This window comes from Lathyrus oleraceus, chromosome 1 (assembly GCF_024323335.1).
Source record: "Lathyrus oleraceus cultivar Zhongwan6 chromosome 1, CAAS_Psat_ZW6_1.0, whole genome shotgun sequence".
NCBI lineage: Eukaryota > Viridiplantae > Streptophyta > Magnoliopsida > Fabales > Fabaceae > Lathyrus > Lathyrus oleraceus.
In genome coordinates, this window is record NC_066579.1 from 288,953,662 (window position 1) to 289,091,507 (window position 137,846).

General features: G+C 38.2%; 2 protein-coding genes and 1 non-coding gene across 3 annotated transcripts; all 3 read right to left on the bottom strand.

Annotated features, from left to right (window-relative positions):
• Nucleotides 1–27,007: 27,007 nt before the first annotated feature.
• LOC127130911 (cleavage and polyadenylation specificity factor subunit 1) lies at nt 27,008–52,753 on the bottom strand. The gene is made up of 26 exons (XM_051059869.1): nt 52,263–52,753; nt 49,872–50,018; nt 48,567–48,720; nt 47,780–47,915; nt 46,616–46,761; nt 45,961–46,056; nt 45,377–45,429; nt 44,913–45,044; nt 44,414–44,465; nt 44,199–44,318; nt 43,895–44,029; nt 43,629–43,757; nt 42,797–42,874; nt 42,342–42,482; nt 41,764–41,858; nt 34,669–34,865; nt 33,738–34,504; nt 30,719–30,799; nt 30,564–30,629; nt 30,380–30,457; nt 29,588–29,815; nt 29,335–29,466; nt 29,069–29,245; nt 28,626–28,811; nt 28,141–28,523; nt 27,008–27,635 (listed from the first exon to the last, which is right to left on the bottom strand). Exons 1-26 carry the CDS (start codon nt 52,571–52,573, stop codon nt 27,521–27,523), a joined length of 4,335 nt encoding a protein of 1,444 aa, XP_050915826.1. The 5' UTR covers nt 52,574–52,753; the 3' UTR covers nt 27,008–27,520.
• A 5,245-nt stretch (nt 52,754–57,998) lies between these two features.
• LOC127116199 (small nucleolar RNA R71) lies at nt 57,999–58,105 on the bottom strand. Its single transcript, XR_007801171.1, has one exon. It is a non-coding gene; the product is annotated as a small nucleolar RNA R71 (small nucleolar RNA).
• A 33,748-nt stretch (nt 58,106–91,853) lies between these two features.
• Nucleotides 91,854–92,351, bottom strand: LOC127103664 (uncharacterized). Its single transcript, XM_051040909.1, has one exon. The coding sequence runs from the start codon at nt 92,349–92,351 to the stop codon at nt 91,854–91,856; it is 498 nt and encodes a 165-aa protein (XP_050896866.1).
• Nucleotides 92,352–137,846: the final 45,495 nt, after the last annotated feature.

Genomic DNA, 137,846 nt, shown 5'->3' on the forward strand with positions numbered 1-137,846 from the left:
CCCTTCTGAATACAATACAGAATGCATTTCTGGTCTGCATTGATGTAGTCAGAGGAGTTAGAGGCTGGTCGGTGGTGAATGGTTCCCAGAATAATCTTCAGCCACACTCTGAGGTTCTGGTGCAGCTCTTTGTTCTTTGAAGGATTTCCTTCAGTGTTGGGTTTGAAGATTGTTGGGTTGATTACATCAGTAATGCGCTTTGACCTAGGAGGGATGTTGTAAATCCTTTTTCCTCCACTTCTTTCCATGTTCAACAGGGAGGCAATTGACCTTTCAGTAATAACAATCTTCACCCCCAGAACATAGGATACGATGAAGTGGTCATCTGCATCTGCAAATCTCCAGAACTCCTTGATGAGAAGAGGGTAAACAGGACCATAAAGCCTTTGGAAGTAGTTTTCCCATCCTTGTTTACGAAGCTCTTCAGTAAGATCAACGCCATTTCTCTTTAAGTTGTCGAAATCAACTAGCGATTCACACAACACGTCCAATCCTTCAAAAGGGGTTGAAAGGTTGATATGGCGTTCACGGTCAAGAACATGAGGTTCTTTGTAAACAGGGGTGATGGTGACGCCTGTAACCGTTGGTGTTGGAATGCTTGAGGTTTGAGCAGTAGAGCTTGATTCCATTTCTTGAGAGAAGTTAAAGACTTGTTGTTGTTGAGCGTCCATGGTGAAGGAGAAGAAGATTGATGAAGATGAAGAGCTTTCAGAGAATGCTTGAGAGAGGTTTAGGGTTTTAGAGTGAGTGAGAGTGATAAGTGTGTGAAATGTGAGAAAAGGTGTTTATATACTCTAAGTAAAACACATGCAAAACGACACATTAAATTGCGTTAGCACAACGCTCAAGTAAGCACGCTTGGGGGGAAAAATGATTACAGCTAATTAATGAATGTCTAATCCCACAGTACGCACACTGCTCAACGAGATTTCAAACGTTCTGACCTTTGAATTTCTTTTGACAGCTGTCTAGAAGTTCTAGGGTTAGACGCTTAGTGCTCCACGTGTTGATGTATCTAATCTTCAGGAATACCAACAGATTGATTCCTGGAGATTTCTAACTCAGATATCTTCTTAACTGGTAGAAGTATCAGAGTCAGAGGCAGAAGTGTATTTGTTTTTATCAGAGTCTCATTTTACATTTTCAGAGCCATGCTTCACTCAGGGCAATTTTTAATGTTCAGATGTTCTAAGATAAAAAGAAATTTATCTTCAGCTAGAGGCTTAGTAAAGATATCTGCCCATTGATGTTCAGTATCAATGAACTTCAATGTTACTATCCCTTTCTGAACATAGTCTCTGATAAAATGATGTTTTATTTCAATGTGTTTGGCTCTGGAATGTAGAATGGGATTCTTACTTAAACAAATAGCAGCAGTATTATCACAAAAGATAGGAATGTTACTCTCAAAGATTTGCAGATCTTCTAACTGATGCTTCATCCAGAGCATCTGAGTTGTGCACAGTGACGCTGAGATGTATTCTGCTTCTGCAGTTGATAGAGCAATTGTTGATTGTCTTTTGCTAGCCCAGGATATCAGATTGTTTCCCAGAAGCTGGCAATTTCCAGAAGTGCTTTTTCGTTCTATTCTATCTCCTGCATAATCTGCATCACAATAACCCGAGAGTCTATACTCTGATGTTTTCTCATACATCAGGCCCAGGTTAGGAGTTCCTTTCAGATACTTAAGAATTCTCTTAACTGCTGTTAAATGAGATTCTCTAGGATCTGATTGGAATCTGGCACAAAGACAGACACTAAAGAGAATATCAGGACGAGTAGCAGTCAGATAGAGAAGAGAGCCTATCATACCTCGATAGAGCTTCTGACAAACCTTGTTGCTTACCTCTTCCTTTTCAAGAATGCAAGTTGGGTGCATGGGAGTTTTTGCAGAGTTGCATTCAGTCATGTCAAACTTCTTCAGAACGTCTTTAATATATTTACTTTGATGGACGTACGTGACTTCTGGAGTTTGATTAATTTGAATTCCCAGAAAGAACTTTAGTTCTTACATTAAACTCATCTCAAATTCTGCCTGCATTAACTTAGAAAATTCTTGGCAAACAGAGATATTAGCAGAACCAAAAATAATATCATCAACATAAATCTGGCATATCATGAGATCATTATTAAGGTTTTTACAGAAGAGTGTAGAATCAACTTTCCCTCTGATAAAATTTTGTTCCAGAAGAAAATTGCTTAATCGTTCATACCAAGCTCTAGGAGCTTGTTTGAGTCCATATAAGGATTTCTTAAGTTTAAAAACATGTTCTGGAAAATTTGAATTTTCAAAGCCTGGAGGTTGATTGACATACACTTCTTCTGAAATATAACCATTAAGAAATGCACTCTTAACATCCATTTGATATAATTTGATAGAGTGATTAATAGCAAAAGATACAAGAAGACGAATAGATTCTAACCTCGCGACTGGAGCAAAGGTTTCATTATAGTCAATACCTTCTTGTTGACTGTAACCTTGAGCTACCAGTCGAGCTTTGTTTCTGACAACTTCTCCTTTCTCGTTCAGCTTGTTTCTGAAAACCCATCTGGTTCCAATGACATGAGTGCCTCTGGGTTTAGGAACGAGATCCCAGACATCATTCTTTGAGAATTGATCCAATTCTTCTTGCATAGCTGCCACCCAGTCGTTATCCTGAAGTGCTTCATCACAAGACGTAGGCTCAATCAGAGACACTAGTCCCAGAGGAGTATCTTCAGAAGTCCTGAAGGTGGATCTGGTTCTGACAGGTTCGTCCTTGTTTCCCAGAATCAAATCTTCAGATACATTGATACGACTTTTGACTTTCTTTGGGATTTCTGGAGATTTAATTTCTTCAGAGTTCTGAGTGACAGTTGCTTCTGGAGTTTTATCAGATTCTACAAGAGTGATTTCCAAATCTGCAAACTTTTCAACTAGCTTTGACTTTTCAGGGTCAAGCTTATCATCAAATCTGACATGAATTGATTCTTCCACAATTTTGGTTTCTGTGTTGTATACTCTGTAGCCTTTACAGTGTTCTGAGTATCCTAACATAATACCTTTCTGTGCTTTGGAATCAAACTTGTTCAGATGTTCTTTAGTATTTAATATAAAGCAAGAACATCCAAAAGGATGAAAATATGAAATGTTTGGTTTTCTTCCTTTACACAGTTCATAGGGAGTCTTTTCTAGAATAGGTCTTATAGAGATTCTATTCTGAATGTAACACGCTGCATTTACAGCTTCTGCCCAAAAGTGCTTTGCTACATTAGTTTCATTGATCATGGTTCTGGCCATCTCTTGGAGTGTCCTATTCTTCCTCTCTACAACTCCATTTTGTTGTGGAGTTCTAGGGCAGGAGAAATCATGGGATATTCCATTAGAATCAAATAATTCTTCAAAATCTTTGTTTTCAAATTCTCCACCATGATCACTTCTGACTCTAATAATTTTAGAGTCAAATTCTTTTTGCACTTTGGAACAGAAACTGGTGAATACAGAGTGAGACTCACTCTTGTGCTTTAGGAATTTTACCCATGTCCAGCGATTGTAATCATCAACAATGACTAGTCCATACTTCTTTCCATTAACTGATGCTGTTTTCACAGGACCAAATAAGTCAATGTGAAGAAGTTCCAGAGGCTTAGAGGTAGAAATAACATTTTTCTTTTTAAAAGATGTTTTTGAAAATTTTCCTTTCTGACAAGCTTCACACAGAGCATCTGAAGAAAACTTCAGTTTAGGTAGGCCTCTGACTAACTCGAGTTTAGTTAGCTGAGAAAGTTTCCTCATGCTAATGTGGCCCAAGCGTCTATGCCATACCCATTGCTCTTCGTGAACTGACATTAGACATTTAACATTTTGATCTTTTAAATCAGAAAGATTTATTTTGTAAATGTTGTTTTTCCTCTTGCCTGTGAAAAGGACAGAGCCATCGTTCTGATTAATGGCTTTACATGTTTTTTGATTGAAGATTACATCATAACCGTTATCACTTAATTGACTTATGGATAACAAGTTATGCATTAATCCTTCTACATAAAGAACATCAGATATAGAGGGAAGAGTACCATTACCAATAGTTCCGGAGCCTCTGATCCTTCCTTTCTGATCTCCTCCGAAGCCTACAAATCCAGCATCTTTAAGTTCCAGACTTTGGAACATAGACTTTCTTCCCGTCATGTGTTGCGAGCATCCAGAGTCCAGGTACCATGACTGGTGTCTGAACTTTGCTGCATAGGATATCTGCAACATACACAATCTTATCTTTTGGTACCCAGAATCTCTTGGGTCCTTTCAGATTAGTTTTCCCAGAGTTTCTTATAACTTTGGGTTTTCTAGCATTTTTAAATTTTTGTTCTTGTGTGTGTGTGTAATGATATGAAAAGGGAGACTTAAGTTGGTTACTGGTAGAAGTTTTATCTTCCTTAGAATCATACCCAATTCCCTTTTTATTGTTCTGACTAACTCCATAAATCATGGATGCCATAATACTCCTATCTATCCCATTTTTCAGAAATTCTTGAAAGGCTTCTTCGTATTTATAAATTATTGCATTTGAAGTTTGTGGAGTTTGAGATAACGCTTCTTCTAATTCTAAGCTTTTTTTTTGCTCCATCTCTTTCTAATGTTAACAATTTAATTGTATCTTCTTGTGCTAGAATTGTCATCTCAAGCTCACCACAATCTTCAAATTTTGCTTTAAGACAGCCTTTAATGTTTTTAAACTTTTGTTTTAATTTCTGATATGAGCTAAGAGTTTCTGACAAACAAGATTCTAGATCAGATCGGGAAAGTTCAGAAAATACCTCTTCAGATTCTTCATATGAGCTACTCCTGGATGTGGTAGCCATAAGTGCCACATTGGCCTGTTCATCAGAGTCAGATTCTGATGATCCAGATTCACTATCATCCCAGGTAGCCATCAGTCCTTTCTTTGTCCTGAAGGTATTCTTCTTGAAGCTTTCTTTTCTAGGGTTGTCTTTCTTTAGCTTGGGGCATTCATTTCTGTAATGACCTGTTTCTTTACATTCATAACAGGTAATATCTTTGTTAGATTTACCTTTTGAAGTTGATTCAGATCGATCCCCTCTGGGTCTTGGTCTTCTGAAGTTGTTGTTCCTCTTTTTCCAGAGTTGCTTAACTCTTCTGGTTAGTAGGGACAACTCTTCTTCATCATCAGAGTCTTCTGGTTCAGAGTCGTCAGTGTCTTCAGTTTCTGCCTGGAGAGCTTTGGTTCTGTCAGGTTTCCGTCTTTCAGATCTGGACTTTAGCGCTACGGACTTGTTCCTTTTCTGAGGCTCATCTTCCTCTAGTTCTATCTCATGGCTTCTGAGAGAACTGACAAGTTCTTCAAGGCTGATATTGTTCAGATCCTTTGACAGCTTCAGAGCAGTAACCATAGGTCTCCATTACTTTGGCAGACTTCTGACTATCTTCTTAACATGATCTGCAGTTGTGTATCCTTTGTCTAGCACCTTGAGACCTGCAATAAGAGTTTGGAATCTAGAAAACATAGCCTCTATAGCTTCGTCATCTTCCATCTTGAAGGCTTCATATTTCTGGATAAGCGCCAGAGCCTTCGTCTCTTTGACTTGGGAGTTTCCTTCATGAGTCATCTTCAGAGAGTCAAGTATATCTTTGGCTGTCTCTCTGTTGGTGATCTTTTCATATTAGTTGTATGATATAGCATTTAGAAGTATTGTTCTGGCCTTGTGGTGATTTTTGAAGATACGTTTCTGATCTTCTGACATCTTATTTCTGGGAACTTCAGCTCCATTTTCTGAGATTGGAGGTGTGTATCCATATGTGACAATGTCCCAGAGGTCAGCGTCATAACCAAGAAAGAAACTTTCGATTCTATCTTTCCAGTAATCAAATTTCTCTCTATCAAAAACAGGAGGCTTAGCATTGTAACTATCTCTTTCATTTGAGTGGGCCATGGTTTTTCTCGTACTGGATCTCTCTACACTGTTAAGTGTTTGATTAGAAAATCAATAACAGAGCCAGAGCTCTGATACCAATTGAAGGTGAGAAAAACAAGAAAAGGGGGGTTTGAATTGTTTGGAAAAATAAGCGCTTTTTCAAAATGAAAACCACACAATGATTTTATATTGGTTCGCTTATAACACAAAGCTACTCCAGTCCACCCGGCCAAGGTGATTTCGCCTTCAACAAGGACTTAATCCACTAATCTTGAAAGATTACAAACAACGTCTAAGAGAAAAATCTCTTAGTCCTCTCAAGTATACAGACTACACAGAGTCACTTGAGGAAATCAACAAACAAATAAATGAAAGATTAATGTAATCTAGAATGCTTCTAAGAAAGCAGATATTACAATAGTAAGAACAAGAGTTTTTCACGTAATAAGCAAAAGCTTCGTGAAGATCTTAGATAGCAAGAGTGTTTTTCTTGAGTGTTGATGTTTCAGTATAATTTTGGCTTGTTAGCTAATACTTGTGTAGTACTGAATGTTGATTTGCAGTCCTTTATATATAGAAGTGAGGTAGTAAATGAAACTGGTGGATACTAAAATGAATTTACGCCATCACTTAAATAGCTTCTGCAGGATAACTTTCTCTCCTTGAAATGACTACTTACCACAAGTAGTATCTTCTTTATTGAAAACGGAGATTAACGTCTCTTTCTTAATTAGGAAAACCATTTGCAAATCTTTACTTGACTTTAACGTTACTCTTTCATGATTAGCAATCCATGCTCAGAGTATTTGTGTTTCTGGAGAATCTTCGAATCTTGCTTCTGATGTTGAGTTCAGATAGTTTCTTCAGATAGCGCTGATAACTTCTGGAATCTAGAGATAGTATTGTTCAGAGTCAGAACTTCTAGAGCTTACTTCTTGTTCAGATGCATCTGATACTTGTTGTTTTACTCAGAGTTAGACAGTCTTGAACTTGTTTTCACTTCAGATGCTTCTGATCATTTGATAGTTTGTATCTGATCTGGTTTTGTATCTGATGACATCATCAGATTTCTTCCTTCTTTCTTTAGAATCCTGCATACTTAGAAACTTTTCGTTAGGGTGCCATTTTTGGTTTCATCCTTTGTTATCATCAAAATCAAGGAATCTGTTGTAGAACAATTTTTGTTCTTACAACTGCTTGTCTCATGCTAGCTACCATGAACTCAGAATTGCAAAAGCAACATGAGAACATGTCAGCGTTCGATATGATCGAACACTTGAAGATGCTCTATCAAGAGCAAGCAAGGCATGAGAGGTTTGAAGTTTCAAAAGCCCTTTTTCAAAGCAAGTTAGCTGAGGGAGCTCCTGTAGGTCCCCATGTACTCAAGATGATTGGGTATGTGGAAAACCTTGAGAGATTGGGTTTTCCCCTCGAAAAGGAACTTGCGACTGATTTGATCTTGCAATCGTTGCCAGATAGTTTCAGTCAATTTGTCCTAAATTTCAATATGATTGATATGGACAAATCTCTTCCTGAACTGCTCGCCATGTTAAGAACTGCCGAGCAGAATCTGAAGTCAAAAGGGAAGTCCATTCTGATGATCGGAAATAGAAAGAGACAGAACAAAAGGCCCACCAAGCAGGGTGATAAAGGGAAAGGCAAGGAAGTTGTCAAACCCAGACCCACTGTTGCTGCTTTAAAGCCTAGTGGAGGCATAGCAAAGGCAGGCACCTGCTTCCATTGCGGTAAGACCGGACACTGGAAGAGAAACTGCCCAAAGTACCTGGAAGATATGAAGAATGGAGTAGAGACTTCAACTTCAGGTATTTTTGTTATTAAAATAACTTATCTACTTCTGCATCATGGGTATTAGATATTGGATGCGGTTCTCACATTTGTACAAATGTGCAGGGGCTGAAAAGGAGTAGAGATTTGGCAAAAGGTGAAGTTGACCTACGAGTTGGCAATGGAGCAAAGGTTGCTACTTTAGCCGTAGGATCTTATGTATTGACTTTACCTAGTGGTTTAATAATTCAGTTAGAGAACTGTTATTATGTACCTGCAATTAGCAGGAATATTATTTCCATTTCTTGTTTGGACAAATTTGGTTTTTTCATTTATAATAAAGAACAATTGTTGATCAATTTATTTGAATGATATATTCTATGCTACTGCACAAATGAGCACTGGACTATATGTCCTTGATCTCGAAATGCCTATTAATAACATTAATACTAAAAGGGTGAAACCTAACGAGTTAAAACCAACTAGGTAAGAATATTAAAGCTCTTCGATCAGATCGAGGTGGTGAATATTTAAGCCTAGAGTTTGATGACCATCTGAAAGAGTGTGGGATTCTATCCCAACTCACTCCTCCTGGAACACCCCAATGGAATGGTGTGTCTGAGAGAAGAAATCGAACCCTGTTGGACATGGTCCGATCCATGATGAATCACGCCGATCTTCCAAACTCCTTTTGGGGACATGCACTATTGACAGCAGCTTACACACTTAACCATGTTCCATCCAAAAAGGTTGAGAAGACACCATATGAGATATGGACTGGTAAGAAACCACATATGTCTTACATAAAGATTTGGGGTTGCGAGGTTTATGTGAAACGACAAATTTCAACTAAGCTTGAGCCCAAATCTAACAAATGCTTATTTGTGGGGTATCCTAAAGAAACAATAGGGTATTACTTCTACAATCCTTCTGAGGGCAAAGTGTTTGTCGCTCGAACTGGAGTTTTCCTAGAAAAGGATTTTATTTCCAAAGGAACTAGTGGGAGGAGAGTAGAGCTTGAAGAAATTCAAGAATCACAAAGCATCGACACACCTATGGAGGAATTGGAGCAGGAAACACAAGTAGTTGTGTAAGAGCAACCTGCTCAAGTAGAACAAGACCAGCGTAGGTCAGGCAGGATACGTCACCTATCTGAGATATATGGATCAAGGTGATGTATTACTCATGGATCAAGATGAGCCTGTGACCTACTCATGGAATCTTCGTTTTAATGAAACAGTAAAACAATATGGATTCATCAAGAACGAAGATGAGCCTTGTGTCTACAAGAAGGTTAGTGGGAGCATGATCGTATTCCTAGTATTATATGTAGATGACATATTACTTATTGGAAACGATATCTCTACCCTGCAACAAGTAAAGTCTTGGGTGGGTAAATGCTTTTCTACGAAGGACCTAGGTGAAGCAGCCTGTATATTAGGAATCAGAATCTATAGAGATAGATCATAAAATGCTTGGCCTAAGTCAGAGTACATAGACAAGGTGCTGAGACGCTTTAATATGAATGATTCCAATGGTTATGTGTTTTGCTGAAATGGTGGCGCTGTGAGCTTGAAAAGTTCAAAGCAAGATACAGTTGCTGATTCTACAACCGAGGCCGAGTGTATTGCTGCCTCAAGTGCAACAAAGGAAGCTGTCTGGATCAAAAAGTTCATTAGTGAACTTGGCATAGTCCCTAGCATTGTGGATCCCATTGGTCTCTATTATGATAGCAATGGTGCTATCGCACAAGCTAAGGAGCCTAGATCTCACCGACGATCCAAACACATACTCAGGCGTTATCATCTCATTCGAGAAATAATAGATAGAGGAGATGTGGAAATATGTAAAGTACCTACACTTGACAATATAACTGACCCACTGACAAAGCCTCTTGCGCAGCAGAAGCATGATGGCCATGCTAGATCTATGGGCATTAAGGGTATGCCTGATTGGCTCTAGTGCTAGTGGGAGATTGTTGGTGTAAGCCCTAGAGGCCAATACTTTTGGTACTTGTATCGAATTATTTATTAATAATAAAAGGCTTTTTCTTTATTACGTTTGTTTAATAAAGTCCCTAGAATAGCTAGTCTGTTTAATGTATCAAGTATGACTTAATCATGAGATCACATTAAACATAAGGACACTATTCTTAAAGTATCCGTAGTCGAGCTTTAGTGTGAAGTGGGATAACATTAAAGCATTAAGACTATTATGTTTGTAGACTGATGATCACATCTCATGGATCATGGATAAAGAGTTATCAAGTCTTAAACATAGGTATGAATATTAAGAGTAATATTTATACCGGATTGACCCGCTATGAGAATACTATATAGAAAGTTATGCAAAGTATCATAAGTTATTCTCATGGTGATAATGGTGTATACCACTCTTCGACCTGAAACCACTATGGACCCTAGATGTAGAGTCGAGTGCTTTATTGCTGATCCAACGTTGTCCGTAACTGGATAACCATAAAGACAGTTGATGGGTACTCCACGAAGCATGCTGAGGGACATGAGTGACCTAGATGGAATTTGCCCATCCTGCATAACAGGATAAATGTCTATGGGCCCAATATTAAACTGGACAAGGATGACACGGTCTATGCCTTGTGTTCATTATAGACATAAGGGCAAAAGGGTAATTATACACATAAGTATTATCACAGAAGGTTTTGTCAGATCACATGACATTTTCGTGTCTTGGGTAGCAGTGATGTGTTGCTAGATACCGCTCACTGTTTATTATGTTAAATGCGTGATTTAATATAATTGTCAACGTCACGAAAACCTACAGGGTCACACACAAAGGACGAATTGATGAGAGATAGAGTAACTAAGGAATACCGTAAGGTACGGTGCCCTTAAGTGAATTATAGAACATCGTAAGGTATGGTGTACTTGAGTAGAATACGAAATATGGTAAGGTACCATGGGCTTAAGTGATTTTGGGCATATTATAAGATATGGGCCAAAATACACTTAAGTGGGCTTTTTAGCTTGAAGCCCACACAAGTGGTTCTATAAATAGAACCCTTGTGCAGAAGCATTCATGGCGGTTGCATTATTTTCGTACTCTCTCTCTCTCTCACTCAAAGCCTTCATTCGTACCAGCTAGCACTGTGATTGAAGGAACCCGTTCGTGTGGACTGAGTAGAGACGTTGTCATCGTTCAACGTTCGTGATCGCTTCGTGGATCTGCATCAAAGGTTTTGATCATCACAAGAGATCCGAACCAAAGGTTTCAATCGTCACAAGAGGTAAATATTCTATCACTGATCATGACCATTCGTAAGGATCTCTAAAGGAGAAAATTTTAATTTCCGCTGCGTTTTGGACCGCAATTCTCCTTCAATTTATGCCTCAAATTTTGACATCAATTTTGTTTATCTTTTTAGCTTCTCAACCTGCTAATTTTTCTGATATCCGATGTGATATTCCCGAGCTCAGAGGAGATAACTATAAGGTGTGGAATGAAAGAATTCTCCTCCATCTAAGATGGATGGACATAGATTATGCTATTAGGAAAGACGAACCACCTGCAATTACAGATGAAAGTACTCCAGCTGCAATCACACTATATAAGCGGTGGGAGAGATCCAACCGACTCAGTGTGATGTTCATTAAGACTAAGGTCACATGTGGAATACGTGGTTCTGTCGATCAGCATGAGAATGTTTGTGATTTGCTGAAAGCCATTGACGATCAGTTCATCACTTCTGAAAAGGCTTTGGCAAGCACATTAATTATGAAATTTTCCTCCTACCGACTCACCAGTGTGAAAGGTGTGCGTGAGCATATAATGAAAATGCGTGACATTTCAGCTCAACTTAAGAAACTTGAGGTTGATATGTCTGACTCCTTCCTGGTGCACTATATTCTGAACTCTCTTCCGGTTGAGTATGGGCCTTTCAAGATCTCCTACAATACACATAAAGACAAATGGTCAATCAATGAATTAATGATCATGTGTGTTCAGGAAGAAGAAAGGCTTGTAATGGAACAGAGTGAGAGTGCATTGCTGATAAGCACTCGCGGGAAGAACAGAGCTTTCAAAGCTGATAAGTCACAAGCCAATCAGAAAGGGAAAGCAGACTAACATGTCTAAGAAAGGTGCCAATAGAAGTTCAAGTATATTAGAAATAATTCATACAGACATATGATGTCCTAATATGGATGCACATGGTCAGAAATATTTCATCACTTTCATAGATGATTACTCACGATATATGAATATTTATTTGCTTAACAATAAATATGAAGCATTGGATGCCTTCAAAGTCTTTAAGGCTGAAGTTGAGAACCAGTGTGGAAAATAAATAAAGATAGTGAGATCAGATTGGGGTGGTGAATACTATGGTAGATACACTAAGAGTTGACAAGCACCTGGTCCATTTGCTAAGTTTCTTCAAGAACATGGGATTGTTGCCCAATACACCATGCCCGGTTCTCCGTACCAAAATGGTGTTGCAGAAAGAAGAAATCGAACATTATTGAACATGGTGCGGAGTATGCTTAGCAACTATAATCTTCCTAAATCATTGTGGAATGAAGCACTAAAGACGGCTGTATATATTCTAACCTGGGTTCCATCCAGGGCTGTCCCAAAGACATCATTTGAGTTATTTAAAGGATGGAAGCCGAGTTTACGACATATGTGCGTTTGGGGATGTCCGTCTGAGGTGAGGATTTACAACCCACAAGAAAAGAAACTAGATCTGAGGACCATTAGTGGGTATTTTATTGGATATGTCGAAAGGTCTAAAGGTTATAGATTTTATTGTCCATCTCATACAACTAGGATTGTGGAATCAAGAAATGCAAAGTTTCTTGAAAATCATTTGACTAGTGGGAGCGATCAAATCAAAAATTCAATTTATGTGCATGACCATATAGAGTATGAACCTTCCACTTCAAGTAATAGATTGGTTACTATTTACAACATCCCTCAAGTTCAAATGGATGTTGATCAACCAATCATCGAGACTCCACAAGCTACTGATGATCCAGTAAATCAAGTTGGTCATCAAGATGATGAACAATTAGTTGAACAACAAGATCCACAAGAAAATGTTGATCAAACATTAAGAAGATCTACTAGGACAAGAAAATCAGATATTCCTAATGATTACATTGTGTATCTACAAGAATATGACTATAATGTTGGAGCTGAGAATGATCCTGAGAGCTTTAGACAAGCCATGAGTTGAAAATAGTCAAATTTGTGGTATGATGCCATGAATGATGAAATGAATTCCATGAAAAACGACGACGTATGGGATCTTGTAGAGTTACCTAATAGGGCAAAGGCCATTGGTTGTAAATGGGTCTTTAAAACCAAGAAAGATTCATTAGGCAACATTGAGAGATACAAGGCCAGACTCGTTGCTAAGTGATTTACTCAAAAGGAAGGAATCGATTACACTGATACTTTTTCTCCTGTATCTAAGAAAGATTCTCTTCGTGTCATCTTGGCATTAGTTGCACATTTTGACCTTGAGTTGCATCAAATGGATGTGAAAACAACCTTTCTTAATGGTGATTTAGAGGAGGAGGTTTATATGAAACAACTTGAAGGTTTCTCTTCTAATAGTGGTGAGCATTTGGTTTGCAAGCTTAAGAGATCCATATATGGGTTAAAACAAGTCTCTCGTCAATGGTATCTTAAATTCCATGAAATGATATCCTCATTTGGGTTTATTGAAAACCCCATGGATCAATGTATATACCAGAAGGTCAGTGGGAGTAAAATTTGTTTTCTCATTTTGTATGTGGGTGGCATACTACTTGCAACCAATGATAAAGGTTTTCTACATGAGGTGAAACAATTCCTCTATAAAAACTTTGATATGAAGGATATGGGTGAGGCATCTTATGTCATTGGCATTAAGATCCACAAAGATAGACTTCGAGGAATTTTGGGTCTATCACAAGAAACCTACGTCAATAAAGTTTTAGAGAGATTTAGAATGAAAGATTATTCACCAAGTGTTGCATCCATTGTCAAGGGCGATAAATTTAATTTGAATCAATGCCCTAAGAATAATTTTGAGCGGGAACAAATGAAGAACATTCCATATGCTTCTGTTGTTGGAAGTCTTATGTATGCTCAAGTATACACAAGGCCCGACATTACATTTGCTGTTGGAATCTTAGGAAGATATCAGAGTAATCCAGGTATGGATCACTAGAAAGCTGCAAATAAGGTGTTGAGATATCTTAAAGGAACAAAAGATTATATGCTAATGTATAGGCAGACGGACAATCTTGATGTGATCGGCTATTCACACTCCGACTTTGCTGGTTGTGTTGATTCTCGCAAATCAACATCGGGATATATTTTTATGATGGCTGATGGAGCTATTTCATGGAGAAGTACTAAGCAAACCTTGGTTGCTACTTCTACTATGGAAGCCGAGTTTGTCTCCTATTTTGAGGCTACTTCTCATGGTGTATGGCTTAAGAGTTTTATTTCTGGGCTTAGAATCATGGATTCTATTTCTAAATCTCTGAAGATTTTTTGCGATAATTCAACATTTGTCTTTATGGCTAATAACAATAAAAGTGGAAGTTGAAGCAAGCACATCGACATAAAGTATTTAGCCATTAGAGAAAGAGTTAAAGATAAAATAGTAGCTATTAATCACATTAGTACTGATTTAATGATCGCTGATCCTTTGACTAAGGGTATGCCACCAATAAAATTTAAGGATCATGTAGAGAACATGGGACTTGGGTCCTCCTTATGATTGTATACATACAATTTATTAATAAAACTCTTATATTGTGATGTTTTCTCATTTTCATGCGCACATCAGTTTGAGAAAATATGTTACATTTGGACCAAGAGTTTTATTCATCAAGTTAGTTACCATATTACAGACATATACTTGAAAATAGACATGTTGTAATACATAGATGAGACTACTCGCTTTAAGAGGGACTATCTCTATGATTCACATATTTATTTCTTGAGTAAGTTTTCCATGACTCATTTATGCCAATAATCAGTTCTATGGACCAAGTGGAAGAATGTAACGGTTTCTTATTTTTATTATAATAATTATTAATAATAAAAAACCAATTTTAATGTGGTCCATAGTTTTGGGATTTTGGTTCTGAAAAGGGTATGATTTATTTTGGTTTTAATGTAAATTGATATGACCATTTAATTTGGTGGTAATGAGTTTTAATGGCTTTAAATTCTTGATGGTAGAATCAAGCTTATAAATAGTCTTTGGTCCCCAAAGCTTTCTCTCATCAGAAAAGAAATACACCATCTATATTGAGAGAGCAAGAGCTTGGAAGAATCAAAGGCAGTGCACTTACAACACAGCAACAATGGTTGGAGGTAAAACCTCGAATTCTATTTCCGCATATTGTTTTATTGATCTTGTTGTTCTTTTGTTATCAGGAACATGGGATCAATATATATATATTATTCTAACAGTTAGTTCCTATAAAGTAGTCATGCAATTATTTTTCATCTTGATGGTACACAATTTCCCCCTTACCATTTGTCGACTTTCATAGTTGTTGAGCTAATAATTTGAGAATTTTGTTTAAAGAGGATTGTCTTGGATTGGTTATATTGGCATGTTTTTACATATATTTTTTTAAGGCACCCATATTAAGGCATCACACGTGAAAATACAAAAATATTTATAAAATTCAAAAATGTATTTTTCACACGTACCTTAAGTCAATAGAAATTTGATTTAATGTGAAAAAAAAACTACAGATGCGCCAGAATCATTATGCTTCCTTACTATTTAAAATAAACTTAAAAAATCTATTGGTCTTTGTAAATTAGCGTGTTTTTGAATTTAATCCATTTTTTTTATCTGAGTCTTTATATCTCACTTTTATATTGTCGTTAGTCTCTGGGGTTAGATTTCTGTTTTAAAAAATGATGACTTGGCAAACGGCGCTGATGTGTCAGACTTTTTTTTTCATTTTTTATTGGGTAAGTATCACTTGTGTCCTAGGGACACAAGTTAAAAACTACATAAAAAAAACATTGTCTTGGAAATTATACACTGGTTTTAATAAAAGAATATATAATTGATTTTTAGAAAAAATTTCAATACAAATCTACTACAAGTAGGTTTTTTAACTTACCATTACCCTTTTTTATTAACCAATTGAATCTTGAATCTTAAAAGGTAAAAACTTGCAATTTTGGTCATAATTAAGATGTTGAACCCATGAACCTTAATTTGACAAAGTTTTCTCTAACTACGAAGCCAACCATCAGTTGTTTATTATGCTACAACACAAATATACATTACAGAAGTATTTCAGTATTTTCAAAATAATTTATTAAATACTTTAATTATTTTATATTTCAATTATTAATATTTAATGAATATTAAATATTTCAATTATTAATATTTAATATATATTTTCATTATTAATTGATAGTTAAAATATTAATATTTTAAATAAGCTAACTTATTTAATTTTTTAAATAATTAATTTATTCAATATTTCAACTATTTAATACGTATTTCTCGCAATATTATTTAATATTTCGACTAATTTTATTTGATATTGGTTGCTTAAATATTTTCAACTATTAATATTTCAATTATTTAATATTTTAACTATTAGTATTTCATCTATTTAGTTTATTAAATAATTATTTTATAAAATATTTCAGTTATTTAATATTCAACTATTAATATTTCAATTATTTATTTTATTAAATAATTAGTTTTTAAATATTTTAATTATTTAATATTTCAACTATTAGTATTTCAACTATCAATTAATAATAAAATAATATATTAAATATTAATAATTGAAATATTAAATAATTTATTAAATATTAACAGATTAATTAGTATTTCGACTATTAATATTATATTCCAATAATAAACTATTAAATATTTGAAATATTAAAAAATTTATATTAAATAATATATTTTAATAATATATTTTAATAATATATTTCAGTAATATATTTCAATAATATATTCTTGTATTAAACATGTTAATGAATTGAATAGTAAATATTCCATTTATGTAATATATAAATATATTGCAATAAATTAAATAAATGAGTTGGTTGGTTTATGAGTTAAGTACTGTGGTTATGATGTAAGGGCTTGGGGTGCTATCCATATTGACAACATTTACTAAACTTTGTATTTTTAGATTTAACATCAAAAATGTCTATCACGTTAGCGGCGTTAACAAAACAAAAAGATATTGGGACCAAAATAAAAAACATGTTAATTTACACGGATCAAAATATTATTTAAACCTTAAAAAAATATTTTTTTTTCTCTAACACTCTTTCAAAATTACATTATCTCAAAATCAACCAAGCAGCATCAAAGTTTCTTCAATCATCAGCGGACGACATCAAAGAGCTAATTCAATTACATCAACTTCAAAGACACTTCTTGTAAGTTTTTTATTATTGTAAACTTTTTTGAATTTTTGTAAAGTTTTATAGAAATTGATGATTAGGTATTGAAATACATAGTTGATACATTATGAAAAATGAGTTTCATAGTTAAAAATAATTATCAATGCATTATTTGTGGGATCTTTGTGATCTGCGTTAGCGCCATTGACGAAAAATGAAAGTTGCATGAAAATCTAGAGACGCGTCTCCCTATTTTTCAACATTTGGATTCCCAAGAACCAGATATACATCTCTGTATTTTATCAGTTTGCATTTTTTTGCTTTTCCTGCTAGTAAGGTTGCTTGTAATAATTGTGTGACACTTGTCTAGTTTACTTACATGCATTATGGTTGACGACAGATTAAGGCACGATAGGATAGCATAGTATGTATTTTTCTGAAGGGAAAGAGTTAAGTTTTGCAAGCTCCTCTTCCCTCTAGCCCAAAAAAAAAATACAGGGACCAAAATAAATACATAGTTGATACATTATGAAAAATGAGTTTCATAGTTAAAAATAATTATCAATGCATTATTTGTGGGATCTTTGTGATCTGCGTTAGCGCCATTGACGAAAAATGAAAGTTGCATGAAAATCTAGAGACGCGTCTCCCTATTTTTCAACATTTGGATTCCCAAGAACCAGATATACATCTCTGTATTTTATCAGTTTGCATTTTTTTGCTTTTCTTGCTAGTAAGGTTGCTTGTAATAATTGTGTGACACTTGTCTAGTTTACTTACATGCATTATGGTTGACGACAGATTAAGGCACGATAGGATAGCATAGTATGTATTTGTCTGAAGGGAAAGAGTTAAGTTTTGCAAGCTCCTCTTCCCTCTAGCCCAAAAAAAAAATACAGGGACCAAAATAAAAAATACGTCAACTTACAGGGACCAAAAGACTATTTAAACCTTAAAAAAATATATTTTTTTCTCTAAAACTCTTTCAAAATTACGTTATCTCAAAATCAATCAAGACACATCAAAGCTTCTTCAATCATCATCGGACGACATCAGAGAGCTAATTCAACTACATCAACTTCAAAGATTCCTCATTTCTTGTAAGTTTTTTTTATTATTGTAAGTTTTTTTTGAGTTTTTGTATAATTTTGTAGAAATTTATGATTAGGTATTGAAATACATAGTTTATGCATGCTTGATAGTTGATACATTATGAAAAATGAGTTTCATAGTTAAAAGTAATGATTAATGCATTATTTGTGGGGTCTTTGTGATTTGCGTTAGCGCCATTGACGAAAAATAAAAGTTGCAGGAAAATCTGGAGACGTGTCTCTTTTTCAACGTTTGGATTCCTAAGAATCAGATATACATCTCCGTATTTTATCAGTTTGCATTTTTTTTTGCTTTTCTTGCTTGTAAGATTGCTTGTAGTAACTGTGTGACACTTGTCTGGTTTACTTACAGGAATTATGGTTGACGATAGATTAAGGCACATCAGGATTGCATAGTATGGATCTGTCTGAAGGGAAAGAGTCAAGTTTTGCATGCTCCTCTTCCCTCCATCCCAGTTGATGCAGATGCGTCGACTTCTGGGGCTCATATATCTCCACATTCTTCTTCCCGTAGGAGACGGATGTCACCTAGTGACGCGTCACTTCCTTCATCTTCCCGTAGGCGGTACGTTTCACCTACTCAGGTAGTAGAGGTACCCGAGTCACCGAATGCACCTAAGTCACTAGAGGCACCAGTGCCACCCTAAGCACCAGAGGGACCTCGGGCTGTTGAGGCAACACAAATATTTGGAGGAGGCCCATTAGAGTTGTCACTGCCGCCTCTTTACCTTGACCATACTTCCAGGCATATCTGGGATGGAGAGGTAAAAATAGTTGGGTTCATTCTTTTTAAAATATGTATATTATCGTATTACAAGTTTCTGGTGATGATTTATTTTTCTGCAGTACCGTGATCCGCTGAAGTTCATTAACCATTGGCGGAAGATTATTGGCTTGCATCAGCCTACTGACGAGTGGTTTCGGGCTACTTTACAGCTATCTAGGATGAAGGACTTATGCAAGACCGGTTATGTTACGGTGAACTACGAGATGCTTAATGCATTTGTAGAGAGATGACATACTAAGACCTCATCATTTCATCTACCACTTGGTGAGATGTCTATCACACTCGACGATGTGTCGTGTCTGCTCCATCTTTCGATTATGAGGAAGCTTTTAGATCATGGGAGGATTAGCAAAAATGAGGCACTTGAATTGATGTAGAATATCTGAGAGTTGAGTCAGACACTGCCTTGAGGAAGTTTGAAAAAACCATAAGGGCTAATGATAGGTTTGGACTCTTGGAGAAGGTATACACAAATGAGGTGGTTAGAGCAAAGTAGGTTGCTGGTGATGAGGAGCAGGTGGGAAAGCATAGAGCGTATGCTATGAGAGAATACCTATTGTATTTGGTTAACACTGGAATTTTTATGGACAAGAGTGTCAATTATGTGGATATCCTCTACCTACGATACTTTAAGAACTTTGAGCGGACTCATGAGTACAATTGGGGGGTGTTTGTTTGGTCTATATTGAGGATATGTTGCGTGTGTATCGACCTATACTGAGGATATGTTGTGTGCTTCTGCATTCGCTTGATAGTAGAGGATATTCACTTTAACACATATGTCGATCACCGTGAGACGTGGCCATTTGAGGACATAGTCTTATACTCGGGATGGTTGGCTTCCAGTTCACGTCTGACATTTACTCATCTGCCTGAGCATGTCATGCGGCAGTCCGGCTACACCCAAACTATTCTTAGACACCATGTTATATTTGTTTCTTCCACTATGACACGTAAAGATATGGATGTCATGTTTGATGATTATCTTAGTCATCCGGTACCAGAGGAGGCACGGGGTACCATAGCTGAGAGCGATTGGAGCTATGTAGACGGGTACATCAGGTAGTTCTTCAGGGTGTCACATTCATATATGGTGCAAGCTGCTCCAAAAGATCAACTAAGACCAACTCATCAGGAGATACTAGAGGAGGAGCAAGCTAGGTTAGATCATGCTCATGATGTGTTGCCTAGATGTCGTCGTATTGTGGAGATTGTGCAGGTAGGTATTGACAAAAATATATTTCCTAATGGTTCTGAGGTGAGGGGGTCTTAGATGTCATTATGATGGAGGCACGAGAGACATTGATGTACTAGAGATAGCTTCAGAGCATGGGACATAGGAGGCCGAGGAGACCGAGTCCGGCATACGTAGTAGTTGATGGTGTTTGTAGTTTGAATTTATGTTCAATTGTGTTTTATTTTTACTTATTTTGACGTCATTGTATATTTCAACTTTATTGTATATGCCATGATGACTTATTTTAATTCTAAATTTACTTATATTATTTTTTTGCATATTTCTTGTATGGTTTAATGTTCCACACATAACATGGGCCTTAACATTTATAAATCGTCATTTTCATCTAAGTAGCCATAAAACTAACTTAACTTGCACTGTTTTGACTGATTACATAGATGCATCTGCGTAAACTCTAAGCGAAGATGCATCTCCGAATCAATAAATGTTAAAAATGAGTCCTTCAAATAGGGATGCATGGGGTGTGTTCTGAAATATTTCAGAAATACATCTCCGAATTCGTATTTACAAAATACATTAGTGTGATTTAGTGGAATACATAAGATGTGTTTTTAAAATTTCAGATATGCATCTCCGAATCAATTGTAATATTTTGACTTAAGACAATGGTGCATCCGAAGATACATCTCCAAAATCTAATGAATATTATTGCTTGAATTACACTTTTTATGACTATGTTGTCCGTTAGACTTCTTTTAAATTTAAAGATCTAAATGCTGAAAATCAAATTCATAATCATTTTATTTAAGGATCTAAATACCAAATCACTTAGACTAATACATTGTTGGTGTTAGGTTAAGAATTCGAATTCATAATCATTTTATTTAAGGATCTAAATACCAAATCACTTAGACTAATATATTGTTGGTGTTAGGTTACGAATTCTAATTGGTTTTGTAATATAAGCCATAATAGGAAATAGAGGATTGACATAAAAAACCAATGAGACACCATATCCACTCATTTTTCTTTCCATTTGTTACCACCAACTAATCAATATATGACCCCATGAAAATGATTGTTACTTTGTAAAGTATCCTCAATAGTTTTTTAGAATTTAGATTCAATCACTTTTCCATCTACACGTCCCCCTAAATTCCCCATATAAATCACTTTAGGCCAACCTGTCGCGGTCATACCATACTTCTCACTAAAATTTACTTTTATTAATAACAAAAAAGATAACATGATAACAAACCATAAATTAAAGTACACAGTAAACATAAATATAGGAAAAAAATATAGAAAAACGCACAAAATTAAATAGATCAAATAACCTAAAATACAAAGCAATAAAATTTAAGATGAGATGAGTATAATAGAACTGAACTTTATTAAGAAAAACGCATCACTACCCTTTAAAAGGTTCAGATTGAAACCATACTGTTGCAAAATTAACATTTAAAAAATTGAGTAATTTGTCCCCAAAACCGGCGGACACAATAGCGGTCTGGAGCCCTAACTAGTTGCCGCAAAAACATTATTGCCAACAGCTGCTAGCAAGCCAAGAGCGTTGCGTCAAACCCTACCACTGCTACGATATTCCTCTATAGCACCATATAGTTTGATAAGATGGAGAGAGATTAAGTAGATTGTAAATTCCATATTGTATTCACTTAATGAAAAATACAAGTGACTCTCTATTTATAGAGAGAATAAGCAATAGTCTAACAAACTAACAGAGCACTGTAACAGAATGAATGACAGTTCAGCCAGCCTAACTAACTGATACTAACTACTCTATTAGTCCCCCTTAGAAGCTGATGGCGATTTGAACAAGTCAGTCTTGTTGAACACCTTCAGTTTTGCTCTAAGAGGAACAAATTTTGCAGCAGAAAGAGGTTTTGTTATAATGTCTGTCCACTGGTCTTGAGTCGGGACATGAACCACAGACAAACTTTTGCTGAGAACTTTTTCACGCACAAAGAAGATATCAAGCTCCATATGTTTAGTTCTATTGTGAAGAACAGGATTATGGGCAAGAGTAACAGTGCTTAAGTTGTCACACAGTATTTTAGGCACTTGGAAAGAACAGTGGAGTTCCTTAAGTAAGGACTGTATCCATATTAATTCAGCAGCTAACTGAGCCATACTTCGGTACTCTGCCTCAGCACTTGATCTTGCTACAAGTTGCTGCTTCTTGGACCACCAAGAGACAACATTTGGTCCAAGGAACACACATGCCCCTGAAGTTGACCTTTTGTCATCTGGGTCTGTAGCCCAGTCAGCATCACAAAAACCTAGCAACTACATAGGTTGTTGAATAGCAGCAGGTTGCAGAAGCAAACCATGCTGAAGAGTGCCACTTAAATACTGTAATATCCGCTTGATTGTCTTCCAATGTTCTTCTAAGGGATTGGACAAAAACTGACACACTTTATTAACAGAGAATGATATTTCAGGCCTGGTCAGTGTGGCATACTGCAAGGCACCAACAACTGATCTAAACTGAGTTGGATCATCAACAGTGTCAGAACCAACCTTTGACAATTTGTTGCTAGACACCATTGGAGTGGGCATACCATTGGCATTTAGCATATTCACCTTTGAGAGCAGATCATTAAGATATTTGGTTTGAGATAACAGCAATGATCCATTAGACAAATGAGACACTTCAATACCCAGAAAATAATCCAGCTCTCCCAACTGTTTGAGTGAAAACTTGTCATTGAGTTGCTTGATCAAGGAGTTAATGAATGAGATAGAATTCCCTGTGATGATGATATCATCAACATACACAAGAATCATGATCTGAAGTTTTCCTTGATGCAACAGAAACAGGCTGGGATCACATCTACTAGCCTGAAACCCATGCTGAATTAGAGCACTTTTGAGTTTGTCAAACCAGGCCCTAGGAGCCTGTTTTAAGCCATTAATGGCATTGTTTAACTTGCAAACAACAGATTTATCAGTTGATTCAAAACCAGGAGGTTGTTGCATAAAGACCTCCTCCTCAAGAGTACCATTTAAAAAAGCATTATTCACATCAATTTGCTGAATTGCCCAATTATTTGTGACAGCAATAGTTAACACAACTATGACTGTGACAGGCTTGATAACTGGGGAGAATGTCTCCTAAAAATCACTTCCAGCCCTTTGATGGAACCCTTTTGCAACTAACCTGGCCTTGTATTTATTTATGGATCCATCAGGATTTTCTTTGGTCCTAAAAACCCATTTACAGCCTATAGGCTTTCTAGAATCAGATGCTTTCACCAATGTCCAGGTCTGATTTTTCATCAATGCCTGATATTCATCTTTTATTGCCTGATGCCAATGGGGAGCAGCCAAGGCTTGATCAACTGATGTTGGTTCCAGATAGGTCAAAAGAAGTGTGGGATGACATTTAGGTTGAACGATACCTCTTTTGGCTCTAGTTTGCATGGAATGCACATTATGAGGATTAACAAAGGGATGATTTTGATGAAGAGGATTGGGACAGCTAGCACTACACTTAGTCTTAGAGAGAATTGTTTGAGAGGAAGAAGGAGAAATAGTGCTAGCTTCAGCAATATCAAACAGAATTAGGACAGGAGAACATGGAGGTGAAGTTGAGGATGAAGTAGAAGGTTGGTCATGGACAGACTGCTCATTTAAAATAGGAGCAGAACCAGAACTTGGAGTAACAGCAGGGGAAGAAGAAGACGCTACAGAAGGAGAAGACATGGTAGCACCACTGGAAGTATGATTGGTTGCCTGAACGAAACTGGGATTAGTAGAGGAGGAAGGAGTGTCCACATGATTGGATGCAAGGGAAAGAGGTAAAGAAGGGGCAGACCAAGAGGGAGTAATGGGAGATGAGGAGGAAGGGCCAGAATTGGAGGATTGAGCAGGAAACAAAGTTGAATAAGGGAAGTGAGATTCATGGAACACAACATCTTTAGAGGTGTAAATATGTCCATCTGCAGCAAGGCACTTGTAACCCTTATGAGTTGTAGAGTATCCAAGGAAGAGACATTCTTTGGACCTATAAGCTAACTTGTGTGAATTGTAGGGACGAAGAAAGGGATAACAAGAGCAGCCAAAGACTTTAAGAGTGGAGTAATCAGGAGGCTTATTAAGAAGTTTAGAATAAGGGGAACAATTATCAAGCGTGGGACTGGGAAGTCTATTAATCAAGTAGGCTGCTGTGACAAAGGCATGATCCCAACATTTCAAAGGAAGGGTGGATTGAGCAAGAAGAGTTAGGCCAGTTTCAACAATATGCCTATGTTTGCGTTCAACTAGACCATTTTGATGATGTGTGTGAGGACAAGTAAACCTATGAACAATACCCAATTTTGTAAGATACTTGGTAAATGGCCTGAATTCTCCACCCCCATCACTTTGAACACATTTAATGAGACAATTAAACTGCAGTTCCACCATTTTCTTAAACTGAATGAACTGAGTTAAAGTATCAGACTTGAGTCTTAGAGGAAAGACCCAAACAAACCTAGAAAAGGCATCTACACAAGTTAAAAAATATGTGTATCCTCCTGTAGACTTCATAGGGGCAGGACCTCAAAGATCACAAACAGAAAGTTCAAAGGGATGAGTATACACAGTGGTAGATAAGGTAAAGGGTAACCTATGTGATTTTCCTAGACAGCAAGCATGACACAACTCAGTAGATGGTTTAGGCAGGATAGGGAGATTGCATAGTTTAAAAACCTCTACAAGAGCATGGTGATTAGGATGCCCTAACCTAGTGTGCCATAAAACATATTTATCATTGGCTATAGATGATGAACTATTAGAATGAGAAGAAGTTAACTCAGTGATGTATGTAGTAGAATTAAGGGAAGGAGAATTGGAAAAATTGCTCATAGTATTATTATTGTATTGATCAAAATTACAAGGAGTAATACATTGAGGGATACAATTTGACAAATAGTTGGAAACATGATTAGTGGGTGCTACAGAGGAACATGAGACATTACAGCTAGCACTACACTTAGTCTTAGAGATAGATTGAGCAGAACTGGAATTTGAACTTGAAGAGAGCTTTGACAGTTGAGTGGCAGGATTTGGAAATTTGTAAAGGCCATCACTTCCAACATACCCACGCAGTAATACTTCAGATGAAGCCTGAGATTTTACAACACAGAATTTTGGGTGAAATTCAAAGAAAACATTGTTATCCTGAGCAAACTTGCTCACACTCATCAGGTTTTTAGTAATATGAGGAACAAGTAAAAGATTGTTAAGAGTAAGGGATAGGGTAGGATTATTTGGTAAGGGAAAGAACATGGAACCAACAAAATTGATTGACAAACCTTGGTCATTTCCCATGAAGACTTGTTCAGTACCAGACAATGAAACAGAATCAGTCAAATTAGAAGCCTCAGGAGTAACATGATGAGACGCACCTGAACCCGGATACCACCATTGATTACTGAAATTAGCTTCAGTACCTGCATAGAAGGTTTGAGGTGCTGAAGGTCTAGGAGGTGCACCTCTGGGAGCAGGATAGCCAAACGGAGATGAATACATGGAGCGAGGTGGCATGAGAAAAGGATTGTACGGAGCCCTCTGAGATGTGTACGCAGCTCCACTAGTGTTAAAGTAGCAATAATAACAAATAGAGACATCATGTCCAGATTTGTGGCAGATCTGACACTGCGTTTTGCCAAAGCGTCCTCCACCACAGCCATAACGGCCACCTCCACGACCGAAACGACCTCCACGTGAGCTATAACCATGGTGCTCAGCATGCGCAGTAACATGACTTGCTCCTTGAGGAAACGCATCAGTGGTGGTTTGATCAACGGGAACGAACGCAGACGGTGACGCTGCCTGAGTGAGATTCGCCATCGCAGGCTCCGTAATCACAGATTTGCGATGCTTTTCCAGTCGCGACTCATGTGCAAGCAAAGACGACTCCAATTCTTCTAACGAACTAACCTCTTATTTACTGTTAACAGCCGCAACAATAGAATCATACTCTTCAGGAAGAGAATCAAGTACGATCTCAATTAGGTTACGAAGAGGAACAAGATCCCCAATCGATGTCAACGATTCACTAATTTCATGCACACGAACCATGAGTTCGTTGATCGTGAGTGATCCTTTTGTGAGACGACGAATATCTGAGCACAACTGACATGCTTTAGTGGAGAGAAGAGTGTTGAAGTACCGATAAACCTCCGTCCAAACTTGCCACGAATGCGTACAATCCACAAGCTTCGAAAGAAACGAATCGGAGATAGTGGATAGCAGCCAGGTACAAATGAGTGCGTCTTGTTGTTCCCATTCCAAATACGCTGAATTCGCACTGTGAGACGCTGAATCGGAATCAAACGATGATCCCTGTGGAATCACCGGAACTGTAACAAATCACTGCAAGCGATGACCGCGAACAACGCCGTTGTCTATTGCTTTCATTGCTTGAAGTTTTTATCATCAAACTTCACAAAGATCAAGTGAGAGAGCTTCACCTGCGAAGACGGAAACAAAGACTCCATGGATCGAAAAAAAATTAAGCTTTAGATACCATGATAGAGTTTGATAAGATGGAGAGAGATTGAATAGATTGTAAATCCCATATTGTATTCACTTAATGAAAAGATACAAGTGACTCTCTATTTATAGAGAGAGTAAGCAATAGTCTAACAAACTAACAGAGTGCTGTAAGAGAATGAATGACAGCTCAGCCAGCCTAAGTGATACTAACTACTCTATTAACATAGAGCCACACAGCACTTTGGTAGCAGAATCAAAGTTTTGAATCATTTTTGGCGAAGAAAACATAGCATGCTATTGTAGACAGAATCATAAGGACAAACATATAACATGTGAGTTAAATACTATGTGTGATTCATTTATAACTAAACCTTCACATTTTTAACTAAGAAAACTAATTACATAACGTTACAAAGAAATCTTAATGCTGACAAACAGAAAACAACCCACCTAATGGTCCCGTTTTCCAACTTGCTTCTCTAGGTGAACAAATTAATAAAATTCCTGTTACATTACATCCATATCGTCTCATTTGGGAATATTACACACTCATCCTTCCCACCCAAGCCAGCTAAATAAACAGCTCCAGGATGAAGAATAAGACAGTCTAATATTAGATATACAGAATATGAAACTTCCTATTGGAATCAATTTTGGATATCACTGTCCAAAGGCTGCCAGTATCCGCTGCTTGCAACGACGGTAGGATAGCATGGATATGGTCTAATGACTTACCCAAGCTTTCAGCCATACTGAAGCATATTATAGTAAGATCTGCATTGAAATAAATAACTCTGCCAAGAACATGGGAAGCATTGTTTCTCGATTTACAAATGATGACCATGCTCACAAGAAGCTTGTTCCAAGAGATAGATCATTTAGATTTGAGAGAATTTGTGATCGAGTTGTTCCAACCTGGTGGGCAATTTCAAGCTGTTCCTCCAATTGAAGCATTTCATAACTGTGATAAAGCATACCAAGACAGATGTTACAATTCAAAACAAGGAACCAAAGTATTAATGAAATATACAAAAATGTAGGTGTCAGACAGGTAATGCCAGTAACTGCTGGGTATAGCTTAATTATGCAAGAGAGGGAAAACGATCAAGATTTTCCTCAGTGTGACCCATTTGTTAACTTTTAACTTCTTATTATCATTTTCTGATTAGTAGTGCGCAGGTTTCATATTTGTAAATATGTAATTATTAGGGTTTTTATATCAGGCCCATTAGTTAGAACTTGTCTATTTATTCCGTTAGAGCTTGTACTCTTTGCCCAATTGAAATAATACTCTAGAAATATTTTTTCCTAATGTATTTTATATGGCCATTCATTTCTTGTTGCAAAATACAGTTCTTCAACATATATTGAATAAACTCTTTTACTTGTCATTTTATTAAGACAGAAAGACTGAAATCAGTTTCATAATTATTCACATAATGTTTCGGTGAGAAGATGAAACATACTGGCATAGCAGCTCGCAATCAACAATACTGTCAGGACCTGGTCGATGGGCCTTTCCATTTGAATGGAACCGTCTGAAAGCTCTTGGATTTAAGCCAGCAACGTGGGGTACAGCATCAACAAGCTTTCTCTGCAAAGACTGCAGTCTACGGAATGTGATTTCATCAAGAGGAGCAATGCAACCGATACTACCATCCAATGTACCGAATAACAAGGCAAAACGATTTGTTTTATCTGAGCCTGGACCAGAACCAGTTCGATCAGAAGTGGATAACATCTGCAGCCTTAAGAATTTAGTCACATGGGCCCCAACATGAAACTCGGCTCTTGAAAGAAGCTTCTGTCCTTTCCAACTCTCAGACATCTTTGGTGCATAGTAGAAAATCTGCTCCCATATATTACAATGGTTGTATGTCTTAAGGAAAAAGCCAAAAAATAATACAGAAATAAACTGGAACAATATATATCATGCAACCTTAAGACAAACCTGTATATTTTTTTGATCGTCTGAAACCATGAGACTCAGAGTACTTCCATCAATCAAAAATTCAGTGGCAAAACAATCAAGAGAACCAAAATCCTTGGCTAATAAACTAAGTTGAGAACCCTGCTCTTTCCAACTAAGAAAATATATGCTTTTATGGATGTCGCCAATAAGGATGAAGTTCTTTACCTGCAACACAGAATGGGAAAAAAAACTTTGAAAACACCCAGCTATATAAGAAGTATATATTAAGCATCTGCATATTACTGCTCACGAAAACAACTTATCAACAAAACATTTCTGAATAACAACGGGGAATTTTAATTCAATAAGAGAAAAATTGGAAATTAAAGATAGATGAAAATAATTAAAACTCATTTGCATTGTTCCTTTGTCGACTTTATCATAAATTCATAATGATTAATATTTAAGGATATATTACTTACAATATTTAAGCTCACAACATGCAATGGTGGCACATCAAAAAATGCAACACCATTCAACTCAGTGCCGGTCCACTTATGCAGGATTATTTTTGGACCAGATGCTACTAATAGATGACCTTGAAGTGAGGCCATGGCAGATATCGCACCTTTTAATTCCTTCGAGTACACCTCTGAAACCTGTAAAGAACAAAAATACTTTAATGATGTCCAAATAAGGACAATATCTAAATTTAGAGTAAAGGGCTGACATTGTTTCAGAGAGATACCAGAGCTTGTGGATTATCAGTATTTTTCCCCAAAGAGAACAAGAGTATACGCCCTCTTGCAGCAACATCCTCTCCTTGCACGTAAGCAGTACCAACGGCTAAAAGTGTTTCATTTTCTTTTGACGATGTATTCTACAATTAAGATTTATATCACAAATAGAAATCACTAATTGCAGGCAGTATTCAACATCATCAATTGTATTAACGAATTTGGTATTCAGCTTGCTTTGAAAACCAAAAGAAATAAAATTACCATAAGTGTAACCATCCTAACAGTGAGAGCATTCTCTGAACTTTGCATGGGTATTGTTGCCTTTGTTTGCCAAGGGCCACCCGACTTTTCTGGCTCCATAATACGAACCTCAAATTCTTCAATGCTATAAAAGCGGTTTTGCTCATCAGAATTCAAATTCTGACTCTCAGTCAGATGGTTGGCATCTGGGTCAACTAAAGCAATGACTTGATTTATTGGCTTAGGAACCTGATGAGAATGATTGAAAATTTTCATTACTTCATGAGAAAAGGAATGAGAGATGTTCCATATGAATTATAAAAACAAAAACTGAAGCCATCCAGTTGATTACGAATAAATCATTTAACATCAAACCAACGAAATAATATAAATCACTAGCCATCTTAATCACATAAATATTGAAATGGTCAGCTGATGAAGTGAAAATGCACTAGAAAAAAAAAACAGAAAATTTAAAGTGGTTATTTTCTAAATATTTAAACATTTTTTAAAAATATTTATGCACAATTATAGACAGTTTACTAATCGTGATACATGCAAATTGAAAATGAAAGTGTAAAACTGATTTATGTAGTCTAATTCTAAGCATAAAGTTGTAAATAATTCATAAATGTGCTACATGTAATTCATTAAAAATGCTTGAATCATGTTCCAAGATTCCATCCACGAGGAATACTTGTCATTATAATTAAATGTGCCATAGATATAACCTTGTATTCTATCAATTATGTTCTTGAATACTGCAGGAAATTTTAAATAAAATAAAAACTTAAAGAGAAGATGTATACTCACGGGAAATGAAACAATAATTGGATACAAATTCTTCTCTGCATAATAAGTTACTTGATGTGGAGTAGCTTTTAGAGGAACCTGAGGTTGAGGGCAAAAATTAGAAAAACATCAAAAACCATAATGAAAAAAATCTAAGATAGTAATATGAAGAGACACTAACAAAAGAAAGAAAGAAAAAACTCACTTTCTGTACAGGCCAGTAGCAATCATAGTTTGAGCCAGATGGCAATTGGCATATCTTTAAAACACCCTATGTGGAAGATTCACAATAAAAGTCAGAGACAATTACAGATTTAGGTTATGATAAACCATCAATAAAAGGAAGCTATTATCTTGTACCTGTGATGTAACATATATGAGGCCGTGATTGCAGTTTACGTTATGAAGGACAGTAAAAGCAACAATAGACCCATCACATAGCTGTCACAGAAGAAAACAGTAACATGATTGTCAACTTTCTTCTACAACCAGTAAGTAAGATAATTGTCAACTTTCTTCTACAACCATATTAAAAATTGAATATATATTATTCTACGTATAATAACTAAGTTAGAATAATGCAGCCACCCATTGCGACGGGCTGAATGCATTCCAATCAATACATATTACAACTTGTGCAAAAATAGTATTAACAGTTGGCGATAATGTCTATTCCAGAGCCTACTACATCAAAAACCAGTGTAGGTCTACAAAGGAATACCAGAAAACATGAAGCAGTCAACAGTAAAGATGATATAATAAAATTATATCCTGCACTTCCTCCATTATCCATAGCTTTAAAAGTTGTTATATTAAGATTAAAACAGAGTTATTAATCCCGGATAGTGGAGCGGAGCAGCCAACCCCAAAAATGGGATGGCGGGATAACTTTTTGGACTAATTATATGAATAATCTACATATACATTTAATGTAGATTAAATAACTTTTTGGACTAATTATAGGAATCCTCTACGTATATTAATTCCATTCCAGAATCAATATATTTTAAAAGAAAGGAAAAAAAACAATGATATGAAAGAAAAAACAATCTGAAAGCTAGAAAAACAATGAATAGAGAAGAACAGGATAGAGAACAAAATAGAAAAGCAGGAAATAGAAGAAACGTGATGGAGAAAGGTGAAAAACACGAATGAGAGAGGAGAAAACACGAACGACTACAATAAATTTTCCAATTTTAAACTTTTTAAGGGTTAAATGGTTTTTTCACACTCCAAAAAAGCCCTAAAAGCATAAAAGCGCTCCGGGCCGGGAAGCGCTCCGCTCCCACAACCCGCTATCCCAGCTTTCCCGTAGTGGAGGGTTGCCGCAACGGGAGAGAATCCCGGGATAGCGCTTGGAGCGGCTGCTATTAATAATTGTGGATTAAAACGACATTTTATTAAAATACTAATACAATTGACTTTTTAGCATGTTAATTAATTCCTGCCTTTTCATTACAGCCCAGTAGTGTTAAGAGATGGGAAGATAAACAAAAAAATATCAATGATAAATGAGGGATGATTGTAGGCATCATTTTTAGAAAAAGAGGTAGGGAGGTGTTAAAATGGAATGAGAGACGGGAGAGGAGATAGATACAGATCTTAACAATCTCCACTTGCATGATAAAACTTGACGGTAAGTTATTCCTCTGAAATGTCCTTTTAGAGTTCAAGAAAAGTTCTAGGTCTAACTTTTGACAGCTACTAAGACCATAAAAAGAAGTTTCCGAAGCAATTTTTTTACTGATGATTCCAAAATCCTCCTATAGAATAGAAGATTGCTTCAAAATGGTTATATTGCTGCGCTTGCAGTAACGAACTAGAAGGACTTTTCAAAAGAACATTCATAATACAAGCAACTTCTAAATTCTAAAAAAAAAAACTTAATGAAGTACAGTTCTGCTCGAATGAGAAATTTTGAAACCTAGCCATTAATAGTATTGTTAAGAAATGTGGTTGGGCCTAACTCGACTCTACAAAACCGGTTGGTAGAGTGAGGACTGCCCCCACTTATAAACACATGTTCATGTCATATATTATCCGATATGGGACTCTTAACACACCCCCTCACGCTCAGGACTAGACAACTGAAGCGTGGAAATAAATGGTGGATGGCTTGATGCGGAAAACATAGTAGGTGGTCCACCGGATCTTAAACGAGACTCTGATACCATGTTAAGAAATGTGGTTGGGCCTAACTCAACCCTACAAAACCGACTGGTAGAGTGAGGACTGCCCCCACTTATAAACACATGTTCATGCCATATATTATCCGATATGGGACTCTTAACAAGATCATAGAATCAAGAAGCCTGGATCATAACACAATAAAAATATGAAACTAACCATTCCTACCAGACCAAATGACACCTGGTGTAAAGTTTAGAGACTTACAACAATTATAATCCCTTCGTGTAAAATACAAAACGATCAAGCTCACTAAACTTCATGCAAATAAAAAGTTAATTGATACTTCATCGCACAATGATAATATGTTCTTTGGATTTTTCTAACGTGCAACCATGCACGTGATAAGAAGCATTTCTTACTCCTTTTTTCCATATTATCAGTATTGTGTAAAATTACATCCATTTAATCTCTCTCTTTCCACTAAGAAAAGTATTGAGCAATTAATATTTCTTAGCTTGTGCATAGTTGCACAAGTTAGCTAGACTATGATATTTAAAATATTAACAAATGTTCCTTAGTAGATGCCATACTAGCAAATATCCAAATTGTTTGAAATTTGATAAAATCACATAACTCATGGTTGAATTAATAAATTTCATTTCTTACCAGTTATATTTAGTTACATTTTCTGAGTTTTACATCTTGTGTCATTTGATCTTGTCAAGTTATTCATTTTTTAAGTTTGACATGGAAGTGTATCTTGTGAGAACTGGTATTTACTGTAATAACGAGAACTACCAATGAGAACCATCAAATCAAATTAATAGTGCAGATTAAAAAAACCCAATTAATGGGCCATGTGCCTTGCAATAACTGCTCCTATTTCAGTCCTCCACATATTAAGCTACCTTGCCTATTTTGTTCAACACACGGAGTTTATAAACTATGCAGACCTACACACGCTCTGGGTCTATTAACGTTGGATATGCAGTTTTGATTTTCACTAACCAACAAATAAGACTTATTTATTAGCATCGAGAATACGCCAATAAAAATTAATTAACCTTGAGAACACTCTAGTTAAAATTAATTAACATCTAGAATACTCTAGTTTTATAATCATAATCATAGATTTCGATTCCAAAGAACATAGGTAAAATGACATTGCATTATATCACAACAAATTTGAATTAGCTCAAACATATAGCTATAAACAGAGACATTTTTGCAAAGAAGAATTAGTCCTGACCTGTGGATGAACACGAAGCTGCTCTCTCAACAGCATAACCCAGGCCGGTCTTGACCCCGATAGGAAGAATCCTTCATGACTGCTAATATTCTTGAAAATATTAATTTGTTGACAAGGTGAAACATTTGATGTCTCCTCCTTGGCATGTACGTCCAAGGGCACACGAACAAATCTCAAATTTCTAAGCCTAGAAACACTAGTATTGCCACCAGCTGATACTGAATCCTCAACCTTAGAAGTACCGTCTGGACTTTCATAAAGGTATGCATGGTAACAAAGAATTGTCCCATCACTCAAAATCCCAAAAAGAAATGGACGGCTATGCTTCCCTGACCATCTATGCATGGCCAACTCCACAACCTTCATATTTAGGGCATCCTTCCTGCCTTGGCTGACCCCTCCATCAGAAACTTGATCCCCTTTTTGAGAATCTTTTGGCACCTCTTTTGTTAGAGCATCAATCAGGTGGCTCTTTCCAGACATAAAATTTTCCACAGAAAAAATACAAATGAAATTGGGCACGTCAAATATTTCAAGGTTACCACTTTCGTAACATACAACACAATAAACGTCCCCATGGTCCTGAACTGCACCATCAGTGCCATCAATGGCCTCACCAGCACCAGTAGAAAGCCATGCATCAGTACTTGTCTTTCTTAGCCATGGCTCAGGTCCTTTATCATGATAGAGTGTACATGATAAAACTGATCCTTTTGAGCTCTCAAATGAAGCAGGAGAAGTAACAGAAATGGTGCAGGTGCTAGGATCTGTAAATTGAGATGAGCAAAGAAAAAAAGGGAATTGCAAGGGGAAAAAACAATTAGATACTAGAAGGCTTCTCAGAAACATTCATAGAGGCTTGCACTATGAAAAGAAACTAATAAAATTAATATCTATAATTTATTTGGACAAAAGTAGTTAACAAATTTACCTCCAACCAAAAGTCGAACACTTCCATCACTCATTCTGAGCAAGACATACGGATCAGCAATAGAAACGGATAGTGCCAAAGCATTCTCAGATCCATAACTAGATTCAGAGTTAGAAGCTCCAAAGCTTACATCTTGGGTCATAAAAGAACCGTCCAGAATTCGAGCACCGCGTTCATAGACTTGAATAACACGACGCCTATAGGCAAACCCACAATTTTACTGGTTACACGTTAGTGTTAATTTGAAATCAGCAGAATAAAACAGTCAAAACAATACATTGGCTACAATAAGACAAAATGGAAACATGGCAATCAACAAGGTAAGACAAGATATATAAAAAGCAAATAGTGGCATCAACCAACTTACTCCCAAAATTTTAATAATTAGGTGAAGACAAGAATAATTTTCGTATTGTATACCTCAACACACCCTCTCATACAAGAAATCTTTGAGCTTGAAGTGTTGATAATCACAAGCATGCCTACCTACCTTGTGCTTAAATTCAACTTTTATTAGAAGAAACGGGGTGGCATGAATTGAACTCTAGACCACTTTGTCCTTGAGGTTCAGATACCATGCCATGAACCAACTATTCCAAAAGTCTAAACTATTAGATGGAGACACACCAGTGGGTTTTATATCATATCTTCAACCTATTGAGACATTGTAAATACTGGCATCCGCTAGATGTTGTTTGGATTGGTTTATGGGATTCTTTCAATGTTTCCTTTCTTAGTTGATTCCATTCCATAATCTTGAGGAATTGGTTAGGCCAGCTCAAGTGTGTGTGTGTGTTTGTTGTAGTTCACCTTCATTCTATTACAGAGAGAATATACACAATGTTTTCTGTCTCAAGTCAACTAATGGAGCACACTTATTTTTTCTTCATCTTGTGGTAACGACCCATGCGATAAAAAAAATCTGTAACAAACAAGAAACAGATAATCCAACCAAATGGTAAAGATCAACAACAGCTAGAATAACAAATGTCTTCTATCACGAGATGGAGTTGGCTACTGATAGAACAACTACTATTGGGCCTGTTACTAATGAAAGGCCCAATCCTGCTGTATGGAGAGTCTATGTTCGCAGGGGTAAGAAAGTGGGGAACAATTCTGTTAGTGACGTGGCAAAGGGAATCCCTGATTCTTAGGAAGGTTGTTAGTAGTGGGAGATATATGGGAGAGAGTGGTGTTTGTTAGGGTACGCAGGATTATTGCTAACATTTGTATTAGGAGATTGTACTCTCTGGAGGAGCTCAGCTCTGGTTATACACTTTAGCTATTTACCTTTCCATCTATTAATACAAAAAGACAATTCATTTCACCATTCCTTTAAATTGTTTCATATATTTTTTCTGCTAGTTCTATCATTGGTCCGACCTGCCGGATTTTCGAGAGGTACCGGTGAATTCTTGTCCAGTACATGCCACCTAAGTTGTCAGATCGAATGGGAACAGTAGAAGAAAGGCTCTCGGCGGTGGAGAATTCTGTACGTCAGGAGTTGAGAGATTTTCGTGAGATGATGATGCAAGAGTTTCGTGATACCATGATGAGCGAGTTTACGAAACTGTGGGAGCGACGACAGTCAGTGGAACGACCTACATTTTCGGAGGAGTCTGTGACAGAGTATAAGATGGCGGTGAAGAAGGTGGAGTTACCATCGTTTGATGGTGACGATCCTGTGGGTTGGGTCACACGTGCTGAGACGTATTTCGAAGTTCAGGGTACATCGGAGGAGGTGAAGGTCCGATTGGCAAAACTAAGCATGGAAGGAGCAACAATCCACTGGTTCAATTTGTTGAGGGAGACGGAGGACGATTTGACATGGTTGAAGCTAAAACAGGCTTTAATTGAGAGATATGGGGGAAGACAAAGCGATAACCCTTTTGAGGAAATGAAGGATTTACAACAGACTGGAACGGTTGACGAATACATCACCACCTTTGAATATGTATCGTCGCAGGTAGGGAGGTTACCGGAGGAGCAGTACTTGGGGTATTTCATGGGAGGACTCAAAACGGATATTCGTCTGAGGGTTCGAACAATGAATCCACGTTCACGGGTTCAGGCGATGAAGATCGCTCGTGATGTGGAGACGGAGATGCGTGGGTCGTTGTTGCCAAGAGTAAGTGTTGGTGGGCCCCGTAATTGGAAGGGAAGTGGGTCAGGAGGATATGGGCTTAGTTGGAAAATACGTTCTGGGTCTCAACATAACCCAGGTTCGACCCGAGTGGGAAATGGGTCTACTAATTATTCTGCTGGATCGATGCAAAGTAAAACGGGTTCTTCACCATCTAACCCAAATGGGAATACGCATGCAAACACCAGCACAACCAGATCTAGAGGTGACGAAGGAAGGAGATATGGAGGAGAACGCAACCGTGGCCTCAAGCACTTGCCGTATTCTGAGCTGATGGAGCGAAGAGCACAAGGGTTGTGTTTCCGATGTGGAGAAAAGTATCATCCTCTTCATCAGTGTGCTGAGAAACAACTCAGGTTGGTGATTTTAGGAGATGATGAAACTATTAATGAGGAAGGTGAGGTGATAGCCATCGAAGTTAAGGAAGATGAGGAAGAGGTGCTAGATTGCAACTCTATGGGGTTATTTGGTATTACTGAAACAAACATTAAGTCGAACAATACCCCTCCTACCACTTTGCGCCTCCAAGGAAGCTTGAAGGGGGTCCCAATTATGATTTTAATTGACAGCGGTGCCAGTCACAATTTTGTCTCACCTCATGTGGTCACTGCTTTAGGGCTAAATGTTGAGCAAGGATGATCAATGGGAGTGAAGTTGGGTGATGGTCACAGAGTATCGACAAGAGGAAGATGTAGAAAATTGGAGGTGTGTTTGAATGACTTTACCACCAGTGTTGATGCTTATGTCCTCGAATTGGGTGACCTAGATATGATATTGGGGGTGGCTTGGTTGCAACGGTTTGGAAAAGTAACTTTTGACTGGGAGAAGATGACCATTAGTTTTCTATGGGAAGGAAAAAGGGTGGAATTACATGGTCAATTCTTCACTACCAAAGAGGTGTCAACCAACAACATATCTCATGCACCGATGGACTCCTTGCACAGTTTGTTAGAAGAAGAACTGGTACCAACAAATGAAGTACAGGAACTGACCGAGGTGCAAAAGCAGGAGCTTAATGAATTGTTGAGCAAATTCAAGGGAGTTTTCGAAGAAAATACAGGGCTGCCACCTAAACGAGAAATTAATCATACCATTGAGTTACAAAAGGATGCTGGACCAGTAAGCGTAAGACCGTATCGTTACCCTCATCACCACAAAGAGGAGATCGAAAAACAAATTCAGAGTATGTTGAGTCAAGGTATCATTCGAAACAGTTCAAGCGCATTTTCAAGCCCTGTCATTCTAGTAAAAAAAAAAGATAGCTCATGGAGGATGTGTATTGATTATAGGGAGTTGAATAAAGTTACAGTTCCAGATCGCTACCCGATACCGGTGGTGGATGAATTATTAGATGAGTTGCATGGAACTGAGTATTTCTCCAAACTTGACTTGAAATCCGGTTATCACCAAATCAGAGTGAAGGAAGAAGACGTGCAAAAAACGGCATTCCAGACTCATGAAGGACACTATGAGTTTCTAGTAATGCCCTTTGGATTAACAAATGCTCCAGCTACCTTCCAATCCACCATGAATCAGATTTTTAAGCCATATCTTCGCAAGTTTGTCTTAGTTTTCTTTGATGATATTCTAGTCTACAGTAAGGGGTGGAAGGAACATTTAGCACACTTGTCCCAAGTATTAGAGATTTTGCAACACCATTGTTTTGTAGTTAATCAAAAGAAGTGCAATTTTGCTAGCAGGAAGGTTGAATATTTAGGTCATGTAATATCTAAACAGGGGGTGGCAGTGGACCCAGCAAAAATAATAGCATTTTGGAATGGCCAGTTCCTCATAATGTCAAAGGGGTGAGGGGTTTTTTGGGGCTGACGGGGTATTACCGGAAATTCATTGTGGGTTATGGTAAGATAGCTAAACCGTTAACGGAGTTAACCAAGAAGGAAGGGTTTCATTGGGGGCCAGAAGAGTTGAAGGCATTTGAGAATCTAAAAAGGGTTATGATTCAAGCTCCAGTTTTAACCCTTCCGGATTTTGCACAACCCTTCGAGATTGAGTGTGATGCATCCGGGAGAGGAATAGGCGCGGTACTGATGCAGAAAAAGAAACCCATAGCTTACTTCAGCAAAGCCTTATCTAAGAATAATTTGAGTAAGTCGGCGTATGAGAAGGAGTTGATGGCATTGGTGTTGGCCGTTCAACATTGGCGTCCTTATTTGTTGGGAAGGAAGTTTGTAGTGTATTCCGATCAAAAAAGTTTACGACACTTGCTCCAGCAACGTATCACTACTGCTGATCAACAGAATTGGATAGCCAAACTATTGGGTTATCATTTTGAGGTAGTGTACAAACCCGGGCCAGAAAATAAAGCTGCTGATGCCCTTTCAAGAATGCATGAAGAAGTGGAACTAAAAGGAATAATGTCATTCCCAGTATGTATGCAGGAGCAACAGATCCAACATGAAGTAAGGAATGATCCTTATTTAAAGAAAGTAATGGCTGATTTGCATGTGAATCCTACATCTCAACCGGGTTTCCAATTGATCAAAGGGAGACTATTCTATCATGGTAGGCTGGTGCTATCTGCAGAATCTAAATGTATACCCTTAATGTTGCAGGAGTTTCATTCATCCAGTACGGGGGTCACTCGGGGTTTTTGCGTACATATCGGAGATTAGCTGGTAACCTCTATTGGGTAGGAATGAGGAAGTCAGTTCAAACATTTGTGCAGAGTTGTGACGTGTGCCAACGTCAAAAGTATTCGGCGTCGTCACCCATGGGTTTGTTGCAGCCACTGCCAATTCCGGAGAGAGTTTGGGAGGACATCTCAATGGATTTCATAACTGGTCTTCCGAAATCACAGGGGTATGAGGCTATTTTTGTAGTAGTGGATAGACTATCTAAGTATGGACATTTTATTCCCTTAAAGCATCCATATACAGCAAGAAAAGTGGCTGAGATTTTTACCAAGGAGGTGGTGCGTCTCCATGGTGTTCCACAATCTATTGTTAGTGATCGTGACCCCTTATTTGTTAGCTTATTCTGGAAAGAGTTATTCCGTTTGCAGGGGACTAGGTTGAGTATGAGTTCTTCATATCACCCGGAGACGGATGGGCAAACGGAGGTTGTAAATCGGTGCCTAGAAGCATATCTTCGTTGTTTTGCATCAGAACAACCGAAGGAGTGGTCACAATGGATTCCGTGGGCCGAATTGTGGTATAATACCACATTCCATGTGTCTACGGGTACGACGCCATTTGAAGCGGTGTATGGAAGAAAACCAACTACTGTGGTGAGATTTCTACAGGGAGAAACTAAGGTAGAGGCAGTGGCAGCTGAGTTGGTTGATCGGGATGAGGCTCTACGTCAATTGAAGTATCATTTGACTCGGGCTCAAGAGCAGATGAAGAGATACGCGGACAAGAAAAGAAAGGCTTATTCATTTGAGGTGGGTGAATGGGTATTCTTGAAGCTCCGACCCCATAGGCAACAAACAATCTCTCGAAGGATTAATCAGAAACTTGCTCCACGGTATTTTGGACCTTTTCCTATCCAGAAAAAAATAGGAGCAGTGTCATATAAGTTGAAACTGCCTGAAGGAAGTCGAGTACATGCGGTGTTTCATATATCTCAACTTAAGAAGGCTATTGGGGAGTATGCTGCTGAACCTCAACTACCGGAAGGGCTCGAGATAGAGCCAGAACACTTAGAAGAACCGGAAGAATTGTTGGCTTCAAGGCCAATTACGAAAAATGGACAGCGGGTGCGACAATGGTTGGTGCGTTGGAAGGGAAGAGCTGTAGAAGACACAACTTGGGAGGATGAGTCAGTCTTAAAAAGTCAGTTCCCTTCTCTCAGCCTTGAGGACAAGGCTGTTGTTCCTGGGGAAGGTAATGATAGAACAACTACTATTGGGCCTGTTACTAATGAAAGGTCCAATCCTGCTGTATGGAGAGTCTATGTTCGCAGGGGTAAGAAAGTGGGGAACAATTCTGTTAGTGACGTGACAAAGGGAATCCCTGATTCTTAGGAAGGTTGTTAATAGTGGGAGATATATGGGAGAGAGTGGTGTTTGTTAGGGTACGCAGGATTATTGCTAACATTTGTATTAGGAGATTGTACTCTCTGGAGGAGCTCAGCTCTGGTTATACACTTTAGCTATTTACCTTTCCATCTATTAATACAAAAAGACAATTCATTTCACCATTCCTTTAAATTGTTTCATATATTTTTTCTGCTAGTTCTATCAGCTACATATATCAAACAACGTCATAATGTATTGTCATTGACCATGTTTAAAGATATACTCCCTCCGTCCCAAATTATAAATCACTTTGTAGAAAAAATGTGTCCTAATATAAGTCACTTTACAATTCCAATGCAACATTAATGAATTTTTTCCTAATATACCCTCTAATATTTATTACTATTCCTTCTACCAATTCTTTTAATTTCTCTTACCTATGTAATTAATGAAGGACATCATTTTGAAGTCATATATAGTTTCTCTTTTCATTACAAAATTAATTATGTTTCTTAATTTGTGTAAAAAGTCCAAAAAAACGACTTATAATTTGCGACGGAGGGAGTATCATTTAAATCCAAATTCCTCTTTAATGATTAGGCCAATATTTTCTTTGGTTTCTCTCTCTGTAGTATTGAACTTTTCTCCATATAATCCATGTTTTTTACAAGTGCTTCAACAGGTCTCTTTCACACGCCACCAAAAAGGAGATTGTCATATTTTCTACAACCAGAGGAAATACCTCAATTTTTTCTTTAAGAATATCACTTGTAATCTTACTATATCTTATATGACCGCTCATCTTACCCTTTGAATGGTACAACCATCCTGTCATCTGTTCTAATAATGTTGAGAATATTTTCTAATGATTTATAAATAATTATATTATTCAACAAAACCAACAATAAACAGATAACAGTAAAGCACAACAGAGATTCACAAAAGCAATAAGCAAAATCTGATAAAGACTGACCTTCCAAATAAATTCCCTGCAGCAAGCGTTTTTCCTTGAACATAATAGTCAACACTTTCAGTAACCTCACTCAGAAGATCAGCTGTTTCAAGTACCTAACCATAACAGGCAAAAACTAGACATTGTAACTTCGTAAGCAAACCAAAAAGTATTACTGACATTTACTTTCAAAAATTTGTGAGAAATTCCGTAGAAATGGCAAAACAAAAGAAATCTAAATACTTAAAAATGCACTATTGGAAAAATGGGATATGAACAAACTATATTAAAAGTGAAGAAAGAGAACGAATAAATAAAAATGAAAAAAGAGGGCAAAGAAATTTTGAGTTTTACACCTTTAATTCTAAATCCAACAGACTACTAGAATACTAGTTTGAAAGTGATCAAACAGACAGTCCTTCCTTCTCACCAAAGGCCACGAAGTGAATATGTCTCCTCCTAATATGCAATGTAATACTAGAACAACATCTTACCCCCACAACTGATTTGACTAAAATTCTATTCATCATTTTGCATTAAAATCCAAACTTGGTAACAATTTTATCAATTATAAGATGGAATGAAAATAAATAAATTACCATAGTACGAGACTCCAAACTTATAATTAGGTATGCATGATACTCATCTTCATCATCGGCCAGCTTAGAAGAGTCGGCATTATGTGAACGTGTGCTCTTATGATAAACAGTCCAAATTCCTTTGCAGCCAGGAAGTTCAACCTAAAATTATGCATTACAAAAACACAGTGAATGTTCCATACTGCTTTGGGAATTACTGTCAATTGGCTCATAATAGAGCATATGTCATTCAGTAATCTACAAGAAATTAACCGAAAATGAAAGCAGTACATTTAAATCAAGTATTTGATGTATCTGAAAATGGCGTATTTATAATACATCATATTATATAGCATCAAAAACAAAAGTATTAATAGCTTTCTTATATGAAAGTGCAAAGAAATCTTGGAATCATAAACAAAAGCATCGAGATATGTGAAACAAAAAAGGCTCAAGATAATGAACCATAGACAAACCTCGGTAATGACTTCTGGGCGAATTGATTGTCGAAGAACGCACAGGGAACCATTCTTTCCATGACCAGAACAACACACCTGCATAGTACCACAAGATATGTGAAACAAAAAATGTCGAACAGTAAAACAGAATTATGACAAACAAAATCTAGAAGTTGGGTTCAATAGAATACTAAATATCAGACTCATAGGCAATTTTACTCCCAATACCCTTTCTTTCTCTGTAGTCTATAGCGGTGATGCATAGCATAACGACCCCTAGGCACTACTTGAAACTCTGTTGCCTTGGGTTTTTAAGTGACAACAAAGTAGCAGCCCTAGCATCCACTACAGTGAATCTCCAATCAAAAACTGAATATGCTCCCAACTTATAGCCATTTCCTCTAGTTTTTATTGGACTTTGTTAAGAAATGTGGTTGGGCCTAACTCAACCCTACAAAATCGGTTGGTAGAGTGAGGACTGACCCCACTTGTAAACACATGTTCAGACCATATATTATCCGATGTGGGACTCTTAACAGACTTTTTGGTCATTTCACCAAAATAAACTTATTTGCTTTATAATGGGTTTGAATATCGGTAACATTCCATGGTGATTATTAGTTATGAATGTCTTTAATTTTGCTTATTCTAAATAAAAAAATTAACTTTTGTGTGTATGGTACTATGGTATAAATTTGTTGTATTGTTCCCCCAAAACGTCGAGGTAGCAGTGTACGCCACTAAACTCCATTATCCGCTATTGACAACATAGCTTTCTTCTCAGCCCGAACTAAGCAAGTTAGTAGTAGTTTGATTAAATTGCACACAATAACAAATAAAAAATACTGACCAATTCATAGTTACTCTGTTTGGCTATCCCTGTAGCATTTGCATCAGCGTTTATTCTTAAACCGTATGAGAAATCTTTCAAAGGACCAACATTAATTAATGAATCCCTCACTGCAAATGAGAATGATTTCTGCAGCCAACATATAACTAGTTCAGCAAGTTAAATACACCTAAACATTTCGAAAAAAATACTACAATGAGGATGGAGAAGAAAGTGATAGACAAACAAATGAAAGACTTTACTACTCGTGCATAACAAAACACTACCTGTGCTGATTCTGTTCTATTTGGAGCAGATCCATACAAGGAGAGCTCCTCGCCACTAACCATATCTTGCAAAGTATCAGAAGGTGACCTCCGCAATCTCTTTGCTGAAGAAGCATCCACGTCATAATCACCAACCTAAAAATTTGCAGGAGAATGTGTTAAGAATGACTATAGATAGACTGTAGAAGTAATAAGTAAAGATAGCAGTGTCAAATGTAACACATTTTCATATACTGAAAGAAATATCTTTATAAGAATCTATGAAATGAAGGCAGCAGAAAAATTCAAGGTATCCGATATGCACCTCCTCTGTTAGACCGGATGACAGCATTGAAACACCTGATCCACATGAAAATTGCACCAGCATACTGTCTCCTAATCGACTGGCGAGAAAAAACATAGAATTTCCAATTGTCGTAATACCCTAAAAAAATGCAGATATTGAAGCAAAACTCAAACTGTAAAGGCTAGAGCGAAACCTATAACATTAGCATAATAGGTAAGACCTTTAAAACTTACAGATGATAGAACTGAAGCTTTTGACTTAGAAAGATCAAGTCTCTGTACAACCCTGAGAGTTTAGAAACATTGAGAGGTTTATACTTCAAAGAGGTTCAATCATAATTGTATATTTTGTACTGTTTTCAGCACACTAGTACAGAGCAGCAACGGCAGAAATAGGGAGAAAAATAAATAAACTGTCTTGTTCTCTTCTTCAATCATATTGTTTACTTTACAACTCTTAAAATTAATCTCCTTCTACCTACAAACTTTTTAGAAATCATAACCTTTACTTCTCTCCTCTATCCCTCTTTAACTGCCATGTCACTACTCTCTCCATTCAAAACATCAAGTTGGGCCTAGGCCCAAATCCAGTATCTTATCACCATGCCTACCCTATGTCAGTTGAAGTGTAATCATAATATATATAGTCTACCATTCAATCAGCTAACATTTACATAAGTTCCACAGCATAAAGAACATGAACAACGGAGATGAAAAAGGAGGAGCAACATACCTTCCATCATAAATAAGAGTAAGCAATAGCAGTTCACCAGTTTTTGTTGACAGCAAGGCTACATCATTCAACAACCAAGTTGCATTGGCAGCATCAAGTTCCACATTGAAACTTGATCTTGGCATCTCCTGACTGGAATGAAAATGGCAATCAATAAAACTTAAACAGAAAATCACAGATCACAAAATCATTGCACACCAGCAACATCACTACAATATTCACACAAAGCCATGATGACATGTGAATCAAATAGAAACAGGAAAATGAAAAGGAAGGACCTTAGATTAAAAACGTTTAAACAAAATATAATACGAAAAAAAGGAAATCAATATGCATCACAAAGGAAAGTCAAAACGTTGTATGAAAAGAGAGAAAATATGTCGATCAAGTTTTGAATCAAAGCCCAGAATTGAATTTTTCTTTTTTTATAAAGAGTACGAGATAGAGAGAGAAAGAATCATCACCTATTATCAGGGGGGACAGCATAGCTGTTCAAGGCCAGTGCACATGAAGCAGACTGCAAAAACAACTTTTATAATTAGACTATTGCCTATCTCTTTTATGAATCGTAAACTAAAGAATGTAGGAATACGCACAAACACACATGATATATATACTGTTAAGAAATATGGTTGGGTCTAACTCAACCCTACAAAAACGGTTGGTAGAGTGAGGATTGCCCCCACTTATAAACACATGTTCAGACCATATATTGTCCGATGTGGGACTCTTAACACACCCCCTCACGCGCAGGACTGAACATCTGGAGCGTGGAAATAAATGGTGGGTGACCCGATAACGCAAACCATAATGGATGGCCCACCCAGATCTTAAACCAGACTCTGATACCATGTTAAGAAATGTGGTTGGGTCTAACTCAACCCTACAAAACCGGTTGGTAGAGTGAGGATTGCCCCCACTTACAAACACATGTTCAGACCATATATTATCCGATGTGGGACTCTTAACATATACAAACATGAAATATTTATCCAATATATAGAAATCAAGCAGACATAGCATAACTATGCCTGAACAACACGTGTACCTGACTGTGATAATGAATAGTGTTTGCACCAATGACAAGAACACCACCAATTGGCGAGGGCACTGCAAGAAGCTTGTAGGCATCGTGGGGGAGATTCTAACAAATGAATATGAAAAACACATTTAAATCTTAAAAAAGAGCAAAAAAAACAGCATAAGTAAAAATATGCTGAACTTTGGAGTATGTATAAAATTCGTGCTGAAATAACATGCAAAATATTATAAATTCTGTGTTTTTTTATTATAAGATCTTTGTGATCCATGTATCCAACCCCACTTAGTGGGATAAGGCTTGGTTGTTGTTGTTGTAATCTCTTTATGTGCTTATTAACTTGCCATTTACAAGAGAGACCTTAAGTTCAAGAAGTGACTTGTGAATAAGTAAGAAAGAAACATTATTCACTGGCTAGATTGTTAGTCATTGCCTACTTAAGAGAGAGCAAAACAAAACTTATAAAAAGAGAGAATACAAACCAAATGGATAGCAGTCAAAAATGGGCAGGTTAAGTAAACCCAACCATAACGCAAAATACCCCAACTTAACTAGCAGAGGGAAGGGAAATAGAAAACTCATTAAAATATTCCATTTTGCCAGAGTCAGGTTTTAAAAACGGTCAATTGTAAAAGTGCCATCTAGGCATTTACATTTAACTTACAACAGCTGACCAAATAAGGGGATGCTGCTTCAAAGTTGTGCTGATGCTAAGTGCTGATATCGTGCAAGTATGATGTTTCCATGAGACACGCCCAGCCCAAGTAAGCTCACATTCATGCAAGATCACCATCACAGGTTCAATATAGCCTATACAATCAGTTAAACCAATTTACAGCACAAACTAATGTACGTTAATACTTTTCCATGCAAAGAAAATAGATAAAGAAAGCATGAAACAAAAGAAACCTAATTTATAATATTTTGATTTTTGATGATTGATTTAATTCAAATTACTAACAAAGGAAACCAGACAAGGAAGAAGGAAATTAATTTAAGAAACATATCGTTTACACTGAACCAACAGTCAATATTTTATTCACACATTTTAACCATTTATTATAATCAAAGAATAGAGTTGGCATCTTTCTTTAGTTTGTGAGTGGATTGGAATGCATGCATGTAGATTAGAGAGTTTTATTATTATATTGTTAACAAGAATTGCCAGGTAAATACTTTTGTGATAGAAATGAAACCCTGAGATTCTATGTCAACGGTTATCATTTCTCTCCAAAAAAAACACAGCAGAGCAATCCATATAAATTAACTTCTTTTTTAAAAAATAATATGTCAAATGTGGCCCGTCTATCTTAGGAATAAAACTACCATGTTGCGAAGTAAGCCAGTGTTCAACTCAGGAGACCATTTTTTTGCCACACTCATACGTCTGGATAAAAGTAAAGGCCCCAATAATCAGTCGCCCTTACTGAGTGTGAAGGAAATTGTAAAATTGGAGCCTACCAATTGGAGCAAAATTTCTCCTGAGTTTCATGTGTTTTATGTCACTTCTAGAGACCTCCCCATGTTTATAACTGATGATATGGTGGAGATATCTTGGCCAAAGATAGTTCTTTTTAACTTTTATTTCTTGTGGGCTAAGGTTACATTTTCTCCCCCCAAACCCCACTAAAATTTCCCTTGTTTTTACAAAAACTTATACTTTAAGCATTAACTAACTAACATTGATGTTATTTGTAGCAAACATATTTCCACTTCATCATAAATTTAACCTGAGTTCTATATCTTGAAAACTAGCATTTTTATCATTTCCATTAAAAAAAACTTATAAGTGGCAAGATGGTAACAAATAATACTACGTGATTCTCACCATGAACAAATGTGAAATCTTTTACATGCCTCATATCCAAGTCACGCAGATTTATCATATAAGATGAGTCAATACGGGCAGGAACAGCACCTCCAGAACCTGACACATCATCCTCCCCAACTAAACCAGAACCAGCCTGACAACAATAATACATAAATGGAAGAGATTAAAAGACAACAAAAATTAAATGGACAGAAAGTTCCCATGAGATAATAAAATGAATAACAGCTAATGCTCATTTAATCAGATTCTAGGTGTCAGGTGGGTTAAATAATGCAACAATGTAATTTATACTTATAACACTTGCAGTAAAGCACGTTCTAGCAATGGTATTGCTTCAGCAACAAAATACACGTAGCATCCTTCAACAGCTGAGCATTCAAAGAAAGACAAGTGACAGACCAGTACAGTCAAGCATTAATAGTTTAATGCAAAATAAAATGAAATGGCTTGAAAAAGTTTTTCTCGCTGATCATTAGCTTTATGGTCTATGGATTATAGAATAACTCCATGAGAATACACAGTGCCTTTGAAGTATATATCATTATTACTGTGTTAATATAACGTGAATTCACCATGTAGTTGCTAAATCTTTAAAAATCTTACAAATAGAGGGATTGATGTTCTGTTTTCTATTTAATAATAAGGTTCAAGGTTTTTGAACTAGTACTAGCAGACCTATGGTTGTTTGCAGCGTATTTTTCTTTATAAATCTTAGAATTTGGGTTGGGTCTAACTCATCCTTACAAAACCAGCTTGTATTATCAGCAAAGTATAGAGAATAAACCTGATTAGTCTTTAGTATTATCATTTGCAAATCGTAGACAAGAACTCCACCACACCTGCCTTGAGGATCAACCTTTGCCACCGGACCTCTTGCAAATTGTTCTCTGCCTCTTTTCAAATGAAGCCATTCGGGACCCTCAAAACAATGCAAAGAACTGGAAAACAGAAATCGGGATATAAAATAACAGATAAGCCTCATCCTTTACATGGTAAAAGATCATTTATATCCCCCATACATATATAGTCTAGCAAGGAATGCCTCACAGATTGAACAGCTAAAATATTCATAAGAAAAGTTAGACAAAAAATAGCTATCATAGTATGTAGCATGAACAACAACATTAATACAATTTCAATGTCATCCAATTGATATAGCCTCTTCTAACCTCATTTCTCTTTCCTCTTTATATAAACAGAAGAAATATTTTAAATGAAAGATTTGAGAAAAGAACTAAAAGTGAGGACAAGTGACCCACAAGACAGAAAAACATATATAAAAAAGTAAATCAATAAACAGAGAAAGCAAAAGAACAAGACATATTTAACCCTATCAACACTGTATAAAGCCCTCCAATCCGGCAAGATAATTGTCAAAGAAATGCTATTAATTTGTTGAGTCTCACACTGGATGAGATATGGCTTGAAAATGTATTTATATAAATGGCAGCCATCCCTCGTTTACCAAGGAGGTTCTATAGGGTTGACTTAGGCACAGCCCATATTTTAAAATGATAACAGAGCATACCCAAGATCGTAGGGTTGAGCAGCTCAACCCATATTTTAAGAAAATAAATGAATAGAGGATACAATATTCACATCTAGGGCATTTTTTTTATGAATTTTAGTGCTATTTGCCTTCATAATCAATCTTCAGCATCAAAATGCCAAAGCCATTTTCCTAAACAGGATCCATTACAAGATTTCAATGACAATTTTTTTATGTAACATGTTGATAAGTTATAAACACTTCATCCCATCTTACCAATGCTAATCAGAATGTCATGTACCAATCTATATCATTTCAAAGAAAATATGTGTACAATTCGGCCAACCATTTCAAAATCAACCCAAAATGATAAATGTAGAGACCGAATATAACTTATTATTGAATTAAAGCATTCTAAATAAGACACCTCAACAGCAAATTCAAAGGTATATTTTTCCACGAGTTATTTCTCCACTTTACATATAAAACCTTAATATAATCAGCTCACGATAGTGCAAAGCAAAATATCACACCATAAGAGCATGATTTACAAAACAAAACCACATTCATTTAAATGCTGATTTCAAACCCCCTACTGACCTGGTACGAAGTCCATGGATAGAATCATCATACTCCAGAACTGAAATCTTTGCATCTTTAAAAGTTAAGATGATAGAATCTCGCCTTTTAGAAGCATCACCACCCCCAACGCTCAACACAGCCACGCTTTCAACATTGCCATGCAACCTGAATCACAAGCATAAAACCAGGACTGAGATAGATGCCCAAATCAACCACTCAATTCATTGGGGGAAACCACAAAAACCATAACAAAGAAATTTCCGAAGTCCAAACTACAACTTACACTCATGAAGCTATCCAATTGCATAAACAATCAATTTGGATATAAGCACTCTTAATCAACTCTTACTTTTTGAGATGAAAGTTTGCACACATAAATCACTTAAGTCAAACTTAACCGACACATATTTTGCAAAATCAAGCTCATCTAATATCAATTTACATTCACACGTGTACTCCATCACATCAACCAGTGGCATGAGAGATAAATATACATCTCTTAACTTCAGATTCTGAAGCCATATAACCTAAGAAGCAGAACGCCATATAACCTAATATAGCCTCTGTTTAACTTTTTTTTTTTATTATTATTATTATTTTACCAAAAGTCTAAACTGAGAATTAAGATCAATATATTCACTGTAAAATCAAAGCTATGATAATGACTCTCAGAAAGAATATTAACACTAAGGAATCATTCCAAATTCACAATGTAATTCTTATCCTTACAAATGCATATCCTTGACTTTTAAAATTAAATTTAAAAAAAAAAAAAAAAACTATTTTTGTTAGGAGTGATTGAAGGATCTAGTAAAGGGCAGATGTCGGCTCAAGGCGTTCAAGCAGAAAAAAATACATTTTAATTGTAACTAATAGGATACTGAATTCTTATATGTGTGATGACCCAACCATTGAGGTCAATCCACATCAGCACAGGTTTTAAGGGACTATTCTGTTATAAAAGAAAGGGAGGGAAATGAGTAGGCATTCAGAAAGTTTGTTAGAAAGTTGTTAGGAGAGTTCCTCTCTGGTTAAGAAGCAATTCTGCTCTGGTTTAGGAGTTCATAGAACTCTGGTTTACATTTTTTGTTTCATCCACCATTATGAAAACTTCAAACTCAACCATTTTCAGTAAATAATATTCAGTGTTCATCATACTTTTCTAGTTACTATCAGTAACACAGTTAAGAGATGTCTGACACATGACCAAGAAGTGTCTGAGACATGTTTGACACTACTTCAGAGCATGTAACCCTCACAAACTAAATTCTGCAGTGTATACCATCAAATCATTCGCTTGGATAGAACATATGTTCTCAAACAAAAAGTTAATAGCATCTTAGTTTCGAAACAAAAAATCTCACATAAATCACTTCGTTTCATACTCACATTGAACCAAAATCACTTTTACAATATGTGTAACTCTAGAACTGATTTTAAATCATGTCAAACTTGATTTTTCAAGCACCCATTCTAACATGTAACAAACCCACATTATGCTCCATCGAATAACCAATTGCATTAAATATCAAAACTACTTTTCAATTTCAGATCCCAAATCAGAGAAAATCTATATAATCATCCCTAACTACTAAACTTCTGAATATGTCAACAGCATCAGGTCCAAATGTAACCTACTGAGTAAGGATTGTCTACCTTTGAGACCTCTACATTTGGTAACTTCGCCTCTATTGATTCACTCTCTTAACCAACCATTCTCTCTTCCAAATACAACAACCAACAACCAAGTCTTATCCCATTAAATCAGATCGGCTACATGGATCAACTTTCCCCATAATGTTCTATCCAAAACCATGTTTCTATCTAAATCGTTAATCTCAAGATCTTTCTTAATAGCTTCTCTAATACTTTTCTAGGTCTGCCGTTACCTCTAGTTGTTTGACTTTTTCCATCCGATCTACTCTCCTTACCTCAGGACTTCTCTCTACATGCTCAAGCCACCTAAATCTATTTTCCACCATCTTTGCTGATATAGATGCTACCCCAACATTCTCTTTGATATTATAATCTTATCATGTCTAGTTTTACCACACATCCAACGCAACTTCCTCATCTCTCCTACACTTACTTTGTTCTCTCTCTTTCAAATAATTGTATTTAATCACTTATGTCTCTCAAAGTTACCAAATATGAAAGATGTGAATTCATTTCCCAAAACAACCCATTGCAAAAAAAAAAAAAAAAAAAAACCTAGAATAGAAAAATTGAGCATATGAACATAGGAAAAGCTATACAATCCCCCGTAGCGACTAAACTTACACACATTTCAATTCAACGACTAGACTCCCAATGTACCCTACCAAAATAACCAATTGCACCAAATAGCCAAGATAATTTCTCATTCTCAAATTCATATTCATAAAACCAAACCAAACAGATAATCCAAACCTGTAATGACAAACGAGCTCAAGCGAGGCACCAGAGATACCATCCAGGGCACTAGAATCTGCAGAGGATTTAGGAGGATCATGTTGAAGACGAACCATATAAACTTCGAGAACATTGGCGGCAGTGACTACGAGATTGGGAACGGGACTAAGGTTGTGGGATTGCGGGACCCAATCAGAGTCAAGGTCGTCGTCGGGTTGAAGAGAAGAGATACGAGGTGTGAAATCAGAGCGGGAGTGGGTGAGAAAACCGGAGGCGCAGTTGTCGACGCCGGTTGGCCATTGCATCATCTTGTATGCGGCGAAACTCATGGTGGGTTTGATTTCTGTTTGATTTTCGAAATGGTTAAACCCTGAATTAGGGTTTGGGATTTGAGTTTGGCGGGAGTGAGTGATGAACTCGCAGTGTTGGCGAGTGGCAGTGTTTCACTCTCACAAGTGTGTGTGTTTTTTTGGAGTAGAACTCTCACAAGTGTTTTAAGTGAGTAGTCTATCTACTACAAAGTACTAATGTGATTTTCTTTTTAAATCTAGATGTGAATTTTTTAAAATCTAGATGTGATTTATGTGATTTTTATTTCAGTAATATTGGATGAAATGAAATAACATTCATCACATATAATATTGGATCACATGTTTTTAAATAGTTTTTTTTATTTTAAAATTAGATAAAAAGATTTGTTTCGAATACCGCTATAAATGGAGAGAGTTTAATTTAGAGTTTGGATCGTAAATGTAAGGATGAAAAACAAATCATATTCTAACATAAGATCTTTTGAGGGAGGTTTCGAGAAGTCTAGAAGAAATATAAATTATATGTGAGGAAAGATAGTATTGAGATTAGAATAGTAGAAAAAACGGTGTTGAGAAAATCAAAAGGTTTTAGATCTTGGGGTGAAAAAGCTTAGTGGTGGAGCAAAAGTGTTCATAGTGAAATTAGAATATAAAAGATATGTTTCAGATATTGGTCAAGGTGTAAAAAATTTGAAACTAGAAAAAATATAAGTAACCTAAGAAAGTGAAGAAGAAAGCGGTGATTTAATCAAGAACTTAGGCTTTTGACGAGTTATATCAATCCTTAGGAACCAACGAGGAAGAAAATACTATTTATAAGCATGTTAAGCAGAGAGGGAGAAAGACAAGGTTTTTAGACCAAACTCAATAGACATTACAAAAAAAAATCAAAAATATATTTTTGTAAGTTGAGTAAAATAAGAGTTTGAAAAATTGAGTAACATAAAGGTAGTGGGGTCAAGTGATAACAAGCGTTTTTACCGTATTTATTGACTCGATTTTAGTAAGTTTTAGTGTCATTTTACATTACTTTTACTATGATAAGCTGGCCATTTACTTTGCATTGCAGGCACAAAATGATTGACACTAAAAACGGAGAAAAACAAAGAAAGATGAGTGGCTATCTACTTTTACTATGTGTGTGTATGGGTGAGGGGTGATGGGGTTGGCTGGTTAATATATGCTTTAAGAAATGAGAGGAACGTTTATCACATGTAATAGTGAATGACATGTTCTTAAATAGTTTTTTTTTACTAGGAGATTAGATAGAAAGCTTTGTTTAAAATAAAGTTATACATGGAGAGAGTTTAACTTAGAGTTTTGATTATGAATGTAAGGATGAAAAACAAATAAGTTTCTAACACAAGTTCTTTTAAGGAGGTTTCAAGAAGTCAAAAACAAATACAAATTATATGTGAGGGAAGATGGCACTGGGATTAGAATAGTAGAAAAAACGGTGTTGAGAAAATTAAAAGGTTTTAGACCTTGGGGTGAAAAAGTTTAGTGGTGAAACAAAAGTGTTCATAGTGAAGTTAGAATATAAAAGATATGTTTTATATATTGGTCAATGTGTAAAAAATTTGAAACTAGGAAAAAAATATAAGTAACCTAAGAAAGGGAAGAAGAAAGCGGTGATTTAATCAAGAGTTTGGGCTTTTTACGAGTTATGTCAATCCTTAGGAACCAACAAGGAAGAAAATATTATTTATACGCATGTTAAGTGGAGAAGGAGAAAGACAAGGTTCTTAGACTAAACCCAATAGCCATTAGAAAAAAAGATCAAAAATATAATTACTATTTTTGTAAGTGGAGTAAAAGAAGTGTTGGAAAAATTGAGTAACAAAAAGGCAGTTGGGTTAGGTGATGACAAGCGTTTTTACCGTATTTATTAACTCGATTTTAGTAAGTTTTAGTGTCATTTTATGTTACTTTTACTATGATAAACTGGCTATTTACTTTGCATTGCAGGCACAAAATGATTGACACTAAAAACAGAAGGAAACAGAGAAAAACAAAGAAAAATGACTGGTGACAAAAGTCATGACGACCGTCATGCTCCAGGAGAAGTTGGTTGTCATAACTCCTAAGACAATGGCAAGAGTGAGCATGTGAAGACCATGACGGGCAGGTCGTCAACCATACCGACGCCTGTCATGGTTCTAGGATTTAGAGACTCGGTTTCAGAACGTCATGACGGCCAGACCATATTTTTCTGCATTTTCGTTACGGTTCAGCCTCATTTTCTCCACGATTTCTATAATTTTAAGAGTGAGATTTTCAGTATAAATGGTCATGTAATGAATTGTAATATGCATCCTAGTATTGTTGCACTAAATTCACTTTAATTTTCAGCCTTGAAATTTTGCATTGGAGTTTTTATGCAATTATAGTTTTCTACACTTTTCAAGTTATTTTTCTGTTGTTGTACTTTACATTTTGCATTGTTGTGTCTGGATCAAAGTCTCTCGTTGGAGCATATTTAATATCAAGTTCATTTTTCATTTTTTCCAAGTTATATTTCCTTATTGCTTTTTATTATGATTTACGAATACATCATATGAAGGAGAAGAGCGATCCATTACGCAACGGGATTTAAAATTTCTCCTTTAGTGATCCTAACGAATGGACATGATCGGTGATAGAATCATTACCTCTTGTGGCGATTGTAACCTTTGATGCATATCTACGGAGCGATCACGGACGTTGAACGATGACAACGCCTCTACTCAGTCCACACGAACAGATTACTTCAATCTCAGTGCTAACTGCTACGAATGAAGGTTTTGAGTGTGTGTGTGTGTGTGTGTGTGTGTGTGTGTGTGTGTGTGTGTGTGTGTGTGTGTGTGTGTGTGTTGTGTGTGTGAGAGAGAGAGAGAGAGAGAGAGGGAGAGAGAGAGAGAGAGAGAGAGAAGAGAGAGAGAGAGAGAGAGAGAGAGAGAGAGAAAAACGAAATTGCAACTACACCAATGCTTCTACACAAGGGTTCTATTTATAGAATCACTTGTGTGGGTTGCAAGCTAAAAAGCTCGCTCAAGTATATGTGGCCCATATCTTATAATATGCCAGAATCACTTAAGCGCGTGGTACCTTACCATATTTCGTATTCTACTTAAGTACATCGTACCTTACGATGTTCTACAATTCACTTAAGTGCATCGTACATTACAGTATTCCTTAGTTACTCTATCTCTCATCAATCTGTCCTTTTGTGTGTGACCCTATAGGTTTTCACGGCATTGACAATTATATTAAATCACGTATTTAACATAATAAATAATGAGCGGTTTCTATCAACACACCAATGCTATTGATCACACCGAATTACACTGTTTTTGACTCGGATTTCACATGTTTATCAGGGCTTTATTATCATTTTATTTGTATTATGCTCTCTTTTCTCTTGTTTTCAGATATTTAGCACTTTCAGACTCTTTTGGAAGAAACGAAGCAAAAAGACCTAAAATTAGGGTTTTCCGGCGAAATTACGCACATGGCGTTGCACATGACGACCGCTATAGGGGAGGCCATGAGTCACCAGCCCTCAACCAGGAGGTAACCGCCACGTTCCCATGATTCACCCCATTTACACACATGGCGGGCGCCATGAAGGGATGGCGAGCGCCACCTTTGGAAATCACGTTCCCACTAAAGCCCACTAAGGAGAAGTTGGAGGGCACCTTGGTCTTTACAAACTGCTGAGAATCTCTATAAATAACTCATTTCATTTCGTTTTCTAGCATCCAACTTAGTTTTACAACACTAAGCATATAGTTATCATTTGTAATAGCAATAATTCGTCACATCGGGGGGTTATCGCACCATTGTGAGATTGAGTTGGGTCACTTCGAGTTGTTGTCGTCTTTAGCTTCAGGAGACGGAGGTTTATTTTTGTATCAGAATCGAAGCTTCCTTTTGGAGCAGGTTCTTATTTATCGCTTTATTTATTTATTTCCCGCATCGCTTTTACTTTATTTATTTCCCGCATCGCTTTTACTTTATTTATTTTCCGCACTCGCTTTATTTTATTTATTTTCCGCACTCGCTTTATTTTATTTATTTTTCGCACATGCTTTATTTTATTTATTTTACGCACTTTACTCGCTCTCTACGCCTCACATTCTAAAACAAACTTTTTATCATGATTAACACCGTTATGTTCGTTTGTGTTACCATGTCTGGCTAAATCTTTTAAAGGTTAGAATGTAAGAATCGCGGTTAAAGTAATGTTTCACATATTGAAATCTATAGAAATACTTTAAAGGTTGTTTTGATTTTTAACTTGAGTTTTCTAAAACAAACTTGGTTAGTTTTAATTATTCGAGGAGTGCGAAAGCACCCTGGCGTAGTAACTAGGAATCTTTATCACTTTAAGGAAAAGCTATTTTTGAAATTATTTTCGGACGCGTTGATAGGTTTAAAATCAGTAAACTCCTTGGGTAAACTTTTCAAATCAAAATCACTTTTCAACTAAGTTTACGAGTCTCATTTCTTAAAAATAGGTTTACTACTTTAGCGTTCTGCGCACCTTTTATAAGTGACAATAAAAGGCCTTAATTTAAGGGTAAACTCGATTCTGAATACGCGAAAGCGAAAGTTCTTGTTAAATGGATTCTTTTCAAGAGTAGAAGACATTGCTTCATAAGTAGTTCTATTTAGACAATCGAAACATCACTTAACTGACGTGAATTACATTCAACCTGTCTTTACCTGTATTTATTGTTTACCGTTATTTTGCAAACCCAATATCTCTTTTATACCGCCTTAGATAAACACTGTAACGATAGTATTCAATAGATTGACGATTGGTCTCTGTGGGATCGATATTCTTTTATATTACTTTGACGTTATTTGTGCACTTGCGAATCACAGCGATCAAGTTTTTGGCACCGTTGTCGGGGACCAACTTCGTCAAATTTCGTACCCTGTTGTTACACCGTATAGACTAAGGCATTTTTAGCCGGTAAATGCGAAGAACCCATAGTACCGGAAATTTAGTAGATCCTTTAGCGGAACCCGAACGTTATGCTCGTACACGCCTCTTACTCATCCGAATTAAGAAAGCTATAGCCGAGAATCGCGATAGGCGACCTCTTAAGGAATTTGCCCAACCCTCTGATGAGGAACCTACGAGTATACTAAACCCCCTTATACCTCCTAACAATTTCGAACTAAAATCGTCTTTGTTGCAATTAGTACAACAAAACCAATACGCGGGTCTCGCTACCGAGAACCCGAATCAACATTTAAAAGTTTTTATCCAACTAGCCGACACCTTTAAATCTAACGGCGCTTCACCCAATGCGATCCGTTTAAGATTATTTCCTTTCTCCCTCAGGGATAAAGCATGTTCATGTCTAGATCCACTTCCAGCCAATTCAATAACTACCTGGGAAGACCTTAGGAGAGTATTCCTTGCTAGATATTTCCCCCTAGTAAGACTGCTGTTCTTCGAAACCAAATAACTAGATTTGCTCAAAACCAAGGAGAATCACTTTTCGAAGCTTGGGAGAGATATAAAGAGCTATTAAGAGTCTGCCCACACCATGGCCTAGAACAATGGCTGGTCGTTCATACCTTCTACAATGGACTCCATTATAACACCAAGATGAGCATCGACGCTGCCGCAGGTGACGCGCTGATGAACAAACCTTATCCAGAAGCTTGTGACCTAATTGAGGATATGGCCCAAAATAATTATCAATGGGGAACCGAACGAGCATCAATAGAGAAAAAGGAGACCCAAGGTGGAATACATGAGGTAAGCTCTCTAGACATGGTGCAGGCGAAAATGGACGCTTTAGCCCTTAGGATCGAACATATGTCTACAAACACTAACACCGTAGCAGTAGTCCACATAAAGTGTGAACTCTGTGGATCTAAAGGACATGAATCGACGAAGTGTAACCTTTTAAACGAACTAAATACCGACCAAGTGAATTACGCCCAAGGTAACCCGTTTTCAAACACTTACAACCCTGGATGAAAGAATCATCCAAATTTCTCTTATAGAAACCAGAACCCTATCCAAAATAATACACCGCAAAGACCGCAAGGTTATCAAGCCCAAAAACCAAACCAACCTATGCAAGTTGTGCCCCAGAAGTCTAACCTTGAGAAGATCATGGAAAACTTTATATCGGGCCAGACTCAGCAAAATAAAGAATTCTTAAACCAAAATATTCACGTAAACGAACTTATAACGCAATTAGGAACCAAGGTTGATCAGATAATCACTCACAACAAGATGCTTGAAACCCAGATCTCACAGGTAGCACAAAACCAAGCCCCACAAACTACACCTGAAGGCCAATTTCCTGGACAACCTCAACCAAACCCTCGAGGGCAAGCTAACGATATCTCGTTATGAAGTGGGACCGCTTACGAAGGGCCTCAGAACCCAACAATGAGCGAGTCCAAAACTTCTAAAGAGAATATGCCTACTAACCAAGAAGAGGAACTAGAGGAACCTGAGAAACAAACCAAACCAAGAAGGTGAAGCAAGGGATAAAACTTACAAACCACCGCCCCCGTACAAACCACCAATCCCATATCCGCAAAGACTTAAACAAACCAAAGTCAACAACCAATATCAAAAATTTATAAAAGTGATAGAAAAGCTTCATGTAGAGATTCCTTTTACCGAAGCTATCACCCAAATTCCGTCTTACGCCAAATTTCTCAAAGACATCTTAACTAACAAGCGTAAGCTCGACGATCCAAAACCCTTGGAATGCAACTTCATTTTTTAGGATAAACTTGCTAAGAAGGAGAAAGACCCTGGTAGTTTTTCCATACCTTGCATTTTAGGAAATCATGTGATCGACAAAGCTTTCCTAGACTTAGGCGCTAGTGTAAGTTTAATGCCCTTAGTTGTATGTAAGAGATTAAACCTAGGAGAATTACAACCAACTAAGATGTCTCTTCAATTATCCGATAGGTCTGTTAAGTATCATGTAGGCATTTTAGGAGACATCCCGGTTAGGATTGGCCAACTTTATATTCCAACAGACTTTGTGGTCATGGATATCAAAGAAGACGAAGATATCCCTATCCTTTTAGGTAGACCATTCTTATCAACAACCGAAGTTATAATAGATGTCGAAAGAGGGAAATTAACCTTCGAAGTAGGGGACGAAAAGATCAAGTTCATTCTTTCGAAATTCCTGATGACACCAATTCTAGGAGACACATGTTATGCGATCGATATCATAGATGAGTGCATAAGAGAATTTGATCAGGGAGAACCTAAGATCGAACCATTTTCAAACCCGAATGAAAAGGATGACGAGTTAGAGGAAATGGAACCTGTCACTGACGAATGTCTGGATCTTACTCCAGACCCTTCACCTAATTCTCAAAAACCAGCCCAAGAACTTAAGGAACTACCCAAGAACCTAAGATATGAGTTCCTGGATGAAGAAATGAACCGCCCAGTAATAGTTGGTGTCACCTTAAACCAAGACGAGACGAATCGACTCTTGAACATTTTAAGAAAATACCCTTCTGCCTTAGGGCATAACATCTCTGATTTAAAAGGTATTAGCCCATCCGTGTGTATGCACCGGATCTCACTAGAGGAGTATTCAAAACCTTCCAGAGAACATCATAGGCGAATTAACCCTGTGATGAGCGAGGTGGTGAAGAAGGAAGTCCTTAAACTACTAGAAGCTGGTATAATCTATCAGATCTCTGATAGTAAGTGGGTAAGTCATGTACATGTGGTACCCAAGAAGGGAGGCATCACAGTTGTGCAGAACGAAAAAGGAGAGCATGTCGCTAAACGCGTAGAAGGCGGATGACGGATGCGCATAGATTATAGGAAGCTCAATAAGGCAACTAGGAAATATCATTTCCCCCTTCCGTTCATAGATCAAATGTCGGAGCATCTTGCCAGACACTCTTACTTTTGTTATCTTGATGTATATTCTGGATCTTTCCAAATACCCATACACCCCGAGGATCAAGAGAAAACAACCTTTACATGTCCCTACGAAATGTTTGCTTACAAACGAATGTCGTTTGGACTCTGTAATGCGCCAGTTACTTTCTAACGTTGTATGATGTCAATCTTCGCAGATTATCTCAACGGAATCATGGAAGTATTTATGGACGACTTCTCGGTGTGTGGATTAGACTTTGAAGACTGCCTTATTAACCTTGAGAAAATCCTAGAGAGATGCGTAGAAGTTAACCTAGTGTTAAACTGGGAGAAGTGTCACATTATGGTCAAAGAAGGCATAATATTAGGACACATAATATCTGAAAGAGGCATTGAGGTCGATAAAGCAAAAATAGAAGTTATAGAAAACCTTAACCCTCATAAGACAATTAGAGAAGTCCGTAGTTTCCTTGGACACGCCGCTTTCTACCGACGCTTCATAAAAGACTTCTCTAAATAACAAAACCCTTGACCGACCTTCTGATGAAAGACATCGAATTTATTTTCGATGAGAAATGCATCAAAGCCTTTGACCAGTTAAATCAAGCGTTAATCTCCGTACCCATTCTACAAACCCCAAATTGGACTAAACCCTTCGAAATAATGTGTGATGTTAGCGATTTCGCTATAGGAGCTGTTTTAGGGCAAAGAAAAGATAAGAAACTACACGTAATATATTACGCTAGTAGAACCCTAGATGCCGCTCAATTAAATTATACAACAACCGAGAAGGAACTCCTAGTTGTAGTCTTCGCAATCGATAAATTTAGGTCTTATCTTGTAGGATCTAAGATTATAGTCTATACAAACCATGCAGTTATCCGTTACCTTCTGAGCAAAAATGATGTGAAACCTAGATTACTCAGGTGGATCCTTTTGCTACAAGAATTTGATTTAGACATTAGAGACAAAAAAGGAACAGAAAACATAGTTGCTGACCATCTTTCTAGATTAGAGCATTTAAAGCCAGATCATTTACCTATAAATGATGACTTCACCTATGACAGACTAGTAGCTAAGATAGATACCACTCCCCTTGAACCTGACAGAGACAACCTTGGGACGATTTCAGAAATTAGCAAAGTACCATGGTACGCTGATTTCGTGAACTATCTAGCCGCTGATATCATACCACCTGACCTCAATTATCAACAGAAGAAGAAGTTCTTTAAAGATATAAAACACTTCTATTAGGACGAACCACTCCTTTTCAAAAGAGGAACTGATAACATATTTCGACGTTGTGTCCCAGAAGAAGAAGTCAGAAACATCATAGAACATTGTCATTCTTCGCCTTATGGTGGACATTCAAGCACACCCAAGACATACACTAAGATCCTTCAGGCTGGTCTTTATTGGCCGGTGTGATGTCCATGCTTATATTGTCCGATGTGACCGGTGCCAGCACACTGGAAACATCTCAAGACGTGACGAAATGCCTTTGAAGAACATTCAAGAAGTAGAACTATTTGACGTTTGGGGTATAGATTTCATGGGACCTTTTCCATCTTCATTGGGAAACAAGTACATTTTGGTAGCAGTTGACTATGTGTCCAAGTGGATAGAAGCTATAGCCTCACCCACTAACGACACAAGAGTAGTCATCAAGATGTTCAAGAACAATATCTTTCCCAAATTTGGAGTTCCACGACTTGTCATAAGCGATGGTGGATCGCGTTTTATATCCAAAATATTTAACAAGCTCCTAAGAAAATATGGAGTGAAACACAGAGTAGCAACACCATATCACCCCCAGACTAATGGTCAAGTGGAAGTATCCAACAGAGAGATTAAGCAGATCTTGGAGAAAACTGTATCAATATCTAGAAAAGATTGGTCTGAAAAGTTAACAGAAGCACTGTGGGCTTACATAACTGCTTACAAGACCCCCATTGGAACTACATCGTACCAGTTGGTCTACGGGAAGTCATGCCACTTACCTTTTGAACTCAAGCACAAGGCATATTGGGCCATCAAGACCCTAAACTTGGATTACTTAGCATCTGGCAAGAAGCGAGTCCTTGATATTCACAAACTGGAGGAACTTCGCCAGAATGCTTACGAGAATGCCGTTATATACAAGGAGAGAACCAAAGCTTGGCACTACAAGAGGATCGTGGAAAAGGAATTTAATATAGGAGACTATGTTTTTCTCTTCAATTCAAGATTACGTCTTTTTCCAGGTAAGCTGCGTTCGAGATGGACATGCCCCTTTGAGGTGTCCAAAATCCTGAAATCTGGAGCAGTCGAAATCCAAAACAACTCCTACAATCAATTCGTGGTAAACGGACAAAGATTGAAGCCATACCAAGGAGGTGACATACCCACAGAATGTCATGACCAGACTCTGGCCGACCCTCCAGTTCTTACCTCTAACATATAAAGTTTGAATCGTCAAGCTAACGACGTTAAACAAGCGTTGCATGGGAGGCAACCCATGACTTCTTTTCCTTTACTTTTACTCTTTTTAGTTTATATTTATTTGTTTTATGTGTATGTATATCTATGTGGAGACTAACAGTTATAATATTTGTGATTTCAGGTGTCCTCTGTTTCTAATCTAACTTTTCAGGAATGGAGAATATCGACACCATGCCAGTAATCTTCCGTGACCCAGTCCAAGAGCAGCGTTACAACATGCTTTCACAACGCCCGATGTTGCCTACTAGATATCCCGACTCGAGCTGCATGGAGGCATTGGACATTGAGCCTAGTGTCAGGCACTTATGCAATCGGTTACAGTGGGATGAATATACAGATGTTATGCACGTGACTTACAAGAACCTGACTTTGGAGTTCCTGAGCTCGCTTGTCTACGAGCCTTATGTTGGTCACGCCAGAGATGGAGGATACATTAACTTCAGATTATTTGGGGTAGAATATACCTTCAACCACAAGCGTTTCGGCAACTTGCTTGGTTTCCAGACTGCCTATGATGCTTCGTCTGAGCTCCCCATGAGCTACTTTCTGAGCCGAGACATCGAGAAGTTTTGGAGCGATATCACATGTGGAGGTAGTCCTGACCCCTCAACCCAGATCTCCAACAAAATTCATAACCCTGCTTTCCGATACTTCCAGATGATCATTGCCCACACCTTCCTAAGGAAGAGTGACCCTGATACGCATGTGAGTGCTGAAGAGATATTCTTCATGTATTGTACTACTTAGTCACGCCCGGTAGACTGTGGAGCTTTCTTGATCGAGAGCTTACACCTTAATGCTCGCTCTGCTGCAAGCCCCATTCATATCGGAAGCACGGTGACTCACATAGCCTCAGCCTTGAGACTCGATATGAGATTGTCTCACCTGATACCCTATTGCAGCTACACCTTGATGGATGTTGATTTTTGTATGGACCGTGGTCTGATGAGGAAATCCTCTTTCCATATGGATCAATACATACTGTTAATTGAGGGTGAGACCATTCACTACTTCACTTTACCTGACCCTCAGGTGACTTGTGACATTGATCAGGCCAACTGGGTCTACGCCATAGAAGGGCAGAGAGAGACAGTAAATACGCCGAAGATTGCACCGATCAGAATTAAAGTCCGTACCAACAATCCTAATCTCCAGACTCCGAGCATGTAGTCCGAATTAGTTAAGCTTCACATGGAAATAGCCGAGCTTCGCCAGGAGCTTGCTGACGTTGCCCTGCAGGTCGAGGTAGCAGTTGCCTCACACGACACCGAGACTGATATGCTGCATGATGAGATCGCCGATCTCCGACGCCAGATCGAAGAGCTTCGAGGCTATGAGGTCGAGGAAACTCCACTATATCCCGAGCGTTGATGCCATCATGGATCGAGAAATACCGTTTGAATTTCCCTATTTTTTTCCCGTATTTATTATTCATGCCTATTTTTATCGTTTCCTATGACATTATGCTTGCTTTATTTCCTAAGATCTTTGGACTCGTGAATTATTATTGACTTTTCTCTCTCTCTCTCTCTCACACACACACACACACACACACACACACACACACACACCACACACACACACACACATATATATATAATATTATATATATATATATATATATATATATATATGCATTATTATAATTATTATATTTTTTATGTCCATTATTTTATTTTGTTTTACTTTACTATCTTATTTTGTTTTATTATGTTTTGTTTTATTTAATTTTGTTTTACTTTATTTTGTTTTATTTTTATTTCGTTTCATTTTATTTTATCAAGCTTCAAATCAAAAAAAAAAAAAACAGCATTTGTGGATACCTATATACACCCGCCATTACAAAAATGAAGACGGAAAGGATTAAGGCCCAAGAAGAAAACAACACAGCCGGCTCAAACCATTTCCGAAGACATGGCGGGCACCATGAGCGTCACTTCGCTCTCATCGAGGCCAACCGAGGAGCTCTCCTAGGTCGCTCTCGGCAGCTGCAGGAAGGACTTAGTACTCGATCCAGACGTCGTCGACCTAGGCATCCTGACCAGGGCGATGACGGTGACGGTACCGGTGCTCGCCCCTAGATCTCTCTCTCTCTCTACCAGGTTACTCCTACCCTATCTCATATCGAAACATTAAGGATAATGTTCGGTTTAAGTGTGGGAGGAGATTTTATCGCTTTTCATCTTTCCTTTATTTTTATTGTTTTCCTTTACTTTTATTGCTTGTTATCGCTTTCATTTACTTTTAGTATGTTTTGTTTATTTTAGTTGCTTGTTTTTCCCTTTCAATAAAATAACATGTGTCTGACGAGTCATTTGTGTAAGTGTATCCTTATTTCCCCCATTTCTTTAACCTTACAAAAAAAAAATTAGCCAAGAAAATAATACATCTTGAACATTCAGGCTACAAGACAGGTTTATAATAAGATGTAAAAGACTTGGGAATTTTTTTTCAAAAATCGGTATTGTCTTAACACCTTAGGCTTCATGATTATAAGAGTCGATCCCGATACCCCATATGTTGTAGCCTCAGTTTTTGTTCCAAATAGGTCATTAAGTAGTTTATCCTAGCAGTCAGCTTCGGCTTAAGCATGCTCTACGTAGGGGACCGATGAAAATAAGTGAATGATCACAAAAATCCCTGCTTTGTTCCCAAACCGCATGAAAATCCGGGCTAGGTGACTCTCACACGATCATTTAACCCAGCAAAAATAAAAACACATGCGGAACATGCAGGAGAAAAAAAAATAATAAGCCTATTTGTTTATTGGTTCAGAGGTATCTGGTGCTGAACTTGGTAGGGTGGATTACGATCCAATCCCCCACAACTGCGAATTGGGTTGAATAAATGGGTTACACCAACTTATGTATCGGAGCCCCATGCTTCGAAAAATAAAATAATAAGCCTATTTGATGGTTGGTTCAGAGGTATCTGGTGCTGAACTTGGTAGGGTGGATTACGATCCAATCCCCCACGACCGCAAATTAGGTTGAATAAAAGGGTTACACCAACTTATGTACCAGAGCCCCGTGCTTAAGATCATAATCACTAACCGGTCACTTTACTATGAGTATGTATAGATAACGGGCTTAATGTGATTGCACTTGAATGAAAAGGACTTCAGGAAAACAAAAAGAATGCTTATGTATGGCGGGGTGATGTGGATTGACTTGTATAGGAAAGAAGCCTATGACCGCAATTGCGGGAAGTGTCACTACAATACCCTTAGTTCGATTCGTTAGTCCCTATCGATACATTCCTTTAATGAACTCGTAAGTCTTTTTGCCTCGAATTAACTCTAGTTGATACTGATTTTCTTGCATAAACTATAAAGAGTTTTGCTTGAGGACAAGCAAAGGTTTAAGTGTGGGAGAATTTGATCACACGGAATTACACCATGTTTTTTACTCGGATTTCACATGTTTATTAGGACTTTATTATCATTTTATTTGTATTATGCTCTCTTTTCTCTTGTTTTCAGATATTTAGCACTTTCTGACTCTTTTGGAAGAAACGAAGCAAAAGGACCTAAAATTAGGGTTTTTCGACGAAATTACACACATGGCGTTGCACATGGCGACCGCTATAGGGGAGGCCATGAGTCACCAACCCTCAACCAGGAGGTAACCGCCACGTTCCCATGATTCGCCCCATTTACACACATGGCGGGAGCCATGAAGGGATGGCGAGCGCCACCTTTGAGAATCTCGTTCCCACTAAAGCCCGCTAAGGAGAAGTTGGAGGGCACCATGGTCTTTACAAACTGCTGAGAATCTCTATAAATAGCTCATTTCATTTTGTTTTCTAGCATCCAACTTAGTTTTACAACACTAAGCATATAGTTATCATTTGTAATAGCGATAATCCGTCACATCGGGGGGTTATCGCACCATTGTGAGATTGAGTTGGGTCACTTCGAGTTGCTGTCGTCTTTAGCTTCAGGAGTCAGAGGTTTATTTTTGTATCAGAATCGAAGCTTCCGTTTGGAGCAGGTTCTTATTTATCGCTTTATTTATTTATTTCCCGCATCGCTTTTACTTTATTTATTTCCTGCATCGCTTTTACTTTATTTATTTCCCGCATCGCTTTTACTTTATTTATTTCCCGCATCGCTTTTACTTTATTTATTTTCTGCACTCGCTTTATTTTATTTATTTCCCGCACTCGCTTTATTTTATTTTTTCCGCACTTGCTTTATTTTATTTATTTTACGCACTTTACTCGCTCTCTACGCCTCACATTCTAAAACAAACTTTTCATCATGATTAACACCGTTATGTCCGTTTGTGTTACCATGTCTCGCTAAATCTTTTAAATGTTAGAATGTAAGGATCGCGGTTAAAGTAATGTTTCACATATTGAAATCTGTAGATATACTTTAAAGGCTGTTTTGATTTTTAACTTGAGTTTTCTAAAACAAACTTGGTTAGTTTTAATTATTCGAGGAGTGCGAAAGCACCCTGGCGTAGTAACTAGGAATCTTTATCACTTTAAGGAAAAGCTATTTTTGAAAATGTTTTCGGACGCGTTTATAGGTTTAAAATCAGTAAACTCCATGGGTAAACTTTCCAAATCAAAATCACTTTTCAACTAAGTTTACGAGTCTCATTTCTTAAAAATAGGTTTACTACTTTAGCGTTATGCACACCTTTTATAAGTGACAATAAAATGCCTTAATTTAAGGGTAAACTCGGTTCTGAATACGCGAAAGCGACAGTTCCTGTTAAATGGATTCTTTTCAAGAGTAGAAAATATTGCCTTATAAGTAGTTCTATTTAGACAATCGAAACATCACTTAACTGACGTGAATTACATTCAACCTGTCTTTACCTGCATTTATTATTTACCGTTATTTTGCAAACCCAATATCTCTTTTATACCGCCTTAGATAAACACCGTAACGATAGTATTCGATAGATTGACGATTGGTCTCTGTGGGATCGATATTCTTTTATATTACTTTGACGTTATTCGTGCACTTGCGAATCAAACCGATCAGCTACCCAAGACACGAAAATGTCATATGATCTGACAAATCATTCTGTGATAATACTTATGTGTACAATTACCCTTTTTGCCCTTATGTCTATATTGAACACAAGGCATAGACCGTGTCATCCTTGTCCAGTTTAATATTGGACCCATAGACATTTATCCTGTTACGCAAGATGGGAAAATTCCATCTAGGTCACTCATGTCCCTTAGCATGCTTCGTGGAATACCCATCAACTGTCTTTATGGTCATCCAGTTACGGACAATGTTTGATCAGCAATAAGGCACTCGACTCTACATCTAGGGTCCATAGTGGTTTCAGGTCGAAGGGTGGTATACACCATTATCACCATGAGAATAACTTATGACACTTTGCATAATATTCTATATAGTATTCTCATAACGGGTCAATCCAGTATAAATATTACTCTTAATATTCATACCTATGTTTAAGACTTGATAACTCCTTATCCATGATCCATGAGATGTGATCATCAGTCTATATACATAATAGTCTTACTACTTTAATCTTATCCCACTTCACAATAAAGCTCGACTATGGATACTTTAAGAATAATGTCCTTATGTTTAATGTGATCTCATGATTAAGTCACACTTGATACATTAAACGAACTATCTATTTTAGGGACTCTATTAGACAAACATAATAAAGAAAAAGTATTTTATTATTAATAAATAATTTGATACTAGTACCAAAAGTATTGACCTCTAGGGCTTACACCAACAATCTCCCACTAGCACTAGAGCCAATCAGGCATACCCCTAATGCCCATAGATCTAGTATGGCCATCATGCTTTTGCTGCACAAGAGGCTTTGTCAGTGGGTCAGCAATATTGTCAAGTGTAGGTACTCTGCATATTTTCACATCTCCTCTGTCTATTATCTCTCGAATGAGGTGATAATGCCTAAGTATGTGTTTGGATCGTTGGTGAGATCTAGGTTCCTTAGCTTGTGCGATAGCACCATTGTTATCACAATAGAGAGTAATGAGATCCACAATGCTAGGAACTATGCCAAGTTCACTAATGAACTTTTTGATCCAAACAACTTCCTTTGCTGCACTTGAGGCAACAATATACTCGGCCTCGGTTGTAGAATCAACAACTGTATCTTGCTTTGAACTTTTCCAACTCACAGCGCCACCGTTTAAGCAAAACACATAACCAGATTGCGATCTAAAGTCATCCTTATCTGTCTGGAAGCTAGCATCGGTGTATCCAATTACAACCAACTCTTCCTGACCTCCATATATCAAGAATGAGTCCTTAGTCCTTCTCAAATACTTAAGGATATTCTTGTCAACTACCCAATTAGCATCACCAGGATCAGATTGGTACCTACTTGGTGCACTTAAAGCATACGAGACATATGGTCGAGTACATAACATGGCATACATGATAGATCCTTTTGTAGATGCATATGGAATCTTATTCATGCGATCCCTTTCTTCCATAGTTTAAGGGGATTGTATTTTTGATAGACACAGGCCATGTTGCATATGTATGAATCCTTTCTTGGAATCATGCATATTAAAACGTCTCAACACTTTGTCTATGTACGTACTCTGACTTAGGCCAAGCAGTTTTTGTGATCTATCTCTATAGATTCTGATTCCTAATATATAGGCTGCTTCACCTAGGTCTTTCATAGAAAAACATTTCCCCAACCAAGACTTTACTTGTTGCAGGGTAGAGACATCTATTCCAATGAGTAATATGTCATCTACATATAATACCAGGAAAACGATCATGCTCCCATTAACCTTCTTGTAGACACAAGGCTCATCTTTGCTCTTGATGAATCCATATTGTTTTACTGTTTCATTAAAACGAAGATTCCAGCTTCTGGAAGCTTGATTCAATCCATAGATTGATCTTTGTAAATTACATATCTTTTGGGTTTCTTCTGGTATGTCAAATCCTTCAGACTGTGTCATGTACACATCGTCAAGAAGATTCCCATTAAGGAAAGCAGTTTTGACATCCATCTGCCATATTTCATAATCATGATATGCAGCGATAGCAAGTAAAATACGAATAGATTTAAGCATTGCAACTAGTGAAAAGGTTTCATCATAGTCAACCCCATGAATTTGTTTATATCCTTTTGCAACTAGTCTTGCCTTATAGGTATGTACCTTACCATCCATGCCAGTCTTCTTTTTGAAGACCCACTTGCATCCTATAGGGTTAACTCCTACAGGAGGCTCTACCAAGGTCCAAACTTGGTTTGTGTACATGGAATCCATTTCAGATTTCATGGCTTCTAGCCACTTCTCAGACTCGGGACCAGTTATGGCCTCTTGGTAGGTCAAAGGCTCATCTTGATCTATGAGTAATATATCACCTTGATCAGTTATGAGATATCCATATCTCTCAGGTAGGTGATGTATCTTGCTTGACCTACGCTGGTCTTGTTCTACTTGAGCAGGTTGCTCTTCCACAACTACTTGTGTTTCCTGCTCTAATTCGTCCTTAGGTTTATCAATGCTTTGTGATTCTTGAATTTCTTCAATCTCTACTTTCCTCCCACTGATTCCTTTGGAAATAAAATCCTTTTCCTGGAAAACTCCAGTTCGAGCGACAAACACTTTGCCCTCAGAAGGATTGTAGAAATAATACCCTCTTGTTTCTTTAGGATACCCCACAAATAAGCATTTGTCAGATTTGGGCTCAAGCTTAGTTGAAAGTTGTCGTTTCACATAAACTTCGCAACCCCAAATATTCATGTAAGACATATGTGGTTTCTTACCACTTCATATCTCATATGGTGTCTTCTCAACCTTTTGGATGGCAACAAGGATCGTGCTGGATTGGGATACAACTCCCAAAACTTGAAGAAGCAAGTACCAATTGCTGCAAAAGGTAAAATACTCCACTTGTCAAAATTCTTCTAAAGTGCTGGACACCTCGTGGATGGCCAAATTTATTCTTTGGAGGAAGAGGGAGCAGTTGAGAAAGGAGGTCTGGTTTACCAAAAGGATGAAGGGCATGAATTGACGAATTGGATTGTGTTTGAACTACCAGAGGTTACGATGTTAGAAAAGTAATTTCTCTATTTAATGTTTTCCCTTTAAGAAACAAAGAACCCATGTTATGCCCAAGGCATGAGGGAACCATTTGTAGTGCCCCCATCAAATTTTTTATTTTTATCAATCAATGAAAAAACCACTATTTACATTCAAATTTTGCTTACTATCTTTCATTTATTTACTTTCTCACTTAAATAAAAATGGCAATGTTTGATTCTTTTCTTTAAATTTTCATTCATTTCCCTTCACAAAATAAAAAAGCATAAATCATGAATCATGCAGATTCCCCCTGATTTCCACCAATAACGACTCCGATATGATCCCATATGACTTTGATAATCCAATAAATCACGCCGACAAAGACAGTGAGGAAGATTGTGAGCTCCCAGAATAGTTAGCACGACTACTCAAGCAAGATTCGAAGGTCAATCAACCACACAAAGAGTCAGAAGAAATGGTCAATCTCGGAACAGTAAGAAGCTAAAGAGGTTAAAGTAGGCTCAGCTCTACAAGAAGAAGTAAAGACAAAGTTGGTCAAACTCCTACAAGACTACATGGATATGTTTGCATGGTCTTACCAAGACATGCCTAGACTCAATACTGACATCGTGGTCCATCATCTACCCCTAAAGGAAAATTGTCCTCCTGTGAAGCAAAAGCTAAGAAGGACTCGTCCTAACATGTCTATGAAGATAAAGGAGGAAGTACAAAAGCAGCTCAGGGCAGGTTTCCTAGCAGTTTCCAATTACCCTCGATGGATTGCCAGTATCGTGCTCGTGCCTAAAAAGGACGACAAAGTACATATGTGTGTAGATTACATAGATTTGAATAGAGCAAGTCCTAAAGACGACTTCCCGCTACCTCACATTGATGTGCTAGTGGACAACATCGCTCAATTCTCTATTTTATCCTTCATGGACGGCTTATCTGGTTACAACCAAATCAGAATGGCTCCAGACGACATGGAGAAAACTACTTGCATCACCCCATGGGGAACTTTTTGCTACAAGGTCACACCCTTTGGCTTAAAGAATTTCGGTGCAACATACCAACGTTGAACGGTGACACTCTTTCATGATATGATTCATAAAGAGATTGAAGTATACGTTGATGACATGATTTCCAAGTCCCAAACTGAAGAGGCGCATTTGGTTAACTTAGATAAGCTATTTGAACGGTTAAGAAAGTTTAAGTTGAAACTTAACCCCAGTAAATGCACATTCGGTGTAAGATCCAACAAACTGCTAGGTTTTGTTGTCAACCAACGAGGCATCAAAGTGGGTCCTGAAAAGGTAAAGGCCATACAAGCTATGCCTGCACCTAAAATTGAAAAGAAGGTCCGAGGAATTCTGGGGAGATTGAATTATATCGCCTGATTCATATCTCATTTCACAGCCACCTGTGAGTCGATCTTCAAATTACTTTGCAAGGATCAAGTCGTCGTTTGGAACGACAAATGCCAAAACGCTTTTGAAAAGATCAAGGAGTATTTAAAAGTCTATGCACTTTGAGTAAAGATTAGTGATACATTATTCTAAACTAAAATAGAATTAATTTAAAACATGGAAACAAACTAAAATTAAACAATGATCAATGATTAACAATTGATACAAATTAATTTAAACAAAGTTAAACTATCAAATATAAAAAAAAAACATGAACAATTTTAATTAATTAACATGAACACGTTGAAAAAGAGAAAAACAAATAAATAAATAATCGGATAAAAATAAATAAAAATATGGCACAAAGGTGCCCGAAAAAATAAATTGAATGCGCCAAAATTATCAATGCGAAATACACTTCTTGGAAACATACATGTTTTGATCAAATTTAGAAATAAAAAATATCCGGTTAAAAGGCTCGGACTGGTCAGAATGCGACCGAAAAACTAGTCGAAAAAATAAAACGAACACACCAGGTTAAACTACGTGAACTGTAGATTAATAAAACTGGCGTCTGAAAACTCAATTTTGAAACTTTTTTTCCCGCTAATTCGATATACAATTAAGAAACAATTCGACCGGTATGCCTGTAGATTCGAAAAATATTTTGGCTGACATTTTAAGCAATATGCGGAACAAAATGCATGTTGTGACAGGTAAAAAATGCAAACATCGTGTGAAAGCATTGAATTACTAACTGAATAGGTGTAAATAGACAATCAGATGCAAATGAACCACTATTGGACAACTTACATCTGATTCTCAATTATAATTAAAAATTTGCAAATATTTAGATGACGACAATACTCTTGATTGTCACCCTCTGAACCTCTTAAACATGATGCAATGGAAATAAACGATGCAATGTGTCGCAACGCGAAAAACAACCGGCGGAAAAAAAACACAGAGCCGCCACCGTGCGTTATTTATCCCAAAGGAGGGAAAGGAAACGCTCGAAGTAACCTGAAAAAGGGAAAGGAATGGTCTTACGACCAGAGATTGCAAGGTACGGGAGTCGGTTACGCAAGGGGAAGGTATTAGCACCCCTCACGTCCGTCGTACTCGACGGGATCCACACTCAAAAGGATAGAATAAGGTTGCTAATAAACTGCTCAAAGAATGCACACACTGGAATAAGAAACAGGTGAAAGAAGATGGAGGAAGGGGACTCGGCAGGATGTCGCATCCTGGGCCTACGTAGTTTGTCAGAAACAAACATCAGAGTCGACGTAGTTCGGGGAAATGGGAAGCATGCTCGCTAGGACATCACATCCTATGCCTACGTATCTTCTCTATCCAGAGTAAGAATCAGAACACTCGTAGTTCGGCTAACGCACGCCGAAACAAAACACCAAACAAGAGACGCTGAGACGTCAAAAGAAAAACTCAACAAGGAAACAGAATGCCAATAGCTGGACTTATATCTAACTCCTCAAAACAAACAGCACACAAGGAAACAGAATGCCAAACCTGGACTTACATCCGACTCCAAACAAGCACACCAGGAAACAAAATGCCAATATATGGACTTACATCCGACTCCAAATAATAACATACGCTAACCAGCGAACACCAAAGCAAAAGGTTATCAGATTGTCAAACTAATAGGGAGTCTGGAACTCGGACCTAATAGTCGCCACACAAACAAAACGAGACTCTGAGACGTCAAAAGACACAAAAAGGTTGAAACAAATAAACTAATAGGGAGTCTGGAACTCGATCCTAATAGTCGTCAAGCAAAGCACACACAAAAAAGAAAAAGGGTGCCCGGAGAGATCTCGCTCGATCTCCTGCCTACGTATCTCATCTGGTATGAGAATCAGGGCGACGTAGTTCCCCTTAACAGGGGAGAAACTCTCTCCTAACCAGAGACCAGGGAAGCAAACACACTAATAGGGAGACTAAGACTCGAGCCTAATAGTTGTCATGCAAACAAAAGTCCCTAGGTTAAGGTCTCTAATCAAGAGGTTGACTCACACAGGAAGCAAGTCAACTCAGGTCTATCTCTACGTACGTTCAACTTCCTCGAAAGTTGATCATACGACTCCTACAGAAAAGGAGATAAGAAGTGGAAAGCAGATAAACATATCAAAAGCAATCATCACACTCTATATACAAACAAGGGGCTCAGACAAATGGTTGGGCTTTAGTCAAGGGGTCATATCAACCTCGACAAACAAGCCAAAACTGTAGGGGTATTCTGAAGCTCTTAACCACTAACATTGAGAGTTAGGGTGAAGTTGATAAACGGAAATGAGGATTGGACCTCATGCTCTTAACCCTGGCCTGGGTGAGCTCAAATCCAAGAAAGCGTGGGGGTCCAGAATGAGGGACCCTATTCCACTTGACTGACTCTATACAAGGATCTTAGGTTAGGTTCAAGAGCATCAGCACGTAGTGTGAGCATAATGAACGACTCAATGACTAACAGGGGATTGATTGCTAATCCCTTCTATCTGTCAATTGCCTCTTCGCTTAGGAGGACTTAACAAGTAACATGCCTCACTTGGAGGTCTTTAGCATAAACATAAACAAACACAAACATTGCCTCTTAAGGAGGACTTCAGCCAAATGTCTGCCAAAAAAGTGACAGGGCTTCCAGGCTACATGGAGTGAGAAGGCTAAACAACCTCAGTGGTGTATCAACCACACTCCAAAGCAAGGCAAAAGCTAGCTAGCAAGCGGCTAATGTACCTGTACAAAAAGCCAGACAGTTAATATTGTATTCAGAAAACCAAGCAGACAATAGTGGAATCATCCAACAATTATACACAAGGTAAGTCTCAAATGCAAGCACTCAAGTGAGTTCATCACATCAAGGGACCTATAACACAACAAAGGTTAGTAATCAAAGCAAATGGCATCTCAAATGATGAGGCCACACCAATCATTAGTGCTAAATACCTGAAACACAAACACAATTGGTGAGTACAAACCACTAGTACAAAGACTAGGGTCAAAGGTAAGTCAAATGACCAAAACAGAAGTCCATATTTCACATGAAGCACATTTAATCAAACAAGAAGAAAGCCTCTAAAGGATCAAAGCCAATTCAATAAGCAAAGCCATCACATAAACAAGATGAGGCAAAGGCAAGCAATATGATCAAAATTGGACATCAAACATAGAAAATCTACATTAAAACAGAAATGAATCCAATGATCATGAAAATTTTTATGTGAACACTACATGTTATGTACAAGCATCATACCAAAAATTAAGTCCAGAAGAGTTCATATGATAAGCCAATGAAAATGCACAAATTCTACATCCAAATTGTGACACAAATTGTCATACCACATGTCCATGTGTCCAAAACAGTGATAGAAAAATGATAAAAATGCCAACCCAAATCCAGAAAATCAGATCATGAGAGGAGATTAAGCACACCAAGTTTTAGACCAATTGGATAAACCATGAGCATTTTACAATCAAATGAATGCAACATATCATTTTGGCATCATGTTCAATCAACAAATCACCATTAAAAATCCAGAAGTGCAAAAATCATGAAATAAACATAAAAAAAATAATAGACATCAACACAAGCATGTGAAAAAAAACTAGAGCGAAATTGGATCATTTTGCTATTTTTTGTGATTTTTCAAAGTTGATGAACAAAATGAAATAAAAGTGAAATAATGAAAATCATGTGGAAACAAAGTTGAATGAAAATTGGTAAATGCACAAGGCAGGTGTTGAACACAGGTCACGCAGGTCAAAATGCACTGGAAAATAACATTAAGAAATGTGCGCTAGGCCAGGCTCGAACTCAGGTTTGGAAGGTCACATGCAGCGTTCAAAAATGAAATAAAAGAAAAAAACCAAGCGCAGCGAGAATCGAACAGAGGTGGCAATGGTTGCAAGCGCGCTTAAGCAAAACGCATCGTTTTGAGCCAGAAACCCTAACCTATTTGCAGGCGGTGGCGGACGGTGGTTTTCACCGTCTTCTCCGGCCAGCCAGGCAGAGCGCCACCATGAAATTTTGCAGAATTTGGCAAACTATATATCGTTGGAAAGCTCTCCTCACGTACATTCCAAATATCAGACTTATTTCATCTAATTCCTCATGAATTTCACGAATTGAAGCAAAGAAAATCCTAGATCTAAACTTATATTCCACATATCTCACTCATCTCTTCACCAAATCAAATTCTAATTATATCAGCATCATCATCACAACAAGATCTACCTAATCATGTACATGAATTGACAAAAAGAGAGAGTCGAAAATCCACCTACTTGGAATGGCAGTAATGGAAACCGTGTGTGTAGGCTCTCAAACTCTCCAGATATGCTCCAGTATGATTGATTAGAAGCTTTGAATAAGAATTAATGGTTGAAAGCACTTGGATCTTGCTCAATCTTCAAGTTCCATCACCATGTCCATGCACTTGAATAGCCTTAAAACCAGCTCAATTTCCACGAATGATGAATGATTCCTGCTCCAAATTCCATGAGGATGATGAATCTACAACAATCTTGAAGAGTTGTGTGAAGAAATTTGAAATTTCTAGGAGAGAGAGTTTTGGAGGGAAAAATGAATTCTAGATCTAGAATTGTGGTTATGGCAAATTCTGTTAGAATTTAGCTTATATATGATTCACTAATGACTTTGCTAATCCACATTAGGCTTGGTTAATTAAAATTAGTGAGTTATGAAGTGTTTTGCAAAAAATGAATAATGAGCTAGCATGTACAATTCCTACGTGAACAGTGCCATGCAATGGTCCAATTTCACTTAATATCATCTAATAAACACAATGGAAGTGGCATTTTGCACATATCTTGAACCAAATTCAAATTATGAATTTTCCCTCCAAAAAGCACATGTATGAACACATGATCATATGAACTTTTTTCATGCAATGCAATGGTTCATTTGGAAAGTATTGGTCAAAACAAGCATTTTGCAAAAAGAGTGGACCAAATTGGAGTTTTGAATCAAAAGTTATGCCATGTTGAATCTCCATGTACACTTTGTGATCATTTGGCCATAACTCCTCAACCAATCATCAGATGGACATGATATAGGACTTTTTAAAAAGAGGAGAGAAAGATATTCAACTTTCATGTTCACAAAAATCCATTTGAAGCTTATTTGATGTTGGAAAGTCAAGTTGAATGTGGACCAAAACTTACCATTTTTGGAAACTTTCAATTATAGGTCACTTTCCATTTTTGGAAACTTTTGCCCTGACTTCAAAATCTTCAAGATAGATGTTTGAAATGACAAATGAACCTCTTTTGAACATTATTGAAGTGTTGAAACTCATTTCCCCACCTCATAGCCCTCAGTTGACTGCACAGTTGACTTTTTGATCCATAGATGACCTTGGAATGCCCTGATCAGCTTGAGTCTCAACCACTTGGGGAAATGGCTCAGAAATGAAACCCTAGCTCACATAAGCTCTTCAATATAACCATGTGATCTCCATCTCAATAAAATACCTCATCTCTCTGAGAAACCCTGGCTGAAAGAATGCAATTGATTAGGGTTGACCAGAGGTCAAAACCCTAATCTAGAGGAACTTGAGCATGAATGATGAAACCCTGGATGATGACATAACCATGATGATGGTGACATGTCCTTGCACACAAGATAATGCCCAATACCTTTGAAGGATCAGAAAACCCTGATTGAAGTGCAAACCCTCAGATGGTTAATCATCAATCCATAGAAACCCTCAGGCTTGACCCATGTACCTTCTCACCTTCTTAAAAGACTTTGGAGAATGACCTTTTTTATTTTCATATGATATGCAAAATGCAAATGCCTAATGCCCTAAAATATGAAATGCAATGTGTCAACTAGTCCCAAGAAGAGGAGGGCAAATTTTGAGGTGTTACACAATGAGATTGAGAAATCAAGACTTTTGACTTCTTAATCAACAAATGTTTGAATGAATGTCATCAAGACCATATAAAATGCCAGAATTTATGAATTTTTGTCTAAACTCTGATAAATGCTTTTAACTGATGAAATACACGACAAAATGGATCGATTATGCTATGTGGATGCAAGTGAAAAGTCAGGGTAAAATTTAGGGTATGACAGCAAGGTTATAGGCAATCACACTTCTTTACTCTTATGTTATCAACCATGACATTGTTTTATATCAAATGGATGTCAAGAATGCCTTTTAAATGGAGTAATTTTTGAAGAAGTGTATATCAAACAACCTCTTAGGTTTGAGGACCCTGTCCACCTAGATTTTGTTTATAAACTCAAGAAACCACTATGTGGACTCAAACAAGCTCCAAGAGCTTGGTATGAGTGGCTGACCGATTTCTTGTTGGAAAAAGGTTTTCAAAAAGACCAGGTTAACACTAAATTATTGAAAAAGACTCTGAATAATGAAATCTTGATTGTCCAAGTTTATGTTAATGACATAATATTTGGTTCTACTAATGCCTCTCTATGCAAGTAATTTTATGAGACAATACAGGTTGTGTTTGAAATGATCAAAATGAGTGAATTGAAGCTCTTCATAGGAATTCAAATCAATCATAGTGGAACTGATGTTCATTAGTCCAAGTATACAAAGGAGTTTCTGAAGAAGTTTAATCTCAAGGACTGCAAGATTATGTCAACTTCTATGCATCCAACCTGTTGTCTTAACAAAGAAGAAAATAGCACCAAGGTGGATCAGAAGCTATGCAGAGGTATAATTGGTTCGTTGCTTTACCTCACATCTTCTAGGCCTGATATATTGTTTAGTGTCTACTTGTGTGCAAGGTTTCAATTAGATCCTAGAAAAACTCACTTAACTATTGTTAAGAGAATCTTTAGGTATCTTAAAGGAACAACTAATTTGGGACTTCTCTATAAAAAATTCCTAGATTATAAGCCAGTTGGATTTTGTGATGCTGACTATGTTAGGGATAGAATTGAAAGAAAATCCACTAGTGGAAACTGTCAATTCATAGGTGAAAACCTAATAGCATGGGCTAGTAAGAGATAAACAATTATTTATGTACCTACAAGTAAAGAAAAATACATATCAGTTGTAAAATGTTATACACAACTACTCTGGATGAAATATCAACTAGGGGATTATCAAATTTGTGGAAACAACATCTCTATCTTTTTTTTATAATAATACTGATATTTGTCTAATAAAGAATCCAATTCAGTAATCTAGAACCAAGTATGTTGAAATAAAACATCACTTTATAAGTGACTATGTTCAGAAGGGTGTAATAGATATTCAATTCATTGATATTGATCATCAATGGGATGATATATTTACAAAACCCTTAGCTATTGATAGATTTGATTTTATCAAAAAGAGTCTAAACATGGTCTTTATTAAAGATTAATGCTTACTTCTGGATATAGTATCAAAGTCTAAAGTTGATCAGAAGTAGCTTCACTCAGAGTTTTGGAAACAACTCTGATGAAGAGTGGCTTCTGAAAGTCCTCAGACTCTGAAACTCTAAAGTGGTATATTTGCTTCAGATAGAATTCCCATGTTTAATAATTATCTTGCACAGTAGATGTATGGGTAAAAATTGTTGGGTAATGATGTGAAACCTCTTTGATTTATGTAAATATTTTTCTCTGTCATCACTTCAGGTTTTCCTACTTGTTTATTATTTGTTTTTACTGTTATGTTTCTCTAAAAGATTATTTTTGAGTGGTCTTAAAGCAAAGACAATTGTCTTGCATCTTTTTGACAAATCATTGTCTATATCTTTTGAAACTTCTTTCTATTTATTTTATTATATCTTTTATCTTCTATCTTTTGAGTTATTCCCTTTTCTAAGAGGGTATCTAGATCTAATCTTGGTATGGAAAACCAGTTTGTAGTCATCATTGAAGGACTTGTGAATTTTGAAGAAATGATGGTTCATGGTTGTGATCTTTAAAGAACCGCCTCCTAAAATGGTTCAAATAATTTATTTGATATGTTGTATGGTCCTACTTACCCTAACCTGATCAAGGAGTTATTGGTCAATGCTTATGTCCAAGAACTTAATATATAGCATGTCATTCTTTTTATTGTATCTGGTGTGCCTATCACAATCACCTCCGCCTCTATTGCTAATGAATAAACTGTGAGGATGAAGGTGTTATTCCATATATGCTCTTTTGGGAATCTTCTCTTCCTCCTCATCTTATCTTTGATATTTATCTGACCTATCTATGGTTTCTAATCTTAATTCCAATGCATCAGTCTCGTATCAAGTTTTAATATCAAACCTTTTGCCCAAGAACAAAGATCTAGAATCTCTAGATATTGATGAAAAAGCTTTTCTGCTTCTTCTCAACTCAGATATGAAGATTAACCTTATATTATGTTTGAACATCTGAAGATGACTCTCTTATGCTTTCAAGAGGGAAAGTCATGTTTCAATCCTTATGGAAGGGTTCTTTCAGACCTCTTCATTCAACAAGGAGCATAGAATACAATGAAGGAGGTTACTTCACAAATATGGGGTGACAAGTTAAAGATTCCATAAGCTTTGAAAGTTGTTGATCCTTTTATGGTCAAAGTGGTCTCTTTGGATGGAACCTCTTCTTCTGTTTAATTTATATGATTGTTTTCTTCTAAGTTATTTTGATGTTTATGTACTCTTCCTTATCTTTCAATGAAATGTTTTCTCTATTTGCTTATTATTGCTTCTTATTAAATGCTTTTCAGTTTTATTTGTTGATTGAGTGATAAGCAATTCCATAAACTTACTGAATACATGGAAAAGGAAGTTTCTTGGCTAAAACAGTGGCAAGATATCAATACTGATTTAAGAAGGACATTGCATATTTTGGACTTAAAGACTATTACATTTTTTGTGACAGTTGGACACGTCAAACTTAATCATTTGTACTTCCTCGTGCCTCCAAAGTAGTCTTCCAGTCATAATCATAATTCTTCTTAAAATTTGCTTCTACGGTCTTACCCTTTTTGGAGACTTCAGTTGATGATCCTTCGTCCTCTATAGCCCTAGATCTCTGAGCCAATCCTAATGCCTCAAAATTTTGTTTTTCCTTCCTTACCTATCTATTCATCATATTTCATATTTTCTTTGCGAAATCTCTTTTGCCAACCTTGAATGTTCTTGTCTTGCCCATTCTTTTGCTGAACACAAAACCTCCAGAGTAATGTTCATGGTGTTAATTCACCATCTTCTTTTATAGAGGTGTTTCTGAGTAAAATTGTTTCTTGAGTCTTGCTTCCTATACTAGGTTGTCAAAACCTAACTTTGACCATCTTGGAACTTGTGGAATCAATGCTTATTTGTCAAACAGTTTTTAGTTTTATCTTTTTTTCCCAGTACTTTTTCTCTTTATCAAATGTGTTTATTATCTTAACTTTTTGTTGATGACAAAAGGGGGAGAAAATTATGGGAGTGTTTAAGAGGATTAAATTATTTTTGAAATGGTTTTATTAACTTGAACCCTAATCAAAATCTATTTTATTGCTTAAATCTGAACATATATGTTTTATTCTATCAAGATAAGTTTAATTAACTTATGTAGGACTTAGGGGGAGCTTACAGAACTCAATCTTTCACTACTACAAATAATACATATCATGACAACGATCTCACCTCACGTATTGAAAAACTGAGGTATAATTTCTGGACGCACCATGTTTTTTTATAAAAAAATATACAATATATTTTGTCGGTTATTTTGAAAACCGAGGGATAAACCTATTCAGTGTACATGCTTCGAATCTCATCAGCCTTAGTTTGTGTTTTTATCTCATTAAAAGTGGTGCCTTCTTGAATATTTTATTTTTAATATAAAAGTGTTCTACTTTTCACCTCAACTTTCTTTCCATCAGAGGTTAATATGTTTCTCTGATATATATATAGTTTTAGCTTGTAGCATCCAGTTTCATTTGTCTAAATAACACAAATAGTACCCTAACAAAGAGCCCTAAAAATGAGAGCCATAAACACATACCATCTTCAATAAGAAGATGTTATGTGTTTAGTGCTCTCGTTTGTTCTTCAGAGATCCAAATCATTTTCTCTTACTTCTTATTCAAAGATCTAATACGTCAAACATCATTACTCATATTGTTCTTATTGTTGTTGTTGTTGAGATCTGAAACCCTAGAGGTTTTATCTTGTTATTATTGATTTTGTTTAAACATATTTATATTATAGGTTTATTAATATTGTTGTTTTTGTTGTTGTTGAGATCCGTTATTAAGACCGTAAATCCTAGAGGTTTAATATTGTTGTTGTTGTTTAAGCAAATTTATGTTATAGGTTTATTGATGTTGTTGTTGTTGTTGAGACCCTAAACTCTATAGGTTTAATCTTGTTGTTGTTGTAAAAACTCATTTATGTTATATGTTTATTGATGATCTTGTTGTAGTTTTAATAAGAGATTGTTTTTTTGAGTTGTTGTTTGGTGTAAGTTGTTAATGCTATTGTTGTTTTTGTTTAGTTGATTTACTATCCAAAGTTATGAAAATCTATATGTTGTAGTTCAGTTGTTGTTATTGAGTTTTAGTTTTAGATTGATATTGATATTGAGTTTATGTTTTTTGTGATTCTTTGTGCAACTCTCATCTTGTTCCGTCGAGTTGAGTTTATTATATCTAATGTTGATTGTTTGTTTCACTAACCCCTCTTTAAACATATAACCTAGTATTGATTTGGGAAATGATCATATGCAAAATTATGTTGTATTTGAAACTTATCTTACACTGATTAATTATTTTCTAATATTTTGCAACTCATCATTCATCTCATATTGTTTTATTGTTAAAATCTCTCCAATACTTCTAGTTTTCGTTCAACTTTCTTCCATATTTGTTCATTTTTGAAAGCATCGAATTTTATGTTTTCAAGAATGAATTAGTAGAAAAGGAAGTGTTGAATAAATAACTTGAAATATTAGATATATTTTAACCATAAAACAACATGAGATGAATGAAGAGTTGCAGGATGCTTCAAAATCACTAATCAATATTAGTTGTTCTTCAAATATAACACAATTGTTCATATAATTATTTCCCTAGCCAAATTTGAGAAGTTATATGTGCAATACATGGTTTAGTGAAATAATCAATCCACATTAGATTTAATAAACTCAAAATTGTTTTACCCTTCGATTTTATTAGATAACCGAGGTGAAAATGTGGTATATCTGTCGGTGAAATTACAATACTAAGGAGACATGTGTTTTCACCATTTCAGAATTCCAAAAAGGTCTCCCTGGAGATCGAACCCATGACTTTTTCACATATTTGTTAGTTATTTTAAAACATAGAGGTAAAATGTGCACTTTTCTTGAAGCCCTTCGTTACCTCGCCTATGTAGCCAAGGTTAAATGCATTTCGCGTCCGACATTAAAAATGCTTTTTCTAGTAGTGTTTGGATTATTAGACTAAGGGAGAGCTTACAAACCTCGTACTCTGATGTTGTCAAGTTGGTTAAACTGACAAACCATTGTTTTTAAATACATTTGTTTGTCATCATAAAAAAGGGGGAGATTGTTGGAACAAAATTTGTTCATATCCCTTGAGTTTCGATGATAATAAAATACTTAAAGAACAATTGGGTATACTAACATATGTTCAATTTTCCAGGATCATACATCTTAAAGTCTACTCAGAACTAACCTTGCCGAAAGCCTTTGTTTACAAAATGAGTGTCTCAGATTCTGATGGATCGGAATCCGATGACTCTAAAGGACCGACTTCTGAAGGTTCAAACTCTAGTCATGATACTTCTGCCTCTAGTGACAGCTTAGACTCTAGAGATCTCAACTTGAAAATGTTAGCCTCTGGTCCGTACTTTGTCCTTATAGCAGACTTATATTGTCAACATCATACTTAGGGTAAAAGTCAACTAGAGTCCCTTAGTGCAAGGCTTAAGAAAAGTTGATGTGACTTATGTAGCTTGCCTTCCTCATCTGGTTTATACCTAGTATATAGTGGACTATGTTATTACACTTTGGTTGAAGATCTTAACATGATTTGTCTTTCAACGAATCTCTTGTGGAGCTGCTACATTTCAAAAGGTTCTCTTATGCAAACAACTTTCCAATGACTCTTTTATCTGCCTTTATAAAAGGGTGCTAAAGATTTGAAGAAAGGTTAACAACTAGTATACAATCTAATAGAACGCGTTGAGTATAAACTTTAAGTTAAAGTTTCATATGTTCATTTTCACAAGCTCTTAAGATTTCCTATCTTTGTATATCTTATAAATCTTAAGTGTTTGGAAATATTGTATTTGTTGCAATACTTCTATATTTTTGATTGTGTATCAAAGTATAGTTGTAATTATTTCTACTAGACTATTTGTTTAAAGTATAGGAGGTCTCTTGCCTGTGTGTTTGAGCCGTGAAGTCTCTTTCTGGTGTGATTTAGCAGAAGTTTCTTGCAGGATTGCTTGAGCGGAAGTCTCTTTCAAGATTGATTGAGCAGTTGAAGTCTCTTTCTGGATATTGATTGAGCAAAGTTGTAACTAGGATTGTTTATAATGAAAATATCTTATGTGACAAGGGGACTTAACTACTCTCAGTTTAGGAGAGGAACCAAGATAAAATCTGTGTGTTTTTTCGCTTATTGCTTTTGAACTTTATTATTATTCCGTTGCTATTGACACTCTGATATCAGACCCTGAACTTGTTCAGAAATTGAAGTTGTTCATCAGAAGTGAAACATAATCTATACACTCCAATCCCCCTTCTTGTGTATTTTTCTCACCTTCAACAGTATCATATGTTAACCATGAATCATGGATAAAGGTAATAGTTAAATAATTCATATAGGTTCTCATAATTGAGACAATATGCATAGTATAATTCATGACATAATTTCCAAAAGATAAATATAATAGTTAAATAATTCATACAACTTACATAGGAAAATAAATTTAGTTGTTGATATTTGAGAACCAGTCAATAAACTTACAAAATGGAAATTGTTACAAAAAGGGAAATATACATAATATGCTTGCATATCATTAACTCTTCAGAAAATAACTCAAAAGTGAAATGAATAAGTTTGGTAGTAAGGAATATAGCAAATAGGTGGGACAAAAACATCATAGAGTTCATTTATTTCTTCTCCAACTTGACATGTTTGCGACGTAGTCTGGTTGAAGAATGTCCTCCTTCTGCAAGTTCTTTAATAGATAATGACTTGTTGGACCTATGATGTGCATCCATTTTTGGATGGATTGATTGGAGTGACTGGTTGTGGATGACATTTTCAAGAGTTTCCAAGTCCTTATATTATTATAAAGAGAAACAAAATCATCCATTTTTTTCTTAATTTAACATAAGAAACATTAGAAGTCTAGTATATAGGATTCAAAAGTAAACAACCTTCTTTGTAGATGGGGTTGGAGGTAATGGTTGTGGATTCAGTTTAGACATAATTTCCAATTCCTGCACCAATTCATGATTATAAAAAATAGTTCATAATGGTTTAAAAACAAATTTTTCCAGTCAAATACAATATAACAGTTGTGGAAATTTATGTTATTATGTAATGCTTATTGTGATGATATTCCATTCATCGGTCAATGTTACCTCATCCACACTTTCCTTAATTGAATTATAAAAGTGGCTCATAAAATAAAGAGTAATTAATATGTTACAATGACATTATAGTTAAAGAAATCAAACTAATTGAGTGTGGCATTTAATTTACCTATAAAATTTGCTCATCATTCACTTCAGAAAATGTTGGATGTTGGAATCAGTTACGACTTGTCAGAGATTTATTTTGCATTCATACAGTTGTTTAGAGGTAGAGAATAAAGCAAAACTATAAATTACTTGAATACCTTGCAAACCTCTAATTGAGAAAGTAACTTCTTAATTGTGTCTTCAACATGGTTGTGTTTACTGTGGAAATTGGTAAACAACCGCTGGTCCTCCCTGGGCCTTAAAACTAGGTGTTACTTGCAGGATCGACCAGTTGATCCTAAGACATGTGCTAGTGTGATAGTGTGACTTATTCAATTTGACAGACAGTTAACTTTGTGAGAAATGGCTTCTGACAAAGTATTGAACAATCACGGGTTTTTTCCACACGAAATGATAATGATGTTATAGCCTATGGGTGACTCGTGACCAACAGTACTACAACCTTCAAAAGATGTACACGACGAACACGCTTTTGGTGAATTCTATTATCGTAATAGAATTAGTGTCGATAGCATAGACGACAACGTAAAATGATAACTCAAAAGTAAATGAAATTAAAATAAAGTGTTCAACGGGAACAATTGAAAAATAAGGAAGTTGCATTGAAATAAATGTGGTAATTCACGTACATAGCACTCTTAAAAACTCTTGCTTCCTCACGCTGGGAATGAGAAGTTTTTTACAAGTGATTTTGGTACAAAGTGAACACCCCGAGCCCTTTGTGGGATCTCCTATTTATAATAAACTAAAGAAACTGCCTACATGAAAAAATTTCTAAAAATAACAGACGTCGTGCCACACGATCTACAAACTGCTCCATACACGATCTACAAACTGCTCCATATTCTGGCGCTTATTCTCCTTGTAACTGCTAGTCATTTTCAATTTCAAACTTCTCCCACTCAGGTATTTAGGTCGACCCCGTCTCCTATGTGTTTGACACAACCAAGAATTTCTTAAGTCCCAATCTTCAGTTCAGTCGACAGAATGGATTTCGACCAAACATGATTCTTCTGTCGATTTCATCTCCTGGTGACTTATGGTTTCCTCAGCTCTTGCTTATCTTAGGCACAACTTTCTTTCAAACCACGCCTTGGTATAAACCTTAAATTCATAAGGCACTTTCATTGATTACGCTTTCAACATGCCTTATAAATTTCTTGTGGTAACAAAATGCCCCCCAGAGATGCCATTTTCGAATGTCGACTTTTCGTGAGATAATGGCATCTTTGAGATGTCGACTTGTTCTTTACCGCTTCCACTTCTACTTAGTGGTACACCTGTTTGTCCCATGTTGCTGACGTCATCTAATCATGACAAACGTCTCCCTTTTTCCTCGAGACACACAAAATCACGTCTCCATCACTCCACGTCTTTATGACGGAAACATGTTTACCAATAACTGCTTCTTCGCCTCCACGTGTCTGCAGACGTGGGAACATGAGTACATGTGTCAAAAAGGAAAATCAAGCGTTCACTCTTCCTTTTCTTAGGGTTTAACTCTTATAAAACCCTTGTTTCTTCTTCTTCTTTCCTTTTTTCGCCCTTTGCTTCAACGAAAACAACCTGCACTCTATTTTAGTAAACAAAAACAACCTTTCTTATCCAAACCTTCAACTTCTTCCATGGCTAGCTCAAGCAAAAGCAAAACATTTCCCTCCGCTGTGAAGCTCACACAACCACTCACCATTGATGGCAAGGACTACGTTCCTGAACCTCCATTTGCTGAAGAGAAAACCAAAATCTGGCGTTCCCAGGTATTAATACCTTTCTCCCTGACTGACAAACCTTTAGCATTCTTAGGCCCGCTTCCAGAAAATCGTCGTCTTGAGATAACCAAGACAGATTCCTTTTTCCCCACCAGTCATCTCTCTGAACCTTTGTTTTCTTCCCAAAAACCTTTCTCCCTTCGTTATGTCGACAGGAATTTTAGGACTGCTCCTCCCAAGAACTGTCCTAAGTTTTGCGCCTGGATGGATCGCTTAGAAATAGAGAAAATCGACCACTGGAAACGGATAGGTATTTATACCCTTATGCAGATTGCCCATTGTGGCCCCCCTCAATCTTGTGGCATGTTACTGGCTGCCCTCCAATTTTGGGACAGTTCGACCAATTCTTTTCATACAAAGTGTGGCATGATTACACCGGCACTCTTGGATATTGTTGCCATTACAGGCTTAAAACCGACCGGCGAAGTCTTCGACTGTGAAGTCGTAGCACCAATCTCTCTAAGGTTTGACGTTGGTGACTATTGCAAGCCGACATATAATAATTTTATTGATCACCATGACACCTCTTCAGACCCTGTGACCATTGAAGAACATGTGGCCTTTCTGACTCTTTGGCTATCTCGCTTTGTGTTCTGCTCTAGATCAATGCAGATAGCCAAACATTTTGCTCTTTTGGCAACCCAGCTACACCAAGAGCGTGACATCGCTCTCGGGCTATTAATAATGGCCTTTCTTTATGAATCTCTATCTGAAGTTGTCTGCCAAATCAAACTCTTTGACCGTGAGAACTCAAACAAGAAGAATGTTTTGGTCTACGACCCTTTTTGGTTCCTACGACTGTGGCTTAACGCCACTTTTTCTAAAGACATAACATCCTATGGGATGAGAAGGGTTGTGTGTCCCCTAGAAGAACGACACCTTTTTTGGAAGCGACTGATCCCTTTGACGCCCATCGACAAAACTTTTTCTGACGTCAAGGTGTTTCGCCTTTTGTTTACCATCATGCTGACTCACGCCGACTTTCACCCTTTTATGGCTCCTTTCAGTCGTCGAACTGAAAGTCCTGAATGGCTCACCAGGGCTTTTCCCTCGACTGAAGATGAGCATAAGAATGAAACCTTTGTTATCTGGAGACGTTTTCTGGTCCCCTAATTTCTGTCGGTTGTAACCCCCGACACCAACCCTAGCCTAGTTGCTTACCAACCCAACTTGGTAGCCAGACAATTTTGCCTTTGTCAGTTTATCCCCAAGTCCCTGTATTCTTCTCTCGGCATACTTACAAACATCCTTTGTGATCAACCCTGGAGTATGATCCAAGAGGATATTGAGACCCTTTGGGAAAACTGACCAAAGCTCCATCCCATCTCCTTTCAACCAGCTTTCTTCTGCACCAAAGAGTTTGATGATTGGTGGCAGTCGTATCTTGCTGTTTATTTGGTGCTCCTAAGGCCAAATTATCTGAACTGACTCAAGCTCTTGTTTATTTGCAGGCGAAATCGACCAAGTGTAAGGCTCTCCATGCCAAACAAATTCAAGCTTTTCAGATCTTCTTTCGAGTTATGTATCGACCTAATAATCTTTGTCGGACCATCTCTAAGGCCGCGTCCGAATTAAAGGAGAAGGTAACCGACAGGCTCCAAAAACTTAAAATCCCCGGTTACGCGAAAGACAAGTATCTTTACGCCATTCATTTTGGAAATATCAAATTCCCTCCTTTGCCATCTAGCCTATTGGCTTTGGCCTTTGGCAATTCAATTCTAGATTGGTATTATTGTCCCTTTTTAGACGTGCAAAATGCTTATAAGAAAAAGGTCGACAGAGTGGTACCGACGAAGCATTATCTGCCTTACTACTCAAGGCCACTTCATATTGATCCTCAATATGTTAGAGTGCTCGATTCCACACAAATTGGTAACACTTTTCTGGAAAGCTAACACCTCCTTTTATTTGGATTTTGCCGCTTACTTGATCTTCTATATTCCTTTACAACAATCCCCATAGACCATGTGGATCACGTTTTTGCCAATGAACTTATCCTTTTGACACAAGAGACTCAGGTTCCACTCTGGATGATTTGTCGTTTTCTTTTACTTTGGTATTTACTCTTAACTGTCATTTACCTTTTTGCCGGTTGCTCCTGAGAAGTCCTCTGATGATGATGAGCGACCTATTGCCCATGTTTTGAAAAAACCCAGTTCTTCGGTATGCACCTATATGAAGCAATCTCACTCAACCCTGTGATTTCTCTAAGGAAAACAATACGTGGTCTCTAACTTCTTACTCATGTGCAGGGTCAACCACGTTCGACAGACCCACATGTCTTTTCTCACTCCAAGAAATCCAAAAAACATAAACGTTCTGCTGCCATAGGACCTGAGGTATTTCTTGTCGGCCTTTTTGATCTTCTGACTAGAATATCTGCTTATAACCTCTCTTCATGTCTTCAGCCGACTCCACAGCCGACTCAACCATCTTCTCAACACTCCCACAAATCCAAAGGCCATCAGGGCTATAAAAGGAAGAAGCATGATTCTCCCTCTAGGAATGGTGAAGCCAAGAAAAAGAAACACCATAAAGTGCTTACTCCAAAGGCTCCTTCTCTAGACGCCGACATTATTGTGGTCGACACGTCTATCCTTAATAAAGTCCCTGATTCAGCTGTGGGGGATTCAAAGTCGACCAACACCTTTGCTGCTGCTGTCTTGGAGGGAGAAAATTTGGATGTCGTTCTCCCTACACCGACACGGGTAATCACTTGTTTTACTATCTTTTTCCTTGAATTACTAGACTTTTCTTACAAACATCTTTTTCTCTTACAACAGGCTGATGCTTCTGGTAAGCCATCTCACCATGTCGCCGATTATACTCCCTCGTCGCCGGCTTCTTCTCCATCTCACCAAGAACCCTCTGTCGACACTGCTGGTGAGTTCATTGGCTTCCCTATCCAGATTAGTGATGTGACTCTGAGTCAGTCACTAGCCCTGCAATGCACACGGATTCCAGTTCGACTAGTTCTGACTCTAGTCTTTCTTCAGCTTCCTTGCCTTTGCAGGATTCAAGGGGACCAGGGGATGTTGGCATCACAAAAAACCAGCCTTCTCAAACTACTCCTCTATCAACTACTTCTCCTTCATCTTCCCAGGGGATGGAAATAAAGCCTTCTGCTCTAGAAGCAATTGCTAGGCTTCATAGCCTAGTAAGATCACGTGATGCTTCTTCAGATTCTGAGCAGCTTCACCATTCTGGTAAGATGGGTTCTGAAGCGACCAAGACCAAAGCTCTAATGGACAAGGCTTATTTTCACGCCTTGAATCCAGATCTCCCCCATATGCTTATGTGTGAACCTGCTGTCGGCCCAAAAATCTTGCATGTGTTTGCCCAACTCAAAGAGCTTCAGCTTTTAGAGTATGCTAAGTGTGCAATGGCCGCTTTAGAAAAATTTCTGGTTCCCATGCTGCGTCATCTCGATAACGTTAGGGAAAATGAACACCAGATTGTAACTACTGAGGCCTTCGTGAAGGAGAAATGGGAGCTGGTGATGAAAGCCGACGAAGAGGTCACCAAAATGCTAGGGGCGATTGAGGAGAAGGAAAAGGAATTGGCCTCCAAACAAACAAGAGTTGCTGAGATACGCCAGCAAATTGATGACCTTCAGCGTCAAATTTTTGCTTTGTATAGTGAGTTTGAGTCAATTACTGAGGAGGAATCGTGTATTGTTGACAAGGTTATAAAGCTTGCCAAAGACACTGTGGAGCAGACCACCAATGATGCCTTGGCTGTAGCTGAAGAACTTTCCAACGTTGAAAAGAAGCTTGAACAACTTAAAGTCCAGGGCGACAACTTGGAACCTACGTCTCTCCACTACAACCTTGAGCTTCAATCATTTTAATATAGATTCAGTCAACTTTGACCGATTTTATTTTTATGTAATATTTGAACAATGGCTTTTTTGCCAATTTTATGCCATTATTTTATTTTTTAGCAATGTGTACATTTAATTTTCTGTGCCTTTATAGCTGGTTTCAAACATAGTTTTCTCCAACCTAGTTTATTCGACAGCCATTTAGTCTGTCAAAATCTTGACCTCTTAAAGGAGAGGCCTATACTTTTTTAAGTATTTTCCATTCACCCTCAAGATTCGCCTATCTGGTGCCAACTCATCGACCTCGTAGGCGTTATTAGAGAAAACCTGCAAAACCTTAAATGGTCCTTCCCAATTTGGGGACCATTTACCCAAAACTATATCGCTTCTATCCATAGGTAAGATTACTCTCCAAACTAAATCGTCGATAACGAACATTTTGCCTTTCACCTTCTTATTGTAGGCTCTGGCGACTTTTTCTTTTTGCCTTTGTAGTGAATTCAAGGCTAACATTCTCTCCTCATCTAAATCGACCACTTCGTCTGCCATCAAGCTCCAATAATCCTCAGAAGGTATTTCGTATTGCCTCTGGATTCTAACTGCATGAACCTGAATCTCTACTGGTAACACTGCATCGTGCCCATATACCAGTCGAAATGGAGTTGTTCCGGTTGCTTCTTTTGGCGATGTTCGACATGCCTGTAGCGGTGTATTCGTCACCATTGGAAATATTAACTAGATCCAAGGTAAATCATACAAAGATAGAGTCGCCACCACACTTCTATTTATCCAAAGGAATGGCTAGAAAGCGAACAAAAGCCTATAAAGTTTTACAAATAAAACTAGTAAAAGGGGGTCAGAGATCTGGGTAAGGGGGTTGGTTATGTCATGGGAAAGTGTTAGGCACCCACAACATCCTAGGTACTCCTAGGGAGCCCTTTTCACAACTTGTTGTATCAGGTTATTGTTTATGAAAATATTTATTGTGCAAACATTAATTGAAGAGATGAGGGAAGAATGTACAAGTTAGTTATTTTTGTGTTTGAATGGATGAACCCATTGCCTACGTACCTTTTCATGAAAGATAAGGATCAAAACGCCGTAGTTCGGCTAAAAGATTTCCAAAAAAAGATAAGTAGGTTGATTTTAAACAAAAGCCCCAAGGTCTTTCATTATCAAAGGGAGAACACTCGACCTGAGTCAACAATCCACCATGTGAGAATAGCTTCGACATACTAGAGGGGTTAACCCTGTTATCAGTATGGAAGACTTACGATTCGATCACTAAGGATGAGGTGAGATTTACATCAACCGCTAAGATAATTCAGATCTATAGCTAATGCATGAAAACTTGATTAAGAAGTGGACAAGGGCCACAAAAGCAATTGAATGAGTTGAATTAGCCAGTTAGAATTATTCACAAAACACAGTCAAAGTGTGAGTTAAAGTTCAATTACAATGAGTATTTATGAAAGTGAAGTTAGAAAATCAAAGGCTTAAGGCCTAGGTTTCTAATTTGAAAAGAGAATCTGATTTTTGCACAATTTTTGGTTTTTTGGTTTAAGGATGAAAAAAAGGCAAGGTTTAGCACAAAAGGGTTGAGGATAAGGGACAAGGCCACAAGCAGGAATTCCTTTCTCAAGATCATAGAAATGATCGAAGTAAGTTCCTTTGGAATCAGGCAACACTAGGCAAACGCAAATAATCAAGCTCAAAGGAGCAACAAAACTGGAAATGGATGGCCAATAAATGGTCTTACGTCCAACTCCACAAAGCAACATGGGAAACAGATGGCCAATCAATGGTCTTACGTCTGACTCCACAAAAGGAAACAAGATAGGAAACAGATAGCCAATCACTGGTCTTACATCTGACTCCACAAAAGAAAACAAGATAGGAAACAGATAGCCAATCACTGGTCTTACATCCGACTCCACAAAAGAAATAAAACAGGAAATGGAGTGCCAATAAATGGTCTTATATCCAGCTCCCCAAAAGGAACAGGAAACAGATAGCCAATCACTGGTCTTACATGTGACTCCTCAAACTAAGCAAGTAACAAATGCAAAAAAAAACGATATGCAAAACAGTATGCAAAACAATATGCAAAAGCAAGCACAATCAATCACAACAATCAATTAACACACTCTATACACAAGCAAGAGGCTCAATCAAAGTTGGGCTTTAGTCAAGGGGTCATATCAACCTTGACAAACAAGCCAATACTGTTTATGGGTGTTCAGACTCTTAACCACTGACATTGATCGTCAGGGTGAGCAGATGAAATGGGAGATGAGGGTTAGACCTCATAGCTCTTAACCCTGCCCTGGGTGAGCTTGAATCAAAGAGAGTGTGGGAGTCCATAATGAGGAACTTTATTCCATATGACTGACTCGATATACAATGATCTTGGGTGTTTATTCAAATGCATCAGCACGTAGTGCGAGCATAATGAAAGACTCAACTGAATAGTAGGGGATTGATTGCAAATCCCTTTTATCTGCCAATTGCCTCTTCACTTAGGAGGACTTAAGTCACATGCCTCGACAATGAGGTCTTTAGCACAAAATTAAACAAACAAAGACATTGCCTCTTAAGGAGGACTTCAGCCAAATGCCTGCCAAAAGAAACGACAGGGCTTCCAGACTACATGGAGTTAGAGAGATTACCTAAGTGGTAAACCAACCACAAGCAAAGCAAAGCTCAAGTAATGAGCAAAATCTACTAAGGTACCTGTATGAAAAGCTAAACAATCAGTATTCACATTCAGACAACCAAACAATTAACAACAGTCAAACATTCCCAATATGTACAACATGTAAGCCATAAGAGGCAAACACTCAAGTGATTTAGCCACCCAAGTACCTACAACACAATCAAAATTAGTTAAACAAAGTAAATTGCATCTCAAGCAAGGAGATCACATCATCCATTAGGACTAATTGCTTGAACCTGAAAGGCAAAGCTCAAATTGTGAGTACAAACCCCTAGGGCAAAGCCTAGGGTCAAAGGCAAAGCAAAAAGTCAAAACAGCAACCAATATTCAACATGAAGCTCATTTAAACAAGTAAGAACATGTCCTAAAAAGGACCAAGTCTAAAGCATCAAGCAAAGTCATCATATGAGCAAGATATGGCAAGGCAATTACAAAGCACACAATTGGTCACCAAGAATGAAAATTCCATATTAAAACAGAAATGAATCAAACAATCATGAAACTTTTTATGTGCATACAACATGTTAAACACAATCATCATGCCAAAAATTGGAATCAGAAAAGCTCAATTGACTTGGAAATGAAAATGAACAAGATCAACATCAAATTGTGTGACACACATTGTCACACCATACATTCATGTACCTAAAACAGAGATGAAAAATGCTAAAAATGCACAACCAAGCCTTAAAAATCATGTAACATATTGGGAATCAGCATACCAAATTTCAAATCAATTGGCCAATGTATGAGCATTTCACAATAGAATGAATGAAGCATGGTACATTTACATATATGTTCAAAGAAGCCAACACAATTAAAATTCCAGAAATGATAAAATCATGAAATCAACATCACAAAATAATAGACATCCATATGAACAAGTAGCAAAAAATTGGAGATGATTTGGATTAATTTTCAATTTATTATGATTTTTCAAAGTTGGATGAAAATATTTGGAATAATGTGAATCATGCACATGATAATTGGAGGGAAATGATAAATGGCTTGAGTAATTTGAAAATATGCTACCAGAGAGAATCGAACCGTGTATGAAGGAAAATGCGCTGGAAAACAAAATAAAAGCACAAAATGCTGAAGGTGGGAATCGAATGGTGTAGCGTTCACAAGGATCAAAACGCAGCGTTCTCATTAAATGAGTTGGCATGCCAACTCAGAGTCAAGCTACATGTGGAAGCGGTCAACGAAGTGCTGGCCAATTAATTGGACATGAGGCACAAACGTGGACGCGCATGTGGACAAAAACCCTAGCCAACTCAACCTGTTACAGACGGCGGCAGGAGCGGCGGTTTCCACGGTCTTCTTCGTGAAGACGGCGAAGCTACAGTAGCACGCAACATTTTTTTTCCAGAAACGCAAAAAAATTATACCAAATGAAAGCTTATTCCAAGCACAATCTAAATCCAGGCTCAATTCATCATAATTCTTCCTAATCAATGCAAATCGAAGAAAAATATTTTGATCTACAAAACTTCTACCAAGCATAACTCATGTAAACCTCAACCAAATTCAATTCTTTAACCATCAGAATTCTCAGCATGAGAAGGTCTACCTAAACATGTGCATAAATTGGAGAATTAAGAGATTCGAATTTTTACCTCTTGAAGAGCAGAATGATGAAACCAACGATTCAAGGCCTTGCAAGTGTCCAGATCCAATTCTGAGATGATGACTTGAAGTTTGATGTATGAATTGAAGCTTGGAAATGATTGGATCTAGCTCAAATGGCAGTTTCCATCTTCATGTTCTTGAGTTTGCACAGCTTGATTTCTGCTCGAATTCTTCAAATCAAAGCTTAATCCATACTCAATGAAGCTCACTGATCATGATTCTCCAATAAAATCAGGGTGCTATGTGGAGGATTTTCAAGTTTGAGATGAGAGAAAATTTGGAGGGAAAACTCAAATCTAGATCTAGAAGTTGTTGTTATGAAAATTCTGTTAGGATTAAGGCTTTATATGACATGTTAATCACTCTGAAAAATTAATTAGGCAATGGCTAATTGTAATTAGTGAACATAAGGTGCATGACCAAAAATGGAAGATGTGAGGTACATGGCTAATTTTGGACGTGAACAGTAGCATGTGCATGTGTATTTTCACTCAAAAACCTCTCATGAACACAATGGCAATGGTATTTTGTTCATATGATGCACCAATTTTGAATTTCCAAATTTCCCTCCAAAATGTTCATGAATGGGCAAATGATCATGTGATTAAATTTCATGCAATGCAATGACAGATTTGGAAATTATATGTCATGACAAGCATTATGCAAAGAGAGGCACTCAATTTGGAGCCTTGGATCAAAAGTTATGGCTTGTTGAAGTTCCATGTACACATTGCAATCATTTGACCATATCTCCTCAACCATTCATCAGATGCTCATGATCTTGGACTTTTTGGAAATGAGAGAGAAAGATCTTCAACTTTCATGTTGGACAAAAATTCATTTGAAGCTTTTTTGATTTTGAAAAGTCAAGTAGAATTTGGTCCAAAAACTTGCCATTTTTGGAAACTTGAAATTATAGGTCACTTTCCATTTTGGGAAACTTTTGCACTAGCTTCAAATTCTTCAACAGAGATGTTTGACATGATGAATAAGCCTTGTTTGAACATGAATGGGATGAAGAAATTCAATTCTCACACTCAAAGCCCTCAATTGACTTTCAGTTGACTTGCATTGGTCCTTAGATGACCTGACAATGCCTGATGAATTTGAGCTTCAACCACTTGGGGAATTTGCTCCAAAATGAACCTCTAGCTCATATAAGCTCAATATAATGACATGTGGTCCTCATACCAAGAAAATACCATCTGCACTTGCTCATAGGAAAACCTTGAATTGCCTGGCTTTATGACTGCTTAGACTGCAAAACAAATGTTAGATGACATATTTTTGATGCTTTTGGTTAGTGATTAGACAAGAAAAACAATGATATACAATGCAAGCAATGCCTGGTGATCCAAAACCACTCACAAGGATATCCCACCCACAAGGAAGGAAGGCAAGATGCTTAAAGATCCTTGAGGCTATGTAATGCTATGATATGATGCCATGAGGGGTCTTAGGGACAAAATTGGGGTCTTACAGATGCCCCTATTTAAGGTCATTCTAGCCGGAGAAGTGAAAGTGAAAATCTTCATCTCGACGCGGTAGAATGGGCTTAAATAACAACAATGAGACAAATTTTGGTCCCTGAGAGACCTCATGATGCAAATGTATGTATGCAAATCAAACAAACTCTGTGGGGAATATGGGTCCACCAAGAAGAAGAGAAAATCAGGAGAAAAGACAAATCCATAGGAACAATGCACTTCCTAGTGGAACAGAGACTCTGACGGGACTCTTATGGGGATAAGAAAAGAAAATAATGCGTGAGCAGGACACGACTTGAAGCTGGAGACTTTACTGGGGAGTAAAGGACTAACACTGGGGAAAAGATTTCCAAAGGGAAACACATCCGATGGAAAGACTCAAGCTGACTCAAAGATGCGTGTGCTGGGAAATACGCCAACACAGCAAGACTATCCACAAAGGATACTTCGGATGAAAATCCGGACTCAGACTGGGGAAAGAGCTGACAAGACAACTCTGCCGGGAAAATGCATGTACTGGAAAGTTATGCCAATACAGCAAAAAGCGAATCACAACAACAATTCCGCTGGGGAAATCTGAAAAGACCATCCAGGGAAAGCAAAGAGATGAGATGTTACCGGTTAATGAGTAACAAACTCGGGAAGAATGAATATCTAAGACCTATGTACGGGTGAGAGATATCAATCGACCAAATCATCTGAGGAAGACCTGAAAAAGGTATATTTCAACTCAGGAAAATCTAACTCCACAGGGGACCGAGGTCGTAATAGGGAGCAGACAGGAAGGAACACCAAGGATACCGGGTTGTAGGCATATAACAGGTGACCGACCAAGGCGTGAATTGGTGAGTGTTCCAAAAGACTCATCATCCTGAAGAAAGCTAGAAAAGTAGACTTGTTTATAGGATGGACATTCGATTCCGTAAAGAATGCGAATCTTACTCAATTGGGAAACAAACAAAGGATTCAACCAAAGAGTGCATGAGATATATTATCTATAGCCGTCAAAACATAGATGATATACTCGCAAGGAAGATTATCCATAACCGGGTTGTGGGTTGTTAAAGGATAAATCAACCGAAATCGTGAATTGGTTTGTGTTCCAAAACACTCAGCATCCTGAAGAAAGCTTGGAAAAGCAGACTTGTTTATAGGATGGACATTCGATTCCACAAGGAATACGAATCTTACTCAACTGGGAAGAACAAGACTTCGACTGGAGAGCGCATGAGATATATTATCTATAGCCGTCAAAACGTAAATAATATACTCGCATGGAAGATTATCCATAACCGGGTTGTAGGTTGTTAAAGGATAAATCAACCGAAAAAGAGAAACAATCGTTACCAACAACAAAAGGGTAGACGAGAGATGACTCACTGGGGATAAATTGCAAGCACACGACAACTATCCAAACAAATGGGGTAGAAATATTCGATTCCGCAAAGGGACAACGAATCTTACTCGACTGGGGAAACACGAAAGGCTTCGACCGAAGAGTGCATGAGATATATTATCTATAGCCGTCAAAACGTAGATAATATACTCGCATGGAAGATTATCCATAACCGGGTCGTAGGTTGTCAAAGGATAAATCAACCGAAAAGAAAGGCATCAGGATACCAAACTAGGTATGATAATGATGACCAATCAAAAAGGGACAACAAACATTACCGGCAAATGGTGAATGAAAGAGGACCTGCTGAGGATAAAATTGCTTACTCGGAGCAAATACCCACAAGGAAGGGGAAGACCTGCTGGGGATAAAATTGCTTAATCAAAGCAAATATCCAAAGGGGGAAAGGAATATCAATACCGAAAACTGGGTAATGATAACCGCAAAGAGGGGATTACATCTACCGGTTAGTAGGCAGAAAACCACGGAAAAGTAACCGTCATCGGTTGGGATGAACAACAAGGTTAACTCTGCGAGGAGAGAAAATAGGGTTTACAAATACCGAGATGCTGGGTAGAAGACCGAAGATTCCGCTGAGGAACAAATCAAGAAAATAGGATTTACAACCACCGGTTAGTAGGTAGAAGACCACAAAATCCGCCATCAACTAGAATGAACCACAAAGGTTACCTCTGCTAAGGGATAAAAGTAGGATTTATAACTACCGGTTAGTAGGCAGTAAACCACACAGATAGAACTTACGACTACCGGTTAGTAGGTAGAAGGCCACAAGTTCCACTGAGGATAAGATGAATGAGTGTCGGTTAGTAAGCAACTATTCATTTATACCATAGGGAAGCACAAGAGACAACCATAACGAGCCAATTTAGGAACGGTCCAAAAAGGCAAATTGAATCAAGACTCATCCTGATGAGGAAAGAACTCAAAAGGGAAAACTCATCCCATTATGTGTGTTGGGAGGGAACGGAAACAACCGTCATCCACGAGGATATAACTCAGTGGGGAAATGCAGAAGGAAAGGACAGACACTATCTGCTTAAGGGACTGACTCTAAATTGAGAGATTGGACACCCGACATCTGCTTGGGGAGATCTACTGGAGAGATCTATATCCAATTAGCAGGAGACAACAATCAAAAGATATATGGCAAAAAATGCAACATGAATATCTGAATGTTGAAAGTATGCATGAATATGCTTGATTTATGTTTGATGAATGCTGACAAAACAGACATATCTAACACAAATAGGTTCAGGAATCAAACGCCCGGTACTACATCTCGAAAGAGAAAGCCAGGATCACCGGAGAACATCCAATCTGCCGGGATCAAAGACAACATGGATCATCTGCAAGGATGGATCATCAATCTCAACTGGGAAAGAGAGCTCGCTTCACAGGTAAAACACTGCCACGAAAGCAACTCCAAAAAAAAATCCAATGAGGGAGAAAAGATCACACAAGTAGATTCTGCCACACAAGCCACTGTACTGGGGATCAGAAGATATCAGGAAATCACCAAATCTCTGCAGGGGAGGAAGGCCTCAAGAGGTTTCCGGAGGGATCGTCAGTCACAACCGGAGAAAAGAGTTCAATGCACAGGCAGAAACGCCGCAACAACAGCTCACACTAGGGATCAGAGATGCCAGGAAGCAACCAGATCTCTGATGGGGATAGATAGCATAGATGAAGTTCGTCATGCCAACAACTCCGGTAGCGATCTATCCGAGGAAATAACGAAGTACTGGGATGTCAACTCACCAACTACCAAATCTTCCAAAGAAAAACACCCATGCTGGGGAGAGGATAAAGCTGGAGAGGAAAGTTGAAGTCTTCAACAAGTACTCCGCTTGGGACTGACCCACAAAAGCGTTCAAGCAGCACTCTACTGGGGATGAAAACCACAATAGGGCTAAAACAACACTCTACTGAGGATATAAACCACAATAGGGCTAATAGAGCCTTGGAGGAGGAATGCTGTACTGCCGGGGAAATGAAGCTGAACAACTTCAACCAACGCTGCACTGAGCAACCTCGCTGAGGAGAAACCAAAAAAAAGGTTCTTCCGGAAGAAGATACAGTTATCCTCGAGATATGAACAAATGTCCTACCCTGTTGGAAATCATACCACCCTAGGGAGAGCACTGAGAATCTCCTGAGTATCCTTTGATCATTGTGAATGTTCACTTTGTTTAAAAGCTGTTTTGTGAAAAGTTTATTTATTTTGAAAACAATGATATTTTTATCAATTAAAACATGCAAAACATTTGTTGAGTAGAAACAAATAAGAGTGCAAATAATTGGCTAAAAGCTCAAATTTATTTGATGGAATGGTAGTTTGCAAATGGCAGGACTCCATAGATCTGTACAAGTTTGAAATTGGTGATATATATTGGAAAGGGCTACATTGAACATAATGACCATTTCTCCACCAATTCCGAATTTGATGTATTCAAAGCTTCGGTTGACGACGAATCGAGAATTTCTGGCGGATGACAGATGTAGAACACAGTCTTGTCAAGATGCAGTTACTTGCCAAATCCCTAATTTCTGCCTAGATTGCGCCAGGGTGAGGTACTCAATCTAGCGGGATGCAAATATACTTTTTTTTTCATGTCTCTAATTTTTGCCTGGATCGCCCTTTCGGGTTTTCAATCCACCGAGACGCTCATTTTTGCCTAAGCCGCCCTTTCGGGTTTTCAACTTAGCGAGCTATTCTGTTTTTATTTTTAGGCGAAGTATTTCTTGACTGCATCTGAATTCACAGGACGAGTGAAATCCTCCCCATCCATTGTTGTAAGCATCAAAGTACCGCCTGAAAAGGCTCGCTTGACAACATATGGACCTTCGTAGTTTGGAGTCCACTTGCCCCTGGAATCGGGCGCGAAGGACAAGACTTTCTTGAGCACAAGGTCACCTTCTCGGAACACACGAGGCTTGACCTTCTTATCGAATGCTTTCTTCATTCTCTGCTGATATAACTGACCATGGCACATCGCAGTCAATCTCTTCTCTTCGATCAAATTCAGTTGGTCGTAACGACTCTGAATCCATTCAGCATCAGTCAACTTGGCTTCCATCAAGACTCTCATTGATGGGATCTCCACCTCTACTGGGAGAACAACCTCCATGCTGTAATCAAGAGAGAAAGGGGTTGCCCCTGTTGAAGTGCAGACAGATGTACGATATCCGTGCAAAGCAAATGGCAGCATCTCGTGCCAATCTTTGTACGTGACTGTTATCTTCTGGATAATCTTCTTGATATTCTTGTTAGCAGCTTCAACAACCCCATTCATCTTGGGTCTGTAGGGAAAGGAATTATGGTGTGCAATCTTGAACTCAACGCACATCTCTTCCATCATTTTGTTGTTCAAGTTAGATCCATTATCAGTAATGATCTTATCAGGCACACCATAACGGCATATCAGCTGATTCTTGACAAACTTCACGACCACCTGCCTGGTCACACTAGCATACGATGCGACTTCAACCCATTTGGTGAAGTAGTCAATTGCTACGAGAATAAACCTGTGTGTAAGACCCCAATTTTGTCCCTAAGATCCCTCATGGCCTATATCATATCATACCATGGCCTCAAGGATCATTGCATACCTTTGCTTCCCTCCTAGTGGGTGGGTTGTCTTGTGAGTGTGGTTCTTGATCACCAAGCATGTATTGCATTTTTATATCATTGATTTTCATCTGTCTATTGACCAAAAGTACAAAAATATTGTCATCTAACCATGTTACTTGCAGATGAAGCAAATTAGGTCAAATCAGTCAAAGTCAGTCATTGCAGTGGATGGTGGCCATTCTTGCAGAATTTGGGCACCATGATCATTCATCAAGAGTTCATATAAGTTGTGACCACATTTTGGATCAAGATATCAAGTGGTAAGGGCTTGGAATTCATCAGAACATGGTTCAGTCAAGCAAAACCCTAGTAAAGTCAACTGAAGTCAACCTTGGTCAACTGTACATTTAATCAGTGATTTGATGGTAGGAATTGGTCTGAGAGGTCTCATTCATGTCCATATAAGCCTCATATAACATGTCAAACATCCACAGTGAAGAATTTGAAGTCAGACAAGAAATTTCCAAAAATAGAAAGTTGACCTGTAATTGGAATTTGCCAAAAATGGAAACTTCTTCTCCTCAACTCTACATCATCATAAAAGCTTCAAATGAATTTTTGCCCAACATGAAAGTTGAAGATCTTGTTCTCCCATTTCCAAAAAGTCCAAGAACACTCAATTCCCATGTATGGTTGGCAAGTTATGATCAAATCATTCTCAAAAAATTTTGAACTTCAAAAGGCCATAACTTCCAAACCATTTGGCCAAATTGGGTGGGGTTTTTTGCTACAAGTCCTATTTGATGTGCTCTATCCAAATCTTTCATTACAATTCATCAAAAATTCACCAAGCAAAATGGCATTTTTAAGGTGGTTTGAATTAAATTAAGTGAGGTGAAAAAGTTGACTTTCAAAATAACCACTTCCAACCATTTCTACCAATTGGAATTGTTCAGAAAACTCATTTGGGATGTGTTGCCAAGGCCCAATTCGCAGCTGTAGCCATGCCCTTGCCACTTAAGTGAAATTCATCAAATTAACCAAAAACACTTCATTTTAAGCTAACCTTAATTACCTCTCAATTAACCAAAACTTAAGCCATACTAAACACAGTATATATGCTCATTTTTCTGCTGAAAAGCCCTAGCCACAACATTCTAAACAGATCAAAAACTCTTGTTCTCTCAAATTCTCATTTCTTCATTTTGAAACTTTTCTGAAAAAAATCAAAAAGAGCTCGAGCATTGCTTGTTTGCTTCATCATTTACCAACCTCTTGGAAGCTTTCGCAAGCTTGAGATCACGACTGTAAGGCAAAGAAAGGCACTGTTTCATCAAGCTTCCTTCCATGGCAGATTTTGTTTGGAGCTCGAATCAGGGTTGCTAAGCTAAAACTCCTTGTTTATTCACCATCTAAAGCAACATTGTGCATCTGTTTCAGCTGTTTGAGGCCAAAGAACCACGAAATCACAACTGTGCTTCAGATTTGGTAAGAACTCGAACTTAACCATTCCCAAAATCATGATATGCTTCTTATAGATCTCTTTGCCATGATTGTTTTGAGCTTTGAACCAAGAAAAATGGTTGAGTATTTTGAAAGTTATGCTGAATTGAAATTTGATGTGTGAATATGTTTTTGCATGATTCTTCTTTGATAACTTGAATTAATGAAAATGGTTGTTAGAATGTTGATGTATGTTGTTAGATGAATTCATTGATGTGTTGTTTTCCAATTTTGGTTGCAAAAGTTTGTGCTGGAATTCTGGAAACGATGAATGTTGTTACTGTAGCACGAACCCTAAATGCATAAACCCAGATTTCTGTTTTACTCGTGTTTTGGTCTTTGGTTGCATGAAAATCCCTGTTACATTGCCATGAGCCAATGGCCAGCCGACACCTCCTTAAGTGAAACGGTGCGTTTCACTTAAGGGACTCCGATATTACCGTTTTGCCACCGGTCGATTTATTATTTAATTAACCATTTTATTTTTGCAATTTTTATTTCATTTTGTGTGACCAAATTACAAAAATCATAAGTCATTCATTATTTATCCAATTTTGGTGGGATTTTTTGCAAAATGCTTTGCATGATCTCTAGTTTTTTATCATGATTTTTCCAGATTTTTTGCATGTGAGAATTTTGAATTGTGCTAGGGTTTGTCATATGTGTCCATTTTGTATATGTTTTGCCAAATCAATTGTGAAATGAGGATACTTTATCCAATGCCTTTGAAGTTTTTTGTGCTTAAACTAGACACATTCATGGTGATTTTGGTGTAGAGTTTGTGAATTTATCATTGCTGGTTTGTGAGTTATGATTTTTTGAATTAGGGTGTGACAATTTGTGTCACACCATTGATGTCCAACTTCATGATTTTTATTACCATGCTTAATGAACTCAAATTGGCTTGAATTTTTTCATGAACATACTTGTGGATGTCTAGTTTACATGTGATTTTTTTCTGGAATTATTGATGGCATTTCCTATTTTTTTGGGATTTTCTCCCCTGTTTGGTCATATGTTGACTTTTTGTGACACATGTTCTCATTTGCTTTGTGAAATTCTCATACTTAATTGGATGAACATGAAATTTGATATGTGATTTGTAGACATCTTAGGCTTTGCCATGGTTTTAGTCCCATTCATTTCTCATATGTTGTCACTGTTTTATGATTTATTGAAGTTGGTACATGTTTGGTTGACTTCTTTGAGCATGCTTGAACTTGCTTTGACTTTCTGATTTTCATTGACCTACTTCCCTTTATCCAAATGAGCTGAAATTTGGTATGCATATCATGTTATGGCTGATGTTTGATCATGAATTATTTGATAATTTATTGAAATGTTTATGATTGGTTTTGAGTCAAGTCTTGCTGTTGACTCTTTTGAGCTTCTATATGCCATGCTTTGACCTAATTTGCTTATGAAATGATGATGATGAATGATATGAACATGAAACCACTTGAGTTTGCTTCTTGATTGTTTGAACATGACTTTGGACACTTGTCACTTGCTGTTTTGATTTTCTTATCTCTTTTTGACCCTAGGCTTGTCCTAGTGGTCATGTTACTCATGTTTAAGTTTGTTGTTTCAGGTTAAGCAACAAATGTTTCAAAGAGATCAATACAAATTGATTGAGCTTGATTGATTATCATGAACTAACTCGTTTGTTTTGTAGGTTTCTTGGCTCACATGCTTTGAGCTTTGTGCATTGCACATTTAACTGATTGTGTTGACTGTTGATCTCTATCTCATTTTGATTTAACTTTGAATTGTGTACTGATGTTGTCTGACTGGTTTCAGGTACCTTTAGTTGCTTATAGTTCTTTAAGAACTTGCTTTGCTTTGCTTAATAGCAATTTGCATTGAGGTATAATTCCTTATCTTCATGTAGTCTGGAAGACCTGGCCTGTTACTTGGCCAGGCAACTGTCTGAAGTCCTCCTTAAGAGGCAATGCTTGTGTGTGTTTACATTTGTCCCAAGCAGGAAAAGTCCTTTAAATAAGGCAATTGGTAGAATCCAAGAGATATGCAACCTATCTCCTACTATTCTGTGTGTCACTCACCTTGCTCACACCACATGTGTTGATGCATAGTGAGTAAAAACCCAAGATCTATCGAGTCAATAATCTGTGGAGAGAGTTCCTACTTTCTGAACTCCCACACCTTCTGATATTCAAATGCTCTCCCTGGCCAGGGATAAGAGCAATGAGGCACACCCCTCATATCTTTTCATCTGCTTCACCTTAGCCCCTCAATGGCAAGGTTAAGAGCACCATTAACCCTATTCCAGTTGGCTTCAATGCCTAACCCTTTGTGTGAGCCTGATTGTTTGGTTATAGTGTGTGCTGAATGACTTTAATTGATTGATTGCTTACCTCATATACACATGTCTGCTTGCATGCTTTGTGCATTTATCATCATCAATTACTCATTAGTGCATGATCATTTCATTTGTCTCTGTGACATATCTTTGTTGTTTGCCCATTGAGGACGATTGTAAGACCATCCATTGGCCATTGTTCCTATGATATGGAAGTGAGTATAAGACCATCTCATTGGCCACTCACCTTCTCTTTGCTTGATGCATTTGCATTTGTCGTGTGTGAGGATGCAATTGTAAGTCCCTGCAAGTTGGCCTTTGCTTTCCTATGATCATATGTTGGATATTGGTATAAGCCCAGACAGATTGGCATCCAGTATCCAAGTTTCGTTTTGTTTTAGGAGATTGGAATAAGTCCATCTATTGGCTTCCGACATCCTTGTTTCTTTGTTTAGGACATTGGTGTAAATCCATCTATTGGTATCCGGTATCCGCTTTTGTTTGTGAGATTGGAGTAAGACCATTTAGTGGCATCTGGTATCATTTGTTTGCTTATTTTGCTATTGCTCATTGCCTATTCCAAAGGACACACTTGAATCATCTTCTATATGATTTCAAGAAGTGAACCTCCTAGGAAGTTTTACAATCCATCCTCATCCATTCATCCCTCTTTGTCCTAAACCTTTTCACACCTTACTTTCAAACTTGAGATAGATATTGTGCAAACATCTTCATGCTTTTAAATCAAAATCCTGGACCCCAAGTCCTTGACTTTTTTCAAACTCCATTTTCATAATACTCCTTTTGAATCAATCTTAATCATACTTTGACCCTACTTTCATAATCACAATCAATTAACTTCACCCATTCAATTGTTTTGGCTTTGTCCATTGTTAATCTTTTCACACATTAGCCATAGGTTTCAATTATCATTATGGTTGATGTAAACCTCACCTTATCCTTAGTGAGTCGACTATAAGACTTCCGTACTGAAAACAGGGTTAACCCCTCTAGTACGTCGAAGCTATCCTCGCATGGTGAATGTTGGTCTTGGTCGAGTTTTCTCCCGTTGATAATGAAGAGCCTCAGTGCTATTGTTTAAAATTGAACTCACTAACTTTTGGAAATCTTTTAGCCGAACTACGGCGTTTTGATCCTTACCTTTGATGGAAGGTACGTAGGCAACGGGTTCATCCGTTCGAACACAAAAATAATCAACTTGTACATTCTTGTCTCATCATCCCAATCATGTTTGCACAATACTTATGTCATAACAAATAACAATTTTATACAACAAGTGTGAAAAGGACTCCCTAGGAGTACCTAGGACGTAGTGGGTGCCTAACACCTTCCCATTGCGTAATTTACCCCTTACCCAGACTCTCTGATCTTTTTATTAGTTTTCTACGTGTAAAACTTCTTAGGCTTTTGTTCGCTTTTTAGCCAGTCCTTTGGATAAATAAAAGTGCGGTGGCGACTCGAAATTCATTGTATGCTTTGCTTATGGTTTAATCGATAAATCATATAGCGACTGTCATACCCCAAAAATTACCCATCATTTTTCCTAAAAAAAAATAAAAATAAAAAAATTAATTAATTAAATAATTAAAATAAATAAATAAATAAAATATAACATTCCAAGCCCATTACCCGCGAAATTAGTCTATAAATACTGAAGCTTCAGACTTGGAGTTACACTGGGAGATTCACTGGAGAAAGAAGGAAGAGAAGCAAAACACTCTGAGGTTTCCTTGGAACAAAACCCTGAGGAAAAAGATAGTGAGAGAAAAGCCAACAGAGTTCAGAGCAACCTCCAAACCCTGAAGGGAACTCAACTTGTAAACCTCACGGGTGCAACTCAATTTCAATCAAGCTTTCCAATCAGAGACACTCGCGTGGTTTCCCACTTTATTTGTGGGATACCCCCTGGAGTTTTATTCTGATTATTCGTGTTGACTGATTTCCCTTGACGGTCTAGCTGAAGACATTTCAGGGTTTCTTGCCCCTTTAACTGCTATAGCTTCGGATCTTTATCCGTGTGGTAATTTTTTCCCTTTCTCATACTTTATCGCTTTCTTAGCTGGAAGACCTCGATAGGAGGCAATGTTTGAGCCCCTTGGTGGCATTTTACTCTGAGATACATGTTTTGTGTTTTGTATTCATATCCCTGCAGGTAGCGCAGTTCCTTCGTCAAGGACTGCCTTTTTGCCCTTGTTGTGATATTTCTCCGGGGTAATCTTCGATTGCCCCCTGATTTGGTGTTCTGACATGTTTTTTTTTTTAGTTTCGTAAAGGTTCACATATCCCAGGAAAAGGTTATTGGCTAGGTATTCCACTTTATTTGTGGGGTACCCTTGTGGAGTTTCACCCTAAATTATTTTAATGTATTAATTTCTAATGTATTAATTTTTTAATATATTATTTTTAATAATTTTAATGTGGAGTTTCATCCTAATTATATAATTAATTGTAAAACTTTGCCTTTGAATAAGTGATCTTGGACCTCTCTTTGTTGCCTTACGATTACGATATTACGGTCATGTCCCGCGAACGTGGGGATACCCTTAGCAAAGACCCTTCGGTTAAATCATCATAAAATAAATTATAGTCCCTCGGATGTTGCCTTCGAATATACAACTTTGTCCCTCGATGACCCTCCGATGTTGCCTACGGTTAAAAGATGATAGTCCCTTCGAATGCTAAGGTATCCTCATAGCTGTTGCCTTCAATGACCAATCGACGACCCTACGATGACCCTTTTACATCCAAAGGATAAAACTACTTATTTCTCAATAATAAGGACAGTTTTACCCTCATAAGGATAGGAAATGCCCGTAAAGACCTTGGGTCGGTATAACTCTTAATTGCTGGCTCACAACTTAAAACATTTTTTGCACCTCACACCTTTCAAAATGCCTTTAGAAAATCACCACTTGGTATACATTCATACTAGAATCATTACCGAGTTATATTTTTCTAAACAATTTTCAAAACTAAACGAGATAATCATTTTGTATACATTCATACAAGAATCATTACAAAGTTAAATTCTCTTTTCAAAACAATTTTCTAAACAATTCACAAACACTTTTTTTTAGACAAAAATAATATAAGTGATCGAGCAATTAAGAGCCCATGGATAACCATGGATACAAAGGGTGCTAACACCTTCCCTTTGTATAATGTACCTCCCGAACCCAAAATCTAAATTAAGGTCTTTCCTGTTCTTTTCCACCTTTCCTTATTGGATAAAAGAAAAGTCGGTGGCGACTCTTGCTAACCGCGACATTGCGATAAAAAACACAAAAAGTCCAGTTCACCGTATGACAGAACTGGCGACTCTGCTGGGGACCTTAAAAAGAGAGGTTACCTTAAAACAAGATCACTTATTCAATTTGTCTGATTTATTTTTAAGGGATTGCTTGGGTATCCTATGCTTGAGTGAAAGATCCTACACCCGGATCTAGTGTACCTTAGGTAAGTAGCAATAGATCATCGCGACTATCCGGCGTATACTGGAATGGTTAAAATGATGGCTACGGTTAATGTGGCACTTTGGATGTCCTGATGTTCCTCATGTTAGTTGAGGAAATATTTGGCATTCGCATGGTGTCATAAAAGCATTAACCAGACCTTTAGAACCCTAATTGACTCATCCTGGCCATTAGAAAGTAGTGAGCTAACTGACTTCGGTTCCGACTGGGGCTTGGTTGAGACTCGATACTACACTCCTTGAGATTGGACTTTAGGGAAGCTTCGGTCAACCACTTGGTGTTGCACTGAAGTGGACTTAAAGGAAAGTCAATGATTGGAGATCCTTTTAGAACCCGGTTACTATTCTAGGACAGGTTGAACCTACCAAACTTCAGTGGGGAGGGTACTTACCTATGAAACTCATGCAAGCCTTAAAACCTAGGACTGATGGTTGTGTGACTTGCTTGTGCTTGTTGTTTACTTAACATCATAACATCATAACATCATAACATCATAACATCATAACATCATAACATCATGGCATTATACTAACCATTTCAAGGACTTAGGAATTTAGCTTTGCTCTGGTAAACAGGTTATGGCTTCCAGGAAGACTATCCGGATCAATCTTGTAGCAATCTCTCCTCAACTCAAGGATTTAGTGTCAGAACTTCCCGATCACGCTCAGTTCAACAAAAGACATGGATCTCTCCTCGATTTGGTTACCACGGGTTTCAAAGAAGATATGATGAGAGTTCTATTCCAGTTCTTCGATCCTAAACATCATTGCTTCACTTTCCCAGATTATCAGTTGGTACCCACATTAGAAGAGTTTTCCAAGCTGCTTGGGATACCTATCCTTGATCAAGTACCTTTCAGTGGTCTGGAAAAGATTCCGAAGACTGAAGAAGTTGCCGCAGCTTTACACATGACAAAGTCCGACATTGAAAATAATTGGGTAACAAGGAGTGGAGTTAAGGGTTTACTCGCCAAATTTTTGGTAGGTAAGGCCCGGGAATTCCTAAACGTTATGAAGGTCCATGCTTTTGAAGATGTTCTAGCATTGCTAATCTATGGTTTGGTGCTATTCCCTAATCCGGACCAATTCATAGACATGAGTGCTATTAAGATATTTCTCACTCATAACCCTGTGCCCACCTTGCTCGGAGATATTTTGCATTCCCTTCACACTCGTACTATGAAGAGGCAAGGGACCCTCATGTGCTGCATACCTTTGTTGTCTAGGTGGTTTATTTCGCACCTTCCTCAATCGGTCTTGAAGCACGATCAAAATCTGAAATGGTCTCAAAGGATAATGGCACTCTCTCATTCAGACATCCGGTGGGGTTCTAACCTCAAGGAAAATGTTATCATCATCGACCGTTGTGGAGAATTCCCTAATGTACCACTCATGGGGATAAGAGGAGGTATTACTTATAATCCTGCCTTGGCCCTACGTCAGTTTGGGTATGCTCGAAGGGATGGGCCACATGAAATGATTATTCAAGGTATAGTGTTTGACTATGACAATGACTCTCAAGGTCTCCGCCAAAGGTTTGTACGAGCTTGGGGCATGGTGAAACGAAGCACTTTAGGAAAGAAGAATTCAATTCCTATGGAGCCTTATCTCAGATGGGTACGCGCCAGAGCTCGTGAACTTGTCATGCCATATCTTGCAGTCGGACCATTGATTGTTGAATCAGAGGTCGAAGGAGGTACTTCCCAGATCATTTCTTACCCAGATATGCCTACCGATGTTGAGGAATTGAAAAGATCCTGGACCCAGTTGAGAGAGGAGAGAGATACTTTCGAAGCCCAGTGCAATGCAGAAAGGAAGAAAGCACTAGAACTCGCCAGCCAGCTTAATGAGGAACGAAGGCTCAATGCATATCTTCGCCCAAAAAGAAGTCGCCCCTGGGAGACTTGAGCTTTCATTGTATTTTACTATTATTCCTTTTGTAATGAACATGGAAAAAATTAGCAATAAACATTTCCCTCTTGTTGGTGATTTACGCAAAGTTAAATTCCAAAAGTCCTTGAAAACATTTCATACATTGCATAGCATAACATTGCATAACAGGTACTCTAAAGGGATTAGTGTTCTCACGGTTTTCCTCCAAACAGAAAAATGGACCTCGAACAAGCTGTCAGAGATCTCCAGGCTCAAAATGCTCAACTCCAGGAGATGATCTTGAACTTATCCAAGGGGCAGGAGGAACTGAAGGCTCTCTTGCTCGAGAAAAAGAAAGACCAGAAACCTGTGAGTTACATTAACACGGGAAGAAGGCTTAAAGGACAGGCTGCGGGTGTCAAAATCAGAATTCCGAAGGATCAAGAAGAGGAAACAGAGACAGATTCAGAAGATGAGAATGTCGATCTCTTCAACCCTGAGGACGACAATGAAGATTATGAGAATGAACAGTACTCTCCAAGAGATGGCAAGTACAAGTTGCTGGAAGAACGTATGCTAGTTATGGAGGCTCAGAAGGCGCCCGGTCTGGATTTCGAAAGTTTGGGTCTGGTCTCCGATGTGACCATTCCTCGCAAATTCAAAGTCCCCGCTTTCACTAAGTATGATGGGGCATCTTGTCCTCAGATGCATCTGAGAGCTTATGTGAGAAAGATTCAGCCGCATACCACTGACAGGAAGCTATGGATCCATTTCTTCCAAGAGAGCCTGTCTGGCACACAGTTGGAATGGTATTATCAGCTCGAGAGCTCTGACATCCGCACATGGACTGATTTAGCGACAGCTTTCTACAAGCACTACCAGTATAACTCTGAACTAGCGCCTACCCGGCTACAGTTGCAGAATATGACTATGGGATCTAAAGAAAGCTTCAAAGAATACGCTAAAAAGTGGAGAGATTTGGCTGGCAGAGTCAAACCCCCTATGACTGATCGAGAATTAGTGGACATGTTCATGAGTACACTGACTGGCCCATTCTACGGCCATCTATTAAGGAGTTCCTCATTGGGTTTCACTGAACTTATATTAACAGGTGAACATGTTGAAAGCGGCATTCGAAGCGGAAAGATACAGGCGACTACCTCTGATCCTCCGGAGACTCCTAATGTCGTCACTGCTCCTCTGTCTAAGCATGACGAGACTGTTAATGCTGTGGAAGATGCCGATAACGATTATGACTTGGATAGCTGGATTTTTCCAACAATTGGTGACGGACTCAATAATTGGAAGGCTGAGGACACTATCCCGATTTCCTTTAGTCAGGAGTAATTGTTATTGCTATTTGGTGTTTTAAAGCATTGTGTCTATACCCGGGGCACAATAGCTAATTTTTCAAGGGTTTTGTCATTTTCATAAGCATATTCATATTCAATAAATCAATGGACTTTTTGCATTCAAATATTGCGCTCTTTATCTTTCCTGTTATTTTTCAAACAAGCTATGTTTTCTTGCACACACTCACGTAACAATTTGCCGATCCATATCCACTCTGGATCCTGTTGGTAATGACTCTGCTACTGTTCATTATGACTTTGAAAATCCGATCTACCAAGCCGAGGATGGAAGTGAGGAAGATTGTGAAGTCCCTAGAGAACTTGCCAGACTGGTACTACAAAAGACTATACAGCCGCATGAGGAATCAATTGAAATTGTAAATCTGGGTACTGAAATAAACAAGAAGTCAGAGGTTTCTTGGGGCGCTCGAATTACATTGCCCGATTCATTCCACACTTGACTGCTACCTGCAAACCCATCTTCAAATTACTAAAAAAGAGAAATCAAGAGATGGTATGGAATGATGAATGACAAAATCAAGAAGTATCCCCAAGAACCTCCAATTCTGATGCTACCAGTTGAAGGAAGACTTCTAACTATGTATTTGACCGTGTTAGGAAATTCAATAGGGTGTGCTGGGGCAACATGACGAGTCTGGTCGAAAAGAGCATGTCATACACTGCCTTAGCAAAAGGTACCGACTGTGAAACAAGATACTCACAGCTCGAGAAAGCTTGCTGCGCTTTGGCTTGGGCTGCTCGCCGACTAAGACAGTATATGTTGAATCATACCACTTTATTGATTTCTAAGATGGATCTTATCAAATATACATTCGAGAAACCTGCTGTCTCCTAAAAGAGTTATCACTGATAATGGTACTAAATTGAACTCTGCATGCAGTTCAAAATAAAACACCATAACTCTTCTCCGTACCGGCCAAAGACGAACGGCGTCGTGGAGGCTGCTAACAATATCAAGAATATAACAGTAACATACAAAGACTGGCATGAGATGTTACCTTTTGCTCTTCATGGTTACCGCACTTCGACAGGGGCAACTCCTTTCTCTTTAGTCTACGGAATGGAAGCCGTTTTACCAGTGGAAGTTCAGATTCCCTCTCTAAGGATCATGAAAGAGGCGGGCTTAGACGAGGACGAATGGATTCAGACTCGACTCGATCAGATAAATTTGATGGATGAGAAGAGACTTGCGGCTGTATGTCACGGGCAGATATATCAGAAGCGCATGACCAGGGCATTCAACAAAAGGGTCAAGAGACAAGTGTATCAAATGGGCGACTTGGTGATAAAGCGTATCATCCTACCACAAACTGATCCCAGAGGCAAATGGACTCCCACATACGAAGGGCCATTTGTAGTTAAGAAGGTATTCTCTGGTGGAGCCATGATACTTGCTACAATGGATGGCGAAGATTTCCCGCATCCCGTGAACGCGGACATAGTTAAAAAATACTACGCATGAAAGAGACCCGCTAGATCGACGTATCTAGGCAAAAGTAAGGGCATCCCGGCGAACCAAAAGGGTTCGGGCAAAAATTAGGGATATATAAAAAAAATGTACACCCGGCAAGTCGAAAACCTGAAAAGGCGGCTTGGGCAAAAAAGGGTATCCTGGTGGACTGAAAACCTGAAAAGGCGGTCCAGGCAAAAATTAGGGATTAAAGCGTATGACTATGTCCCGTTCTCAGTCAACTTTATCCAAGTTCAAGGGACTGACCAAGCCAATCACTTCTATCCGACAGCAAGGGATGAGATGCTCGAAGACATAATGACAGTAGTAGGCTTAAAATCAATAGGACTTCTTCCGCATAGCTTTCTCTTTGTTTTGACAATTTCCTCTTACTAGGATTTCTGTCTCCTTGTACACAGATTGCCTGTTCATAGGCCTCCTTTCAAAATCAATGCGATTCATTTCAAAAAAGATGCTTTTGTTTTACTTTTTCTGTTTTGTTTGCGTAAATGTCCATTGATTTAATTTGAATTAATATGTGCATTTGAATATGATAAATGTTTACCAAAATATATGCGTAGAATAGCAATAGCAATTACTACCCGACATCAGGATCGAGGAGAAGGTCTAACCATGCTTCCAATGAATCCGCTACCAATTCTACTCCCCCAGCAAGTCTGTTATTCCTCAGAAGAAATTAGCAGTATTCCCCGGCACAGCCAGTTACTCCCCAATAGAGGTCGGCATCATCAGACAGATTGATCATCTCATCCATCCTCAGCCAAGATCTGTGGAATATTTCTACCATCAGACAGAATCAAGAACCCCCTGCCGAGAAAGGGTCATCGTTACAAATATCTCCAATCAGTAGATGGGGATTTATTTTCCCCAGTAGAGTCCCCAAGCAGAACTTCTCATACGCATAACTCATTCATTACATCATTTCACAGCATACGCATGCATACAACATTCGCATTTATTTTAGCATAACACGAAACATCTCATACATCATGACATAGCATGAAGCTAACTTTTCTTTGCAGGTTATTTATCCTCCTGATATAGTCAAAATAAAAGGTTCATTCAGACAGACACCTTTATCAATCACATTCAAGATTCAGATACATATTTCAAATACAGTTCATGGGAACATTCATTCTGACAACACTTCGATATCCTCCTAACGATGGCATCTTTAAGCCCATCCCAGACATTTATTGCAAGTACAACATATACAGGTTATCAGATACAGCCTAACATACGGTTCATTCTGATTCAGCCCAACATATGACTTCTTCAGCAACTCCAATGCGGTCTAATGTACGACCCATTTGGACCTTCAAATCCTCAGATGCTGCCTAGCGTACGGTACATTCAGGGGTGTAGTCTAGCGTACGACTACTTTCTTCGTCGGATACAGCCTAACGTACGGCTCATTCTGCAACTCAGATACGATCTAACGTACGATCCATTCTGAACTCCAGCAACTCCAACGCGGTCTAACGTACGACCCGTTTGGATCTTACAACCCTCAGATGCTACCTAACGTACGGTACATTTCTGAAGTGTAGTCTGGCGTACGACTACCGCTTTCATCATCAGATGCGGCCTAACAGACGACTCATTCTGCGACGGTCTAACGTACGACCCGTTCGGATGTCCATCCCCTCAAATGCTACCTAACATACGGTACATTTCTGAAGTGTAGTCTAACGTACGACTACCCCTTTCGTCATCAGATTCAGCCTAACGTACGGCTCATTCTGCAACTCAGATACGATCTAGCGTATGGTCCATTCTGATCCTTTATCCCCAACAGCATATGACACACTCCGACTCCCCAGCGAAGTCGGCAGCCTAATGGATGACTCATTATTCGGTCTAATGTACGACCCAGTGTGGCACCCATGTCTTCAAATTGGCCTAATGTACGGTTCGATCTGAAGCTTTCATCATCAAACCTCCCGGATGGCATCTTTAAGCCCATCTCCATCAAGACCAACTGTCGATTCTCAAGTGCAAATTTTTGGGGCATTCTAGTGTTCAATAATCTTCCACCTCCAGACCACGAATGGCATACACGCCATCCTAACTCTCTCGGTTCAAGAATATTGAACAGGGGCAGCTGTCATACCCCAAAAATTACCCATCATTTTTCCTAAAAAAAAAAAAAAAAAAAAATTAATTAATTAAATAATTAAAATAAATAAATAAATAAAATATAACATTCCAAGCCCATTACCCGCGAAATTAGTCTATAAATACTGAAGCTTCAGACTTGGAGTTACACTGGGAGATTCACTGGAGAAAGAAGGAAGAGAAGCAAAACACTCTGAGGTTTCCTTGGAACAAAACCCTGAGGAAAAGATAGTGAGAGAAAAGCCAACAGAGTTCAGAGCAACCTCCAAACCCTGAAGGGAACTCAACTTGTAAACCTCACGGGTGCAACTCAATTTCAATCAAGCTTTCCAATCAGAGACACTCGCGTGGTTTCCCACTTTATTTGTGGGATACCCCTGGAGTTTTATTCTGATTATTCGTGTTGACTGATTTCCCTTGACGGTCTAGCTGAAGACATTTCAGGGTTTCTTGCCCCTTTAACTGCTATAGCTTCGGATCTTTATCCGTGTGGTAATTTTTTCCCTTTCTCATACTTTATCGCTTTCTTAGCTGGAAGACCTCGATAGGAGGCAATGTTTGAGCCCCTTGGTGGCATTTTACTCTGAGATACATGTTTTGTGTTTTGTATTCATATCCCTGCAGGTAGCGCAGTTCCTTCGTCAAGGACTGCCTTTTTGCCCTTGTTGTGATATTTCTCCGGGGTAATCTTCGATTGCCCCCTGATTTGGTGTTCTGACATGTTTTTTTTTTTAGTTTCGTAAAGGTTCACATATCCCAGGAAAAGGTTATTGGCTAGGTATTCCACTTTATTTGTGGGGTACCCTTGTGGAGTTTCACCCTAAATTATTTTAATGTATTAATTTCTAATGTATTAATTTTTTAATATATTATTTTTAATAATTTTAATGTGGAGTTTCATCCTAATTATATAATTAATTGTAAAACTTTGCCTTTGAATAAGTGATCTTGGACCTCTCTTTGTTGCCTTACGATTACGATATTACGGTCATGTCCCGCGAACGTGGGGATACCCTTAGCAAAGACCCTTCGGTTAAATCATCATAAAATAAATTATAGTCCCTCGGATGTTGCCTTCGAATATACAACTTTGTCCCTCGATGACCCTCCGATGTTGCCTACGGTTAAAAGATGATAGTCCCTTCGAATGCTAAGGTATCCTCATAGCTGTTGCCTTCAATGACCAATCGACGACCCTACGATGACCCTTTTACATCCAAAGGATAAAACTACTTATTTCTCAATAATAAGGACAGTTTTACCCTCATAAGGATAGGAAATGCCCGTAAAGACCTTGGGTCGGTATAACTCTTAATTGCTGGCTCACAACTTAAAACATTTTTTGCACCTCACACCTTTCAAAATGCCTTTAGAAAATCACCACTTGGTATACATTCATACTAGAATCATTACCGAGTTATATTTTTCTAAACAATTTTCAAAACTAAACGAGATAATCATTTTGTATACATTCATACAAGAATCATTACAAAGTTAAATTCTCTTTTCAAAACAATTTTCCAAACAATTCACAAACACTTTTTTTTAGACAAAAATAATATAAGTGATCGAGCAATTAAGAGCCCATGGATAACCATGGATACAAAGGGTGCTAACACCTTCCCTTTGTATAATGTACCTCCCGAACCCAAAATCTAAATTAAGGTCTTTCCTGTTCTTTTCCACCTTTCCTTATTGGATAAAAGAAAAGTCGGTGGCGACTCTTGCTAACCGCGACATTGCGATAAAAAACACAAAAAGTCCAGTTCACCGTATGACAGCGACGAATACACCGCTCACTGTGTCCGTTGGACGCCTTCGGTTCAATCATGCCGATCATGTCAATTCCCCACATGGAGAAAGGCCATGGTGATGAAATCACATTTAGAAGTGTCGCAGGAATATGAATCTTGTCCGCGTAAATCTGGCACTTGTGGCATTTCTTCACATATTTGCAGCAGTCAGACTCCATTGTCAGCCAATAGTAGCCTGCTTTCAGCATCTTTCTAGCCATGGCATGTCCATTGGAATGAGTACCAAATGAACCCTAATGGACCTCAGTCATTAACAGGTCTGCTTCGTGTCTATCCACGCATCTGAGCAGAACCATGTCAAAATTCCTCTTGTAAAGCACTTCACCGCTGAGGTAGAAACTGCCTGACAACCTTCTCATAGTTTTCCTGTCTTTCACAGATGCCCCAGGCGGGTATTCCTGGTTCTGGAGGAAACACTTGATGTCGTAATACCAAGGCTTGTCATCTTGTACATCTTCAACTGCAAACACGTGAGCTGGTCTGTCCAAGCGCATCACGGTGATGTTGGGAACCTCATTCCAATACTTGGCCACTATCATTGAAGCAAGCGTAGCAAGAGCGTCTGCCATTCGGTTATCCTCTCGAGGAATATGATGAAAGTCAACTTCTGTAAAGAACGTTGAAATCCTCCTCGCATAATCTCTGTACGAAATGAGACCAGGCTGATTCGTTTCCCATTCACCCTTGATCTGATTGACAACCAGGGTCGAATCACCGTACACATCAAGATGCTTGATCCTCAGATCGATGCATTCTTCTAGTCCCATAATACAGGCTTCGTATTCCGCCATATTATTTATGCATTTGAAAGTTAGCCTTGCTGTAAACGGAATATGTGTGCCCTGAGGAGTAATGATTACTGCCCCAATTCCATTTCCGTACTGATTTACAGCGCCATCAAATACCATACTCCATCGGGAACCAGGCTCTGGCCCTTCATCGAGTGTAGGCTCGTCACAATCTTTCATCTTCAAATACAAAATCTCCTCGTCTGGGAAGTCGTACTGAACTGACTGATGATCTTCAATCGGCTGATGTGCCAAGTGGTCAGCCAAGATACTACCTTTAACAGCTTTCTGAGCTCGATACTCGATATCATACTCAGATAACAACATCTGCCAACGGGCAATCCTCCCGGTTAAAGCAGGCTTCTCAAAGATGTACTTGATTGGATTCATTATGGATATCAACCAAGTTGTATGATTTATCATGTACTGGCATAAACGCTTAGCGGCCCAAGCCAAAGCGCAACACGTCTTCTCAAGCATAGAGTATCGAGACTCACAATCGGTGAACTTTTTACTTAGGTAGTAGATAGCAGATTCTTTCTTTCCCGATTCGTCTTGCTGACCGAGTACACAACCCATCGAGTCTTCAAGAACAGTCAGATATATGATCAAAGGTCTTCCTTCTGCAGGCGGAGACAAGATCGGAGGTTCAGACAGGTACTCTTTGATACTGTCGAAAGCTTTCTGGCAATCCTCGGTCCAATCATGGGTCTGATCTTTCTAGAGGAGCTTAAATATCGGCGCACATGTGGCATTCATGTGGGATATAAATCTGGAAATATAGTTCAAGCAGCCAAGAAAACCTCGGACTTGCTTCTCAGTTTTGGGCGCAGGCATCTCTCGTATTGCATTGACCTTTGCAGGATCAACCTCAATACCTCTCTCGCTGACAATAAAGCCCAATAACTTGCCAGAACGAACTCCAAATGTACATTTGTTGGGATTCAGACGAAGCTTGAACTTCCTCAAACGCTGAAAAAGCTTCAACAAATGCTCAACATGTTCAACTTCCGTTCGTGACTTAGCAATCATATTATCGACATAGACCTCGATCTCCTTGTGCATCATGTCATGAAACAAGGTAGTCATAGCTCGTTGATACGTGGCTCCGGTGTTCTTCAAACCGAAGGGCATCACTCGATAACAAAATGTTCCCCAAGGTGTGATGAATGTTGTCTTCTCCATATCCTCGGGTGCCATCTTGATTTGATTATATCCGGAAAATCCGTCCATAAATGAGAAGACTTTGAATTTGGCTGTATTGTCTACCAACATGTCAATGTGTGGTAGAGGGAAATCATCTTTCGGACTAGCCTTATTCAAATCACGGTAATCCACACACATCCGGACTTTTCCGTCTTTCTTAGGCACAGGCACAATATTGGCCACCCATTGAGGATACGTAGAAGTCACCAGAAACCTCGCATCAATTTGCTTCTGAACTTCCTCTTTGATCTTCACTGCCATGTCTGGATGAGTTCTTCTGAGCTTCTGCTTCACAGGCACGCACTCAGGTTTCAGAGGCAGGAAATGTTGCACAATATCTGTATCTAGACCCGGCATGTCTTCGTACGACCAAGCAAAGATATCGGAATATTCTCGTAGCAAACTGATCAACCCCTTCTTGACAGACTCTTCAAGGAGTGCCCCAATCTTCACTATTCAAACACAATCTTCAGACCCCAAGTTGATTGTTTCCAGATTCTTAAGATGCGGCTGAATGATCTTCTCTTCGTGCTCAAGAAGTCGGGTAATCTCGTCAGGAATCTCTTCAACATCATCTTCCTCTGCTTCGAATACAGGGAATTCAAAATTGGGAGATGGCGTTGGATCATTATGTTCAATGGGTTTTAGAATCAACCTGCATAATGATTTTGGATATAAAAGCTTTTTAGAAACCAAACAAGGCAATCATTATGCAGATGGAAAGATTTCTTTTATTCTTGTTTTTTAGGGTTTTTTGTGATCACCAATTTCATGCAAAAAGCAAAAAGTGAAAACAAATGGAAAAACAAACATTTAACATGAATTTATTGAATGAAATATCATTGTATTAAATGTTGCCAACAATGTCATCACTTCTCCTTTTGGCATGGGAGAAGGGTTTTTAAACAAAGTGAAGCTTTACTTTGATCTATGAATGACTGTAGGAACATCTACAGCGACCCAATTATTGCAGATCCCTCAAGGGATGACAAAGTTGTCAGTATCCTCTGCATCTTCTTCCAGAATAGCAACAGCTTCCTCGCTCTGACCGGCGTGGATGAAACCTCCACTTTTGAACAGTCCTTTGTCGTTGAAGACCCCAGAAGAATAGCCAATGCCAGCCCGGGACTTGTTGTCTTCAAGCTCGATCATTTTTCCTAGACCAGAACTGCACCACATTCGATGGCCAGTTTTGCATCTCGATAGGAAGCAAATGAAGGAGTTCTCTTCTCAACAGGCTCGGCTATAGATAAAGCTTGGAAAGGCGTTCCAACTTCATCCTCAGCATCTATGTATGAGAAAGAAGACAAGTGGCTAACCAGGAGAGCCTTTTCTCCCCCTACCACAACCAGTTTCTTGTTCTTGACGAATTTCAGCTTCTGGTGTAGGGTGGATGTCACGGTGCCAGCCTCGTGAATCCATGGTCTGCCAAGGAGACAACTATAAGATGGGTGGATATCCATAACCTGAAAGGTAATCTGGAAATCACTTGGTCCAATCTTGATTGGGAGGTCAACTTCCCCAATCACAGTCTTACGCGACCCATCAAAAGCTTTCACAACAACTCCACTCTGCCTCATGGGAGGCCCTTGAAATGACAATCTTGCGAGAGTGGATTTCGGCAACACATTTAGGGATGACCCAGTATCCACCAGCATGTTGGACATGGCGTCGTCTTTACAATTCATAGAAATGTGTAATGCCAGGTTGTGGTCTCTTCCCTCCTCAAGGAGATCAAAGTCACAGAAACTCATAGTGTTGCAAGCAGTAATGTTTGCAACAATGCTGTCAAATTGTTCTATAGTGACATCGTGATCGACATAAGCTACATCCAAGACTTTCTTCAGAGCCTCTCTGTGTGGTTCTGAATTCAGAAGCAATGATAGCACGGAGATCTTGGATGGTGTTTGTAGAAGTTGATCTATAACACTGTACTCACTCTTCTTGATGAGCCTTAACATCTCATCACAGTCTTCTTTCGAATTGCCACTAGGGCCAACAAAAGCAGGAGTCTTTTGTACGGAGGAGGGTTTAACAACAAGTGCCGGGTTCGGAGAATTAACAGCATTCCCAACCGGACGCTCAACAGAGTCAGCAACAACCTGAGGCTTCGGGGGTGTTGAAAACACACGACCGCTACGGGTCAACCCACTCACATCAGCAATGTTCACAACAGATGGAGAAGGCAATGGCACTTCTTTCCCATCTTCCACAGCGACATCATTATAGCGGAATGGAATTTCCTTGTCAGAAGAATACGGCACAGGGCCGGCAGGCTTGATAATCAGGGCAGGAGAAACCTTCTGCTTGCTACCATCATAACGAATGACAACAGGCTCAGGGATCCTGAATACCGGAGAAATCACGTTAACCTCTGGTTCGTCTTCATCAACATTTCTGTTTTGAAGAATCTTGATGGTCCCATCGCCCAACAATTCTTGAAGATCTTTCCGCACTTGGCGACAGCCTAGACGGTTAACAGAGCAGATACAACATTTGTCATGGTCGTGCTCCAGATGACTGTAATCACACAGTAGACGATGCAACTCAACCAATGACTGTCGAATATGGCTAACATATTTGACCTTGTATTTGCCAGGGCAACCCTGGACCATGTTAACTGACTTCCCATGCTCGGGCAATGGGTTCTTCTTAACATTGGGACCTGCGTCCTCAAAGCTCAAAATGCCGCATCTCATAAGGTCTTGAACCTTAGTCTTCAGCTGAAAGCAGTTCTCTACATCGTGGCCGGGAGCACCCGAGTGATAGACACAGTGCTGATCAGGCTTATACCACCACTGAGGGTTGACCGGTATAGCCGGCGGGTCTCTCGGAGTAATCAGTTTCCACTCTATCAAAGAGGGATACAGCTCTGCATATGACACAAGAATTGGATCGAAAGTGATCTTCTTCCTTTCATAACTCGTACTAGCTTGATTACTGTTGCGAGCCTGGTAAGCCTGCTGTTGAGGACGATGCTGTTGTTGATACTATTGATGTGGTTGTTGATTGTTGTGTTGTTGATGATGATATTGCTAATTGTTGTCTCTGAAGACAGGTGCTATGTGAGCCACCTGGTGCTGATTGCTGGCTGAACGCACAGGCTTCCTCCTCACGGAGGGTCTTCTGGGTTTAACATGGGATTGCACGACATGTGCCTCTCCATCTTTCTTCTTCGCAAACGCCCCATATCGCTTACTAGAAGAGCCTTCATCTTTGGATAGACATCCTTCACGGACTCCCTCCTCTAGTCGCATCCCCATGTTCACCATCTCAGTGAAGTCAGAAGGAGCGCTAGCAATCATCCGCTCGTAATAAAATGAACTCAAGGTCTTCAAAAAGATCTTGGTTATTTCCTTCTCTTCCAGCGGAGGCACAATCTGAGCTGCCAGCTCTCGCCACCTCTGGGCGTACTCTTTAAATGTCTCTTTGTCCTTCTGGGACATGGCTTTGAGCTGATCCCGATCAGGAGCCATATCCACATTGTATTTGTATTGTTTGACGAAGGCTTCGCCAATATCATTGAAGGAACGGATGTTTGCACTGTCCAAACTCATATACCATCGCAGTGCAGCACCGGACAGACTGTCCTGGAAATAATGAATAAGCAGTTGATCATTATCCATTTGAGTAGACATTTTCCTGGCATACATAACCAGGTGGCTGAGAGGGCAGGTGTTCCCCTTATATTTCTCAAAGTCTGGGACCTTGAACTTGACAGGAATTTTCACACCGGGAACTAAGCAGAGCTCGGCAGCTGATTTGCCAAAGAGGTCATTTCCTCGAAGATTCTTCAATTCCTTGCGCAGCTCAAGAAATTGGTCATTCATTGCATCCACCTTCTCATGAAAATCTGGGCCCTCAGACGGCTCAGAATGATAGATGGTGTCGTCTACCCTAGGAGCGGTATGCACGACAGGTGGAGGAATAGCAAGGACCGGGCTAGATGTCGGCATGGAAGCAAACGTTGGCGCAGGAATATCAGGCATAAATCCAGGAGGCATCCCCCACGGAAACCCAGACGGCATGACTGTTGGCACGAAGTGGGCACTAGCAGCTGGCACTGTAGAGGAGACAATCTCAGAAACGACTGTCCTCTGGGGAGGAGTTGCAGGTGTTGGAGACGACTGATTCTGGGCTGCCAGGAAAGACTCCATTAAAGCACTCAGTCTGGCGACTTCCTCTTTGAGCTCGCGATTCTCTTACTCGAGATGATCCATCAATCTGGAAGAGTTGGCTCTGGTGTAGTACCGATGAGTCAGCTTGTCTTCAAAATAAATGAAGAGCACAGAGTCAGATCACAAGACCAGAGGCTGAGAACAACACCTGCTTATGCGAATGATGCATGCAATGCTCGTGCACATGATTTATTTTTATTTCGAAGGAACTTTAGGGTATTATTTGCAAATTTTTGAATATTAAGCATTTATCACATATGGAAAATATCTCATCAAATTTATTTGAGAAAAAAAAGTACAGCATTGTCAATTATTACAAGAGAAAAGGAAAATAAACATCCTATGGATCCCTAGAAGCTCGGGATGCCGGAAGATAAGTTGCACGAAGCCTCTTAACCTCTCTCTCATATGCTGCTTCCATATCCGCCTTCTCTTTGGCGAGTCTGTCATACCTCCTTTTCCAGAACTTGGAAGACTGAGGAAGTAAAGCAGTCCAGGCATCATCAGGATCATCAATGACCTGATGCTCGAGGAATTCGATCAGAGCATCCTTCTCCTTAAGCTGTTGAAGCAACTCTTCTCTTTCACGGATCCAGACACGTGAAAGGTCTTCGTCTCTCAACTCCTCTACGCCTTGGTTAGGAAGGGTTGAAGGCCCAGCCACAACCAAAGGTGTAGGTCTCGGATAATCATAAGGCATGAGATACTCAGATGCTCTCTTCCTTACCCAAGTAGTATACGACTCTAAAGCAATGCAGTTCTTCGGACCCAACTCACTTCTACCCTTCTTGTGAATCTTGCGCCAAGCGCGGACCATCTTTGCTTTCAAGCCTTGGGGATCTTTACCCTCCTAAAAGAACACACCTTCTAACAGAATGTTATTAGGTTTATCCTTTAGGGGGAACCCAAGCCGACGACGTGCTAAGATAGGGTTGTAGCTGATCCCACCACATGTACCAAGAAGAGGCACATTGGAGAATTCACCACAAGAGTCAATGATCTGGACACCGTCATATGCACGATCATACCAAGAGATATCATCATTAGTGAGAGACATAAGTCTCGTGGACCACCTTAGACATCCCTTGTTCTCCTTGAAAGTGACCGTCTGAGGTAAGTGAGAAATAAACCACTTATATAACAGAGGCAAACAACACACAATAGCGCCATCACCCTTTGCATTCCCCAGGTGCAAAGAGACATAGGCATCACCCAACAGAGTCGGAACGGGATTAAGAACAGAGAAGATCCTAATAGCGTTCACATCCACAAATTTGTCGATGTTGGGGAACAGTACCAATCCATAGATAAGAAGCACAAATATGGCTTCAAAGGCATCCTCACTCATGGCCTTCCCATAAACAGTAGCTTGAGCGATGAGGAACTCAGAAGGGAGACCTTGAATTCCACCTTTGGCAGTCATATGAGCACGAATCAGAGACTCATCTATGTGCAACAAATCTGCTATCTCTTGAGAAGTAGGAATACTCTCAAAGCCATTGAACGGCACCTGATCCAGAATCGGAATACCCACAAGATGAGCGTACTCCTCAAGGGTAGGCAATAGCTGAAAGTCTGGAAAAGAGAAGTAGTGATACAGAGGATCATAGAACTGCACCAAAGTACCCATCAATCCTTCGTCAACCTGAGTAGTCAGGAGAGGCAGAAGCTTCCCATAACGAGCTTTGAAACCCAAGGGATCTAATACATAGGATGCCAGATTCCTTAACTCTTTCAAATCATGTTGTCTGAAGCTGTACTTCTTTGTATGCCTTTTTTGTCTTTCCATATCTGAAAATTTTGCAAATAAACCCCTTAAGTTCCTTGAAAATTTTATTTTTCTGATGATATGGATGTAGATGAATGCATGAATGCATGAATGCAACAATCACACTCAAGGATCAAGCAAAGCACACCAGACAAAGGTCATGGGATAGCTTGTATTATCCTTAAATATCAATCATCCATTTTGGTGGATTATGGTTTTCACCTTATCGACACCCAAGTTCCATTGATACTAACGATATATGAACGGTTCAACCATCCTTAATATCAATCATCCATTTTGGTGGATTATGGTTTACACCTTATCAACACCCAAGTTCTATTGATATTAAGGAGGTGTGAACGGATCAACCATGAATCACGGGTTTGTTGCGAGTCACGAGCATGGAGTCTCGGTTAAGAACCACCCAAAGGGAGTGTACTAGGGTTTAAACCTGCCGAACATGTTCTACCAGAGGTTCCCATAGTCATCATCCCATCTTTCAAATATTATCGGAGGAACGAATACTCGTATTCCAAAAATATTCTCAAGAGAGACTCTTATGAGTGTAGTATCGCGTAACAATCACATCAAATCTGACATTTGAACGACCTCTACACTACGTCCTAAAAATAGGCCAAGATGGGCTTGGTAAACTAAGGTCCTTGGCTTCTAAGGCACATATTGGAAAGATAATGCCTAACCACAAATAACTTGTGTGACATTATGATCCCAACATGACCTCCACCAAGTGAATGGACTCGCAAGTCAACTTGCTAAGGAATAACTCCACACAAGTCGACGAGACTATGCCATTCTCCTATCCTAAGGTGCACTCGAGTTCGGGTATAGAACTCATCTCATAGAGATCACCAAGCAAGCCGTAATTGATATATCAAGCAGTTCAAACATTACAATCAATATAGTAATCTCAAATTGCACCAAAAAGTATGTCATAAACAAGTATAAAACAACAAGTGTGAAAAGTAGGCAAAACCCACCAAGGATTAGATCTCCCCAGTGGAGTCGCCACTTTTCTGTAGCGGTGTATTCGTCACCATTGGAAATATTAACTAGATCCAAGGTAAATCATACAAAGATAGAGTCACCACCGCACTTCTATTTATCCAAAGGAATGGCTAGAAAGCGAACAAAAGCCTATAAAGTTTTACAAACAAAACTAGTAAAAGGGGGTCAGAGATCTGGGTAAGGGGGTTGGTTATGTCATGGGAAGGTGTTAGGCACCCATAACATCCTAGGTACTCCTAGGGAGCCCTTTTCACAACTTGTTGTATCAGGTTATTGTTTATGAAAATATTTATTGTGCAAACATTGATTGAAGAGATGAGGGAAGAATGTACAAGTTAGTTATTTTTGTGTTTGAATGGATGAACCCATTGCCTACGTACCTTTTCATGAAAGATAAGGATCAAAACGCCGTAGTTCGGCTAAAAGATTTCCAAAAAAAGATGAGTGGGTTGATTTTAAACAAAATCCCCAAGGTCTTTCATTATCAAAGGGAGAACACTCGACCTGAGTCAACAATCCACCATGTGAGAATAGCTTCGACATACTAGAGGGGTTAACCCTGTTATCAGTATGGAAGACTTACGATTCGATCACTAAGGATGAGGTGAGATTTACATCAACCGCTAAGATAATTCAGATCTATAGCTAATGCATGAAAACTTGATTAAGAAGTGGACAAGGGCCACAAAAGCAATTGAATGAGTTGAATTAGCCAGTTAGAATTATTCACAAAACACAGTCAAAGTGTGAGTTAAAGTTCAATTACAATGAGTATTTATGAAAGTGAAGTTAGAAAATCAAAGGCTTAAGGCCTAGGTTTCTAATTTGAAAAGAGAATCTGATTTTTGCACAATTTTTGGTTTTTTGGTTTAAGGATGAAAAAAAGGCAAGGTTTAGCACAAAAGGGTTGAGGATAAGGGACAAGGCCACAAGCAGGAATTCCTTTCTCAAGATCATAGAAATGATCCAAGTAAGTTCCTTTGGAATCAGGCAACACTAGGCAAAAGCAAATAAGCAAGCTCAAAGGAGCAACAAAACTGGAAATGGATGGCCAATAAATGGTCTTACGTCCAACTCCACAAAGCAACATGGGAAACAGATGGCCAATCAATGGTCTTACGTCTGACTCCACAAAAGGAAACAAGATAGGAAACAGATAGCCAATCACTGGTCTTACATCTGACTCCACAAAAGAAAACAAGATAGAAAATAGATAGCCAATCACTGGTCTTACATCCGACTCCACAAAAGAAATAAAATAGGAAATGGAGTGCCAATAAATGGTCTTATATCCAGCTCCCCAAAAGGAACAGGAAACAGATAGCCAATCACTGGTTTTACATCTGACTCCTCAAACTAAGCAAGTAACAAATGCAAAAAAAACGATATGCAAAACAGTATGCAAAACAATATGCAAAAGCAAACACAATCAATCACAACAATCAATTAGCACACTCTATACACAAGCAAGAGGCTCAATCAAAGTTGGGCTTTAGTCAAGGGGTCATATCAACCTTGACAAACAAGCCAATACTGTTTATGGGTGTTCAGACTCTTAACCACTGACATTGACCGTCAGGGTGAGCAGATGAAATGGGAGATGAGGGTTAGACCTCATAGCTCTTAACCCTGGCCTGGGTGAGCTTGAATCAAAGAGAGTGTGGGAGTCCAGAATGAGGAACTCTATTCCACATGACTACTCGATATACAATGATCTTGGGTGTTTATTCAAATGCATCAACACGTAGTGCGAGCATAATGAAAGACTCAACTGAATAGCAGGGGATTGATTGCAAATCCCTTCTATCTGCCAATTGCCTCTTCACTTAGGAGGACTTAAGTCACATGCCTCGACAATGAGGTCTTTAGCACAAAATTAAACAAACAAAGACATTGCCTCTTAAGGAGGACTTCAGCCAAATGCCTGCCAAAAGAAACGACAGGGCTTCCAGACTACATGGAGTTAGAGAGATTACCTAAGTGGTAAACCAACCACAAGCAAAGCAAAGTTCAAGTAATGAGCAAAAGCTACTAAGGTACCTGTATGAAAACTTAAATAATCAGTATTCACATTCAGACAACCAAACAATTAACAACAGTCAGACATTCCCAATATGTACAACATGTAAGCCATAAGAGGCAAACACTCAAGTGATTTAGCCACCCAAGGACCTACAACACAATCAAAATTAGTTAAACAAAGTAAATTGCATCTCAAGCAAGGAGATCACATCATCCATTAGGACTAATTGCTTGAACTTGAAAGGCAAAGCTCAAATTGTGAGTACAAACCCCTAGGGCAAAGCCTAGGGTCAAAGGCGAAGCAAAAAGTCAAAACAGCAACTAATATTCAACATGAAGCTCATTTAAACAAGTAAGAACATGTCCTAAAAAGGACCAAGTCTAAAGCATCAAGCAAAGTCATCATATGAGCAAGATATGGCAAGGCAATTACAAAGCACACAATTGGTCATCAAGAATGAAAATTCCATATTAAAACAGAAATGAATCAAACAATCATGAAATTTTTTATGTGCACACAACATGTTAAACACAATCATCATGCCAAAAATTGGAATCAGAAAAGCTCAATTGACTTGGAAATGAAAATGAACAAGATCAACATCAAATTGTGTGACACACATTGTCACACCATACATTCATGTACCTAAAACAGATATGAAAAATGCTAAAAATGCACAACCAAGCCTCAAAAATCATGCAACATGTTGGGAATCAACATACCAAATTTCAAATCAATTGGCCAATGTATGAGCATTTCACAATAGAATGAATGAAGCATGGTACATTTGCATATATGTCCAAATAAGCCAACACAATTAATTCCAGAAATGATAAATCATGAAATCAGCATCACAAAATAATAGACATCCATATGAACAAGTAGCAAAAAATTGGATATGATTTGGATTAATTTTCAATTTATTATGATTTTTCAAAGTTGGATGAAAATATTTGGAATAATGTGAATCATGCACATGATAATTGGAGGGAAATGATAAATGGCTTGAGTAATTTGAAAATATGCTACCAGAGAGAATTGAACCGTGTATGAAGGAAAATGCGCTGGAAAACAAAATAAAAGCACAAAATGCTGAAGGTGGGAATCGAACGGTGTAGCGTTCACAAGGATCAAAACGCAGCGTTCTCATTAAATGAGTTGGCATGCCAACTCAGAGTCAAGGTACATGTGGAAGCGGTCAACGAAGCGCTGGCCAATTAATTGGACATGAGGCACAAACATGGACGCGCATGTGGACAAAAACCCTAGCCAACTCAACCTGTTACAGACGGCGGCAGGAGCGGCGGTTTCCACCGTCTTCTTCGTGAAGACGGCGAAGCTACAGTAGCACGCAACAATTTTTTTCCAGAAACGCAAAAAAATTATACCAAACGAAAGCTTATTCCAAGCACAATCCAAATCCAGGCTCAATTCATCATAATTCTCCCTAATCAATGCAAATCGAAGAAAAATATTTTGATCTACAAAACTTCTACCAAGCATAACTCATGCAAACCTCAACCAAATTCAATTCTATAACCATCAGAATTCTCAGCATGAGGAGATCTACCTAAACATGTGCATAAAATGGAGAATTAAGAGATTCGAATTTTTACCTCTTGAAGAGCAGAATGATGAAACCAACGATTCAAGGCCTTGCAAGTGTCCAGATCCAATCCTGAGATGATGACTTGAAGTTTGATGTATGAATTGAAGCTTGGAAATGCTTGGATCTAGCTCAAATGGCAGTTTCCATCTTCATGTTCTTGAGTTTGCACAACTTGATTTCTGCTCGAATTCTTCAAATCAAAGCTTAATCCATACTCAATGAAGCTCACTGATCATGATTCTCCAATAAAATCAAGGTGCTATGTGGAGAATTTTCAAGTTTGAGATGAGAGAAAATTTGGAGGGAAAACTCAAATCTAGATCTAGAAGTTGTTGTTATGAAAATTCTGTTAGGATTAAGTCTTTATATGATATGTTAATCACTCTGAAAAATTAATTAGGCAATGGCTAATTGTAATTAGTGAACATAAGGTGCATGACCAAAAATGGAAGATGTGAGGTGCATGGCTAATTTTGGACGTGAACAGTAGCATGTGCATGTGTATTTTCACTCAAAAACCTCTCATGAACACAATGGCAATGGTATTTTGTTCATATGATGCACCAATTTTAAATTTCCAAATTTCCCTCCAAAATGTTCATGAATGGGCAAATGATCATGTGATTAAATTTCATGCAATGCAATGGTAGATTTGGAAATTATATGTCATGACAAGCATTATGCAAAAAGAGGCACTCAATTTGGAGCCTTGGATCAAAAGTTATGGCTTGTTGAAGTTCCATGTACACATTGCAATCATTTGATCATATCTCCTCAATCATTCATCAGATGCTCATGATCTTGGACTTTTTGGAAATGGGTGAGAGAGATCTTCAACTTTCATGTTGGACAAAAATTCATTTGAAGCTTCTTTGATGTTGGAAAGTCAAGTTGAATTTGGTCCAAAAACTTGCCATTTTTGGAAACTTGAAATTATAGGTCACTTTCCATTTTGGGAAACTTTTGCACTGGCTTCAAATTCTTCAACAGAGATGTTTGACATGATGAATAAGCCTTGTTTGAACATGAATGGGATGAAGAAATTCAATTCTCACACTCAAAGCCCTCAGTTGACTTTCAATTGACTTGCATTGGTCCTTAGATGACTTGACAATGCCTGATGAATTTGAGCTTCAACCACTTAGGGAATTTGCTCCAAAATGAACCTCTAGCTCATATAAGCTCAATATAATGACATGTGGTCCTCATACCAAGAAAATACCATCTGCACTTGCTCATAGGAAAACCTTGAATTGCCTTGCTTGATGACTGCTTAGACTGCAAAACAAATGTTAGATGACATATTTTTGATGCTTTTGGTTAGTGATTAGACAATAAAAACAATGATATACAATGCAAGCAATGCCTGGTGATCCAAAACCACTCATAAGGATATCCCACCCACAAGGAAGGAAGGCAAGATGCTTAAAGATCCTTGAGGCTATGTAATGCTATGATATGATGCCATGAGGGGTCTTAGGGACAAAATTGGGGTCTTACAATGCCCACAAAGCTTGATCTAACATCTTATGCCAATTTCTAAGCTTCTTGCCTACATGTTTCTTTATTAGGCTAATGATTACTTTATTGGCCGCTTCGACTTGGCCATTTGCCTGTACGTAATATGGGGTAGAAGTCAATAATTTGATTCCCATCTCTTCTGTAAAATCTTGCACTTTTCGACCAGTAAAGACTGACCCTTGGTCGGTTGTAATTGTTTCTGGGATACCAAATCTGCAGATGATGTGACTTTGGACAAAGTCTATCACAACCTTTTGATCTACATTTGTCAATGCTACGGCTTCGACCCATTTTGTGAAATAGTCGATACCGACCAAAACATACCTTTGTTGTTTCAACGAAGCTGGTTTTATTTCTCCAATCACATCCAATGCCCACCCTCAAAAAGGCCAGGGCTTCACAATTGTATGCAACTCTTGCAGGCACATGCTGTATGCCCCCGTGCAATTGGCATTCCTGACAGGTTTTAGCAAATTCAATGCAATCTTTCAACATTGAAGGCCAATAAACTCCTGAGCACATCAAAAGCCATTTCATCTTCAGTCCCGCTTGATGCGCCCCACACGTTCCACTATGTACACTAGACACACCCACATATGCCTCATTTTCTCCTAGGCATTTTAGTTAAACTCTTTCAGCTATCTTTTTGAACAATTCATCATTCACCAGGACATAGCTGAGGGCCCTATATTTTACCTTTCGATATGTCGACCCTATAGGATTACGTAAATAATCGACTAACAGTTTACGCCAATTATTTTCTCCCCCGTTGTCGACGGTCAAAATTTCAAAATGATATCTATCTACAGCTCCTAACTTTATAATCGACAAATCTGATGGTGATAATAATGTCGCTTGTACCTTCTCTCTTACTTGGACCTCTTCTTCCTCCTGGTCTTTCGACGCTTTGTACCCTGAAGCTTCTTATGCCAAATCGTTTGCTCTTTGGTTCTCTTTCCGTGGTATATGCTGGAGGCTTACTTGCTCAAACCTCTTGAGTAATCTTCTCTCTTACTTTGACCTCTTCTTCCTCCTGGTCTTTCGATGCTTTGTACCCTGAAGCTTCTTGCGCCAAATCGTTTGCTCTCTGGTTCTCTTTCCGTGGTATATGCTGGAGGCTTACTTGATCAAATCTCTTGAGTAATCTGATGGTAATCACAAAATACATGATTAAATTTTCTTTGACACACCTGTATTCTTTTGATACCTGCTTAATTACTAACTCAGAGTCTCCCATAATTTCGACATTCCTTGCCCCCAATTCTAGCAGAAGTTCAAGTCCTGTGATCAACGATTCATATTCTGCTTCATTGTTTGTGCATACTCCTTCAATTCTGTATTTGAACTCTGCTGGAATTCCATCTGGAGAAATTATGACTGCCCCCATCCCAGATCCGTTCTTATGCCTTGAATCGTCTAAGTATAATCTCCATGGCACTATGTCTACATAATTTTGAGCCATTTCGACCATTGAATGGTCGACAGGGAAATCTGCCACCACTTGCCCTTTCATCGCTTTTAAAGGCACGTACAATAGAGAATACTTAGTTAACGCTAAAGCCCATTTACCAATTCGACTATGCAAAATTGGTTTAGACAACATGTGCTTAATAATATCAAAGTGAGAAGATACATACACATCAACAGGTTTAATATATTGCTTTAATTTCATACAAGAAAAATACAAGCATAGACATAGCTTTTCTATATCACTATACCTAGTTTCAGGATCATTAAGCATTCGACTAAGATAATACACATGTCTTTCGACACATTTTTCATCCTCTTGGACTAACATACTTCCTATAGTCGATTCTGAAGCTGCAATATACAACCTCATTGGCATATTCCTAACAGGAGGGGCCAGTACTGGAGGCTTAGTCAAATATTCTTTGATTTTGTCGAAAGCCTCTTGGTGCTCTTCTTGCCACTTAAAATCCTGATTCTTTAGTCGAAGGAGTGGTGAAAAAGCTTTAGTTTTACCACTTAGATTGGATATAAATCTTCTAAGAAAATTTATCTTGCCCAACAAAGATTGCAGTTCCTTTTTGGTCGACGGAGGCTTAACGTCCAAAATGGCTTTTGTTTTGCTTTGGTTTACTTCAATACCTTTTTTATGCACCACAAAGCCAAGGAAATCACCCGCCATGCACACAAAAAGCACACTTTAATGGATTCATTTTCAATCCACATTTTCTCATCCTTAAAAAGGCCTTTCGGAGATGTTCGACATGAGTAAGTCGACCATTTGATTTTATCACAATATCATCAATGTATACTTGCATGAAATCTTCAATAAAATCATGGAACATAGAGTTCATTACCCTCTGATATGTCGCTCCGGCATTTTTCAGGTTGAATGGCATGACAACCCACTCATATGTACCTAAGGCTCCTGGGCATCGAAATGCCGTCTTCGATACATCTTCCTATGCAATAAAAATTTGGTTATATCCAGAATAACCATCTAACATACTTAAATATTCAAAACCAGCGGCAGAGTCGACCAACATTTCTGCTATGGGCATGGCATACTCATCTTTGGGGGTAGCAGCATTTAGATGTCTAAAGTCAATACATACTCTTAAAGACCCATTTTTCTTAATTACTGGCACAATATTGGCCAACCATTCAACATACATTGCAGTTTGTATAAACTTGCTTTTGAGGAGCCTTTCTATCTCAACTTTTATCTTTGCCTTGATCTCTGGTACGAAACTCCTAGGTGTCTGCTTTACTGGCTTTCTTTCAACTTTTATTGGCAGTTTTAGCTCTACCAAGTCCCTACTTAAACCAGGCATTTCGTTATAATCCCAAGCAAAACAATCCTTAAATTCTTTAAGTAAAGATATTACCTCAGATTTTAACTCTTTGTCGATGTTAGTGCTGATGTATGTTGGCCTTTTGTCGCCATTTTCGCCAAGGTCGACTTCTTCTAAGGAGTCTTTTGGTCGCATCTTTTATGGCGCCTTTGGATCTTTTTCAAACCCTAAAGGCTCATCGTCATAAATGCAGTCCAAACGCTGCATGTTGACGTTTCCTTTAGCCAAAACTGGTTTATCTGGAGGCCCTGGCTCAATAGCCACATTACCTTCTTTCTTTAACACATAGGCTTCGACAACCATGTTTTCTTCAGCCTATAGGGCCGATTTTATTTTGTTCTCGGCAACGTATGCCGAAATCCTTTTTAGAGCCTCTAGCTCAGTTATCATCAGTGACATCCCCCCAGCCTGTCGGCCGGATACCTGCATAGGTTGGATCATCTAAACGTTCCACATCCCAAATGAAGCCATGAGTCTCGTGCAAAGTTAGAGAAACAAAAGCTTCACTCAGATTAGCATACACATCCTAGCTGGAAAACAAGGAGAATAGTTGGCCAACTTTCTCTCGAATTCCTTCTTGCCGACATTGTTCACGTCAGCCATGAAGTACCCTTGGTCAGCTTCGATATTTTTGACCACTCCATCTTCTCTCCAAATCACCAATCTTTGATGTGCTGAAGATGGTACAGCTCCGACACCATGGAGCCATTCTCTGCTGAATAGCAAATTGTAACTTGGCTTGGCATCTATTACCATAAACAGTGTCGGTCTAGTTATTGAACCAACAGTGATATTCACCATGATCACACCCATGGTGCTTTTCGTTTTGCCTCCGTAGTCATACAAGACCACGTTGTTGGATCTAACATAAGTATCATACTTGCCAATCTTCCTCAGAATATGGTGTGGCATGATGTTAACCGTGGCGCCACAATCTACCAACACTTTGTTGATAGTCACACCTTCCACTTTGGCTCTAATCAACAAGGTTTCAAATGATTTTTCATAGTCATCGTGGGCCTTTCAAAAACTGCTTCTTGGCTCTCAGCAGAACCATCATTCAACACAAAGTAGCATCTTGGCTGGTGTAAAGCCATTTCTTCAGCGTTGACATCATCTATCGACTCCTCCACCTCAGTCACACAATTATGTTCTCGTGGTAAAATTGACACCACGTTGACTAAGATGTCCAAACTTGCTTCAGATTTTGAATTGAAGTCATCAGTAACCTCATCAGAATATTTTTCAGTTGGTCGACGGACATACTCCCTGATCCATTCTTTTGATGTCGTGTCGACCTTTACAACCACTTTCTTTCCAGCATTCACCCCACTAGTCATGCCTTTTCCAACTATTCCTCTAGCAGCCTCTCTTTCGGCCTGCTTGCGCCGCTGAAAGCGTCTCCGTTGAGTTCTCGACATGAGGTTCTTCCCCAAATAATTTTCAGAGACATGAGTCCTTTTCTCAGACTTGAACTCACACCTGTAGTTAATTGCTAGACCTCCTATAGCAGCAACACCTTGTGGGGTTTCTTGTTTTCCCTGAGGCTTGATCCAGGTGCCTCTAGGAACACTTGCCGATGGTACGAAGCTCCTAGGCCTCGCCTGAGCACTTTCCACAACCTTCTTTGGGACTCTTTCATTCTGGCGCTCTCTGTTCAACCCACTTCTTTTGCTTTTGCCCAATTGCAGTTTCTGGAAATTTTCAGCAGCAACTTTGTTGGTGACAGCACCACACCTCGGGCATAAGCAAACTTGTGAACCCTTAGTCTTACAGTGATACAGGAAATCTACCAAATCTTCATCAGCCCTTGGGTAGACTTCTGTTATATCGACATCCGGGCTTTCACCAGTTTTCTCTAGCATGTCGGCTTGATCATATTCAGTGATCTCGACCATGTTGATCTCGACTGCCTCCACGAATAGAGCTTCCTCTTGGTGGAGAGGGTCAGCGTCGATCTTCATTCTGCGGCCAACAAATTTCAGCGTGCCTTCTTGAATCGCTTTCTGAACCAGATCCCTGAAAAGATAATAATTAGAGGTATTATGACCGAGATAATTATGATACTTACAAAATCCTCTTTTCTGTCTTTGTTCTAATGGTGGTATTTTAGTACCAAGTGGCACCACCATTTGACAATCTTTAACTAACAAATAAAAAATTTCCTCACACTTTGTCACATCAAATGTATAAGTTTTCGAAGGGGATTTTGGATTGTTTTCGACAGGATTTTTCCCTTGTGCAGGAAGTATTGATCGACACTCATAAGCAGATCCTGGCTTTAACTCAGCCACGTCAATTTCTAATTCGGTCGATGAGGCATAATCAGCCTCATATATTGGATTTGTCGCGTCATAGTCGACGAACGCTACTTTTTCTTTCTTAGCCTTATTGTGTCTAACCTTTTCTAACCTTAGCCGTTCGAGATGTCTCACTCTATCAGCCAATTGTGACATACTCTTCACAAAAGTTGGGTCTATTTTCCTCTTA

Bases quoted from the DNA above. Each gene is read 5' to 3' on its own strand.
- LOC127103664 (XM_051040909.1), bottom strand. From the start codon at position 92,351: ATGGTGACGAATACACCGCTACAGGCATGTCGAACATCGCCAAAAGAA.
- LOC127130911 (XM_051059869.1), bottom strand. From the start codon at position 52,573: ATGAGTTTCGCCGCATACAAGATGATGCAATGGCCAACCGGCGTCGAC. The intron at 46,762-47,779 runs GTGAGAATCACG...CTGATTGTATAG, and splicing joins AGATTTCACATTTGTTCATG to GCTATATTGAACCTGTGATG. The intron at 44,466-44,912 runs GTATGTTGCTCC...CTAAACTCTCAG, and splicing joins ACTCTTATTTATGATGGAAG to GGTTGTACAGAGACTTGATC.